The 140019-nt window shown below is 45.7% G+C and overlaps 11 protein-coding genes and 1 long non-coding RNA gene across 21 annotated transcripts; 8 read left to right on the plus strand and 4 right to left on the minus strand.

Moving 5' to 3' along the window:
* Nucleotides 1–17565: 17565 nt before the first annotated feature.
* LOC117835597 (probable glycerol-3-phosphate acyltransferase 3) lies at nt 17566–19047 on the minus strand. Its single transcript, XM_072290508.1, has one exon. The coding sequence runs from the start codon at nt 19045–19047 to the stop codon at nt 17566–17568; it is 1482 nt and encodes a 493-aa protein (XP_072146609.1).
* An 8798-nt stretch (nt 19048–27845) lies between these two features.
* On the minus strand, nt 27846–28417 carry LOC117840860 (uncharacterized). Its single transcript, XR_004637102.2, has 2 exons — nt 28211–28417; nt 27846–28118 (listed from the first exon to the last, which is right to left on the minus strand). It is a non-coding gene; the product is annotated as an uncharacterized lncRNA (long non-coding RNA).
* Nucleotides 28418–58928: 30511 nt separating this feature from the next.
* On the minus strand, nt 58929–61047 carry LOC117836278 (VAN3-binding protein). Its single transcript, XM_034715670.2, has 6 exons — nt 60510–61047; nt 60015–60399; nt 59741–59896; nt 59575–59624; nt 59432–59489; nt 58929–59327 (listed from the first exon to the last, which is right to left on the minus strand). Exons 1-6 carry the CDS (start codon nt 60807–60809, stop codon nt 59098–59100), a joined length of 1179 nt encoding a protein of 392 aa, XP_034571561.1. The 5' UTR covers nt 60810–61047; the 3' UTR covers nt 58929–59097.
* Nucleotides 61048–64983: 3936 nt separating this feature from the next.
* On the minus strand, nt 64984–67424 carry LOC117835873 (uncharacterized). 4 transcript variants are annotated; one of them, XM_034715193.2, is made up of 3 exons: nt 67193–67424; nt 66745–66866; nt 64984–65625 (listed from the first exon to the last, which is right to left on the minus strand). In XM_034715193.2, exons 2-3 carry the CDS (start codon nt 66853–66855, stop codon nt 65173–65175), a joined length of 564 nt encoding a protein of 187 aa, XP_034571084.1. In that variant the 5' UTR covers nt 66856–66866; nt 67193–67424; the 3' UTR covers nt 64984–65172. The 4 variants fall into 4 exon arrangements, with proteins under 4 accessions (XP_034571084.1, XP_034571082.1, XP_034571083.1 ...); XM_034715191.2 differs by having other exon boundaries at nt 66745–66920; nt 67212–67415; XM_034715192.2 differs by having other exon boundaries at nt 66745–66920; nt 67152–67415.
* A 2549-nt stretch (nt 67425–69973) lies between these two features.
* On the plus strand, nt 69974–74611 carry LOC117840623 (uncharacterized). Its single transcript, XM_034721142.2, has 11 exons — nt 69974–70684; nt 70813–70927; nt 71020–71136; nt 71217–71333; nt 71710–72081; nt 72471–72784; nt 72880–72979; nt 73070–73129; nt 73269–73355; nt 73661–73801; nt 73886–74611. The coding sequence occupies exons 1-11, from the start codon at nt 70503–70505 to the stop codon at nt 74228–74230; spliced, it is 1950 nt and encodes a 649-aa protein (XP_034577033.1). The 5' UTR covers nt 69974–70502; the 3' UTR covers nt 74231–74611.
* Nucleotides 74612–80789: 6178 nt separating this feature from the next.
* LOC117838529 (protein SWOLLEN 1) lies at nt 80790–93113 on the plus strand. 3 transcript variants are annotated; one of them, XM_072290892.1, is made up of 17 exons: nt 80790–81035; nt 81881–84009; nt 84142–84318; nt 84959–85386; nt 85486–85738; nt 85803–85890; nt 86213–86265; nt 86348–86459; nt 86531–88092; nt 88174–88283; nt 88672–88771; nt 88925–89102; nt 89925–89995; nt 91167–91288; nt 91371–92255; nt 92618–92708; nt 92795–93113. In XM_072290892.1, the coding sequence occupies exons 2-17, from the start codon at nt 81891–81893 to the stop codon at nt 92809–92811; spliced, it is 6366 nt and encodes a 2121-aa protein (XP_072146993.1). In that variant the 5' UTR covers nt 80790–81035; nt 81881–81890; the 3' UTR covers nt 92812–93113. The 3 variants fall into 3 exon arrangements, with proteins under 3 accessions (XP_072146993.1, XP_072146994.1, XP_072146995.1); XM_072290893.1 differs by having other exon boundaries at nt 89928–89995; XM_072290894.1 differs by having other exon boundaries at nt 85815–85890.
* Nucleotides 93114–94881: 1768 nt separating this feature from the next.
* On the plus strand, nt 94882–98982 carry LOC117838344 (2-oxoglutarate-dependent dioxygenase 11). 4 transcript variants are annotated; one of them, XM_034718339.2, is made up of 5 exons: nt 94882–95333; nt 96790–97145; nt 97412–97659; nt 97986–98310; nt 98440–98982. In XM_034718339.2, exons 2-5 carry the CDS (start codon nt 96885–96887, stop codon nt 98683–98685), a joined length of 1080 nt encoding a protein of 359 aa, XP_034574230.1. In that variant the 5' UTR covers nt 94882–95333; nt 96790–96884; the 3' UTR covers nt 98686–98982. The 4 variants fall into 4 exon arrangements, with proteins under 4 accessions (XP_034574230.1, XP_034574232.1, XP_072146747.1 ...); XM_034718341.2 differs by lacking the exon at nt 94882–95333 and having other exon boundaries at nt 96121–97145; nt 98440–98654; nt 98777–98982; XM_034718340.2 differs by lacking the exon at nt 94882–95333 and adding an exon at nt 96122–96262.
* Nucleotides 98983–99584: 602 nt separating this feature from the next.
* LOC117838346 (2-oxoglutarate-dependent dioxygenase 11) lies at nt 99585–102107 on the plus strand. 2 transcript variants are annotated; one of them, XM_034718345.2, is made up of 5 exons: nt 99585–99732; nt 100213–100578; nt 100791–101038; nt 101140–101464; nt 101704–102107. In XM_034718345.2, exons 2-5 carry the CDS (start codon nt 100327–100329, stop codon nt 101941–101943), a joined length of 1065 nt encoding a protein of 354 aa, XP_034574236.1. In that variant the 5' UTR covers nt 99585–99732; nt 100213–100326; the 3' UTR covers nt 101944–102107. The 2 variants fall into 2 exon arrangements, with proteins under 2 accessions (XP_034574236.1, XP_034574235.1); XM_034718344.2 differs by having other exon boundaries at nt 99594–99732; nt 100206–100578.
* Nucleotides 102108–102242: 135 nt separating this feature from the next.
* Nucleotides 102243–105107, plus strand: LOC117838345 (2-oxoglutarate-dependent dioxygenase 11). Its single transcript, XM_034718343.2, has 4 exons — nt 102243–103328; nt 103671–103918; nt 104024–104348; nt 104476–105107. Exons 1-4 carry the CDS (start codon nt 103074–103076, stop codon nt 104725–104727), a joined length of 1080 nt encoding a protein of 359 aa, XP_034574234.1. The 5' UTR covers nt 102243–103073; the 3' UTR covers nt 104728–105107.
* Nucleotides 105108–107153: 2046 nt separating this feature from the next.
* Nucleotides 107154–108937, plus strand: LOC117836466 (2-oxoglutarate-dependent dioxygenase 11). The gene is made up of 4 exons (XM_034715900.2): nt 107154–107452; nt 107713–107960; nt 108076–108400; nt 108516–108937. The coding sequence occupies exons 1-4, from the start codon at nt 107198–107200 to the stop codon at nt 108756–108758; spliced, it is 1071 nt and encodes a 356-aa protein (XP_034571791.1). The 5' UTR covers nt 107154–107197; the 3' UTR covers nt 108759–108937.
* A 1824-nt stretch (nt 108938–110761) lies between these two features.
* On the plus strand, nt 110762–112715 carry LOC117836976 (2-oxoglutarate-dependent dioxygenase 11). The gene is made up of 4 exons (XM_034716505.2): nt 110762–111295; nt 111513–111760; nt 111875–112199; nt 112333–112715. The coding sequence occupies exons 1-4, from the start codon at nt 111041–111043 to the stop codon at nt 112573–112575; spliced, it is 1071 nt and encodes a 356-aa protein (XP_034572396.1). The 5' UTR covers nt 110762–111040; the 3' UTR covers nt 112576–112715.
* Nucleotides 112716–114333: 1618 nt separating this feature from the next.
* Nucleotides 114334–117943, plus strand: LOC117840079 (metalloendoproteinase 1-MMP). The gene has a single exon (XM_034720534.2). It carries the CDS (start codon nt 116565–116567, stop codon nt 117669–117671), a length of 1107 nt encoding a protein of 368 aa, XP_034576425.1. The 5' UTR covers nt 114334–116564; the 3' UTR covers nt 117672–117943.
* The last annotated feature ends 22076 nt before the right edge of the window (nt 117944–140019 follow it).

Genomic DNA, 140019 nt, shown 5'->3' on the forward strand with positions numbered 1-140019 from the left:
TAGTGCGTTTTCTGATGCTGACTGGGCAGGATGCGTTGATGATCGTCGTTCGACGGGTGGTTTTGCGGTATTCTTTGGACCGAATTTAATCTCATGGAGTGCCAGAAAACAGCTCACGGTATCAAGATCTAGCACTGAAGCTGAGTACAAATCTTTGGCAAATGCCACAGCTAGCTGAATTAATTTGGGTGGAAGCTTTGTTGAAGGAATTGGGGGTTAAAAGTCAGACTCCTTGTCTATGTGTGATAATTATCTTGGAGCGACATATTTGTCAGCTAATCCTATCTTTCATGCAAGAGCTAAACACATTGAGATAGATTTTCACTTTGTCCGAGAAAGAGTTACAAAGAAGCAGACATTCGATTCATACCGTCAGGTGACCAACTTGCGGATGGTTTTACTAAAGCATTGTCCACTCAGAAATTTGAAGCATTCAAGAACAATCTTAACATGGTTAAGAAACCGGGTTAAGATTGAGAGGGGCTGTTAGATGATCAGGAGGTTCGTGTGTTTGTACTGGACTCGATTTTAGTCAGGAGACCGAACCAGCTTCTATTCAGAAGGTCAGGCGCAAGGAGCAGTCCTGGTATATTACACCAGAGGGATTCGGCCAGCATCAGAAGATTGCAATCATCTTGGAGATAGAATAGAATTAGAGATAAACTAGTTTGTTTCCTATTCTGCCGAAACAAGATTGTAATTCTATTTCTTTGTAATCTGTCAAGCCTTTGCACCTATATAACATGGAATCGTAGGATGCGAGTTTGCTAACCACGTTTACCCAATTGTCTTATATTTTCACACCATTGCACTCTGCACTGGTGCGCGATCTGTCAGGAGCATCGTGAAAGCAAAGCCCACCTTCCTGCCCAGCGTGTTACTTCAGCAACCATCGTCAAGCCACCGCTGGTGCAAGAAATGAGCATGTCTGAGATCCCCTGTCCACCACTGCGCCAGAGAATGAAGCACCAAAGACTGGAGATGACAACGTTGAGGTCATACCTCTGTAGAGCGACAGCGATCAACATACAAGATGCATACTACGGTAGCAGGAGGCGTGAAACTGAACTTCTTGAAATCTACGTGGCTGTTAGTGCTGTAGTAAGTTCTTCAGTTAAGGCGATATGAGACCTTCATGCTACCAAAGTTACCATGTGCTAGCTATGTAACCAGTAAGCGGTAAGCCCATATGTTCTTCGGTTGAGGCGATATATGAGACCTAGGCACCTAGCAGAAAGAGTATCGAGCTCGTTACACTTTTAAGGAAGTTGCTGATGGGCATAGTTAGAGATTATGGATGCTGCCATGCTGTTTACTTGGTTGCCTACTTGTCTTGCCTGTGTTTTTACTTAATAGAATTGCATTTCTCCCGAGTGATAATATGGCTGATGGCTCTAGTCCAGTTTCTATAGGACGAATAGTGTACTACTCCCTCCATCCCAAATTACTATTCATTTTAGTGTTTCTAGATACGTAGACTTTGCTATGCATTTAGATATATGCTATGTCTAAATACGTAGCAAAAGCTATGTAACTAGAAAAGTCAAAATAAATAGTAATTTGGGACGGTGGGAGTATATTGTTTTGTTGGGGTCCTTTTCCAACATAAACTTGTTACTTGAAAACAGGAAACGGCATATCGTTTCGAGCTTAATACACTACTGGAAAACTCGGCATTCATCCCGAGGCTTAGTACCGGAGTACTAATGTGATCATTAGTACCAGGTCTAATGGCTAGTTCCCCAAGAGCCCCCTGTGACCCCAGTTTTTAACCTAGTACTAATGTGATCATTAGTACCGGGTCTAACGGCTAGTTCCCCAAGAGCCCCCTGTGACCCCCTTTAGTACTTGGTGGAGGCTTCAACTGGTACTAAAGGTTGCATGTTAGTACCGGTTGAAGCCTCCAACCGGTACCAATGTGCAACCTTTAATACCGGGTGAAGCCTCCACTCGGTACTAACTTCCCTCCTATAAATTAGGTGTCTTCTTCCTTCTACCCGAGCCATTTCCTCCAGCTCGGACTTCATCCATTCATGGCGAAATAGGCGAGGTGCTACCAGATTTTTGACCATTTTGTGAGGATTTCACTCATTCAAGTGTCCTAAAGGTTAGAAACTTCATCCTCCCTTCATACATGGTTAGTATACTAAGTTTTATACTTTAAAGCTAGAGTAATTTGTGATTTTAAGAATAAGGTACAATGCAGAAATTTTTCATTTATATGCATGTGTTATATATGTTTGAGCTACAATTTTTTGGATGTTGTGTTTCGTATTAATCAAAGAAATTGATCAATATGAGGTTAGAGGAATAATTTCATAGTTTAGTCTTTTACAAATATGAGCTAAATAAATTATGGGAAAATATATAATTTATTCATATTTTAGTCATTTGTAAATATAAGCGAGATAAACTATGGTACATAGAGATAATAAGATTAAATAGAGGTATGTATTTAGTCATTTTTAGAATGAGCTACAATGGAGACATTTTTCATTTATATGTTATGTTTGAGCTAAATAAATTGTGGAAAAAAATATAATTTGTTCATAGTTTATTCATTTGCAAATATGAGCTAAATAAATTGTGGTACATAGAGATGGCTACTGCTGCTGGAGGCAGTGGCGATGGTGGGGGCGATTGTTGTTCCTCTCGCGGCAAGGGAAAAACCATAGTTGGCCCTCATCATAAGCCGAAGAAAATGAGCACATGGGAGAGAGCAATGCTTTGTTATTTGTAAAAATATCATGAAGATGTTGTTGCGGCGGGTCAGGAATCTCATTTTGGTGGTCATTATACTCCACCGCCAGTCCCGGGGGTTTAAGGTCCACCGAGTACTACCGTCGCTGGAGGCACAAATAAACCACAAGATGAGACTAGGTCAGCTAACCTTCATCTTCGCCGCCCAAGGATGCTTAAAGTCCTTCTAGATAGTACTCAGTGGATGGTTTGTCGTAGTATATCATGTTATTTGGGTCTGAAATTTAAATTTGCGTATTTCTATCTAAATTTTCAGCAACATTTGAGTTTGTCGCAGTGTATCATGTTGTTTGGGTCTGAACTTTAAATTTGTGTATTTCTATCTAAACTTTCAGCAACATTTGAGTTTGTCATGGTGTATCATTTTGTTTGGGTCTGAAATTTAAATTTGTGTATTTCTATCTAAACTTTCAGCAACATTTGAGTTTTATGAGATTTGTATGATATTTGTTATGCTTCATAATTATATGCATAATTAGAAAATTTTTGGTTCGTTAATACTTTGTAGATGAATCGGCGATGGATGTACAACGCAGACAAATGCTCCATGGAGTATATTAATGGCGCGCAGACAAACGCTCCATGGAGTACATTAATGGCTTGCATGGTTTTCTCATCTGGCGGTATCCAACAAGCCGCCGTCTGGTTTCATTTGTTGTCCATGCAGAAATTGCAAAAATGAGAAGGATTACTCATCCAGAAAGGCTATTCAGGCTCACATATACAGCTTTGGATACATGCCTAACTATTTTGTTTGGACCAAGCACGAGAAAAGAGGAGTTATGATGGAAGATGATGAAGAAGAAGAAGATGACAACATTCCTGACTGGACTCAAGGACATGCCTTTGTAAATGCTCCAATGGGCGAGGCTGAAGAAGAGATGAGTGAGGAAGAAGGTCCTATCGATTATCTAGGTCAGGTGTTGCAAGATGCAAAGGAAGACTGTGAGAATATGAAGGAGTCAAAGAAGTTCAAGCGTATGTTAGATGATCATAAGAAATTGTTGTACCCAAATTACAAACAGGGGCACAAAAAGTTGGGTACCACACTGGAAATGCTGCAATGAAAGGCAAAAAATAGAGTTTCTGACAAGGATTTTGATGAGTTAATGAAAATCATAAAGAATATGCTTCCCGAGGGGAACGAATTGCCATCCTCAACGTACGAAGTGAAAAAGGTTGTTTGCCCTCTAGGTTTGGAGGTACAAAAGATACATGCATGTCATAATGATTGTATCCTCTATCGCGGTAAGGAATACGAGAAATTAGAGGCTTGTCCTGTGTGCGGATAACTGCATTATAAGATCAGGCGAGATGACCCGGGTGATGTTGAGGGGCAGGCCAACAAGAAGAAAGTTCCTACGAAGGTAATGTGGTATTTTCCTGTAGTACCTCGCTTGAAGCGTTTGTTCATAAATAAGGCACATGCAAAGTTGATGCGTTGGCAAAAAAAGAACGTAAGCAAGATGAAATTATCATACACCCCGCTGATGGGTCCCAGTGGAGAACAGTTGATAGAGAATTTTCCAAATTTAAAAATGATGCAAGGAACATAAGATTTGGTTTAAGTATGGATGGATTCAATCCATTATGTGAATTCAGTAGTGGTCATAGAATTTGGCCTATGACCTTATGTATGTTCAACCTTCCGCCCTAGATGTGCATGAAGCGGAAGTTCGTTATGATGCCAATAATTATCCAAGGTCCAAAATAACCTGGCAACGATATTGATGTTTACCTAAGATTGTTGGTTGATGAACTTTTACTGTTATGGAAGGAAGAAGGTGTATGTGCGTGGGATGAGGAAAAAAAGGAGACTTCTAATATATGAGCATTGTTGTTCGTAACCATCGATGATTGGCCGACGCTTGGTAATCTGTCTGGATAGACAAACAAGGGATATCGAGCCTGCACGCACTGTTTAGATGATACTTGCAGTATGTATTTGAAACATAGTCTGAAGGTCGTGTATATGGGCCATCGTCGATTTCTTCATGCTAAGCACCCATTAAGAAAGAAAGGGAAGCATTTTGATGGGGAGGAAGAAAAAAGTACTAAGCCCATTCACCGTAATAGTAAACATGTATTTTCTATGATTAAGGATGTGAGGGTAGTCTTTCGCAAGGGCTCTGGTAGCCAACTTGTTTCGAACGATGAGGACGGACATGCCCCCATATGGAAAAAGAAGTCTATATTTTAGGAGCTATTTTATTGGGAAGTCCTTGAGGTCCGTAATGCAATCAATATGATGCACCTGATGAAAAATCTTTGCATGAACGTGCTTGGCTTCCTAGGTACATATGGAAAGGCAAAGGATACAATTGAAGCATGTACGGACCTGAAACGTATGAAACAACGAGATGACCTACATCCGGAAAAGAGAGATGATGGACATTACTTGCATCTTTCCAGTTACACTCTCAGCAAGGAAGAGAAGGAAAGCATGTTTGAGTGCTTGAATAGTATCAAGGTCCCATCGGGCTACTCTCAAATATACAGGGAATAATAAATATTAAAGAGAAGAAATTTATAAATCTAAAGGCCCATAACTACCAAGTCCTGATGACACAATTGCTGCCTACTGCACTGAGGGGTATTCTACCAAAGAATGTGAGAATGGCAATCGTGAAGCTATGTGCATTTCTCAATATAATTTCTCAGAAGGCAATCCATCCAAACAATCTACTAAAGCGGCAGAATGATGTGGTACAATGCCTTGTCAGCTTTGAGATGGTCTTTCCACCTTCCTTCTTTAATATCATGACTCACCTTCTAGTCCACCTTGTTGAAGAGATTTTTGTTCTCAGTCCTGTATTTCTACACAATATGTTCCCTTTTGAGAGGTTTATGACAGTTCTGAAGAAGTATGTTTGTAATCGTGCCCGTTCAGAAGGAAGCATCGTAAAGGAATATGGAATATAGGAGGTCATTGAGTTTTGTGTTGACTTTATTGACGATCTGAGTTCGATTGGAGTCCCTGTATCACGCCATGAGGGAAGACTCAAGGGAAAGGGAACACTAGGGAGGAAAGCTCGGATGGACATCAATGAGAGTACATTTCGTAAAGCACACTTCACGGTCCTGCAACAATCATCCCTGGTAGCTCCATATATGGAGGAGCACATGACCATTGTACGGTCCTCAAACCAAGAGAAGACTGAGGCCTGGATTACACATCATCACATTGGCACTTCTGTATCTTGGTTGCGATGACGACTGATGGGTGATGACACGATTGAAGAGCAATTAGCATGGTTGGCTAGGGGTCCATATATCTCAGTATCGACATTCTAAGGATACAAGATAAATGGGTACACATTTTACACGAGAGCCCAAGATCAAAAAAGCACAAACCAAAATAGTGGTGTCCATATAGATGCAATACACAATATTAAAAAAAGACATATACTATGGTGTTATTGAGAAGATATGGGAACTCGACTATGGACCTTTGAAAATCCCTCTGTTTTGGTGCTAATAGGTGAAACTTACTGGAGGAGGCATAACAACACACAACTATGGGATGACAATAGTGGACCTTAACAAGATTGGATATAGAGACGAACCATTCGTCCTAGCCAATGAAGTGACTCAAGTTTTCTATGTGAAGGACATGTCAAGCAAACCAAAACAGAAGGGTGCTAATAAGACTAAATAGCTTTTCACTGTGCATATATATACAACTTCCACTAGATACTCCTTATTATCGTGGTTGATCGAAGCATGGTTTATATCCTGAACTCTCTGAGGAGATCAAGAAATCAATACACCGACCTCATAGACATGCTTAACAGAGCATGGGCTCACTTCTGTCAACATCACTCAGGTGAATTCAAGGAGCAACTTCATATCCACTCTGAATTCCCGGTATGTATTGAATTTGCACATCTCATGTCAGTTCCTTGAACATAACAAATACTTCATAACTTCTTTTGCCATATATATAGTGTTTTGAGATAGAATCCAGAAAATAATTTATGTGGATACTATGTATATGAGTTCATCCATAGCTTTGTACGTCCCAAGCGTATAACTGACCACGAATTCGGAGTACGTATACAAATTTCTTAACAATAAGTTAGTTCTAATTGTGCAGATCCATTGATCTAATATAATAATCTTTACTAATGATATAGATTATGCACATGAAGGAAGAGCTTCTCGAGATGGAAAAAATCAGGGCAATTCAAGAACAACTCAGTGGATTTCTTCTGGATGAGGTAGTAAATCCAGCGGGAGGCATCACCGTCGGGACTCAGGTTCAGAATAGTTGATCCAAAATGTTGAACTTAGAGAGTTGATGCAATGTAATATTATTCATATATGTGTGCACAACATGTCTATGTATAATATTATCTCAAATGTAATATTATAGATTAAATACAACTTTATATATATTGCGTATTAGAACTCGTATACGCAAAGGAAATAAATACAAAATACTAATATAGAATAAAGAAACAGAAAAGAAAATGAGAAAAGAAACAGAAAAGAAAGAAGAATTTAGTACCGGTACTAAATTAGCTGCCAAGTCAGCCAATTTAGTATCGATTGGTCTCCTCAACCGGTACTAAAGACCCCTTTAGTACCGGTTATTTAAGGATCCTTTAGTACCGGTTATTTAAGGACCCCTTTAGTACCAACTTAGCAATATCGATTGCACAACCGGTACTAAAGGGGGGTTTGGATCAATACTGAAGGCGCTTTCCCCAGCAATGATAGCTTGACTGTGAAGAATCCGCTTAGGGAAGCAGTGTGCCCGGTTCCCTGACTCAGCGCTAAGGGGTCATCTACCATGTCCATGTGACGACGAAGGTGATCACGCTCAGAGGTCCTAGAGGTACAGTTGGCTGGGTCGATCTCTGGCGAGGCATAGTTCTCCGTGACGTGCTCGAAGAGAGCCCCGAGCTTCGTGACATGCCGCTGCCCTTGCCCGCTAAGGGCAACTGGAGCAAGTTCCTCAATGGCTGCCCGTACTATTCCCGCGACATCGTCGTCAACCAGAGCAGAGACACTAGCTATCAAGTATGTCGAGATGGAGAATTGGAGATCACTCAGCCAACCATGGGCCATTCCACGTCTGATCCTCAATCATACTACGAATGGCTGCGCATGCAAGATCCGCAGTCGTACTCCTTTATCCCTGGTAGCTGGAAGGCCACCATATGGAGCATGCCTATCCCGGTCACTTCATGGAATGACTGGCAGTGTCGATGCTCTGTGCATTCGGAGGACATCGACCTCCCTGCTGACATCACAATGCATTATAAGTTGCTGCATAAGTTCCATGGAGGCATAAAGTCGAAGACCACGGAGAAAAATTTGTCTCCGGGACGCCTTAGCATGGCTTACCCCACCATGAGCTGACGATAATGATGTTGTTTACTTGCTGTCCAAGGGCAGGGGCAGGGCAGAAATGGAGATGGTATTTGCTGTTGACGTGAGGGTGGGGACTCTGCAAGGACTGGTGAAGCTTGATGCCAAGAGGCGCCTCGGTTTTATGCGCTGCTACCTTGCCAGTGGGATCTCCAAACATCTCAACACTTCAGGTAACCTCCACTGTTCCTTCCCTTGCTGTGATGATTGCTCTGGGTGTCATTTATGTCATGCTATTTAGGATTTTGGGTTGTATGAGTTGAAAACAAAACTCGAGGCTGCAGTCCATGGTTGGAAAACAAAAGGTGAAGTGAACAGCAAAGCTTGCCTTTACCAATATATAGATATGGTGGTGGCAGATCCACGTCCAATAAATGGTTTTCAGCCCATTCCCAGCAAAATGTAGCACTGTATGGGTGTCAAAACACAATGTAAGGATATAAAGCCTGATCATAATATTCCTTGTCTTAGGAAGGTCTGAATGTCCAAATTGGGATGGGAACTTAGCAAGTTAGTGCACTTAATTTAGGAGGACAAGATTGATAATGAGGATGCGGCACAATGGTAGAGTAGCACCAAGGGTCACCATGCACTGTTCTGTGTTAGTTGACGACCAATGTTGGGGCAGCTTGCTGTAGTTGGGAACCAAAATTTTATTTTGCTGCGTTGAACTGTTACATGCAGTGCAGTGGTTGCTCTTCAAGAAAACAGTAACATCGTTGTACTTAAAAGGTAAACCATAATACCGTATCGTTCAGTTCTGAATTGATCAATGGCTTAATTAGTTATTGGGAAAAAAAATGGTAGCAGAGGAATGCATTCATTAAAATGGTACACAACCCGTTACCAGAGAAATTCAGCTTCATGTCGGTACTAAAATGCTTTGGAAGGATGAAAGTTTCTTTTTCTTTGACTTAATGACACTTCTGTTCTCATGCACGAATTCAAACACCTGACAATTGATGCACAAAATTATTTACATTAACCCTGAATAAATGATATCAGTAAATGCATCATCAATCATTCCCATATGATTGCATTTCTAATTATGTTGCTAGCATATAACTCTAAAAGGGATCAAAGTGCCTTGAGGCCATTTCAATTCCAAAACAAGGGAATAAAGCCTGTAACAATGTATTGGCCAAAGCCAACTTCAAATGAAGTTATTGCTCGGTGTTGTTTTCACAACTGTTCTCGTTTTGCTTGATCCTTTTACTTTATCCTTGATAAAGAAGGTTGCCATTCTTGCTGCTAGTGAAATCTTGTCAAATTATAATCTATTATATTTGATACAGGTGGAAGAGAATCCCTTGAGCAAACTGAGGTTCATGATGCGAGTGTTTGTGATCAAGAAAGTGAGTTTGCTTGATTGAAGGTGTTTATGGAGTTAGACCGCCGCACTTTGTAACCTGGGGCAAGCTGGATGTAGAGGGTTAATCATAAATATAAACAGAAAGATATTCATGTCCATGTATCCTTTGCTCAGGTTACGTGATTCTAGTTTAGCTGAGCACTGTTACAGTAAAGAGAGTGATGGTAAGCTGAACCATGTATCCTCTGCTTAGCATGCCCTGTGTGATACGAGGATTACGATGGCTAATGAGCGTTTTGGAGACCCTTAGAGGTTACGGAATACGGTAGATACAATTATTGGAAAGTGAAAAGTGAAATGATGTAATGGAATGGGATGATGCTGTTTACATATTTATACAAGCCTAAGGGCATGGGGTGACAGTTCGGAAGGGCGCTAATGACATCACTAATTCATGTGATAATCACATATTTAATTGATTATATAATTAAGGTAATTGATCACTAATTCTAGTGATTCACAACACTCCCCCTTATCAATTGGTTCATGTGATCTTGTAAACAGTGTTTGTATATCTCCTTCAAAAACCCTGTGGGAAAAATATAAGGAGTAGTGTAAATATGTCATAGAAAAAACTCCTTTAAAACCTCTTGGGGAAAATATAGGAGAAAATGTTATATGACATATACGATTGCTTTGTAATGCATATTGCCTCATTAGAACCTATATATGAGAAAACCTTGATAGGAAAAACTCATTAGGAAAAGAGTGCATATTCATAATCAGAAGATTATGTATAGGTTATATCAAGGAATGACTCCCCCTTATGCTTGCAAATCTTTGAGTCGTCTCATACCTATTCCAAAAATATATTTCTGAAATAATGATGTTGGTAAGGACTTTGTGAATAAATCTGCAAGATTATCACATGATTTGGTTTGCAAGATTTCTATCTCCCCTTTTTCTGTAATTCGTGAGGATAGAATAATTTAGAAGCAATGTGTTTTGTGATATTGCTCTTTATATAACGTATTCATTTGTGCAATACAAGCAGAATTATCTTCATAGATAATTGTAGGATTCGTGATCGAACCTATACCACATGACTGTTGTACGTGATTAATCATTTTGCAAAGTCATACGCATTCACGTGAAGTTTCAAATAATGCAATTATTTGAGAATGATTTGTGGATGTGACTAGCCTATTTTGATGACTTCCATGATATAGTCGTTCCACCATGTAAAAATATAAAGCCTATTTGAGATATGGCATTATGGGGATCAGATAAATAGCCAGCATCTGTATATCCAATCATAGTTTTATCTTGGCCAAATTTATAAAATAAGCCAAGTGTATTGTCCCTTGGAGAAATCTGAAGATATTCTTAACTCCCACCCAATGACGTTTTGTTGGAGCAGCGCTATGTCTATCAAGTAAGTTTACCGCAAATGCAATGTCAGGCCTTGTGCAATTTGCGATATACATTAGCGCTCCAACGGCACTGAGATATGGAATTTCTTGTCCCAATAACTCTTCATCTTTATCTTTTGGTCTGAATTGATCTTTATCAATATCAAGAGATCAAACAACCATAGGTGTTTTGGATGGATATGATTTATCCATATTGAATTTCTGCAGAATTTTCTGGATATATGCAGACTGATGTATTAAAATCCCTATTGGGAGATGCTCAAGCTGTAAGCCTAAGCAAAATTTGGTTTGACCCAAATCTTTCATTTCAAATTCCGTCTTAAGATGGTTGCGTACTTCATTTATATCTTGTGTATTCCCAATGATATTGAGATCATCAACATACACAGATATAATACAAAATCTAGTTATGGGCAATCATCATTGTTGGAAAAAAAGCTTCTATAGAAGGAATTCCTTTAGTCGATTGTACCACATTCTTCCCGACTGTTTTAAGCCATATAATGACTTTTGAAGTTTGACACAATACATGTTGCGAGAATGATTCTTGTTCGGAATATCAAGTCCTTCAGGAACTTTCATGTAGATATCCGAATCTAGTGACCCATAAAGATATGTTGTCACTACATCCATGAGATGCATGGATAGACCTTTTTGTACTGCCAATGATATGAGATATCGGAATGTTATACCACTCATAACTCGAGAATATGTTTCCTCAAAATTGATGTCGGGTCTCTGCATGAACCCTTGTGCTACAAGCCTCACTCCTCATTGTTTTCATTCCTTTTACAGACAAAAATCCATTTTCATCACATAGGAAAAATATGATGAGGAGTAGGTATCACTCAGAGAATACCTCTCATTTTTTGAGCGAGCGCAATTTTGCCTCGATTGCTTCCTTCCATTTGATCCAGTCGGAGTGCTTGATGCACTCTGTCATGGACTTAGATTCTAAATCAGGTCGAAGGTCACTTACAATCTTCGAGGCGAAATAAATATCAACATTTGTAGTCTTTCTATTGAATGATTCTCCAAAATCAGTATAGTTGATGGAAATTTCATTTACCCCTTGTGACTCATCATGAATTCCTATAATAATAGAGTTAGGGTCTTCTGATGTCCTAACACTTATATTATTGTGTGCACTTGTGCTGGGTATGTGATGTATATGTTGAACATCCATATTATTTGGATTTACAATATCCAATTGGTATCTGTCAACTTGATGTTGATTTGCAATTACCACTTTTGAAGTAACCTTCCATGGTTTCCGTGGAGGTTTTTGTGCAGCCTTATCCTTTGTAACAGTACCTCTCCCCCTCTTATTTTGATTTGGGAGATCTTGAGTAGGAATTGCTACTCTTTCTGGTACATTAATAGCAGGATTATATGATTTTGTGACACCTTTGTAGTTGGTAAATGCCTCTGGTAGATTATTTGTAATGTTTTGCAAATGAATAATCTTTTAAACTTCACATTTAGATTATGTAGTTCGTGGATCAAAGGACTAAATACCAGTGGCATTCCAATTTATTTCATGGCATTTTGTTTGGTACGTAGTGTATCCCCCTAATGCCGGGAAATTATCCTCATCGAAAATGCAATCAGCGTGCTGGGCTGTGAATAAGTCCCCTGTAAGAGGCTCGAGGTACTTTATGATTGATGGTGATTTGTACCCTCACATATATCCCCAATTTTCTATGGGGGGCTATTGATATACGTTGCAGTGGTGAAATCGGTACGTATATAGCACAACCGAATTTTCATAGATGGGAAATACTTGGTTGGTTCCCACATACTAACTGCAACGGGGAAACCATATTGTATGCAGTAGGTCTTATTTGAATCAAATTAGCGGCGTGTAGGACCGCATGATCCCAACATGATATTGGTAATTTGCAATTCTGTAGTAATGGTCTAGCAATTAATTTTACTCTCTTGATAAGAGATTCGGCTAATCTATTTTGTGTATGTACATAAGGAACAGAATGTTCCACATTAATGCCTAGAGCTATACAATAGTCATTGAAGGCATGTGAGGAAAACTCAGTAGCATTGTCCATCCTAATGGATTTGATAGCAAATTCAGGATAATATGCTCATAAAATTTGATAATTTGAGCAATGAACCTTGCAAAAGCATGGTTTCTTGTGGGCAGTAAACATACATGTAACCATCTAGTAGATGCATCAATAAGTACCATGAAGTACCTAAATGGTCCAATTAATGGATGAATAGGACCACAAATGCCTCCTTGAATGCGTTCAAGAAATTGTAGTGGTTCAGCCTTAATTTTAAGATAAGAGGGTCGTAAAATTAATTTTCCCATGGAACATGCGGTGCACACAAAGTCTGAAGGCTTGGGAAATTTTGAAGTGTTCAATTTGTGACCAATTGAATTGCCGATAATTTTTCTCATCATCCCAATTCGGGGATGACCAAGGCGATCATGCGTGATTTCAGGATGACCAAGGTGATCATGCCAAACCTTGAAGGCATCAAGATTTTGAAAAATTATCTTGTATGCAACATGTTGTACGGGTTTGATGTATGTGTAATACAATCCTGTTGATAGGTAAGAAATTTTCTCAAGCATTTGCTTGTTATATCCATCATTTTTAGTGATGAATAGATATTCATCTTTGTTGTCACTATGTGTTTCCACATGGAAACCATTGCGACGGATATCTTTGTAACTCAATAAGGTACAAGTTGAATCAGGATACAAGAGTGCATCCTCAATTACTATTTGAGTGCCCATAGGGAGACTTATTGTGGCCGGACTGGAACCAACAATCACAGCATCACAGCCCATGATAGTTGTGACATTTCCTTTACTCTTTTTGAGAGTTTGGAAATATTTAATTTCCCTAAGTATGGTGCTAGTGGTGCAACTATCCACCAAACAAATTTCTTCCTCCATTTGGATTGTCCCCATAGGGTAATCTAAAATGAGTAAATCAAAATTAAGATTTTGACTCATACATTATATATACATACTTTATTTAAATAAGTATCATATGTCTTACAATACTTGAGACAACAAATATTTACAACACAATATTACATAAATATGGCTTATAGAACTAAATTCTTTTGGAGAGCATGGACACTAATTCATGTCTCCAAACATGTCATTGGATTGAAAATCCACGAGCACGTCATCAGTGCTATCCACAAGCATGTCGTCAGTGCTGAATAAGTCATCCAACTGTGGTGGGATCTTCTCATGTTGTGTTCTGCAGGAACATCTTTGGAGCAACTGATGTCAGTAGATTGAGTAGTGAAGTGCACTTCAAACTTATCCCCACGAACTTGCTTTACAATATATTTTTGGTATAAATCAACCAAATGCTTGGCAGTGTGACACTTTCTAGTGGTGTGGCTCTGACAACCACACCTCTGACAAACTTGAGAGTTGTCATGATGATTATGTTTCTTAAAAGTGCATTTGCCTTTGTTAGAATCTTTGCCTTTCTAGTAATTCTGGTTCTTCCATTTTCCCTTGAAATTCTTTTTGAATTTCTTACCACCAAACTTTTTGTTATTATTCTGAGCATTGAAGTGAACTTCAGACAGAGGTGCTGCACCCACGGGGCGCAGTTGATGGTTCTTTGTTAAGAGCTCATCAAGTTTTTTTACTTGAAGTAAATCATATATTAAGTCAGAATATTTGATTTAGTTGTGGCGGCAATATTGTTGTTGCAATATCCTATTTGCACGGAGATTGTAGACAAAATCTTTTCAATCATTTCTGCATCATCCAAAGGTTGATTGCAGAAATGAAGCTTGGAACAAATCTTGTGAACTGCTGAATTGTATTCTTCAACAAATTTGAAATCCATAAGATGGAGTAGAGACCACTCGCATTTTGCTTCTGGCAGAATTACAATTTGCTGTTGATTATGGCGCTCTTTGAGTGAATCCCGAAGTTTCTTAGGATCATCTTCCATGATGTATTCATTTTTTAGATCTAGATGAAGATGATGCCTTAGAAAGTGCAAGGTTCTGAACTTGTCTACTTCAGGAATAGGAGCTTGTGGATTAGGTTCATTGAGTGTTCCAATGAAATCTTTTGCTATAAGCACTATTTTTACATCCATAGCCCAAGTCAGATAGTTGGTACCATCTGCTGCAAGTTCAGTGAAATCTTTGTTGATTAAATGAGCCATTTTGCTACATAAGAGAACCATGTATAGGATTAATTTACTGAGGTAAATTTATGTTGTAAAGTGAGCAAAATAGTGAATGTAAGATGATTCTTACAATAAAAATTAAGGTATAGGACATTTTAATTCATGTAGGAATAAATGACTTGATAGTCATATTCAATGTTGTCCATTTATATGAAAATTGGATATACACTTTGAAGGTAATCATCAAAAAGATGTAGACCTCTTAGTAATGAGTAAAAGCTGCCTAAAAGCATGGTCTCTAGGCTAATAAATTCTTAGAAAAGAACTTATCGCAGCCGATGCCTAGGTCCTATCACCTCGTGCTGTTCCAAAATCATATGTATAGGCCTTAATTTTAATTTTGCTTTATGTTCTACTTGATGTAGAACATTGATTAAGTATTAATCATGCAAAAAAATAAATTGCATATGTAAAGATTGTTCTAACACCAATGAAAGATCTGCGAATCATGATGATGCTCAATTACTGCAGTAAAGTTGGCATCCTTATTATATAGGTGCTAATACCTGATGGTATATCTAATAATGTGCATGACAACACATATTTACAGAACAATCCAAGGGTTAAAACATAAACATGCAGAACAGCATATTCTAAACATGTAAATAAAGGTAAGCCTGGGGGCTATCTTGTAAAATGGAGGAGGAGGCAAGGTGGCCTCGTCCGGCCTGGGCTTGGCCCGTGGCAGCCCATTAGCCTCCAAGCTGTGCAGGCCGCAGCGGCCTGACCGTGAGCACTGCTAGCCTGATGGCCTTGCGACCCAGGTCGGCCCGGCCAGCACAGCATGGCCTGCAGGCCGGCTCCAGCCTATGGCAGGCCCAGGCGGCCGAATAGGTGGCCCATATAAAGGGTGAGGGCGAGTTGAACCCTAACCGGCCACTCCCCCTAAGCCACCGCAGCCAGCCTATGGTGGCTGCGCCACCAACGCCGTCAAGCCATCCCGTGCTTCAGCCTCCATTTCACAGCCCCTCCCTAGTTGCTGACCTCTCGCCGGCCGCCATCCTTGGCCGACCACTTAGCTCTCGGAAGAGAGCCCCAACGTGGCGGGGCTCCAGGTGCCGCGCCAAAGTCCCAAGCGGCTGTCCACGGCCATGATGTGGCTGAGGGAACTAGGTGCAGCGGGCGCCGCCGCCTGGCTTGTCATAGAGGATGCAGGCATGGAGGCGCCATCGTCCTTGAAGAACGGCGGCACACCGCGGCGTGCTACCATGGTCCCGATGGTAAAGCTCGGGTGCATCATCGTTGTACTCCCGACGAGGCCGAAGATCATGGTGGCGGCGGTGAAGGAGGTGATGGCACCGTGGCGGCCACCGTTTGTGGAGGGACCGGCCTGAGGGCCAAAGTCGGCGATGCCAGCCGCCACCATTGTTGCCGTCGCCAGTGAGTTGAGGTCAGGGATGACCCCAATACCCTCTGTGGTGGTCCGTGGACAGTGGATCCTCAGCACCAGAGGACGGCGAGGTGGCTCCTCTGGTGGTGTGGGCATCAAAAGAGGAGTTGCAGTGGAGGAGTTCTTGCCAGTGACGACAAGACCGGCGGTGTACGGTGGCGTAGCCGTACGTGTGTGCTCGAAAGAGGTACCGGTGGAACTGCTTGTGGCCGTCGGCGCTTGGCGTGTTGCGGGCCGTGAGGGGCCAGGCCGTTGGCCTGGGCTCTGTGGTGGTGTACGGCAAGGACTGTGCCGACGAGGTGACTAGCGTCCCCATTCAGTGAAGACACGGCATCCTCAGCCACCACGGAGGCGGCGACCGCGGCGTCCTGTAGGACGGTGGCCATGGTGTGCAAAGAAGTTGCCGCTTCTATTGCAGAAGCAAAACCTTGGGCGTCTGTCATGGTTCCAGCGCTGGCCACCGAGAGGAAGAACAAGGAAGCCATTTTCTATGGCAATGAAGCGTAAGTGTCCAAAATCCATCTTACCCTCTGGTGGTGAGGCCCTCTGGCCTCTGTCCTTCTTCTTGCGCTCAGTGTAGAACAAAGTGTCTGATAACGTATTGGAAAGTGAAAAGTGGAATGATATAATGGAATAGGATGATCTCATTGATGTACTATTTACATATTTATATAAGCCTAAAGAGCATGGGGTGACAGTTCGAAAAGGGCATGGCCCCTTCATGAGGTGGCCCTTTTACTAAAAGGTGTCTCCCTTAACTGCTAATGACATCACTAATCCATGTAATAATCATATGTTTAATTAATAACATAATTAAGGTAATTGATCTAATGATTCACAACACCAATCATGGTTTTTTTCTGCATGTTTAAGACAATATCAATTGTGAAAATTTAAAGAAGCATTAAATTAGAAAGCAAATGTAAACAGAGCAGCAAGCATTCTTGCACGTGCAAACATATTGCCAAAGAAACAAGACGAAACTAACGGCAAAGATAAATTCTGGACACTACTGAATCAGACTACCACTCCTACTGTACTTGCTAACAAATTAAAAACCAATCACTGGAACACCATGTCAAACTAGCTGTTGCTTCACTTGGTCTTGACGACCCCTTCGTTCCCGGCGAGCAGCAGGTACTTGTCCTTCCTCGTGAGTGCCGTCCCCTCGAACCCGAGCGCGGAGGCTAGCGCGCGCTGCACCTCGTTGGCCACCTCGATGCTGCTCTTGCCGCTCTCCTCGAAGTTCACCGGCTCCAGGAACTGGACGCTGTACTCCGGCCGGGGGTTCATCAGGAAGTAGACCGAGTCGAAGCTCTTGGCGACGGGCGACGTGGACGTGGCGTAGAACACCGTCGTGATCGCGTCGACCGCCACGGGGGTCACCTCGAGGGCGAGCTCGGTGAACAGCGGGCTGAACCGGAGCAGGTAGGGCTCGCGGCACGTCGTGCCCTCGGGGCACACGATCACGTCGCCCCGCGCCAGCATCGACGACATGCGGCGCCGGTCCTCCTCGCGGTTGCGGGTCAGCCGCCGGAGCGGGATGGGCGAGAGCACCTCCGACAGGCGGCTCAGGCTGTACGTCACGGCGGCGACGGGCCGCTTGAGCGCGCAGGCGATGCCGATCGGGTCCAGGAGCGTGCGGTGGTTGCAGGCGTAAAGCCGGCCGCCGCGGGGCTTGCCCGTTCCCTCGGCGTCGCCGTCGTCTGCCGCAGGAGTGGCGCCGATGACGCGCACCCTCACCCCGGTGAGCCCGGCGACGACGCTCGACAGGCGCCACGGGAGGAGGACGTAGATGGCGATGCGGATGACGGCGAGGACGACGGCGAAGGGGAAGTAGATGTACATGGCGAGCGCGGCCACCGGCGTCGGCGTGAACGCCAGCCGGCCGTCGTGGAACACCATGGGCTTCGGGGAAATGCACGAGGTCTTCTGGGTTTGCTTCAGGACGCGCGCCAGCCTCTTCATGTCGATCTCTGACTCGGTCATAACGCCGGTGAGGTATCGTTGCCCTCCCTCGAGCTCCTTCCCCACCACCGCATTGAACCCCACGTACTCTTTCAAGAACGCCTCCACCATCACCGTCGGGAACGTCCGGGTCACGGCCACCACCTTCACCTCCTTGGGCAACGCCTTGAGCTCCTCGATAGCGCGCATGTCCGACGCCTCTCGGAAGAAGAGCTTGGGGAGCACGGCCCTTCCGATCCTCGCCGCCTCGTCGCGCCGCAGCCCGCAGAAAGAGACGAACGCCATGGCCTTGGCGCGCGCCCCGTGGGACAGCACGTGCAGGACGGGGTAGAGCGCGAGCAGGACGAGGCCCCGGATGTAGCCGCCCGCCTCGACGGCGACGAGGAAGTAGGGCGGGAACGCCGCGCCCCGCGACGGGTTCAGGAGCAGCGCGTCCGCATCGACCACCAACGCGTTGTCACCGAGCCGGCGTACCAGCTCGGAAGGTGCCGCCGCGGGCACCACCGTGCTCGTCCTCGCGCCCGGCAGGAGCCTGCCAACGAGGCTGCGGTTGATGAAGCGGTGGATGCTGAGCACGCGGTTGGCGAAGCGCTCGCCGGACGTCGACATGATGGTTGCCTCTAATCACCTGACTTTTTTCGATCAATATCTAAAATTATTGCTCACGCAACGCTGGAACGCCTGTGTTCTACGGTTATATTTATTAGTTGAAAAAAGGCGCTTGTGACCGACTATATCACGGAAACGACTACATGAGCCTACTCCGACTCGTAGTTGCAGCATAGCAGAGCTCGGAGCCTCGGACTCGGCATGTAGCCGAACACGAAACGGACTGCAAGTCTGACCCGGTTATGTTCCGCTTCCGCTTCCGTGTGATTCTTGGTTTGCTGTTTGGGCCGATATCGCTCAATCAGGCCCAGCTCAGGTGGAGGGTTGCGCAGTAAAAGTAATATCAAGATCTCAAAAAAAAAAGTAAGGCCCCGTTTGGATCATTGGAATTGAATTCCATCCTAATAATTATAATTTAGACACAAATTAATTAAGCTCATATAATTGTATGTGGAATATAGTTGTATATTATAGTTGGTGATATGGGAGAGATACTTATATGCTGCACTTCTACTATAGAGAAGTGAGTCTAAGAGCGTGCTATAAGAATTGAATTCCATTCTAATAACCATAATCTATAGAATCAATTTCCATCTCCCACCCCATGAATTTAAGATAGGCTTATATCTAAACTTTGGAAAGTTGTGGAATGCCACATTCCAACATAAATTAGCCTACTCCATTAAATAGATTCCAATTCCTTCATCCCAAACGGGGCCTAATAGTAATATCAAAGGAAAAGATAATGCATCAAAAGGTGTGTGTTACTTTTACTATTCCATACATATATGAAATATGTTTGTGTAGATCTAATATTACAAATCGGCTGGAAGGGGTGTGTTACACATCGTCACTCAGGCGACAAAATAAAATGTGTAGTCTACCAAGCAGCAGCGCGAGAGCAGAGCGCTGTGATTGCGTGCATTGCGATTAAGGGACGGGAAGATCGGAGGAAGAGAAGTTTTTAGTTTTGAATCTTCGCAGCATGTATGAAATGATGCCAAAACGTGGAACTGGCCAAACCATGCATACAGTCAACGTAAAGACCAAACAAAGATAGTTCAATTGCATATGTAAGGGGGTGTTTGGATCCTTAAGCTAAAGTCTAGTCCATGTCACAACGAATCTTTGGAGGCTAATTAGGAGGACTAAACATGAGTAAATTATAAAACTAATTACACGGATGGAAGCTAATTCGCGAGACGAATTTATTAAGCCTAATTAATTCATGATTAGCACATGTTTACTGTAGCATCACATTGTCAAATCACGGACTAATTGGGCTTAATAAATTCGTCTCGCAAATTAGCCTTCATCTATGCAATTGGTTTTGTAATTAGTCTATATTTAATATTCCTAATTAGTATCTAAACATTCAATGTGACAGGAACTTTAGTCCGGACTAAAGAACCAAACACCCCCTAAATCCTAAAGCCCAAATGACTGCGAGCCTCTTTGGTTTGCTCCCAGTTTTTGCCCAGCCAAAATGAGTGAAAGAGCATATAGGCCTCTTGTGGGTTTTGGTGATTGAAAGGAAGAAGTAATTAAAGGACTAATGAGCTTGTTGAGCTTTGGCAAGGTTTTATTAGAAATGATAAAGTCAAGCTCATGTCATGTGAAGCATGCAAAAGTAAAGAAATGACAAGCAAAGATTGAATTAAGTGAAAGAGATAAAGATAGAAGTGAAATTGTATGGTCTCATTGGTTGTTTGCTTGTATAATCAAAAAAAGTTGAAAAATGCATGAGGATTGATCAAGATTACAACAATAATATATGTGATCAAGAGCAATGGTGAACTGAATGGAATTTCAATGATAGGTTGCTTGGTCACATGGATGGCATTTCTTATTAGTATTTCAAGGAAAGTTAAGATAGAAGATTACTTGGTCATAATGTTTGTATAAGAACAATATTCAAGTATGAATCAAGTTCAAGTATTCGAAGATATGGATTTTAAATGGGTATTCATTGTTGATGTCAAAGCAAAGCTAAACTCAAAGTGGTATGATTGGAGGAAGAAGTAAAGCAAGTGATTAGCAACGAGGAACTAAGCAAAGTTTGGTCAAGCGACGGCTTGAGCCATGGGATCTTTGCTAGGGTTAGGCCTGTTCGCTTTAGCTTATAAGCCGGCTGAAAAGCTGAAACGGCTGATTTGTTGTGAGAGGAAAACACTGTTTGATGGCTGATAAGCCAGCTGAATAAGCTGAAGCGAACAAGATCAAGAAGCTAGTGCTTGGAAGAACTTCGAGGAACCAATCAAGCCACGAAAAGTGAAGCATTGCAAAGCATCAAATTATTGTTGGATCACAATAATTGAGGTGACTTGAGCTTGTCAAGTTGATTATTGATCATATATGTTGAGGAACATCAAGTCACTAGCTCAAGGAGGATAATGCTCAAGAAAGAGAAAGAAATACTTGGAAACCCCTCAAAGTGTGATTTTGAAAAAAAACGGCATGATGATTATGTTCAAGCTCAAGTGGTTGATATTGTGTTTATTCTTTGATCTTGAGTATAGGTAACGACGTACTATCAACAGGGATGCAATGTGGATAACTTCACTTATGTCTCGGTGCTCAAATCTAACCTTTCAAGTGTTAACATGAGAGAAACACTTGTCACAACACTTGCACTAGGTGGTCTTGAAGCTTGTTTTCAGTGGGAATGGATACTCCTCTGACTAAGCTTTTCGTAGAGTCCAAGATCATCGAATTCAGAGTCCAGAGTAAAAAGTTATGGTCTTTTCTCTGAGGTGTCTTGTGCTATCTAGTGGACCTATGGAAATTCCGGAGAATTCTACGAAGATTCCGTAAGTTGCGAAGATTCCGAAGAATTTTGTAGAGTTTCCGGAACTTTTTGAACCTAACGGTTAGTTTTGGGGTTCCGGAGTTTTCGAAGGTTTTTCTAGAGATTGCATAACTTAACTGCCCAAAGCTCCCATTTAGTGTTGCTGGTTCCCCACACGATAAACACATCTCCACAGCTCTTTTGAGCCCTCCCATCTCTAGGATTGTAAGAGATTTGAGAAGAGAAAAAATTTGGGTTGAGAGATTGAACGATTGAGTGAAAGAGAGCAAATCCATCCTTAAGCACTCGAGTTCATAGCAAGAGATCTTCGTGGCGCTTGTTACTCTTAGAGGTCAAGCCTCCTAAACGGCTAGGCGTCACCCGGTGAGCACCCAAGCCTGTGTTGTGCCATGGGAAGTTTGTGAAGGCTTTAATTTCACCTCCGCAAGGGAAGAAATCAAAAATTAAAATGGGGAAAGGGTTAAGAGCGATCTAGCTTCATTGGAAGCACCCAACGAAGACGTAGGAATTCTCGGTGAAGGAATCCGAACTTCAGTAAACAAATCTTTGAGTCTCTTATGCTTGATTTGTTGATTTCACTAGTTGTTGCTCGTGCTAACTCATTTGTAGGATTCATCTTGACCTATCTCTTGAGAAGGTTTGAGTTATCAGGTAGTGAAATAGCTTGGAAACAACTCAATGGTACTTTTGGTTGAGTTTTAATTAGGCGCATTGTGAGTTTTTCATTATCTTGAGATACTCCGTAGATTTCTACGGAATCTCAGCAAGTTGCGGAGAATCTTGAAAATCTCTGGAGTTTCTGTAAACTATTAATTCCGCTGTAAGTTTTTTGTAAAATTTCAGATTCACCTATTCACCCCTCCTCTAAGCGACATCAAAGACCCTTTCAATGAGGGCATGCTAAAATCAGGGCTTGCAAAAATCAAGGGATACTAAAATTAGGGTAAAACTTTAGATGTTCGCTTGCTTTTTGGAAAAATATGACAATCTGTACCTCTAGGAAGTTTACATTATCTTGCCATGGATTTGACTTAAAATATTGGTATGCCAAATTTTTAGTAACGAACTAACTGATAGCTAAATTTTTAGACATGACTTCGATTTAATTGAGCAAATATTGGAACCCAACCAGGTTCTGCACCGGGCCATCTAATTTCCGGGCGGACGCGTCTGTCATCTCCGACAACGTCATTCCCTTTCGATAGCATCATTCCCTTTCCCTTTTTTCTTCCGTCAGCCATTCCCTTCCCGTACGTGTGCGTAGGAGCATGCATGCAGCGGGTGGCGGCCAAATATATTTTAGTGTCATGCCGGCCCACCGCTGTTGCTGGGCCGCTCAGCAACAACCTGCAATTCCAATTGAGCGCGCTACTGGTTCTCTTTTAGCAAACCAAAAACATTCGGGACCGTGGGAAATGGGGAATAAAAATTGGGTGGGGGAGTAGAAAGAAAAGTTAGTTTTAACGACATCAATAAAATAAGAAATATTTTTTAATAAACTTTACACCACAAAATATCCTCCGTTTGACATATTTATAAATAAGAGCTCTTTTCCAATAGTGTACAAAGTATAAGATTAATGAAGGATCACGCATTGATGCATTTCCTTCCTTGCGCATGTAGTCTGTTAATTTTTGCTGGGCCTGTGGGAAATAGGGAAAAAAACAATGATGCATCAGTAGATGACTTTCATTGTTAAATTTTTAAATAACTTAAGTTAAAACAAAAGACTCTCTTTAGATAACTTGACAGAAAGTTTTCAGCATGTATGCTTTTTGTAGGGTAAATATGTAGTGGAAACCATCTAGTAGGTGGAATCCTGGAAACTCCCACCATGGACCGTCAAATCCAAGATGTATGGTGCAAGCAACAAGGTACAGTTCCTCCCTGACATTTTTCATATACCCCCGTGTTTTACTGTACACCACTTACTTTCTGACAGTACAGTTGCAACTGGAGTCATATTCGAGTTGCAATTGGTCTACACTCAAAGTTGCAAATACTATAGACCACCGACTTCCCAACTGAGTTAGGAATATCTCAATGGTCTACAGTATTTGCAACTCATAGTGTAGACCGATTGCAACTCGAACTATTGGCCAGTTGCAACTGCAGGGTTGCATTTATTGCACTGAGATAGTACTGTTGGGAAGTAGGTGGTGTACAGTAAAACACGCGGGGTTAAATGGAAAATGTTCTGAGGAACTGTACCTAACCGTACATCTCCAATCTGATAGTCCATGGTGGGAGTTTCCAAGATTCCACCTACGAGGTGGTTTCCACTACATATTCTCCCACTTTTTGTATATCTTTGTGGAAGACTTCGTTTACTTGATTTTTGCTAGGAAAACTTTCCTGAAAAACCTTGAAGTATGAACCAAAAATTTTGTGGTTGAACATCTTTTTGTAAATTATTACCAGTGTGATCATGTCATGTTGAACAAATGCGTGTATGCTAGCATCAGATCCGGGAAAAAAAAAGGAAAAACTTTGGTTATCATACAACACAATAAATCTGTACGAAAAGTGATTTCCAAAAAATAATTGATACAGGGAAATGTGTCTAAAAAAATTAGTAGCTATATGGATAACTGCAAGAGAAGTCATTCTGTGTTATACCCTCCCATGTAGAATACGCACGTATTCATTGTTAAGTAGGTGTGTTGCATTTAGCGGGCATACCTTTTTTACTCTTGCTGCGTAGTTATCAAGTTGAATGCCCTGCACAAGAGGAAAAAAAAAGGAAAGAGTAAAACATGTGTTCAGCGCGCGCAAGGGGAGGGGTATTTTGATGAGGTTGTTTTTACTTACGTGTTGTTCAACAATTTGTCTTATTTCAGGCATGATAAGTTGGTTTTCCTCATGAGTGCATAAGTAGTAAGTGAGTGATTCGCACAGTCGTTTGGCATGTTCCTGTGGATATAGATATTAAAACAACAATTTTGGAAAAGGTTACTAAATAGGAAAAACCAGAAAAATGGATAGGTATGTGTGTCAGCCTGGTGATGATGCTTACTTGCTTGAAATGGAAGTGAGTCATGCCATCATACGACAATAGTAACTGTAGAACATATACGCCACTGTCATAACTTGATTGTGAGTTCCATGAAAAAAATAGATTCATAGTCAGTATTTTAAAAACTTTTTGGTGAACTCGAATAAACTATTGTGAAATGTAAACATTGTGTACGTTGTTGTTAAAAGAAAACAGGAAAAATGATATGAACAGCATTATGTTATGACGGTTGAACTTAACTGGTTATCACAGTTTGATACGCTTCCAATCACTGTTTGCATGTCGTAGATGTCAACTCTTGTGGATCTTGCATGCACAGCCTTGAATACCCTTCTGAAGTTTGAAGTTTGAAACAACAGTGAGGGCGTCTTGTTGGATTATTTGGGTCTCCTTGAAGGGGCATATCACTTCAAACCTCCTGTCTCTGAAATTGCCTACGACAAGGTACCAGTAACTGCTCTTCCGGACAGGCATAAAAACCTGGCAGGAAAAAATAGTCAAAATTAAGAGTCGTGAGGTGTGTGAGGGGTAAGCAAAGAAAAGGACTAGGGAAATTATTTCAGAACAATACATACGCAAAAAAGAACTGTACCAGGAGGTGTCTAATAAGGTGACAAGATAAATCTTACCAAATCAGCGTTGTCTAGCCTGAAACCAATCTTCTTTTCAGCAAGACTGGCAGCAATTTCGCTTGGGATTAGCTGAGGGTCTTGTAGGACTCCGTAGGAAAGAAGGCGTGAATTATTGGATTTGCTGATGTTGTTTTTCTGTGATCTGTACATGGATATGGATGCCGAAAAAGAGCTTACTGCTAATTTATAGTTGAGTATAAACTTCTCGCACTCTCCTTTTAGTAGCAATCCCCGTGTGTGCTTTGTGAACTGAGCTTCCATGATAGCTACTCGCATAATGTTCATGACATGATGTGAAATTGATCCATAAACTTGCAATGATAGCCCGAAAGTACGATGGTCGACCCAATTGACTTTTACCATCTTTATTATTTTTGGGCTGATACAATTAAAAAACAAAGAAATCATTATAGGGCAAAAAAAGATGATGTATCAGTACATAACTTGTGTGGAAAAAGAAAATAATTGTCCACTAGATGTACAGTATGGTCAAAAAAAAGGAAAAAACTGATATACCTCCTGGTGGGATATGGGCCGGGGATGTTATTAACAATGTGTTGATGTACAGATCTCTCCACGGGTGTTGACACAAAGACATGGCGGTATACTAGTGGCCTCATGGGTATCATATTTTCTGGCGGTGTCTTTTGGGAGCTTTTGGCTGTTGCAATGGACTCATCGAGTTGCCTCAGTGTTTCCTCATCCCAATCACAGTCCTCACGAATAAATGGGTGTGAGGTGCCAGCTTGGTATGTTTTTATGGTAGGCTACTCAGATGTAGTGGGCTTGTTACTGGTGTCATCATACACTTTGCATGGTTGTGGTTGCGGGATTTTGTTTGCTGACCGTGCATATGCAGCTTTGAACTCCCTTTTTGTTATGCCACCCAAACTTCCGCTTCTATGTCATCATGTTTCCATTTTGTTCTGCAGTCGCTTGTGTTTCGTTGGGGACAGAAAATTGCTGTGTGAGAATTTGGTGTGCTGATGTCTTTTTGCAGAGTTGTCTCGACACTCTGCGTTTCCTCGAACTTGAGCTTCTTTTTCCGAGCAGCTATTTTATTCAATCTTTCAACCGCAAGCTCATTCAATGATAGTCTTCTTGTTGTAGAGGTTGGAGCTTCAGATTTAGGGGGTGTTTGAATACAAGATGCTAAATTTTAGCAGGGTCATATTGGTGTTTGGATGCTAATTAGGAGGACTAAACATAAGCTAATTATAAAACTAATTGCACAGATGGAGTCTAATTCGCGAGACGAATCTATTAAGGCTAATTAATCCATCATTAGTAAATAGCAACTGTAGCACCACATTGTCAAATCATGGACTAATTAGGTTTAATAGATTCGTCTCGCGAATTATACTCCATCTGTGTAATTAGTTTTATAATTAGACTATGTTTAATACTCCTAATTAGTACCTAAACATCCAATGTATCAGTGCTAAAGTTTAGTAGGTGTCCCCCTAATCAGGTTTACCCAGTTTGGTGTCACGTCAAATGATAGGGGGAGCGGTCTTTTCTTGAAAGTATTGAAGTTGTGACGGATGCTCCTCTTCGATCAAGGATTGGCAGGTGCACTTTTTTTTTGGGAAGGGGGGGCAAGCATGAAAAAAATTCTGTGGAAATGATCCCAAAGTCCTGACCGTGAGGATCCGTCCTGGATGCATGCCGCGTGGCGACTCCAAACATCCGACACCTGATGCTCCATGTCCCACCTAATCGGCTCCCTCAACTCGGCTTGGCTCCTAGGCCAACAGCTTAGCGGAGTCAGCTCCCTCACCTTGCTCGTCCGCCGCTGTCGTGGCCTTGCTTGTTCGCTGCCGACTCCGTCGTCTTCGTCGACGATCCCTTTTCCTCTACCGCAGTAAGAGCATGCACCGCATCTTCTCACCTCCATTGATCCAATCACTTCCAAATATGATTGTGTGCAGCAGTCTGAATTGGCTCTATTCTTTGCTTTAGATATAAGTTCCACATCAATCATGTTCCAGGTTGTTTTAATTTTTCTAGATTCATAGATTTTATTATGCTCTTAGACATACACTATATCTAGATGCATAATAATATTTATGAAAAATATAAAATGACATACAATTTGGAACGAAGGGAGTACTAGCTTCCTTTCCTCTAAATTTCATGTTCTTATTTTGATGATTCAGGTCATTCTCGTGACTGATTTTTCTCTTGAAAACAGGGAACACAAGGAGCTTTGCCACTTCTGTGTAGAACCTCACCAATTGATTTTGGTTAGATGTCCAAGATGTACGCTGATTCTGATTGTGAACAATGTTCACCTGATCTCTGGAGGACAGAACTAATTTGCATTACAAACAGCAATCCATGTGGATAGTTTATCATTTATGCTGGGATCCACGAACCAAATAGTTCACAGGAAAAATTCGGAAGATATGATGAAGAAGAAAGAGAAGAACTGACGCGGACAAAGTATGGAATATTGTGTAATTTGAAAAAGAAAAAAGGGGTGAAATCCGGACTGTGATGTCTGTAATCCATTAAACATCCACTGATCCACATGTTTTTCAGGGAAAATTTGTTTCCTGACAGTTTCTGCTCGCTTTCCTCTTCTCTGATGGTTTCCTCCTCTGCATCCATACTGAGAAGAAACACCAATCAATCGACTCTTAAAAAGAAAAAACCAATCAATCTCTATGACTCAAACTGCACCATCTACCGAAAAATTGTTACCAGCAGTAGACTCCAATACCAGAGCTGCTGATTTCCGGCACGGGACACCTGCCATTTTCTCTGATTTTCGTCAGGACAGCTCCTGCAAACCAAATCGTTTATGGCTCGAAGGGACGAGAGGGACGGCGACGGACAAGGTGACTGCGCCGGCGGTTGAGGCAGACGCTGGCGCAGAATGAGGCAACTACACTAGCGGTAGCGGAGGTTGGGGACGGACGAACGGTCGCGGACAACGAAGGCAGCATCGGCGGCGACGAGCGGATAAGGCCAAAAGTGTTCGCGCTGCGAGCCGAGCTGCGGACTGGGAGCCAAGCCGCACGTTGGTCGTCTGGTGGGAGCCGAGCTGAGCCTTTCCAGGTCACGCGCTCAAGCAGCTATCGGATCGGCTGAGTCGACACGTGGCAAGAATCTGGGGTAGGTCCGCACAATGAGTACTTTGGGGACCGTCCCCACCCAATTTTTTTCTAATGAACATGTTAATCTTTGAAGCTGATTGTCTCGCTCCAATGGGGCCAATGGAGCTGGCTGTGTATTGTTTGCAAAAAATATTTTATGTAGCTCATTCATGAAGTCTTCATCTTGGGCAGGGTATCAAATTCATCCCATGACTCCAATGGTTCCAACTTCCAAGTGCTGCATGAAGTTTTCGAAAATTTCCTTATTAGCATCTGGTTGGATGTCAATTATATCTGGCACTTGCATTTCTGGAAAGTTGATTGTGTCTTCATCATCCATTTTATCTGCGGCTGGTGGGTTTGCTTTGGTTTGTGTAGCACTGATATCAGAGGGAGCGTTGGTGTGGTTGATGGGTTGGGCCTGAAGCTCGAATGTTTTTGAAACGTCTGGTGTAGCTGCCGATGTGGTGGTACATACAGGTAAATCTGGTTTTCTGAGGATAGCTGATATGGTGTGGCAGAATCAGGAGTCTTGATTGAGCATTTGCTGTTGAATATATTTGAAAAATTGCACACCCTGCTGTTATTGCTTTGGCGTATGATGGTTGCTGTTTTAACAATGTGTGAAATTAAAATAGGCCTTGTTGCTTTGATAAAAACCATTCCAATTCTCATCATAAGTGAACTGCAATTGTTCCCTAACCTGAAAAAAGAAAAGAAAATGATGTTTGAAACATGCGTGTGTGTCTGATTGGGAAAAAAACGAGAGAGTAAAAATAATTTAAACAAAGCCGCAAGAGAAATGAATGGATTATTAATACTTACATCACTGAAAGTTTGACCAGGAGTATAGATTGTAGAATTTGTTCAAGGTCATTTTATGTGTCGAGAAAAATGCCATGTGTGAGCTTACGTGGCCGCAGTGGAGTTCTTTTCATCTCTCTCAGCTGGTGGGGGCAAAAAAGTGTAGAGTTAGAGAAGAGGATAAAAAAGGAATGTGTTCTGGGAGTTCTCTCGTTGTAGCTACAGAAATTTGTGTGAAAACAAAATTGAAAAGTGGAACACAGAATGAATAACTTACAATGGTCCTGCCAAAGTTGTTGCTGCCCTCATTGATTCTATCAAGCTCAATGTATGTTGACACATTTTCAGTTGACCAGAGACTTATTCGTGGTACAGAGACAGGAAGGTTCAGTTCAGATGTGTCGAGAAGTTCAAAATACACAACCTAGGTGTGGGTAATCATAAAGGGAAAGGTGACATTAAATGAGACAATTGTACAATAACACGTAATAAAATCATCTATTAGAAAATTCTATAGAACAAAACATTAAGGTTAATGAATCTAGTTTGATAATTTGGAACAACTTTATTTTATTCCGAACTGGAAATAAACAATGATGAGTGTGGATGTTTCTTTGCATTGCTACAATGGCATTGTTTTTCTATATGTGTAATAATATTGATACCAGTGTGGTCATGAAAAGTTTGCCATTTCTAATTGCTAAAGAGTAAATAAGTTGTGGAAAATAAAACGCGTGGTGTGTATCATGTGTGTGTGCTTTATGAAGCGATAGCAGTAGAAGAGGGGGGTGTCAGAAAACGCTACCATCATTGCAAAGGTGCAGCCGCCCAAAGCTGCTGTGGTGCATGATTTCTTTGCTGGGTATTTTGATATTGATGTTACAAGCTTGTCAAGAACTACAATAGCCCAATCAATTGTGATTATCCTGTCAGGTATGTGAATGGCTGTATAGAACTCAGAGCTGGCGCACTCGCTACCGGTTGGGCATAAGCAGGAAGTCAGAGCAAAAAGAGAAAAAACCCTCTTGAATTTGTCACCTGCAGATCTGTGGTAATTAGAGCCTTCAGCTCGTTTATGGTTGGGTGGTTACCAGCACATTTGGTTTTTTCGAGAATTAGTTTTCTTGTGTCTTCATTGTAGGCTTTAGGTAGTGGTGAGCCCCCAACAGGTATGCCAAGCACTTGATGTATGTGCAAAGGTGATAGCGTGAAAGATCCATTGGGTAGAATGAATGTTTTTGTCAACACATCGAAATGGTTGACAAGCCACATGATTAATTGTTTGGGCATGGTGTTGCATGATAAATCCAACAAGTGGTGAAACCACATACTCTTGACAAGCTCCCTTTGTGTACAGTCCAACGACTTAGCTACTTCAATGAACTTGGGTAGTTATAGTTTTGTGGTGAAAAGCTGCAGTAGAAATGAAATATAGTTTAGTTACTATGGGTAGTTATAGTTTTGTGGTGAAAAACTGCACTAAAAATCTAAAAGTTATATGGCTAGAAAAAGACAGGTATAAAGAACGGCAAACATTAGCTAGTTTGATTGGATTGAAATACAAGAAACTTTTAAAGCTCGTGAAGTTTGTACAAGGAACTCAAGCGTGCTGTTAAGGACTCATTCACACCACACGAGTTTGAAACACGGTGGAAAGCTGTGCTGGACAAGTATAATGCACGTGACAATAACAGGATCAACTACTTGTACAACATCAGAAGCTACTGGGTGCCAGCTTTCTTTATGGATAGTTTATATCCATTTTCGAGCACTACAGCAAGGAGTGAGAGTACAAACGCTATGTTCAAAGGGAATGTGGCGCATAAAGACACAATTGTGAACTTTTTTGCTGCGTATGAAAACATACAAGAGAAAAATTTGTCAACTCTGGACAGATGCATATATGATTCAGAACTGAAGACCCCCAACCAATGGTCTTATAATTTACTTGAAGAGCATGAAGCGAAAATATACACAAATGCAATTTTCAGAAAGTTCCAGGTCGAGTTCAAGAATAGCACAGCCTATGGCGTGAAAGAGCTCGTTAAGGAGAAGTTGTTCGAGGTGAAAAGGAAAACAGAGTACAGCAAACCAGAGTTTTATAAAGATACTTATATTGTGGAAGTGACCGAGGCTCGTGTAGGAAGCTAGACAGGGACGGCATTCATTGCTGTCATGTGTTGAAAATTGCAGAAAGATTAGACTTGCTATTGCTTCCGGAGAGCTTTGTCAGGCATAGATGGACCAAGGCGGCTGATCATGACGTTCCGCTATCTACAGGGCAGCAGCTGATTATTGGAGGGAGTAAGGCAGGTGACGCTGTGCAATATTGCATAATGATGGCGGGGCGCTATCTGTGAAAAGGTGAAATCTGCACATGAATAGTAGCGGGTACGGGTCCGTGAAGAACAGTTGCAACTAGCATTATTCATGTGTTGATTTCACTTTTTTGTTGCATCTTGTACAAGTTTGCATTGCATCTCAAATTTTGCATGATGGTAGAAGATGACATGAGCTATCCATTTATATTTTTCTGGAATTTTTCTATCATTGTAGACATGCATTTAAATTTGGTAACAAGGTAACACTCTAATGGTCGGTAACACAAGAGTTGTTCTCGTTGTCTCCAACTCCAACATACGACATGCTTGGATATGGTCAACAACTCTTGGTCTTCAATTTGCTGAAACTTAGCCCAAAACTGGGGGACCTGCAAAAAGCTTTATGTTGACTTTTTCAAAAACAACACCATTCCTTGTGAGGCATGCATATAGCCAGCAAAAGGCAACCACCCCCGTCAATTCAAATTTTATCCTCCTTATTTTACTTATTGGCCAAACAAATTATTGTTTTTGTTGATGGAACAATGTCAAATGTGGCGGAACCCCCCAAATTAACTTGGCTAAAGCACACTTAAGCCGCTTAACACGCGATCATGTACTTTAAACAAATCAACTTGGTCATCCGTCGGATTTCATCCGATAAACCACTTATCTCAGGATCGAGAAAGCAAGACTCACACGATGGTGAGTGGTTATAGAGATTACAACAGTCCATCCAGATTAAACAAAGTATATTGATTTATTACAACATGAGTTTCAAAATTCAAACATAGTTTGCAGAGTTTTCAAGCAGCAGAAATAAATAAGCAGAAGCTAGACGTCGTTGCATGATACCATGAAGAAGCCGATCATGACATCAATGATCCCTGTCCTCATCATCCGAGGAGGGATCCCACTCAACCGTCCAACCTGGAGGAAGTTGGATAGGCCAAGCGCCACTTATAGTGAACTCGTTCTCATTACCTGAAAAAGAGATGCCACAAACAAGGCTGAGCGACTATGCTCAATAAAACTTAACCGACCGGTGGTACTACTTCCACCAACACCTAGACATGCAGGCTCTTTGGCTGAGGGTTTGTTTTTACTAAAAGCAGCTAGAGTTGGTCCTTACTTTCAACTTTTTTAGCCACAAGTTCTAAATTCATTAACCAGTCTAGATTTGCATCCTATACTAAGCAAGTATAGTTCCAAACAATTAATTGACAAGCATCAACATTTATATCATCACCAAGTTCCATCTTTACTCAGTGCAGCATAGCGATCAAGTAGTCCCAAACTGTGAGAGGCAGACGAATCGATTCGAATTTCTTAATCATGCATGGCGAACCTAATCCCACGACATCCGCGCACCGCGAAGGGTCGCTTCATTTGTCAGCCATCCACATCAATTCCCAGACCCGTGTCAGGCCCACTTCCCTTGGTGCAAGGCTCCATAGACCCGGCCTCTGCCGTTCTATGACTGCACTTGTCACCACATGATGCACCAGGGGAAAACTCAGTTTCCAGAGACAGTGGAATGATCCGCTCACGTCCCGGTTCAATCAGGTACTAGGCTTCCCCAACCCATACTAGGTATGAGATTAGTACTTTCAAACACTTGATCACGAACACCATCATATCTCGACTTTAGTCCAATTTCATGTAGACAGATGGGCAAACCACCGAGTACCAAACATAAGCCCGGCCCCGTCCATCGTCCTTATAGTTGCAACATAAGTAAAGCAATCAACTCCTATAACTCGCGAGTGACAGGAAATCACTCGACTTTTACCAAGTCCTACTGAGCATTGCAACTACTCGACTTAATATAAGTCGATACTAGTGTTCATATCAAGGGTACTAAATTCATGCATCTACGGTTTCAATCAACTCCTAGAATGTAAATGCGCAATCAAAGCAATCAATTGTGTTGCAAGTATTTAAAGATAGGAAATCATGCTCCGAGGCTTGCCTTCACATGGGGAGTTAGCGAGCTGGTCCTCGGCTTGCTTCGGTATGGGCTCGGCTCCGACTTGATGCACACCCGCTACGGCTCCTTCTGGCGCTGGGTGAAGCTCGTATGTCCCATCAGCGAGGTTCAGCTCTACATGAAATGCAAATGCATCAAGTTCAACTTCCATGCTTTCTCATATAGGATGCAAAACGTGAATTAGCACTGAAGTATAAAATTAAATTATGACCACATTCATCTAAACAAGGTTCTACACCTTCTTTATCTGCATAAGGTAAGGTGTGTTATGGTGTAAACTCGGGGTTGACATGATGGTGATTGTGTACATATATACAACTTAACTTTATTAAACTTCAGAGTGAAAAGTTATCCTATTCTGAATGTTCTTTTGTACCTCTTCCGAAAAAGACAATTAAAGGTTCTTTCTTCCCTTGAATTTGGTTCATCTCCCAAATTTTATTTCTATTTTTAAACAGTAAGCTATGAAATTGAAACTTTACCAGCAACTTAACCTTGTCATGATTAAGCTACTGCACAAATTTGAGGCCTATTAGAGTTGCACAAAAAGAAATTAAAATTGTTTCATTATGATAAGGTAGTGTGGCTTAACTATTTTTAAGATAGAAAACACAATGAATCTGGGTATGAAATTTTAACAGTAGGTTCCAGAGGTGAAATAGAGCCTTTGGTGAATTTTTCATAATTTTTAGTGAAGGGCATCTTTTTCTCATATATTACTCCTATTTATCTTTTCTCTAAAAAAAGAGTGGGTTTTTTTTAATTTCAGATAAGGTTTCATACTTTCCTTGTGAACTATACTTCATCACTGATCCACTCCATGTGGTTTCAAATTTTTATCATCTCTCGTTTAATTATTATGCAAAAGACAAAAGCAGCCTTAGATTTCCATGATAAAACTAAAACAGAGATTTCAACATCTGAGCTAGGCTCCACATCATTTTTATAAGCTTTCATTCTCTGAAACAAACACTTGAGAGTTAGATTTACCATTTTATCATTTTTTGCAATTTACTATGATTTAAATGTCTTAAACAAGGATTAAAACATATAATATCAATCCTAGTAGAGACATATGCCAAAAGTATTTTTATTAGAAACTACACTTTACAATGAATCTAGCAAAAATGATTTGACATTTTTCTGAATTTTCTATGAGTTTTGGTGAATTTCCAAAGTTAAATACATTTTTTGCCGATTATAAAACAAAAACCGAGGTAAACTTGCGATCTAGCCCTCGCGTCTATACTTTATTTGCGTAGGGGTCTCTGGTTTTTGCACAAAAGCCTCTGATTCGATTTTCTCAATTGCAATTGGGTCCCTGAGCGGCGCACGGCGGCGGGCGGGCAAAATCCCGGCGAAGCGCCGGCGGGCTTGGGGCGGAAAGAGGCCAGGGAGGGTCAGGGCTCACCTGTGGTGCGATTTGATGCGAGTTAGGGTGATGGGGAGGTCTGATGGGGGCAGAACGTGGCGGCGGACGGCGTGCGGCGTGGTGGCGACGGGCGGCGGTGTTCTGGCGGTGGCGGCACTCTTCGTGGACAACGGACGGGCTCTAGAGCTGCGCAAGGGGGAGGCGAAGCGGCTGGGGCGTCGGCGAGGGGTGGCACGCGACGGAGGCCGGCTCTCCACGGCGAGTCTGGGCAGCGGCGTGCTTAGGCGGAGCAAGGCGAAGCTAGGGCGTGCGGCAAGGGCGATTGCGATGGGGAAACGGGCACGGGCAGTGCTAGCGAGGCTTTATAGCCATGGCGAGCTCCGGCTACAGCTGGGGCTAGAGAGGAGTGGGGCGGTGAGGCTGGCGGGTGGCCCTAGCCGCCGCCGCGGCCATTGGCGCAGGGGCGCTGCACGCGAGGTGCGGCAGGATAGGGTGGAGGCTCACTTGCGCAAACGAGCGGGGCCGTCAGGGAGGCGCATTGGTGAGGCTTGGCTCCTGTGGCGTCTTGTCATGGGCGGGCGTTGGGCGAAGCGGCGGCGACGGTCTGCGGCGCGTCGCGGGGACATGCGCCCATAGCAGAGCACCGGGGCGACTGGGCGTGCGACTAGCTGCAGGTGCACGTCGAGGCTGTCGCTGTCACAACCAGCGACTGGGCGGAGGTGCGGTGCGGGCGCAGCAGCTTCGCGAGGGGGAGGATAAGCTCAACGGTGCATTGGGCAGTCGCGGCAGGCGAGGCGGAGCGCGTGACTGGTCAGCGCGTGGGCGCGGGTTGGGCGACGGAGCAGTGCCGATGGACGCGCTTCACGAGGCGATGTCACACGTGCGGCGTGGCGTGGCCGCACTCTGGCGCACGAGAGATTCGCGGACAGGAGCAGGGTGAAAAAGGGCCGGTTTTTGGGTCAAACTTACGCCCGATTTTTGAACTGTACAACACTTGCTCCAATAACAAAACTTTTAGCCCTCATGTTTGTGTTCAAACTCTACAGAAGGTTTTTTCTCAGATTCCAAACAGATTTTGAGATAAAACGCGTCAAAGTTCGGCAAAAACTGAAATTCAGACTTAGAAACATTTCAGCCAAGCTGCTCATGTTGACCAAACTAGCTGTTTTGACCTTATTTTTTAAACCCTTTTGTGCAGATTTTAGCCTAGCTCCAATGAGCAAAGTTGTTAAGAGCTTGTAGCACTACAACTTTTATGAAAGGTTTGTTTTGAGTTTACATTAAAAATTACTAGATAAAGGGCTTCAAAGTTTGGGTTTTTCATTTTTTTCTTAAATTGCCACTGATTTGAATTTCGAGTTTTTGAAAGCTTTCTGGTCAGATTCAAACAAAATGCCTAAAACAAAAGTTGTTAGGGAAGATGAATTCTACAACTCTTAGTTGGACAAAATTCAGGTTCTTGTATAAAAATTTAACTTATAACTTAATCACTTTTAAGCTTTTAGGGGGCAAAGTTGACCTTTGACCCGGTTAATTTGCTGCTAAAAGCTTCACTTAGGCTTAAACAAGGTTTAGTTAACCTAGGGTTGTTACACCAAACACTATAAATAAAGCACCCCCAAAGAAATTTAGCATAGCGACAATCAAATAAGAAGTGGTTAATGGTTTCTGTTGCAGAAGCTACATTATTTGTTTCCATTCCAGTAGCATTATAGCATGAGCTAGCTAGACTCTAGCTTAATCACCCCTCTCTCCCCTTTACCTATTTGTTTCATGTAATATTTAACTTTTATTTTAGTCAAATACATGTCGGTAGGGACTTTTCCCTCATTTTTCATAAAAAACACTATTGATGCTTTTGGCAAGTATATAACATTGGATTAAAATTTATGGCATCTATTATCTCAATAAATGGGTGTTAAAAGAAACCACCATGTTAGCACAGAGAGTTTAGAAATTATCATATTAATAAAAAAATTACACCGTTTAATTTTATGATCATTGCCTATATCCTATATTCAAAACCAAGACTACATGACAAATAGAGTTAATTAACGAATTGAAAATTGAAAAATAAGGAATTATGAAAATAAGAGTCTATGTCAAATAAAACATATCAATAGAAAAATTCAGAATTACAAATAAGAAATATATTAGTTTAATTCATATGAGTTGGAAAGCAAATAAAATACCCAAACAAATAGTCCATATAAATACAATTAATAAATAACTAAAATTTAGAATAAAAATACTAAAAATTAGTAAATACAATTAAACAAAAAAACACATCTAATCTCAATACAACTAATACATAGTTAAGATTGGAAACAAATAAGAAAAAATATTAATTTCCATAAAAATTAGAAGCAAAATAGCCAAATAAAGGGTCTCAGTAAACTAAATTAGTCAATAACTAAATTTTTATTTCTCCACATGATTAATTACATTTTATATTTGATTTTATTATCTTTACTTTATTTCATATTTGATGCTAATACTAAAAGCAATGCACGATCCCTTTTGCAAACATATGCTACTCAAATTACATTCCATCACACAGATTATGATCATAGCATATAGTGATGTGAGTGTAACTGCACCACCTTGGTAGGTGTGTAACATATAACCATTCAAAATATCCCCAGTTCTTAGAACACCAAAGAACTTGAAAGAAATGCTTGCAAACGGAAAAAACAAAAGAAAATGAATGTTTGACCCCAAAGGGCCAAATTGTTGAACTAAGAGTGAACTGCTCTATTTTTCTCATCGGCGTTGTCACTTGATCTTTTGAGTTGAACTGATTGGTGCATGCAACTTCAACTTAATATATTATAAGGGTAGATTCTCAAGTTCAAATCCTAACGGGCATAATTAAATAAAATAATTATAGTCAATGTCGAGCATACATCCCCGGGCCCATGAGTAGGCCTTGTATGGCCCACTTAGGGACATACTCGGACGTGATCAGGACATGGAGGCTACGCCACAGGGTAGCATAGCCTGCACAGACTCCTGAAGACTAGTTGGAATGCATGAGGAAACTACTCTACCGATTTGGATTAGAACTCTGTAACCATGTTCGACTAGGACTCCACCCTATAACCTTGCTCCCCCGACTATGTAAGGGCGGGCAGGGACCCCCTCTAAACAACAACTAAGAAGTTCAATACAACTGACACACACAGGACGTAGGGTATTACGCGATCTAGCAGTCCGAACCTATCTAAATCGTGTCCCTTGCGTCACCATCGACTCCTTGATTCTCGACGACACCCGCCGCACAAAAGACCACCTAGGTACCCCTTAGGCGGGTTGCCGGTCTAAAGCACCGACAGCTGGCGCACCAGGTAGAGGCGGTCGTCGAGTTTCTCCGCGTGAGATCGATGGCATCAGTCATCATTAAGCCTGCTTTCACCTTTGAGGCAGGACCAACCTTTGCCTTTGGATCCTGGCTTTGCATCGCCGACGGCGCTGGATCATTTTAGCACTGCATCATTGGCAACCGGGACAAGGAACATCTCGACGAAAGCTCTTTTCGATGAGAAACGGAAATTTCACCGAGAAAAACCAAGTTTTCAACGTCAACAACAACAAGTTTGACTACGGTTTGGACTCGACCTCGACTCGGACTAGTCCGCACAAGCTGAAGCCCAAGTTACCCCGCAAGTCAACTTCAACTCGAAGTCGATTCCCGTGCGGACTCCGCAACTCAACCATGGTCCACCAAGGTTTCCTCACTCAAACCCAACCCGAACTCGGGGCAGTCAAATCTTGCGACTACGACTCGGACTATGTCCAAGAAATTCCTTTATCAGGCCCAGCTCCAGGTTTGGTAGTTACTTCAACTATGCAAGGCAGGTTCATTTATTGGCCTAGGATGAAGTCATCCTTCCTTGCTCAAGATTACGAGTCGCGCCTTGTCGCTCACCTAAACAACCTTCCCTATCAAGAAGGCGTCCCGCTTACTTCAAACCGCGAAGAAAGCACTACAGAAATTGCAACATCAAGTTCTGGAAGCTACTACCCATACAGGGAAATCTTCATCATCACGACACCAAATGATAACGTGCGTACCAGTTTTCAGAGAACTCCTCGACAAATTATGCAACTTGATAATATTTGGGATGACGAGTCATCAGCCAATGCCCCACAAGATGAAACCTCTGAACAAAGGAATCAACGAAGAGCATGCAATGTTGTCCGAGTGGATCGTCGCCGACTACTAGCTACAAACATCCCCATCATGAACCTCGAAAGGGCATTCGACACAGTGCAAGCTCGAGAACACAATACTCCACTCGCAACAGTTGCCTCAATCAATCTTATATCAACTCTCATACCTCATGACAGAGACAATGAATTAATAGCTCAACTCGCGCAGCGGGGCAACGGCTTAATCGCACAACTTGTAGAGCAAGCTTACAAACTACTCGATAAAGAATCCCCAATCCCATCTATTCCTCGCAACTCGGCCCATCAAGACGGTAGCAGAGACGTCGTTGTCCACGGTGGCCATCGTCAGGCTCAAAGGAAAAGTAACAAAGTAGTCAACCAGCCAAGGCAATATAGCCAAGGACAAAATAAAGATGAACGTGAGGCCCCAAGATGAAATAAGGACGCTGGAAATGCTAGCTGCACCAATTCCGCCAAAAGTCCTCGCCATCACGAAGTGTCAATTTTCAGTGATCTAAGGGAAGTAATCAATAGTCGCCGCGAACGCGAACGCGAACTCGAAGTCAACAACTATAACCATTTTCCTGCCTTCACAGCACGGGTAATGAGGACTAGATTACCCGAGAAGTTCAAGCCAACAGGGATCACCAAGTACGATGGCAAGCAAGACCCAGTTCAATGGCTACAGTGCTACTCACTGGCAGTTCAAGCAGCCAGAGGCAACGATGACACAAAGGTCATTCATTTTCCCAGATGCATGGAACCCGTGCCATTAACATGGCTTGAGTCACTCAAGCCTAGAACCATTAACTCTTTGGGAAGATTTGACAAAAGCCAAGTTAAACAGAAGGAAGACGAGACACTCCATGATTATCTGCGCCGTTTCTTCGAAACGAAGGCTACAATAGTCAACATCTCAGAAACAGACATCATTGAGTGCTTTCAAAATGGCCTTTATGATCGTAGAACATACCAAGACTTTGGCAGACGTCGTCCAGCCACCGTCAAAGATCTCAAAGTCATGGTCCAATAATGGGCAGACGAAGAACATAAAGAGCGTGAGCGATTCGGCTCCCATCGCAACCGCGGTCGCGACAACAATAACAATAGTCATGAACAAGATAGGACCGAAACACTGATACTCAAAATAACTACTCGATTAATCCGAACCGCAAGCGCAAACCCGCCAACAATGTTGCTACTATGACAAACTCAGGGAAGAAAGGGTCCCGCAAACGCAATGAAGGGCCCACCTTCACCAAGTTACTCAAGAAGCAATGCCCATGACATCCGAACAGCAAACACTCAGCGATAGATTGCTACAGCATGCGCCGAGTAATGCAAGACCTACCCGCACCATCACCTCCCAAAGACTATGGTCAGAAAAAGGATAAGGGTAAAAGCAAAATCAATAAGGATGAAAAAGGCAAGGAGAATTCCAGATGGCCTCTAAGACAGTTAACATCATTTTTTGCGGAATCCTGGGTACTGCGTCCAAGCGGTCCAAAAAGCTAGTACTCTGACAAATTATGGCTATCGAGACAGCTGCTCCCACACCGCTCAAATGGTCTGAGGTACCCATAACTTTCGGCAAAAAGGATCAATGGACAAGTTTCTCAGAACTAGGCCGATTCCCTCTGTTACTCAACCCCGTTGTTGCAAGCTCAAGATTGACCGAAGTACTCATTGACGGCAGAAGCGGACTCAATGTCATTTTCGCCAAAACATTAAGGAAAATGTGCCTCGACATCACAGACATGCTCACTCCAACGGACTCACCGTTTTATGGGATTGTCCCAGGAAATGCAGCCATACCGCTCGGTCAAGTTGTCCTACCAGTAACTTTTGGCACAAAGGAACATTACCGAACCGAGTATATCAGATTCGAAGTCGCCGACTTCGAAACCTCATACCATGCCATACTTGGGAGGCCAGCCCTAGCTAAGTTTATGGCAATACCACACTACGTTTACCTGGTACTCAAGATGCCAGGAACCAAACGCGAGTTAACGTTACAGGGAGACCTAAGGCAATCATACGAGTGCGACACCGAAGCTGTGGGATTCGCAGCAACTTCTCAACCACCTAGCCCCATGCAACAAGTCTTCTCGGCTTCAAAGAAACTCAATCCCACGGAACTCAAAATCCCAGAAAACAAGTCGGGATCAACAAAAGCCAAACCAGCAAGTGAGAAAGACTTCAAAACTATTGATCTCTAGGCTGGTGACCCATCCAAGACAGCTCTAATTGGAACAACGTTAGACTCCAAATAGGAAAGCACACTCATCAGTTTTCTTCGGGCTAACCACGATATCTTTGCTTGGAAGCCAGCCAACATGCCTGGTGTGCCCAAGGAACTGATTGAGCACTCATTAAATGTTGATCCCAGAGCCACCACAAAAAGATAATGCCTACGAAGGTTTGCCCAAGATAGAAGAGACGCAATCAAAAAAGAGCTAGCCAAACTACTCGCAGCAGGATTCATCAAAGAAGTTTTTCACCCTGATTGGTTAGCCAACCCTGTACTTGTTCACAAGAAAAACAACGAATGGAGGATGTGCGTTGACTACACAGATCTTCACAAACATTGCCCAAAAGATCCCTTTGGACTACCATGGATCGACCAAGTAGTCGACTCCATAGCTGGGTGTGCGTTGCTCTGTTTCCTCGACTGCTACTCAGGCTATCATCAAATAAGCCTTAAAGAATAAAACCAAGCCAAAACAGCTTTCATCACCCCGATTGGAGCATTTTGCTGCAAAACAATGTCATTTGGGCTAAAAAACGCGGGTGCGACCTATCAGCGTGCCATACAGATGTGTTTTGAGAAGCAACTACACCGTAACGTAGAAGCTTATATGGACGACATAGTCGTCAAAATAAGAAACCAAGATGATCTAATCACCAATTTAGAAGAAACTTTCTCGAGTCTACAAATACCGGTGGAAAATTAACCCTACCAAATGCGTTTTTGGTGTACCTTCCGAAAAACTACTCGGGTTCATCATTAGCCACTGTGGTATTGAGACCAACCCGGAGAAAATATCTACCATCACAAATATGAAAGCTCCAGCTGGCATCAAGGATGTGCAGAAGCTCACAAGATGCATGGTAGCCCTCAATCGATTCATCTCAAGACTTGGAGAGCGCAGACTACCATTCTTCAAACCACTCAAACGCCAGGACAAGTTTCAACGGACAGAGGAGGCACACAAAGCCTTGACACAACTCAAGGACTTCCTGTCAAAACCACCAATCCTCACCGCTCCATCTCCGAATGAAGACTTGCTCCTATACATAGCTGCTACCACTCACGTTGTCAGCACCACAGTAGTAGTCGAACGGTCTAAACCAGGCCACGTTTACAAAGTCTAGAGACCTGTTTACTTCGTCAGTGAAGTACTCTCGGACTCCAAAACTCGGTACCCACCAGAACAAAAGCTGCTCTACGCAATCCTGCTCACTTCACGGAAGCTGCGACACTACTTTCAAGAACACAGCCTCTTCACGAACAATCGTTGGCAAAGCCTTTAGAGCAGGTTTTTACTAGCCCATGGCACTAGCCGATGCTAAACAACTAGTCCGCAGATGCCAAGGCTATCAATTCTTCACTAAGCAACAGTATGTCCCTGTTGGGATACGAGGTAGGCTACACTAGCGCAAATCTAAATTTTTCTACCACGTAAACCAGGAAAACTGTCGTATAAGGATCACGGGATTACCACTCGACGCACTGATGCGGAAGATGTAGATTTGCGTCGATGCAGCGAAGTTGATCAGCGTAGTCATACGTAGTCAATCATGTCGATGTCCAGCAGCTCCTCAGCAGCTCGTCCACGTGCAGCAAGATCACCCTCGTGCCGCGGCTCATCGTCGGCTCATCGTGGCTCGTCGGTGGCTCGTCCAAGTGCTGCAGGCGCAACACCTCCAAGGTATCCACACGTGCAGGGAGGAAGCATCGCAAGCCAAACTGCTAGGTCCGCGAGTTGCAACAGGCGAGGGTGTGGGAGGCGCGCGGCAGATGAGTTTTGCCAAAAGGTGTAAACCCTAGGGCGCCCCCACCCCTCTATTTATAGAGGTTCCTAACGGGCCTCTGGGTCCGAGGCCCATTAGTTCTTCTAAACCTAATCCAACTCGGATCACATCCGAATTGCGCTTCCAGCCCCTTAAGTGTGTGACCCTATGGGTTCGAATACGTATAGACATGGCCCGAGTACTCCTACTCGGCCCAATAGTCGGTAGCGGCCTCTAGCAAGACGTGCCAACTCCTATACGCACACGAAGATCATATCAGACGAACCATCACAACATTATATACATGTTATTCCCTTTGCCTCACGATATTTGGTCTAGCTTCAAGCCGACCGCTCTTTCTCGATCCTATGATTCGGATTCCCTTTGTAGGTTAACTCTTAACCGTACGTAGCATGGCCATGCTTTTTCGGATTCAATCACTCGAGGGGCCCAGAGATATCACTCTCAATCAGAGAGGGGCAAATCCCATCTTGATTGACCATGTCTCATAGCATGCTGCTTGACAAACCCGAAAGCTACCTTTATAACTACCCTATTACGGCGTAGTAGCGTTTGATAGCCCCTAAGTAAGTCGATCCACATCTTGATTACATGCGACAATCTCAGGTCTAAGGACAAAGTGTATATGTTGTGTAAAGAGAGAACTACTTCTCGTGTTGGGTCAGTCCTAGCACATGTCTCCACATGTGCCCACATTATTAGTTCAACATCTCCATGTCCATGACTTGTGAAATATAGTCATCAACTAATACATGTGTTAGTCTAATATTCATGTGTGTCCTCACATGAACTCCGACTAGGGACAACTTTAGAATAACCATACAAGTAAAGAGTTTCACATACAATTCACATAATTGCAAATCAATTCAAGTAGCCTTTAATGGATATTCAAGGAACACAATATAAATCATGGATACAAATGGAATATCATCATCTTTATGATTGCCTCTAGGGCATACCTCCAACAGTCCCCGCCAACAAGCTCATCACAATACCTCCAACATGACCTTTCGCTTGCTCGAGGCTTGATAAGACCACTACCAACTGCGCTAGGAGAGTTCAATCGAGTACTCGTAGCCATCAACAAATTCACCAAATGGATTGAAGTCAAATCTGTTACTTGCCCTAAGGCAGACCGAGTCCTCAACTTCCTGGATAAAATTGTACATCACTACGGCTTCCCCAACAAGATCATCACCGACCTAGGATCCAACTTCAACAATCACGACTTCTGGGAATACATGAGAATAGTGGAATTGATGTAGGATACATCTCTGTTGCTCACCCAAGAGCCAACGGCCAAGTTGAGCGTGCCAACGGCATGTTACTCGAAGCTCTCAAAAAAAGGTTGCATGACATCGGCAACACAAAAGGAGGCAAATTGCTCAAGGAACTACCCAATGTTCTTTGGGGACTACGTACTCAACCATGCAAGTCTACTGGGCACTCTCCCTACTTCCTTGTATATGGGTCAGAGGTCATCCTCCCTGCAGACGTCATGTGGCAGTCTCCCACAGTTGAATAATATGACGAAGGAGTAGCAGAAGAAACAAGACGTCTCTACCTTGATAGTTTGGAAGAAACAAGATGTACAGCACTAATACAGTCAGCTAGATATTTCAACGGACTACGACGCTACCACAACCGCAATGTCAAAGAGCATTCCTTCAACTTGGGAGACATGGTCCTTAAACGCATCCAGGACACATCAGGGCTGCACAAGCTCAATTCGCCATAGGAAGGTCCCTACGTCATATCCAAGGTCACAGGGCCTGGATCGTATCGACTACAAGATCTCTCAGGACAAGAAATACCAAACTCTTGGAACATAGAACATCTGTGTCGCTATTATCCATAGCAGACTACAAGATATGCACTCGAGCTTTCATGCCAGTTATAACAAAGTTCTTTGGCAAAACTCCCACCTTTACCTCTGTTCGGCTATCCACGGCCACTTGAGCTATCTAGCTCTCCGAGCCTCAGCGCTCCATTTGACTTTGATTTCATCAAAGTCTCTTCGAGTTATCACAACTCATCGGCTATTCACAGCCACTCGAGCTTTCCAGCTCTGAGAGCCCTCGTGCTCAGCTCTCCGCTCTCGACTTGACTTCATCAAGTATCTCTGAGTTATCACAACTCATCAGCTGCCCATAGCTACTGAAGCTCCAGTTCGAGTTTTCAACTCATCTCCACAAGACTAAAGCGGCTTCACAAAGCCACGACTACATCATTATTCATTTTTACTCAAAAAACACAAGACTTGTAGTTATCAGACAAGTACTCAAGCTTAATTGTATCCTTTGCGTTAACAAAACTCCAGAGTTACATTTGACTGCCCAATGAAATTAGGGTATACAAAATACAACACAATGACGCAACAATGACTACAAGCAACTGCCTACTGGTAGTCTGCACAGAAGTCCTAAGCGTTTACTATATCACAAGGATACACAGGCCTAGCGACTACTAGATCACCAAGGCGCAAGCAGTGTCAAAAGGCAGCACCTGCACACGAGAAAGCTGCGCAATACGCAGCCATATCCTAGTCCTCCCTGACAACCCCAGGAACTCCTTCACCGCCGCTCCCTTGACAGCGGCAACGATGAATCCCCGACACAGCATAAGGGAGAAAAATACCAAGACAATGGAGCGCACTACCCGAGCTGCTCCCTTGCTAGCTTCAGTGCACAGATCCACACTGCATGCCACACCTCCACCTCTGATCAGAGAGCCGGATAAAGACCGCGGCACTCATCACACATCACTCACGAGTTCTAGCATGAACTCAGCTGGATCACGAGCTGCAAGATGAGGCACGCGGCAAACCCTCCTACGAGGATAGCATCGTGGCTATCCCTACGAGCGTAAGCCAAGATGGCAATGGGTAAATCCCCATCGGGTATGGCCACCCCAGACCCATCCCCGCCATAAAAATTTAAGACCGCCAGAATCCCCATACCCGCTACAGGTGGGGAATTTTCCCCATACCCATACCCGGCCGGGTAAATCATACCCGGCGAGTCACCCATACCCGCCAATACTTTATTTATGCACATGAAAATCAGCAATTCAACAGCAACCACCACTAGTACCAGAGCGCATAAAATTAGACAAATAATAGCATATAATAATCTCCACTGCAACCACGAGTCACATACTCACAAAACACCATGTCACCATCACACAAAGTCATTGTCATAAGTCATTACATTACATAGCCAAAAGGGATACATAAATATAGGACAACAATTCAACAAACATGCTGGTCATTTGTTGTCTTGTTGATGACTTGATGTGTTGGTTTCCTTCACTTGGAGTTGGAGACAACTTGCTTTGCTCAAAGTTCAAGTTCCTATATGGCATGGCAGGCAGTACAACAAGAATAAGAGTTAGTATGTGTCTAGACTCTATAATAACAGAATAAGAGCATGATTGCAATAGTGGTTTCATTTGAATATGTGCACACCTGGAGACCCTCTTGAATATCTTGGAGGCAAGACCAGAAGGTGGCTGCTCCTTTTTCCTTGTTGTCAACTAAAAAGCAAAACCAACAATTAGGATAGAATCAAAGTAAAGAGAACCAAACTACAAAACAAGAGAATGGACATACTTTTGTACTTGTTCCGCAACCAATCTTGTGAGCACATAAGAGCCTCTATCATTTTTGGAGTCAGCCTACTGCGATGCTCGCTAAGTACTCTCCCACTGGTGCTAAATGCAGACTCAGATGCCACTGTAGTGATAGGAATTGCATAAATATCCTTTGCTATCCTTCTCAAGGTTGGATAACGTACTCCAGCCACCTTCCACCAATCCAGCACTTTGAAACCCTTGGTTTCCAGAGATACCAGTTCATCTTCTAAGTAGCGATCAAGTTCTGATTTGAATCGCACAGCAGATGGCCTTATACTAGCAACTCTTGCACTAAATGAAGATAAGAACTCCATATCTTCAGTTGGAGCTGCAGCTGCTACTGATTCGCTATTGTCACAGTCTTCTTCCACGTGGTATTCAATCATCAATTCAGTTAATAGATCTATGATTTCAGCAACCTTATCCTCACAAATGTAACCAGTTGTACCAGTTAGCCACTCAAAACACATCAGCAAGCTCAACTTTTTGAGACGAGGATCTAGAAGGGTTGCAATACCCATCAGTCCTTGGATGTCCGACCAATATTTGTCAAATTTGGCTATCATGCTAACTGACATCTCTTCAATCTTTGCACTGCCATAAGTTGACCACTGTCTGATTTTCTTCCTAATCTCACAAATTTTTATGAAGTATATGTTGGCAGTAACATATTCAGTTCCAGAAAACAACAAAGTTATGTCATTGAACAATCGAAGCCGTTCTACAACATCAGTAGCAAATTTCCATTCCTCCTCACTAGGCAAACATGTATATTGCTTATCAACACGACTTGCTCTAATAAAAACAGCTTTATAGGGGACTGCAACACTAAGCATCTTAAAGGTTGAATTCCATCTAGTCTTGCAATCAAGGTTTATCTTATGATCCAAACTAACCTTAACAAACTTAGCTATCTCCTCAAACTTCTCTATCCTTTTTGGTGTTGCTGTCCAATAAGCCACACTTTCACGGATATTCTCAATAGCAGTTTTAATATGTTCTAGACCATCCTTAACAATCAAATTGAGAATATGAGCACAACAACGCATATGTAGTAGTTTTCCTTCATTTATAAGCTTACTTTTTCCAATCTTCCTCACTAGATAAGGGATTGCCGCATCGTTAGTTGTGCAGTTGTCAAGGGTAATTGTGGATATTTTCTCATCAAGGTTCCAATCAACCAAGGACTCATATAGTTCTTCAGCAATCACTTCAGATGTGTGAGGAGCCGGTGCATAGATGAACCTATACATGTAACAACGTATGTAATTAGATTTCAGATTGTAGGACATGTGCAAAAATCAGTAAAACATGTGCAAAAATAGATTTCAGGACATGTACCTCATGATAATATTTCTCAAAGTCCAAGATTCATCGATGAAATGGGCTGTAACTGCCATATAGCCCCTTTTCTGGTTGTCAGACGTCCACAAGTCAGAAGTTATGGCCACCCTTGAATCAATACTAGCCATATATTCAATTGCTTTTTTCCTCTCCATCTCATATTGCATCACAATATCCTTCCTGAAAATTTTGAAGGAATATTAAAAAATGAATACAAAAATTACAATGGCAGCAAGACCAAACAGTAAGGAACAAACCTTATTGTATTCCTAGTACCCATCTTGAATAGTGGCTGAAGCGCACTTGCAAACCTCCGAAAACCAGCATGGTCTACCATGCTCAAAGGATACTCATGTAGAATTATCATTGCAGCAAGTTCCTTTCTAGCTACTTCTTGATCAAATGTGTAGTTTTCAACTTGAACGGTACCTGAATCTGTGGAACCAAACCTCAAACAAGATTGTGACAAACTCTTGTTCCCTGCTGTCTTGATCTTTCTAAGTGTGCATGACTTCAAATGATCATGTAAGTGCTTAGTTCCATGGTTTGTTTCACCTGATAGCTTCTTGAAACAATACATGCACTTTGCCTTTGTTGTGCCCATGTACCTAACTCTCTTGAACTCATTCCAAACCGCTAAGGTGAGCTTCCTCTTTGCACCACTAGCAGGACCATCTTCATCTTCTTCAATAGGATCTTCATCATCTTCTATTTCAATAGGCTCTGACATCTGAACTGCAGTTTGTGAGCATTCACCTTCACTGCTAGTACTCATTTTTTTCAATCTGTATCACATAATAAGGCACATTCAATAGAAGAAATAATAATAATTACACTAATGAGTTTTACAAGTAAAGCAGAGTAAGCCAGTTCTTGAAAAATATTTATCTGATGTTGACAAATAATAACTACACTAATGAGTTTTACAAACCACATCCTTAGTCCTTACAAATAACTAATGAGATAACAATTATAAAACATAACAGATGTTATGTTTGCAACTGTGCATAACTGCATATACACCAAACTCATCTACCAACACTAGTGTTCTTTCAAATTTATAACTATCAGACTATCAGTTACTCAAGTTCTGCTATAAAAATTTCTGCTCAGGCACAACTCACAAGTATTAACCAACTGAATTAGGAATTTAGGACATGTATCAAATTACAAGCATGTAACTCGCTTAGCATAGGCATGTAGCTCTCGGGTTACTTACATCAGTAGCTGCAGCAACTTGCGGCTACCACCAGGAGGGCGAGAATTAGTTACTACACCACCCGAAGATGTGGCTGTAGCAGCACCTTCCCGAGATGAAGCTGGAGAAAGAGGGGGTCGGCCGTCCTTTTGCTTCGTCTTCTCCACGACTGCAGTGTTGCTGGTCCTTTTCTTCTCCTTGGTGGTGGTGTTCTTGGGCTTGGTTTTAGGAGCGGCGCCAGTCCCGTTCTTGGGATTGGATGCAGGAGCACTGGTGGCGACGGCGATAGCGCCGATCTTCGGCTCCGCTGTAGGAGCGCCGCTGGCGACTGCAGCTTCGACCTCCGGATCTTGCAGCTTCAAAGTGTTCCCGGCGTCGACGAGCTCGGGATCCGGTGGATTCAAGTGGTCACCATCCTCCAGGATCTCGGCGATGTTCCTTTTACGCCGGAGTGAAGGAGCTAGTTAGTGAAATAGTGCGGGGGAGGAGGCAAAGGCAAGGAGCGTGGTCGCGTGGAGCGCCGAGCGCCTCTGCGCCATCGCCTGAAAGTGCAGTGCAAAGCATATGAAGGGGATTAGGGGAAGGGGAACTAGGGATTGGGGAATGGGGATCACCGTTCTTGCTCCGTCGCCGGCATGGCGTGGCGTCAAGGGGGCTTGGGGGGTCGGATGTGGCCGTGGCGTCTTCCTGGCGCTTGGATGCGATGCCAGCCGCAGCCGCCAGCGCGAGACGAGGTCACGAGGGGTCGGGCGCCGCGCCGGGCGTTGTTTTTTGTGGTGGGCGGCGGGGTTGCTTTTTTTCCTCGGGAGATCAGGCGGCGGAGGCGGCCAGGCGGGTGGGAATCGGGATAGCCGGTTGGGACTTGGGAGAGGGTTGGGTTGTTGGGGAAGCTAGGGTTTTACATGGGCTGCTAGTGGGCTTTTTTATTTTTGGGCCGGGTATTTTTCACCCATGGGTTAACGGGTATGGGGACTGCTGGAACATACCCGTACCCGCGTACCCGATGGGTGAAGGGTTTGGTCCATTTACGTACACATGGGTAGTGTATTTAGTCCATATTCAGACCCTAATGGAGTAAATACCCGTCAGGTATCGGGTCGCGGGTACCCATTGCCATCTTGAAGCGTAAGAGTATGTGGAGGGAAGGTGGCTCCAATCTACGAGGAATCTTCTAACACCGGGGCGCTCATTGAAAGTTTTCTACTATCAAACAATAGCAACCTAAAGCAATCCATCGCTACACTAAAGAAGCATGACCTTGGTCGAGCCCCAAGAAGCCTATTTATAGCCGAAATGCCACAACCACCAACTACTCAGAAGTTATTTCTCGCTCGTGACGATCAGCCTGAAACACTGACAAGGGTCAGCCAGGCACTTTTCTGACTCCACTCACATGAAGGCACTCAACCACAATGGACAAAAGGGAATAGTTCGCCCGTGCATCCTTTCAAAGTACAAGGAAAGGCCAGAGTACCTTCAACAACAACAACAATAATTGACTGCCGCAACAGATACTACGACTACTCGATTACTTGAATTTGTTCTTCCCGACTACAAATAAGAGATCGTCGATTACAATTTGGACTCCAATAAAATTTACAGAGAATTGTTTGAGTACTCCCATGAGTACTCGACAGATTACAACTCGAACTATGGCTCCTCCAAAGATATAAACTCAGACATCTTTGAAGCAATCGGCTCAGCCTCCTCAAGATACTGCACATAGGCATCCTCTATGCAGTTCTTAGCAACTCCATCACCAGCCGCCGGTAAATTTGCCCTCGGGTAATATGACTTGACTACCGCAAACACTTGTTTGCAGACAGCCTTACAGAGTCCAGCAACTTTACACGAGGTAGCTCTTAGTCTATCGACCAGCGAGCGAGGCCCAGCGTCATCTTCAAGTGGAGCGATACCATTGACTATGTTCTGCGTAGCACTGGTCAACTCTTGGAGCTCGCCTTGCAGTCTCCCTATAGTTATACCATGATCCCTACACGCCACCATTGCCATAGCAAGCATTACCCCATTCTGATTCTTCCTGCTCCTCTCATGCTTATAGGTAGCCTGAGCCTCAGCCAGTGATGCCCTGAGATTGGCAGCCTCATCAGCTACCCGGTTATGGGCGTTTCTCCAATCAAGAAGTTGGCTACTCACAGTAGCCTCTTTTCTCTTGAGCTCTGCGCCAAGCATCACAGATCAGAACCTACCACTACAGTCAAACATACTCAAAAGATCATGAGTACTCACGTTGATATTTTTTGTTCAAAGATTTATAGCGATTCCCCAATCGCTCCTGTAGGACTTCATGATCATTCCGCTCAACTCCAAAAGCTTCGCAGCCTCCTCATGAACTCTCAAGGACTCTATAAGACAGCTACATTCTTGCTCCAGTTGCGCCACTCGTTGCATGGTTTCATTGTGCTACTGGAGAGCCTGAGTATTTCTTTGGGCTCTATCATACAAGTCCTGCAAGCACCTCAAAACAAGTCAACAAGACTTGTCGAAACACAAATCAAAGAAAATAGCTCATACACACCTGAAAGCTCTGGATAGCTCTTTGAAACTCTGACTCTGACGGCAGCTTGACTACCAGACCCCCAGTATTCTTAGCAATTTGAGGCTCCAGTTTTTCACCCACAACAGCCCCTGACAAAAAAAAATCATGGGTAATTATTGGATACAAAGGAAATCCCCTTCAAAAGCATTTATACTCAAGTAACATACCCAGTGCACCGACTTCACCCACTTTAGTCGCATCAACCAAAGCGGTTGTTGAAGACGGCACACCTCCAGAACTCGAGGGAACTGTTGGGCCCTCCACTGAGTGAATAACTTCTTGTAGCATGGATATAGTGGTACCAAGACGACTTGTGTCTTCAACCTCAGGTGCATAATCCATCGACAAATCAACTAAGGGGTCAGAGAGCATAGTTGGGAGACCAGCCTCCATCCCTATCTCCACGGGAATAGTATCTTCAGCATCCCTAAATCAAAACACGAGATCATCATCTGCTTTTCAGAGTTCAAAAACAATCAAAGGGAAAGATTACATAAAAAACTCACCAGGATGATTGCGACGCCAATCAAACACGTTTCTTCTCAGCTACCACCGGTCGGATACTCGGCACTACAGGGGCTGTGGGAGGAATGACCTCTACTCCTTCGCCGAGTCCTGAAAAAACCAAGGTTGAGACTACGTACGCACGACTACCAGAATAAATCGAGTACTCACACTGGCGATAACATCAGACAACAAGGCACTAGCAGCCACCACCGGTGTCCTCACAGCATCTGCCAGCTCAGAAGATGTAACCTTATCAACGGATGACTCGGTAACCTGCTCGGGGGCTACCGACTCAGGGGCTGCCGACGCCGATACTACCTGCTCGGAGGCTGCTGTTTCTGAGTTCAAAAGTGGCACCCTCACAGGCAGCTCTTCAACAGCCGCGACACTGACAGCTGCGTCTTTTGCAATCGCGACTATTTCACCAGAAGTAGCCTCATCACCACCGATGGCCAAGTTGTCAACCTTTCCAACCGACTAATATCATCAGCATTCTGCAAAGAAATTCTCAAAAAGTACTCTAATACAACACACGACTATATACCTTGGCACTCTATGACCCCTCGGGGGTCAAACTCGATGAAGATGAAATAGGCTGAACAGCAGCTTTCTTTCAAACTACTTGCCGTTTCTTGGCAGGAGGAGAAGGGTCATCGTCAGTGTTAACCACAGCAATCTCTCTGCCCTTAGATGACGCCAAGAAGCCAAAAAGCACCCGGGACTGCAAGCCAACAATTGTTACTCGAAAAGGTGTTACCATGCCCTCGACTACACAAATTAAGCAAAGGAAGGAACATACCTCTGTTGGTTCATACCAACTATCAAACTGACGAAGAACTCCTAGAAGTACTAGTACCCCTTGATAGTTCTTAAATAACTTGCCCAACAACGCCTCCACATCGTCATCAGATACGTCTTCAGGAGACATTCGCAACGGGTCATCAAAACCTCTGAGCCTGAGCGAGCTTGTTGCTGCAAGGGATGAACTCTCCGCTTGAGAAAACTAGTGGCTATATTAATGCCAGATAAACCCAAAGACATCATCTCAGCAATCTGAGTCAGCAGGTCAGTTATCTTAGGGGTGTCCTCGGGCTCGCTCACCCAATTGTCTGCATGCTTTGGAGCATGGCTGGTGACTACTGGCAAGACAGGATCATGGTTACAATATAAAACCATCTCTTCTTCCAGTCACCATGGGAGTCGGGTAGGTCATACTCGAGATAAGCACTCGAGTTCCTCAATTGAAACCCAGCCCCTCCAAACACCTCTGTCTTAGTTGCACTGGGTTGCTCTTACAGCGAAACAACTTCCTAAAAAGATCAAGACTAGGCGGCACACCCATGAACACCTCGCACAAGTGTACAAAGATAGCCATATGAAGCACACCATTCGGATTCAAGTGCACTCATTGGAGGTTGCAGTACCCAAGAATACCTCTGAAGAAGTCGGAATGGGTATCGCTAGTCCTCTCTCAACAAAATGAGCAAGCATGATTGTCTCCTTTGGGTGCTCTTCAAACTGCCACCCATCCCCAAATGCAGGCCTCCACTCAAAGTTCAACCTTTGGTTGAAGAAGCTTCGCGTCGACCAAAGCCTGGACCGCCGGCTCCTTTATCACGGAGTGCTGCCAGGTGATCCCAAGGGCGGCGGCACAGTCTGGTTTGTTGGACCACACTTTGGCACCGACAGTGCGAGCTCTTTGCCCTTCTTGGATCAAGATCTCAACATACTGGTGGCCGCAGCTTCCCCTGGGTCTTCTCGGGTTTCTTCCCCACCTTATTGACACGCATCAGTCGATCTCGAGAAGGGTGGAGGAGGGAAGGAGCTGCAGCAGATCTCTCTCAAGGGCTAGGCCAAAGCAACAATGGCGGCGGCGGTGCAGGGAAGAGCGGCAGCACTGGATGGATAGGAAAGGGGTGCAAATTACAGATCTGCTAAAAGCGACGTACCGCTAATCACCACTGGGCCCCCTATTATATCAGTGGCATCTCCAGATTCCAAGCGTCAATCAAGCAACGGCCTGATATAAATCAGATTTCCCACCATAATTTCCAACGGATACTCTGGCCAAAGGTCTGACCCCTTCACCGACCACAAGTAATCGCCCAAGTGCTCGGGGGCTGCGAATACCATACCCGTTGGATAAAGTTTTCTTTTTCCTAAGACTACATAAGTTAGAGCGAAATCACAAGTTTGACCCTCAGCCTGATTCTTCGATTCAACCTAAGGCTCGGGGGCTACTCCATATGGAGTGCGATTGTCATCGCACTACCATATAAAAATGAAGGTTACTCGAAGCAAACATCGGGGCTGCTGGGAGTACCTTCCAGTCACGCGACAGCACCAATACTCGAGGGGTCGGCCGCGTCTACAGCTCAGAAAGCACCAAGGAGAACTTGGGCAGCGTCCTCAAGTACTCGAAGCTGTTCCTCTCGACTACAAAGTTGTGATGACCGGTCCCTAATCTTCCGGGTTAACCTTAATCCTAGCCCTGGATCTTAGTCATCTGTCTTGTTTTGCCGTGCCTGAGTGCTCAGCCTTCCGCCCGATCCCAACCCCTGAGACCCGACCCCTCCCCGCTTCGCTCCGATTTCCGACCCCGGCAACCCCGCTCACCGTCAGATCCTTCTAAGCCTTTCCCAAACGCCGTTCTGTCCGACCAGTGGACCCTTGAGATCTTTTTCCCCCAGATCTTCCGCGACAGGCGCACTCAAGTTGCATGCCTGCTTCAGAGTCTCCCCGCCGCGTGGCTCATCTTCTCCGACGCCCGCCGCTCAGTCTTGTCTCTGGCTCGCGACCGAATGGATTCTCGCGCCCCCTTCCCCAATGGCGGCGGAAGCCCCTCTGCAACCTTTCTGCAGCGCCTCGCCTCCCGCGCCCATCATCACACCGTCAGATCCCGGCCGCAGAACCCGATGTCGCCCGTCTTTTCCGTCACTTCGATCTCAGTCGCGCCGCCTGGTCTTCGCTACACGACGATTCCTCCATCGCCAACCCCGACCATGGCAGCGACAGCTCCTTTTCCCTCGCCCTGCCAGAAGCCGCCCGACAATCTGTTGCTCCGCGCTCGCCCGCGCGCCCGCGGCTGCATGTCTTTTCACCTGTGCGCCCTCGATTCTAGCGCCGTTAAACCGGTCGCTTCTATCAAACCTTCCGCACGACGACGCCCGCCTCCGCCAAATCTCAACCACTGGCATACCCGCTCCTGCGCCGCCCCGACGACAGAACCCAATGACCGCTGGCGTCATCCCCGAGTCCTGCACCACCGCCCTCTTCGCTCAATCGCCGCCCCGGCAGAGCACTCCATTGCTTCTCCCCGGCCTTCGCGCCGCTCCCCTTCTCTCTCCCGCGCCGCTCCCCTTCCCCGTTCCAGCAGCTATAAAAAGGAATGCGCAAGCCCGCCGGAGTTCCCTCCGCCATTATTGCCTTCAGCCATTCTCTTGCTCCCTGCTCAAGCTCCTAGCACCACACACTAAAGTTCTTGAGGAACTCTCCTCTCAGCTCCCCTCCGTTTTTCCCAAGCCACCCAGCCGCTTGCTCCTCCGTGCTGCGTAAAAGCTCACTTGTGATCCACAAGAAGCACCGCCACCACCAGAGTACTGCCGGTCTTAGCCGTTGTTCAAAGCCTTAGTCCCTCCGCCCAAGTCTGCCTCTTCCCGACCCCAAGCCTTCCTTGTAGGAAGAAGGTAAGCTGCCGACCCCAGTCCGCTTCGCCCGACCCCTCTTATCCGCCCGACCCCGGTTCCATCTCGCCCGACCCTATCTGTTCCGCCGACCCTTATCCGCCTCGCCCGAGGGCTCGGCTGTGATCTTTTTCTTCAAACCGAGGGTGTATGTGTAAAACTTAGGAACCCTTCAGCGCTTGCGTCTGAGGATCCCTAGTATACCACATCCTCTAGTTCAAGGATCAGATCATAAGTTCCTTTCCGACCCTTGCCTCTTGATCTTCACCAGCTCTCTTGAACCTCCCCACCCTCCTGCTCTTTGTCGCGAGTTTCTGGGCTCAGGCGAGCAAGTGTTGCTGTTGAAATAACCGTCTATGCTAACTCTTGCGTTGCATTCGTGTAGAGCTACACCTCGCCGACGGCTTCTACGAGTTGTACCCGGCGCTAGAAGACGAAGCAGCAGCAGAGCTCCTGCTTCCAGAAGCCAAAGCCGTCCAAGCAGAAGAGCAGCTTCCCTCCTCCTTGTTTGTAGGCAAGCCCCGGTTGCATGAAATCCCTGTGTGCTTTACCAAACTTGCGCATGCCTTCTGTAACATGTTTGTGCATTTACGTATAGGAGTTGTTTGAAACCCTAGATGCATGACTTAGTTATCCCTATGATCTGAACACTAGCTGTTGGACCGAGTAGTTGCCTTGCTTAACTAGAAGACGGTAAAAGCCGAGTGATTCCCTGTCACTCGCGAGTTGTAGGAGTTGGATGTCTACCTTTCTGTTACAACTATAAGGACAATGGACGGGGCAGGGTTTTGGTAACTCTTTGGTGGACGAATGGTTGCCCCGTCTGTCTATGAAAACTTGCTAAGGCCGACAGTGGTGGTGTTCGTGATCAAGTGTTTGAAAGTACTAACCTCATATTTAGTATGGGATGAGGAAGCCTAGTACCGGATTGAACCTAGACGTGAGCGGTCACCCCATTGTTCTTGGAACGGAGTTTCCCCTGCTGGTTGTCGCACGTGGTGGCAAGCGTGGCCACAGGACGGCAGAGGCCAGGTCTGTGGAACCTTGCACCAAAGGAAATGGGCCCGACACGGGTTAGGGGATTGATGGGGACGGCCGACACAGGAAGCGACCTCCGGGTGCGCAGATGTCGTGAGGTTAGGTTCACCATGCATGGTTAAAGAAGTCGAATCGATTCGTCTGCCTCTCACAGTTTGAGATTGCTTGATCGCTATGTCACCCTGAGTAAAGGAGGAATCTCATAATGACATGGTTTTGTCGGTATACATACCTTGTTTGGCTCTATGATTGCTTAGAATAGGTTGCAAAACCTAGACTGGTTAAAGAACTTAGAATCGGAACTAAAACTTGAAAATAGGGTTTACTTAGTGCTTTTAGCAAACCAACCTCTCAGCCAGAAAGCCCTGCATGTCTAGAAGTGTGGAGTAGTTTTACTCCTATCGGTTAAGTCTTGTTGAGCTTAGTAGCTCAGCCTTGTTGTGGCTCCTATTTTTCAGGTGAAGTTGCTACTCCCGACCCCTCTCTTGCTGGCGCTTGGCTGCCCCAGCTCCCGCCGGGCTGGACGGTCGAGTGGGATCCCTCCTCGGACGGCGAGGAGAGGGATCGGTGATGTCCCAGCTGGCCTCACCAGGACATCCGACCCGATGATTGCTTCCGCTAGCGTTTTACCTTCTGTTGTTTTCCGAAAGCCTGTAAAATTCTGATGTTCTTTTCGCACTAAATCCAGTGGTTAAACGGTTATCTTGGTGGACTTGTTGTACTCTCTGGAACCGCTCACCTTCGTGTGAGCCTGCTAAATCGGTCCTGTTCAAGTGGTTAAATCGGAGGAGAATCCGACGGCACTTCGTGTTTACTCGGCTTAGGCATGAGTGTCGCATATCAGGCGGCTACATCAGGTCTAACCCAGTAGATCCGAAGTGGATCCGCCACAAAAGTACTCGGGGGCTTGTCGGGCATACATCCCCAGACCCACGAGTAGGCCTTGTACGGCCCACTCAGGGACATACTCGGACGTGATCAGGATATGGAGGCTACGCCGCAGGGTAGCGTAGCCTGCACGGACTCCTGAAGACTAGTCGGAATGCATGAGGAAACTACTCTATCGATTTGAAGTAGAACTCTGTAACCATGTTCAACTAGGACTCCACCCTGTAACCCTGCTCCCCCGACTATATAAGGGCGGGCAGGGACCCCCTTCTAAACAACAACTAAGAAGTTCAATACAAGTAACACAGGACGTAGGGTATTACGCGGTCTAGCGGCCGAACCTGTCTAAATCGTGTCCCTTGCGTCACCATCGACTCCTTGATTCTCGACGACACCCGCCACACAAAAGACCACCTAGAGTACCCCTAGGCGGGTTGCCGATCTAAAACATCGATAGTCAACTTCTATATTCATGTTTGTATATTCATGTTTGAGGCTTAAGGGAGCCTGCATGTGAGAGAAGTATTGAAGTATAAGTTTTTTTTGCTCGCTTTTAGATTGAACTTATCGATGCATACAACTCAATACTGACTTTTAGAACCAAAAGATGAATTTCACCATTGTAACTAGAACTTCAATTCACAAACTTCATAGTTCTTGCTCCTTGGAATTGCAATTTATGGTTCTCGCTCTTTAGATATGTGAATGAAATTGACATTCAATTTTTTACATATTGACAATTTGACACACTTAGTTGACAAACAGTCACTCTTAGTCTTAGACAAAACATTAATCTATTCCTTATCTCATCATTTTGTATGTAGTACAATATATAAGTCAGTGACAAGAGTACCATCAATATGTACCCCTCGCATCCCTGATGCAAGGCAATTCCTATAACACACCGTCTGCTACCATGAAAATGGTTGTATAAATTGAGACTGCGCTAGTTGAGTTTTAGTAATCCCAGTTTATTTCCTACTTGATCCTGCAGAGCAACCTGACGAAGCAGGTTTTGCACATCGTCTACCCACTTCTGCTTACTCGCGCTGCTCTCACACTCGAATTCCACGAGACCTTGCGCCGTGCTCAGGCCGAAGCTGCATGTCTCCTCCATGGAGTCCTTCCCTGGCTCGGCCCATGTTGGAAGCTCGCTGTACACGCCGTAAACAACGACTATGACCAGTCACAGGCAAAAGGGTCAGCACTGAAAAATTCATGAGCTACTCTGCTGGAATCAGATATTTACATTCCAGTAGTGCAAAAGTATTGCAACTTACTCTTATTGTTCTTTGATAGTGCACCTCCAATGTGTTTGCTTTTCAGCTTCAGCATCACCTGTTGTTATAGACGTACGTTGTCAGTAACACTGCATCTCTCTCTAGTCTGACCAGCATTTGGAACTGAAGGAAAATCTTCTAACCTGTGACCTCTTGTTGATGTAGATAGATAGTCTTGTCTTGTGTAAATCCCCTGTATCAAGAATACAACTCTGCCCCTTAGTTTTTTCGACCATGCTTTGAAGTTTTTTTGCTTCCAGATTTTCAATTATATAGCTGAATGTTCTGACGAGCCCACTGTTTTCTTACCTTTTCTTGTGCGTTTCAGCAGCTCCCCCTCCTTGCACCAGATGTCAGTGCTCCACGAATGACCCTTCTCGCTCCCCTTCTCGTATGGAAGAACACTCGCATTGCTCCTCGTCTCTCGCTGCACTCTCTGCTTCAGCGTAGCTGCTCCTCGAAGAGCTGACCAAAACAGCCAAAAAAATCCATACTAACTTATTAGCATATTCTTCTCTGAATCAGCATATGGAATCAGACGGTTAGTTCAACGAGATGACAACGACATCATCGGATTCCTTACCGGTGGCTGCTGCCGCCGTGAGCGTCATCAGATCACCGGGGCTCCTGACGCCAACCGCGGCCTGCACGGCGCCGGCCACCTGGTCGTGGCGCGCCCCCGCGTGCTGAGCCGCCTCGACGCAGTGCGAGGCTAACAGCTCGGTGGCCGACGCCATGGCCGCGGCCATCTTGGTGGCCTGGGCGTCGCAGCTCGTGGCCGCCGCGACGGCGGCCACCGCAGCGGCGACCCGGGCAACGGACACCATGGCGTGCACGTGGGCCTTCTCGGCGCGCTGCTTCTCCTTGCCCCTCTGCTTCACCCGGCACGTCTCCCTGTGGTGGACTTGGAACCATCTGCCGATCGACTGGTGGTGGCCGCTGCTCATGGAATTCCTTCTTGCATCCCTCTGTAGAAGAAGTTGCAGTGGTGGAACCGTGAATCAGATGGGAAAAAAGATAATAACCAAAGAAAAAGAAACAGAGAGGATGAAGTGAGCTGAGAGCCTGAGAGGGTTACATGCTGTTGATGACACGGGAGAGGAACGATGGACGTGGCGAGCACGGAGTCCTCCGGTATGGTCATCTCCGGCAGCCGGCTCCCCGCCGCCGCAACGCCGCTGCTCTTCTTGCCCCCACCGACGAGAATCTTCGAGATCTCTGACGCGGATACGCTCCACGATCGGGACAGGTACTCCATGGGCTCCAGCGGCGTCTGCGGCGGCGGTATCACCGCCACCGCGTCGTCCTCCTCGTCCACCGCCTCCATGCTGAAGGCACCAGCGACGTCCCTCGCCTTCCAGCCCTTCTCCATCGCCATCTATCCTACAAGCTGCTGCAGTTGTGCCCCCTCGTGTCTTCACAGGTGACTGCCTAGTGATGGTTCTGCCAGTGTCTGCGAGACAGTGCCGTGTACTTTATAGGGCCGGAGGCACACACGAAGCGCAAGGAGACGGGTGTGGAGCCGCCGTGCTATGGCAGCACAGGCAGGCAGAAGGAACGAAGGGGGAACACGAGGCTGACAGGCTCCTGGCACCCTTTTCTACCTTGTCGCCGAGCTTCTCCATTCCCTGTCCCTGGCGCGGCATATGCCAGTATAAAATTACGGTCGTGTCGCCGTTCTCAAGCTACCTGTGTCCCAGCAGGTGAGCTATCTCGGACCTCGGAATCGGATGGGTGTTCGGATCGCCATTTCGACGGTTGGTGCACGGGTCCCAGCCTCACGGAAGGTGCAGCACAGCACCTCACCTGTATTGTATACTGACATCACGTCTCAGATGTTTTGTATGCGTACTCCTCTTGCGTTCAAGCAACCGCATCATTAGGAGTTCAGAACCGTGCCGTTGTTTGCACTTGCAGCAATGTGGACAGTTCTTAATTACAAGTGCCTCATTTTCTGCCGGCATGTTTTAGTTTTCCAAATCCTAAAAATCGACAGACCACACGTTATTGAGAAAACAAGATTGTCAGATATTTTCGTGGAGACAATCTGGAGGAGATGGATGATAAGGAGCGTTCATGCGTATAGTGCGGTTGGCATCTGGAGACCCCGTCAGTAGTCGGTAGCGCTCGATGACAAGAGACCCCATGGATGCTGGGCAGTGTCCGCTCACTGTTGCAGGGTTCTCCATCCGGTTATTGGGAGCGATAGGACAAGGAGCTGAACATTGTCCCCCCGGTCTTGGTCGCTTGTCTCTGCTCATTCGTTTTGTTTATGATGAAGCGACGCGAGCTCGTTTTATTCCCCTTCTTTTTTTCTTCCTCCCAGCAGGTGTGGGGTGGGGCTTGATGGTTGATGCTTCTCGATGTCTTTGTCTGGTGCAGGACTGGCCGGCGCAGGGTACAATGGTGGAAGAACCATCGCTGTTGTCTGGACCCGACCCCGGAGCAGGTTAGCAGCAACGGAACGGTAAGGTTTCGGCAGCAGTAAAACAGCAAATGATGTTCATAGGCAAGCAGCACCTGGTCGTTCACGATGCCGTAGGTTAGATGAGAAAATGCCCTCTGCACCCATCCATCATCATAGAAAATGGCTAGGATAGTTAGGCATGCGTCCAAGCAATCCGTGTCAGGGCATGTTTAGTTTCCCCCAAAATCCCAAATTTGACACTATGCAAAAAGAAGATTCCCCATCATATCAAACTTGCGATACATGCATTGAGTACTAAATGTAGATGAAATCAAAAACTAATTGCACAGTTTTGTTGTACTTTACGAGACGAATCTTTTAAGCCTAATTAGTCAATGTTTGGATAATAATTCACAAATACAAACGAAATGCTACAGTTCCGCATTTATGACAAACTCCCAACTTTGACACTCCCAAATTGGGAACAAGGCCTCAGATTGCCTTGCCGATGGATTATGGAGACATAGATAGCACCAGCTAGTCTTCTGCTACTGTTAACCTTAGTGTACTTTGTTTGTCCGTGCATCCTAGTGGGTGTCCGCGGGGGTCCAAATCGATCTCCAATAGAACTACTAGTCCAGACGAATTAACAATGTCAAAGCCAGCAGCGGGTCAGTTCAAACATAGTGGAGCGGTCAAGCGAAGCAAAGCGACCCCGTAGCTAGGAATTCTATGTGGCCATGAAGCCAGGAGCGCTTTTCTTTTCTCTCTTTATTTTCGTTCAGTTGGCTTCAGCTCAACCGCTGGTGGACTCGAGCACTGGCCACGACAGAAATGAATAAAAAACAACAGCACAGGCTTTCTTTTCTTTCTTTCTTTTTTTTTGGGGGGTGGCAAAAACAAGAGCACAGGCTAATGAGCTGTTGCTGTTAGGTGTCAGCTGGTTGCCCCCGCGCGCGTAGCGGGTGGCAGTTTTTGTCCCATCCCTCCCTTGCCGTCCTCATCATCAGGCGCGCGCCGGCTGAGCAAGCGCTGGATGGGTGACGGGCTCCGGCCGTGCCAGTCAGGCGTGACGCCTGACGAGGAGCTGGCCGCGGCCGGCCGGCGGCCAATGATCGGCCGGCTCCGTCCGGCCGAGTGGAATCTCACGCGTCTGCTCGTCCTCGCTTTGGCGTCCCAGGCAACCCTGTTGATTCGCTTCTGATGGGAGAGGTGATGAGGGTTACGGGTTAAGGATGGCAACAAGTCCTGCAGCCGGTAGGCGGCAGCGTCGATCTGGGCCGGCCAGCCGGCGAGCGCGATTGAGATGGATCATCATGCGCCTTTAATCGAAAGGTACAGGGTAGGAGATGATTACTGCTTAGCCTGTCGAAAAGATGCACGGTACTACGTGCTTAATCGATTGACATCACAATGGGGTGCTCTTATCTGGTTATCGCAGCATGTGGACACCAATAATGCCTGGCGCAAGTTTTGATTAGAAACAAACTGTCCAACTCCGGCCGGACCGCGTTTTTGGTCCTGGCCTCCCGGGGATCGAGTTTTTTTTTTTTTTTGACGTGTCAACTTGTTTCACTGACCCAATGAAATGCTGTTTGCCTGTTTCTCCTTTCACTTTTCGCTTTGGTTTGTGCTGCTCCTTTCCGTCTCCCTTTGCGCCTGGTCCATGGGGGTGCTCTCTCTTTGCGCGCGTGATCCGAGCGATGGTCCAGTTTCATCGCGTATTCACATCCCTGGACTGAAAAGAGAAAAGAAAAGGCACGTATTCGCGGTAGATTTAGAACCCCGTCACTGCTAGCTCTTCTCATCATCCTTTCCTTCCGGGCGCTTTTGTTTTTCCGGCTGCGAGGAGCGTAAGCAATCACATGGACATAGGCTGCTTATTGCTGCTACTAGCCACTCTCGCCGCGCTAATACATATTGTACTCGTAATGGTGATCAATGGATAAGCACCACGTCTCTTTCACCACTCCTGGCTTTCTTGCTCGTCTTGCTTCCGCTGGAAGCGACGGATCCAGCATCCATCATGTTCCTGTTGCGAAAACTACTTTTTTTTTCTCCCCCCGTCCCGTCCGCGGGCCTGTACCGGGAAACAGACGCGCAACATGGAGCAATGGGTGGAAGCGGCCGCGGAAGAGAGCACAAAATATCCGCGTCACGCGCACAGAATTAAGCTGCCACATCAACAACCCATGGTCGTGTCAGACTGTCAAGGTTGGTGCGAGCGTTTTGGGTCGTCGTCACGGGGGAAATGAGCGAAGCGCTTGGGCCACGCGCGATGACGCGAACCCGTCGTCGATCTCCGCACTGTTTGAAGATGCGACCAGTGATCACACCTGTCTGGCCCGGGCCGCACGAACCCATCCGTGGGGTAATTTCGGCGATGATTGGAACCGGAACATTCTCTCGTGCAAAGCGTGGGGGAAAGAGGCGATGATGGCGCCGTGGCGGTGGCAGAGGGGGGCGATGAGTGACGAGGCGGCGCGCGCGTGCCAGCCAGCCTGATGGACGATGGCGTGGACGGAGAGGGAGAGGGGAGCGGGAGCGACGGTGCGGCGGCCATCATCTCGGCGCGGGGCGCACGCTCTCGCCCGGCACAGGAGCGCGCAGCGAATGATGCCCAGGGCGGCAGCCCCGGCTGCTGGTGCGGTGTTCCACGACCACGCCTGCTGCTCCTTTTTTTTCCCAGGACACCGCGCGGGTGCGGTGCGCGAGCGCGAGCCTTTCTTCGCTTTGCTCCGTCTGCTGCTGCTGCTGCTGTTGCCAAAAGAGCAGAGGACGGGACGGGGTGGAGAGCGCGCGCGTGCCGAAGCACCACCGTTCCTGGTTCCCGCGCTACACCGTCCGGCGGCCGGCGCACAAGCCACGACTCCCAAGTCCCAGCTTCGTCTCCAGCGCCAAGGCGGAAGATAGATCCCAAAGTCTACGTGTACTGAAAACCTGTAATACAGGTCGTCTTGCAGATCAACCACCGAGTTCAGTTGGGAACACCATTTTGCGAAGCAAATTCTAGACAGAGACGGGCATCGCAGCAACAGAGCACAGGCGGGGCACCTGACCCTCAGACGTTCAGGCGCACGGCAGCCTTCAAACCTGCTTCCACGGCATGGACATGCTGACTCGAACCCTTCTGAAAGCGTCACCATGATCACACAAACAAATTACCTCATCTTCCAGCCAATGACAACACAAGAGCGTCATGAGAACAACCCATCGGCACCGCAACAGAGTGGCATATCACAGGGCCCTGATCGCAGCCATGATAGCAGAACACGACGCGACAGGCTGCTCATTTCGCAAGTACCAGAACAGTAATCATCCGTACAACAAAAGGTCAGTCAAGGTATAGCTTCACATTGATCCCATTATCGATCAGCGACTGGACAACGGCCCTGATCTTCCCCTCGAACTTGTCCCGCTCCCTCGGCGTGTACGTGCAGGTGTAGACGTCGGCCTCCTTCGCCCTCTCAGCCAGGAAACGGCCCACGGCCAGGCAGGCCGGTATGTCGGACCTCGACTTGAGCGCCGCCTTGATGTCCTTCGAATTGGTCCCGGCGACCGCGACCTGCCTGCACGTCGAGCGGTGCGTGAGGGACGCCGAGACGAAGCGCTTGGATATGAAGACGTCCAGCGTGAAGGGCTCCATGTGGGCGATGGTGCGCTGCTTAAAAGAAATATGCTTGTGTGGGTTCTTCGATCTCTTTTCCTTCTTGTATGTGTAGGGTTTACTGTTATCTTCATCCACAAAGTCCTCCACGCCAAAGAAGCTCCTGGAAGAGCTTAAGATCTGCAAAGGGGGGAAAACAAATCAACACTGATAGCAAGTGAATCTTAAAAAAGAAATGTAAAATAGCTAATAACCATTGCATTCAGTATAAAACACACACAAACCAACACCTGTGAGGAAGTGAATCTGAAAGGGAAACGTGCAGGAAAAACCTTTTCCATTGCATTCAGTATTAATAATTGCTGGAATAGATTGTGGATGCCATTTTACTCTGAATTGTCAATTGCTACTGCATCTCTGGTAAGTGAATTGTTTATCCAGCTTATAAATGTGCAGCTTATACAAAATAGTAAAAATGACTGTAAGAGTTCAGCAGCAAGCGGTAGCTTTAGGCCTTTTAGAAATACATGGCATCATTGAAACTGAAAGTTTAAAAATGTACAATAATAGCAAATGTTGGAATCCAGGCCTGAATTGTTTTCTGGCTTTGTTTTAGGCCAGTTGTGTGACCATTAAAATTTTGTTCCTATGTTAATGGAATAGCAGCTCCCTCCGACCTCCCACCCACCCCCACCACAAAAAAAAAGGTAGTCAGTGCGTATTTTGCAGTAAAAAGAATCAGTATTGCACTATTGCATGTATTCCCAGAAAAAAAACACTACCGGATGCCTAAGACTAGTTTTGGAGAATGACTTGTATGCCCACATGGATAAAAGACTTATTGGCACTTGCTATGTCATCAGGTTCACAACCAAAGGTCAGCTATTTGCAGCCACTAATCATCAAACATTATATAATGGATTAAGCTTGTTCATGGGAGGACTGAATGGCAGCCAAGCTACTATATTGGCACTTTAGCCATGAGAGATACATAATATTGATCTTTCATGTCTCAAATCCAATTGCAAGCAAGGCTACTTGGAAATGGTATGATAAACCGGACGTTGTAAAAATGTTACAATAACTCAAGCAGAACGCTTTTATCCAAAAAAGAAGTCCTAGTAAAAAAGGAAAAGAGAAACAAAGTTTGCATCAACAGTTGCATCATGCGTTAAATATTTGGACAGAGTTGTCTTGATGTAATGGTGGAGCTAAGAGAGTTTGCTCACTTAAATTAGAACATACATCTCTCAGGGGTTAAATACTTAAACCATTTCGGTCAGGCAATGGTCTTGTTACCTGTCCACTGTGAAATCGCCTCCAGCATGTATACAGTGCCGGTCCTGGATTTCCTTCCTGCAGCACATGTGCTCCATTCCTCCATGACTGGCTCAAAATATTTCTCAGCATCTTTACATCAACTGCAAGCGTAGTCAGCAGAAAGGGAAACTTTGTCGCCAAGCCTTTAGGATGATCTGTAAGAAACTTAAGTTCGATTACAGCTCAAAACCTTTAAAACTTTTAAACTCTCATTGGCTTTCTACAACTGAATTCAGTTAGTTAAATTGGATACAGATTTAGAATTTTGTTTGAAAAATCATTATTCAGATAGCACACCAACGCAACTATGCCCCATCAGTCCATTAATAGATCTACAATCTCTGCCACTACAAATCACATGACACTTGCAAGACCTCAAGTAATACCGGAAGAGGAATAGCGCCTGGGAGAGGGAGGGAGTCGGTACCCGGCGCAGAGAGCGGTACCCGGTGGAGAGAGGGAGAGGGAGGGCGGCGGCCCTGTCCCGCGCTGGCCACGCAGACGGGCTAGACGCCGGCACGGATCTGGGCCGGGCAAGGCCACGCCTCGACCTGGTGGTCGGGACGGCGGCGGGTCCGGAAGGCAGGCCGGCAGTGCTTACGGAAGGGGGAGGGAGGGCGGCGGGTGGGAGGGAGGAGCCGCCGGAGGCAAGAGAGAGGGACGGACGGCGGCAGGTCCGTAGGCCCGTCCGGCAGCGCAGACAACAGGGAGAGGGAGGAGGGAGGGACGGCGGCGACAGGGAGATGAAACCACATGGGCCTCTCCGAGAGTGGTTTCATCGCCCGTGTGGCCGTATGGGCCGTCACTCTGCCGGGCCGCAAATGCCTAAAGTCTCTGTCTGCCTCTCTCGGACAGGCCCATGTGCTCGGGCATGTACTATCTCTACTATAAGAAGGCCTTTTAGCCGCCAATTCACCGACACGGCCTGTCACTGAATACTGGGTGTTGTTCCTTCTCGGTCGTGTCTCTCCGCCACGGGACGGAGGCGGCACGCGGGTAACTACTGGTCCCGGGCTCCCGGCCACGGGGCGCCGCCGGTGGCTCGCGCGCGCCCCCCCACCAGCAGGTAGCGTGACCGTGACGCAGCACCTCTGTCCACGGAGGTACAGTATCATGGATCGGCGCATCGTGCCGACCCGACCGGAACCGAACACATCGTCAACGCAGAGGAGGACCGGCGCGCGGCGAATCCCGTCGCTCTCGGGCTCTCGGCGCAACCGGAACGTGCAGGCTCAATGAATGAACGGGCGACACGACCCAGAAGCCACTGGTACTCCTGTAACACAACGCTCGAGCCCTGGCTGCCCCGCGAGAGACGGAACCCGTCGAGGAGGAAGAAATGAAGAATCAACCCATCAATGAGAGTTTGGTTAGACGGACGCATCACCGGCGCCACCCGAACGTCCTCCTCCTAGCGTCCTACCCCAAGCTCACCACTACACTCCGCCCCTTCATCACGCTGCGATCGCAAGGCATGTTTGTTTGTTCCCCTCGTCCTCCTGCAGTTTCATCATCACCTTCACCTTGACGCCCTCTGTGTACTGTTACCCGCGCAATTGGTCTTCCTGTACCATCATTCAGAAGATGGTTTCTGGCCGTACCAGCACATCTTTAATCCCTTCGCCATAAATCGGCATCGCGAGACAAGGCAGTGCATCGTCAGCCGTCAGGTAGCTCGCGTCCTGGCCGTTCCACATGACGGCAGTGAGTACTACTACTCGGTAACAGTATGCGTGTACACAGCAGTCCTTAAGATCACAGATATATGGCCTGGTTTGGTTCCATTTGCTTATTTTTAAGCAAGTGTCACATCAATATTTAGATACTAATTAGGAGTATTAAACGTAGACTATTTACAAAATCCATTACATAAGTGGAGGCTAAACGGCGAGACGAATCTATTAAACCTAATTAGTCCATAATTTGACAATGTGTTGCTACAGTAAACATTTGCCAGGGAGAAGGTGCATGCGAGACGCGGCGTATGCTCCACCAAAGTCAACATTAACAAACAGTCACCGGGCACGCTGGGCTACGACGAACCGTGGGGCAGACAGGTAGGCGAGGGGCATTAACTCCCGCATTCATACCGACACCTACCTGCCGCGTGACTGCGTGAGGTCGTGATCCTGTGGTAGGAGCAGGGTGAGCCCAGTTCCACGACCGGCCGTTGCATGCTACAGTGTCTATCAGTGGGGAAGAATCCACGAGTCAGCTCCAAAGGAGAAAAACACTGGCTAGGCTCGGTGAAGAGTCGAGACATCGAGATTCGAGAGCCGAGAGGTCAGAGGTAGTTAGGCTAGTTACCCCTAACTCCTAACTTTGATACTATGTAAAAAGAAGATTCCCCATCACATTAAACTTGCGGTACATGCATGGAGTACTAAATGTAGATGAAATTAAAAATTAATTGCACAGTTTTGTTGTACTTTGCGAGACGAATCTTTTGAGCCTAATTAGTCAATATTTGGACAATAATTCACAAATACAAACGAAACGCTACAGTGTGCTATAGTGCTGGCACAATAATTTTGCATTTCCAAAGTTGGGCAACTAAACAAGATCTTAGACGAGGATGGGAGTGTTTGGGAGACAAGGGCTAAACTTTAACCCTATCACACCAGATATTTGACACTAATTATAAGTATTAAACATAGGTTAATTAGAAAACTAATTGCACAACCCTTAGACTAAATCGCAAGACGAATCTATTAAGCCTAATTAGTCCATGATTTGATAATGTGGTGCTACAGTAACCATTCGCTAATGATGGATTAATTAGGCTTAATAGATTCGTCTCGCGATTTAGCCTAGGGGTTCTGCTATTAGTTTTGTAATTAGCTCATATTTAGTCCTTCTAATTAACATCCGAATATCCGATATGACAGGGCTAAAGTTTAGCTCCTGGTATCCAAACGCTTCCTGTGATGAGAAGTAGGAGTGCCACTTCGCCGAGGCTATACATCATGCGCATAGCTGTGGAGTTCATCCCTACTGTTGTCCGACTTGGAGCGCCAAATGACACTATCCAAATTTTGACTCCTTCGCGGCACAAAATTGGTCAAGGTTGTTAGGTGCAGTGGCACTCGCACAAAAAAAAAAAGCAAAGATTTTGGAACAAGTGGCGGCAACTCTAGTCAACCGTACCACGTAAACAAACATCGCCCGTTTCAGGGAGGAAGAGAGGGCCAGAGGGAGGGAGGGGTTTCGAGTCACGGCATGGCAATTCCTTGCTCTTGCAGACAGTCTTGCTCCATTGCTGTGACTCAGGCCTCAGCGCAGCAGGCATTAACGCCGGCTCACCCACCAGACCCAACCCACTCGCTTCGCTTCCCTCGGCTCCTTCGTCCGTCCGGCCCCCCACGCCGGCAGCGCAGTTACTCCCCCTCCCTCGCCATCCATCCATCCGCCTCCGCACTCCGCGCCAAACCCACACTCTCCCAGTCTCCCAGCCGTGCGCTGCGCAGTGCATGCCCCCGCGTCGCCAGTGCAGCCCACTGCGAAAACCGGGCAGAAGCATTACCGCCACGCCGTATTTAATCGTCGGCGACGCACGCGGCCCTGCGCGCAGGATGCTCTTTGCCTGCCCCTGCCCGCTGCTGTTCACCGCTGCTCGTATAACGCGCGGTCAGCAGCATCTGGATCGATGCGTTGATTGCGTGCGATGATGTGGTTGTGGCTACCTAGGTGGCAACAGTGATACTAGCTTGCGGCTAGGCACGCCGGCGCCGGGATCCATGACAGGTCAGGAAGAAACGATGGAGCAGGCGGGAGGGGTGGTGACCGAAGGGCAAGAACCGACCGACGACAACGACGACGCCAAGAACGGCGAAGTGGAGGCCGCGGTCTCGCCGGCGTGTGCGCCTAAGGCCGCCGCCGCCATGCCCCCTTCCTTGCCGCGCCACCGGCGGTCCAAGAGGTCGGTCTCTGCTGCATGCTGCCCTCCACCGATCCTTTTTTTTCCATCCTTTTCTCTGTCTACCTTCACATTTGAAGTTCAAAGTTTCGATGTTTTAACTCTGCCGGCGCCTCCTGTTCGTGGTTCAGTGCATCTTCTGACAGGAACGCGGAGGCGTGCAAGCATGGACCACCGCATGGGCATGGCGCCGTCGAGCAACGCTGCGGCCAAGCACCGTCTGCCATCTCTCCCTGCTCGTCCAAGGTTGCAGATTGCTGAACTCCTCACCGCACAGGACTACCGGAGGATGTTTCGTTACTGATTACTGACCGATGGCGGTGTGAATTCTCTGTCAGAACCCGACGGACGCGAGGAGGTCTTGCGCGACCACCGCCGGAGGCTCGGTTCACCAGGCGCCGCGAGATCACAGGCCCAACGCGTCGCCGAACCACCGCGTGTCGCTGGAGAATGATGTGAGGAGCGAAATGAAAGGCGCGGTTTTTGATCCATCGTAGTGCTGTGCCTGTGAATAACTGTTCCTGAATTCTGGCAGGTTAGGCAGCTGCAGCTGAATTTGCATCAGGAGAGGTCCATGAGGGTCATGCTTGATCGGGCGATTGGCCGGGCATCAAGCACTCTATCTCCTGGCCATAGGCATTTCCCAGCCCAGGTATGAGACTGATCTTCCATTCGCGGCTGCAAAATTTTCCCCTTGCAAATTGCATGACAGTCAAGTCCGCTGTAGAATGTGCATTTCCCGTGTAGAGTGCGCTCTAAGCATTTCCGCTGTAATTTATTTCATCTGGAATGGACATGATTTGAAAAACCAGTTATCTAACAAGCTAACTATTAAGCCATGGGCATCTAAATCGAGGCATATTTTTTCTATGTTTGCATTGTTGGTAGCTAGTAATGCCAGTTAAAGAAAGGAAACGCAATTGCCAAATCAAGAGACCATGAAAGGGAAAGTGCTACATCTCCGTTACTCAAATACTATTGCTGCTGTTTAATAGCATTTTGAAGACTGACTGATATTCTCCCTGCAGACAAAGGAACTGATAGCAGAGATTGAATTGCTCGAGGAGGAAATCGCCAACCGTGAGCAGCACGTTCTTACTCTCTACAGAAGCATCTTTGATCAGTGCATGTCCGGGCCATCGTCGGGGCAGAGCTCTGGTATTTCGTCCCCCGCACACACCAAGAATATCACTACTAGAACTGCTAGAAGGCAGCCAAGCATAATATCAAGTGCATTTTGCTCATCCAAGAAGCTCCCACTACAGCCTTTCCACATCATGGAGTCGCTGTCCGAGTCGGGAAGAACCAAGAATATGCTCAAGGCCAAGATCAAGCATCAATCTTTCTCAAGCGAAACATTGGATATCCATCCTATATCGTTCCCACCAGATCCGAAAAAGGTAACAGGAGAAAACAACTCTCACAACAAGCTCATCTATCTAATTTTCAAATATTAACTGCAAATCAATCTATCACTCATCTACTTTAGTGCACCTATTTCAAAAGATAAAAGAAACAACTTTACTGTGCTGATATGCCTGCTCTAAAATACCTCGTTTACTTCATCTCAACCAAAATTATAACTGGTCCTTTTGTCAGCTACTAGGCTCTTTTGAGGAAACATGTAGTGTTTTCATGCTCACTTTCAGAAACATGCAGCTTTGGTACATTTTGTCCAAAATTTGTACTTCTCTACCGAATGATTTCTAGTCAGAATAACCTTTTCGTCTACTAAAAAATGGAGATCATGCAGTAGGCTAATTTTGACTTTTGTTCTCTTTATGAAAAGCTACCTTATTCGGGGAGTAGTTCTCTGGCTCGCACTCTGAAAGATCACCTTTATCAATGCCCAAGCAAAATATCAGAAGAAATGGTCAGATGTATGGCCTCCATATACTATCTTCTGCGCACCGAAGCACCAGAAAAGCCTGAAAAGGCCCGTTCACCATTCTTGTCAAGATCATCGACGAATGTCATACTTCCTCGGAGAGTGAACGGGGAGGAAAATAGTTCATCAAACAACAAATGTACTGTGGAAATAGCTTCCATATCAGTTGACAAGAACCAGATGCCAGATGTTTCTTATGCGATTACTCACTACAGGTTGTCCAATATAAAATACTGTGAATTGTTACCCTCAAGTAATGTGTCCTTTGAAAATCTCAAGTAACAGATTTCTTTTCTCTCTTGGAGTTTAGGTTGCTTGTGGAGCAGCTTGAAAGGGTTGATCTGAGCATGTCAGAAAACAGTATTAAATCGGCCTTCTGGATTAATGTGTACAATTCTCTTATCATGCATGTAATGTTGAATGATCTATGGTGATTTTGCTTAAGTTTTCTCGTTTAATGATTTTACTGCCTTATTAATCTGTTTGTTATTCACTTGCAGGCGTATCTGGCATACGGAATTCCAAACAGCTCGCTGAAAAGAATGGCGCTATTTCACAAGGTGAGACATTTTCCTTTGTAGATTTGTGATTGGCCACCGGAAGCTATCCTGAAATGCTTTGCTTCTGAAAAATCATGCTGTGAATAGCTCGGCACTCTTTGCTGTAAATGTTCCTAACAAGTAACTCACCCTATCGCAGGCTGCCTACAATATTGGAGGTCATGCCGTTACCGCCAATTCCATTGAACACGCCTTGCTGTGCTTCAAATCTCCACGGATTGGTCGTGTATGTAGATTTGCAGTTTCATGCTGAAGTTACAGGGTTTTTTTTTAATTGTTCATGCAAAGTTGGAAACTTCAGATTAAAATTCTTAGCTGGAAAAATAAATAAAATTCTTTCAGCACCTTCACTACATTACTTGAAAGCACTAACAATTTTGTGGTTGGAATTGGCTATCAGTTTACTGAAATAAACCAAAGAACCTCTTCATCACTCATCTTTATTTCACTGACATCCTTTTCATCACTCATCTTTATTTCACTGACATATACACACCTGCTAAACTGAGAATCCAACGTATGTACCTGCAGTGGTTCGAGTCCATTCTCTCGACGGCGATGCGGAAGAAATGCGCGGACGAGAAGCAGCTGGTCCAGCTCAAGTTCGGCCTGCCGGACTGCCAGCCTCTGGCCCTTTTCGCCCTGTGCACCGGCGCTTCGTCTGACCCCATGGTACTCCACTACACTGCAGCACGGCGTACCTGCTCCATCTGATACTCCATGGCCTGATCTCTAACCACCTTACACCGTCTGCAGCTGCGGGTGTACACGGCCAAGAACGTGATGGAGGAGCTGGAGCGCGCCAAGCGGGAGTTCCTGCAGGCCACGGTGGTGGCGCGTAAGTCCAAGAAGAAGGTGTTCCTGCCGCGCCTCGTCGAGCGGTACGCCCGGGAGGCGTGCCTGGGCCCCGACGACGTCCTCCTCTGGGCGCAGCGCGAGGGGGGCGTCGCCGCCGCCGCCGACGGCCGACCGCAGCAGGACGCCGCCCAGCGGGGCGCGGGGAGCCGGCGAAAGGCCGCGCAGGCCGTCGAGTGGCTGCCGTACGCCGCCAGGTTCCGGTACGCCTTCCCCAGGACCATGGTCGACAAGCCGCACTGCTAGTAGATTCTTCTTCGCCTCGCGCGGACGCACGCCGTCAGTCGCATCGCAGGCGGCCAGGCGATGCCGATTCAGCAGGAGGAACACACGTTTGGTCGCTGTGATGCGGCGATAGCTGATGGGCGGGTGTAATTCATGTAACGTTGATGCTGCATTGTTGTGGTTTGGATCATTGAAATGCAATGATACGCGTGAACTGGTGCTACCAAGGATGGGACGAAGGTTGTCTAGCCCTTGTTTACTTTGCGAATTTGGGAGGTGCCAAATTACTGTAGCAACACTGTAGCATTTCGTTTGTATTTGTGAATTATTGTCCAAATATTGACTAATTAGGCTCAAAAGATTCGTCTCGCAAAGTACAATAAAACTGTGCAATTAGTTTTTGATTTCGTCTACATTTAGTACTCCATGCATGTACCGCAAGTTTGATGTGATGGGGAATCTTCTTTTTGCATAGTGCCAAAGTTAGGAGTTTCGTAGGAAGTGAACAAGGGCCTAGTTGTTGTGCCAAAAGTGTACTCCACAGGAGAGGTTGGTTGACCACTGTAATTTCAGGCCCTGTTTGGGACGGCGGGGGCGGGCGCGCGGTGGCGGTCGCGTACCGCTGGCTCCGCGGCCGCTTCTCGCGGTACACGGCCCGTTCATTTTGCCGCGGGTTTTTCGATGAGAGGGGACTGTTTTTCGATGGCCGTGTACGCCCGCAGCTAAAACGTTTGCACGTCGTTCGAATTATCATCATCCGTAGATGATAGATGATAGAACTCGCATTGCTGCAAAGTTCCATTCCATGCTGTCCGGGATATGTACGTGTCAAGTTACGCAAAGCTGCTAGGTAGGAGAGTGTTGAGAATCAAACGCTGAATGGGCCGGGCCGTGCTTCCAGCGGCGTATAGATGCAGCCCACGTGGTGTGAGGGCGTGAGACGGTTCGTCTCCCGAGAAGAGAAAGCGAACGGGACGTTTGTGGCAGAACCTAACCCGGCTAAAGTGCATTCCACACCGTCTTAAATGCAAATAGACATTTTAATCGAATTAAAATGACAGTATGTCGGTTTCACCTGATATAATCATGGATATCGGATTGAAACAAAGCATACTCACACGAAGAAAAGTCTAGAGATTACAACAATCCAGATAAATTATTGCATGTCCCAAATTAAGTTATTACAACTCAAGAGTTCAAATGCATAAAAGTAGTATTCAGAGTTCAAAAGCAGCGGAAAACAATGATAGGTCTAATGTCGATATTGATAGGTCTAATGTCGATATAAAATATCATGATGAAGCCTGCCATGATATCAATCAACACATTCCTCGCCGACCGAGGACGGGTTCCACTCTACCGTCCAACCCGAAGGGAGTTGGGTTGGCCAAGTCAAACTGGAAACCATATCTTCAAAATCAACATTAATTGAAAACATAGCCACAATCAAGGCTGATTATGCTAATACTCAATAAGACTTACCCGTCGGGTGGTATCTAATCCACCGACTCCTAGACATGCGATGTTTTTTGGCTGAGGGGTTTGTTTTTATCAAAAGCGTCTAAAGTGGATCCTTAATTTCAAATCTTAGCATCAAGTTCTAGTTGATTAACCATTCTAGGTAAGCACTTAGTCTAAGCAAGCATAGTGAAACAAACAATTTAATCAAGCATCCATATTAAACATCAACATTTGTTCATCTTCTTACTCAGTGCAGAAAGGCAGTCAAACAATCTCAAACTGTGAGAGGCAGACGATTCGAATCGAGTTTCTTAACCTTACAAGGTGAACCTAAACCCACAACATATGCGTATCACACTGGATCCGCACATGTTAGCCGTTTCCATCGATCCCCAAACACGTGGCCAGGGCCCACTTCCCTTGGATACAATGCTCCACGGTCCTGGACGATGTCGTACCATGACTACACTTGCACCCACATGATGCATCAGGGAAACTTAGTTCCAGAGAGAGTGGGGAGGTATGCCCACGCCCTGATTCAATCAGGTACTAGGTTTCTCCATCCCATACTATTTATAAGTTTAGTACTTTCAAACACTTGACCCCAACTCCAACACATTTCAACCTTAGCAGCTTTCTTCTAGATAGACGGGGCAACCCACCAATTCAGAACATATTGCCCGGCCCCGCACATCAACCTTATGATTCCAACATAAGTAAACAGGCAACTCCTATAACTCGGGAGGGGTAGAAAATCACCCAACTTTTATCGAGTCCCTATTTAGCATTGCAACTACTCGACTTAACATACTAGTATTCAGAACATGAGTACCTAGGATCATGCAACTAAAGTTTCAAGCAACGCCTATAAATTTAATGCACAAACATAAGTAACAGAAGCATTGCATAAACTTTAGAAATCAAGATTATGCTTCAGGGCTTGCCTTCCTGTACTAGGGTTGTCTAGGGCTCGTTTGAAGCTTGACTCGGTTCTTAGGCAACCTCGATCTGATTCACTTCCACAGACGGCTCCTCCATAGCTTCCGGGATCAACTCGTAGGTACCGTCGGCAAGATTTGCTTCTACACGAGATGCATATGCAGAATTTCAATTACATGGTTTTACGTGCAAGTTGCATTTCATGAATTATTGCAGAAGCATAGATTGCATTTTGACCACATTCACCTAGACAAGATTTTGAACTTTTCTTTTTTCGTAAAGTAAGGTGTGTTGTGATTTAAACTTAGGTTTGATTTTGATGGTGATTATATACACATATAAGATTCTAACAACTTAGAATTCATAATAGAAGGGTAGTGTCATGTTGGTGCTGTTTGGCAATCATTTCAAAAGTTATCCTGTTTCTGAATAAAAATATTAGCTATTTTACCATTTCTAGTAGTAATTGTATTATTAATTTAAACTAGCTCTTAAACATGGATAAATGTTTCTAGAAGCATTTGTTAAGATATGATTCTGAAATTTTTACAGAAGCTTCCCCTCTACACAAGTGATCTACTGTAAAAATTTGAGATGCATTTGACTTCTACAGAATCTACTAAGAACCAAACAGTACTAACTTGCAGAGTATGAAGATTAATTTTTAACTAAAGTTTCATCAACAATTTGGCTCTACAAATTTTACAGAAAGGTTATCACCACTAACAGAGGCTACTATAATTTTTTCAAGGTTTTTATATACACGAGATCTATTTATTGCATACTAAGGGATTAAACCACATGTATTTCATTAAGCAATGCAAAACACATATTTTACAGGAGCAAGTATTTTTAATAGTTATTTTTACTAGTTAGAAATGTACATAAGGAACTTAACCAAATTTACTTTGCATTTTTATCTATTTTCCACTATTTATCATGCAAATAACCAGATTAAAATAACAATTAAGCATTTGAATTTAAAATAGTATGAACATCAGGGATTCTAGTAGCACAACTTATAGATCCAAAACTTGCATGTCAAAAGTAAGCTAACAAAAGTGGTTTCATATTTTTCAAAGCTTTCTATGATTTATAAGGTATTTATTGGCTTTTATACAAAATAAATCTTAGTGTTAAATACATGATAGTAACATGCATAAGAATATTTTTTTAGTGAAACTAGGCATCATCTAAAGTCCAACAAAATTAATTTCACACTTTTACCATTTTTCTACTCGTTTTCAAAATTTCAGCCGTTTTATTCAATTTTTAAACCGAAAAGGATAAACATGTTTTACGTCCAGGCCCTTGATACTTTTAAACGCTCACAACTAAGTCCTGTCATTTTATGACTTAGACCCTGGAAAGAAAAGGGTCCTTACAATGTGGCCCTTAGGCTTGGCCGGCGGCGCGACGAGCTCGATTCTGGCTAGCGCCGGCGGGGAGGGGGCGAGTGAAGGGCACGTGCGTGACTAGGGACTCACCAAGGGTCGCTACACTATAGGAGTCGTGGGCGGAGGATGGCTGGCGGCGGCGCTTGGCGGTGAGCTCTCGGGCATGGCGGAGGCTCATCTTCTCTAGCGTCGGTGGTGGCGGAGCTAGCCGGGGAGATGCTCGGAGAGGTGGAGCAATGGGTGGAGAGGGCTCTGGAGGGCTCATGCAGCGGCGGGAGTGCTCGGAGGGGGGGGCTCCATGGGGAGGTGGCGATGGAGAAGCGGCAGAGCTTCGGCGCAGGGGAGAAATGGTGACTGACCGACGGTGCGGCGCTAAGCGGGTGGCGCCGCGTGGCGACGTCGCGCGTGTTGCGTGGGGTGATCACGCACCGAGCTCGCGTGTGTTCGCGTGGCGTGCAAGGGCAGCAAGTTTGGTGCGGTTTTGCTTCAAAATTTTGAATTGAACTTCAAAAATTTCAAATATAAAAGTTTAAGCTGAAAAATTGAACTTCAAAAATTTCAAATATAAAAGTTTGAGCTGGAACTTCATGCTACAACTCTTACAAAAGCCAACTGGTGAAATTCGAGCTGAATTTGGAGTTACGGTTGGTTAAAAAACTGTGGAACACCGGCTTGGGGTGAATTTGAATTTGTCCCAAATTCGACTGAACTTGATTCGATTTTTGAATATCTTCCATTCAAAATCAGAAAAAGTTCAAATAACAAAAGTTATTTAGTTTGAAAAGTTCTAAAACTTTTATATTGGCCAAAAGTTAAGTTTATATATGAAATTTGTTTTTCACTCCTACCCCCAATCAAGTGCTTTTTAGGGTGTTTTTTCAACACTTAGGGAATTTGAAAGGTTTTTGAGTTTGGTATTTGCAATTTGGCTTGTTTCTAACCTTTCCTCCTAATTTCTCTTATTTTATCCTTTTGAATTCTTATTTTGCCTTTTTTTTAAAATTCACATTGTGCCCTTTTTAATTCTATATTGTCCTTTTGAAATCTAGGGTTGTCACAATGTTGACCTCGTGCAACGTGGTTCCTGGACCTGGCGCATGCACCGAAGCAGCCTGCGAGGAGTTGGCCGTTGGCCTGAAGCAGCTGCATTGATTGATGGGAGAATATTTGGTGGAAACTTGAAAAGGTGAATCTATAGACATACTTTGCCGAAACTTGAGATTTTCGTATGCACCTGAAAATTGAAATTGTATTTTTGTAGGTTGATTTTGCATCCCAACTTTTACAACAAAGTACCGTTTCAAATTTCTTGAATACCTCTAAGTATATTTCTAGGAGGGTTTCATATTTCCACCAGAAAGTTGGTTCCCACCAATTATTTCCCATGATTGATTTTGTGTTATGAGACATAACTTGACCAGGTACGTGGAAAACTAAGAAAGAAGTTTTTTTCTTTTTTTGCGAGGATGAGGAAAAAAATCAAAATTGATGGCATGTTGCAGGTAGAGTTTGTCCATTTCACACTATTTATCTATGCCAACCACTGTGCAAAGGATTAAACTTAATACTGATAAAAAAACATGCTGGCTTGTGTTCACCGGGTAATCTTTTTACTGAATTTTAACCATACAACATATGCATATTTAATGCAACTTTTTTTTCTAAATTCATGTCCATATTTTTTTAAATTATTGATGTTAAAGTTGTATTGTTTTTAGACATTATATTTGCAACCAAATGGAGCATCAACATTCGGCCTTTGGTCGGAATAAATCTTGTGGCATATTCTCTAAGAAAAGCTTACAACAAATGAAAGGATTTCGCATCACCTTGTGAATACAAAATTATGGTGATGTAATGTTTCATGAGATTTTCCCCCAAGTAGACACTAAATGCATGGAGAAAATTATGCCGGAGAGGTTGCATTCTCACTTGCGCCTTCATGCTTATTCTCACTTGCGCCTTCATGCTTAGTCCCACAAAGGTCAATCTAGTATAAAAAGGTATTTTAATTTATCATGTCTTTCCCATATTTGAAAATATCCTTGTTCGACCTGTCATGATATGTTGGGCGGGGATCTAAATGTTGTTGTCTTTCAAAACATATCAACAAACCAACTTAATAGACATGAGTTCACAATTTCGCACGTCACGCATTTCACCGCCACTATGATCATTCATCGGTCAATTAATTGGAAAAATTAGCAATTTGGAAAGTTTGTCTAATACCTATTTTTTTTATCATTTCAAATTTGGCTCATTTGAGCATCAAGTTCTTACTCTATCTGTTCCAAAATTTCGGTTGAGTTTAGTTTTGTTTTTAATTCTTTTTTTTTAACTTTGTCAACATCTGCAGTTCCCACTGAATGCACACATATTTCACGGTGAATTTTAATATTTTTAGATGTTGATGTATTTTTTTTTATAAATTTAGTTAAAGTTTTAAAAGTTTAATTGAGGGCAAAAGTGAAACAACCACCTTTTTGAACGGAGGGAGACCGGTGGTCCACGGGCCAACTCCACGGAACTACGGAAGCGCTCACACCTGCGAGTCACGCTCCTCGCTCCCTTGGTCCACTCACCGGTGACTCAAAAACGCCGCTCCCTCGCGAGTCGCGACGGACCAAAGTCTCGTCTCAACTCGGCCAGACCCAAAACCAAAAGCCAAGTAGCCAACCCGGGCACCTCCGGTCCTGTGCGCAGCAGCCAGCAACCGACCGGTGCGCGAGCCGCGTGGTGCCTCCTGCGCAGCCGAACCACAAAACCCCACCCCACCACCACCCCCTCCTCCCCAGTCTCCACCAAGCTCCCGCTCCCACTCGCCTCCTCCGCTGCCTTCGCTTCGCCGCCGGCCGCCGCGCGACCCTCCCCCGCCGCTCCGGGCTCCGCCTCCGCCGCCGCTGCAGAAGCTAGGGTTTCCGGCGCCGGGCGCCGGGGTATGAGCAGCAGCCGCCGCCCCGCAGGATCTAGGGTTCCGACGATTCCGCTCACGGATGGAGGGTGGTAGAAGGGCGGGCGAATCCCTCTCGGTACCTCTCCATTTCCCCCCTCTATTTTCTTTTTACTTGGCGTGCCTCGCTTCTGTGCGGCACTGTGTGTGGCTGCTGTGGGTTACCCGGCTCGTGCGCGTAGCTTGGCAGGTTAGGGTTTGGGGTGGGTGGCGCTGGAGCTGGGCCGCCTTGTTTTCAGGTGTTTTCGACGGTTTTAGTTTGTACTGTGATTTTGTGCTGAGTTATTTGTTATACAGCAAGGTACTATGTCGGTCTTGTAGAGTTGTCTGAGATGCTGCCTAAAACACTCCCTCTTGTAGAGTTGTACTGTGATTTTGTGCAAGTTATTTGTTATACAGTAAGCATCTCTAGTGGGTACTAGGTGGTGGGCTGGTGGCTATGTATCACGATACCTGATGCAGGTATGGCAATACTGGTACGCTGATACGGTGATGCCTGGAAAACAAGGATACGCCGATAAGGCGAACAATAATATATTTAAATTAAGTACATTAACGAATCTTCAGAGAATTCAACCACTGCAGTGAAGAACAGCCACAATTCTTTGCATTTCCTCCCACGAATTTCCTCCCTGGACCATTCCAGCCTGAGAAATGGTCTCTCAGAGTTGTCTGAGATGCTGCCTGCTGCCTAAAACACTTTCTCTCTTAAATACACGCATGTGCACGTGATGTTATTTTGCCCAATGATTTTTTTGGGACATCCATCTGAAGAATAAGTAATTAAGTAGCTTTTCTCCCATATATGAACTGTGGTGTATGTAAATGTGATGCTCCAATATATTTAGCTTTGCTCGAAAGTGCTGATTTATGTTTGACTAACAGGGAAATTGACTTAATGGTTGATGCTTTTCTATTTTGCAGTTATACACCCATGGATCATGACGATACTGATTTTCAGAGTCAAAATTTTCAACTAGCTGGCGAAGACAATAACAGGTTCCCTTCAGGTTTGCGACCATTTGCTCTGCCAAAACTTGATATTGAGGATCAACTACAAGGTCATCTTCGATTTGATAATTTGATAGATTCAGAAGTGTTTTTCAGCGTGCAAGGGCACGAGAGTAATTGGATTGAGGTTTTGTCCACTGGAAGCACTGTTGTTGATTTTAGTTCTAGTGCTGCGGAATCTTGCTCCATATCGAAAACTAATAATGTCTGGTCAGAGGCAACATCCACTGAATCTGTGGAAATGTTATTGAAATCAGTAGGAGAAAATGAGACAACTGGTAATATGGACAGTAATGCACACCTTCAGTTAAGTGGTATGGACAGTCAGACTGATCCATCGAACGTGCATCCTAAATCCATGAACTCTCCGACAGATAGTACTGTAGTGCCAGCTAAGAAAGATCAGTCTCAGAGCACCGATTCTAGAATGACTGATGATCCTGATCGTTCTCAGAGCATTCATTCTAGAATGGCCGCTGACCCTTCAAACACTGAGCCTCAGATTGAGCATTTTGCTCCTTTCTTGATGAACAAGGAAACTGAGCAGGCAGCAGGTTCTGTTGCTGAGAAGTGCATTGCAAGTGAGAAGTTGTCCTCTTCAAACAACACATCAGGAAGCTGTCCAGGTGTTGGCAACTATTTTGAAGCAGTTCATCATGACCATTCTCTGGACAAACTCAGTGTACCCTCTGCCGAAGTAGATTCTAGAAACTTGAATAATGAACCTTTCACAGAGTTGGCTCCCCTTCAGAACATATATGTCAATGACTCATATCACTTTGAACAAGATGATAAAGAATCAGAGGTTGATGTTACTCAGGATTCAAAGATTTGTCATATTAATGAAAGTAAAGTTGAAGGAGGACTACCTGAACTGCAAAGTTTGTCATGCGCTGGTCAGTCTTTGGGGGCTGTGAACTTGTCCAGTCAAGTTAGCAGTGAAACTCTATTGTCAGAAAGTTCTGATGGATTGCTAGAGGCCATTACAAATCCAGTTAAGCTGCACAGGAGTGATACTACTTGCAATAGAGTCGACAACACCCTTCAACCATCTTTTTCCCCAGTGCAACATGGAACTGAAGGTCTGAATACTTCAATTGACAGGAGCAATGAACTCAACGCCAACGAGTTTGGCATTGGTTCAAATTCTGCTCTATCTCACCTATCTGAGGCAGACTCACGGAATTCTAATCCTCATCTTGTCAGTTCTCTGTCTCCCAAAAGTAAGGTCGCTGATACCACTGGTGTTCCTGAAGAAACAAAGAATGCTGGAGCCAGTAGTACGAACATCAGCTGTACTGGTGATGAATCAAAACTTGGAGTGTTGGAGCACCATCAAGATTCTGTTGATAACCTAAAAAGTGGTGCCATGGAAGAAAAGACAAATGGGGAGGAAATACCTGCAGTTTCAGGAACTATTGAGCAAACGGTGGAAAATGACCATGAAGAAAATGCTACCGGTGCTACAGGTACATCAAAGGATAAGGTTAACTCTTCTGACAGTATTGCACCTGAAAACTTTCCAGCTGACACTTTCAATGCTTCAGAGGATCCAAACATTCCCTCGATAAATCATGAGACATTCAAGGAACGTGACACTCCTGCTTTAGTAGAGGAGCCTGAAAACATGCATTTGGACCTCTCTACTTCTGGGCCTCAAGAGAAAATGTCAGCTCCAGCGATCAGTTCAAGCAGTGGTATCACTTCTACCACTGTTACCGACACTTTCGGTACATCAGAGGATAAAAATGGCTGTTCACTAGATGTTTCTGTTGATGATTCTTCTGCTTTACCAGATGAGAAGGACTTGAAAGTGTCCACTATGAATCATGAGGGCCCATTCAAAGAAGGTGCTAAATCTGCTTTAGAAGATGAAGACCACAATGTTACTCCTGGCTCTGAACCAGGTGGGATGTCAGCTGTGCCTGAGGACTCAAACATTGACGTTTATAGTAGTACTGTTTCTGCTACAGAAAAGGAGGAATACAAGAAGGCTAGTTCTTTGGGTGGTTTGACCACAGAAGAAACTCAGGATAAATCAGGTGAGCCTTATGTTTATGTTTTTCTCCTATTATGGTCTTGATTTATTAGGCATCTTTCTAAATTGTTGTTGTGCACTTTGAGCTTGAGCTTGTTTTACTAATATAAAACTGATAATGCGGGGATCCATTCAGGTAACCATCCAGATGCTTCTTCACAGAAATGCCAGACTGATAGATCTTCGATACAATGTGAACATCACATAGATCAAGCTACACCACCCTCATTAGGCATCTCAACTGGCAAAGTTGTTGAAAAGATTGTAGAAACTCCACTAAATACAAGCGACGATTTGAATGCACATGTGCAAGGTCAGTTGTTTTGCTAGCACAATGTCAATGCAGTTACTTTCATTCCTGTGATCACCATTTTGAAGCAGAAAATCCAACATGCATTTATCATAATGTCTAACTTGATACGTGCCAGGTGCACAATAAGTCATGTCCAGGCTTATAATAATCATTATAGAGTCACATGTGTACTATAAGAGCGTCTCCAGTGGTCTAGCTTAGAGCTAGCTGAATCAATACTTTACTTGTTGAACAGTAGAAAAAGAAAGAGATTAGCGTGGAGGTAAGAGATAGTCTTGAATGTTTTCCAATGTACTTCTCTCTCACAGCACAATACTCAATGCTACCTTCTCTCCTCTATATTTAACTTCTTAGAGCTACTGCTAACTCATACCATTGGAGACGCCCTAATCATTTATTGGCCTGTCTTAATGTACATTTTAAGCTTCAGGAGTGGAAAAATTTAGATGGTTAGTTTAATCTGTTGGCACTTCTCATCCTGCATAGAAATTCTCAATCTGAGCAAAGTAAATTGGGTTGGGAGATGAACACATCTATGTAAAGTTGACATCCCCAGCATACTCACATACATGTTAAGCCTTGCTAACATAAACACATGAATAACTTTGTTGATGCAAAATGACATTTTTTTTTGCAACAGATACAGTGTTAAATCATGGTACAGATCATAGTCCTGGTACTGTTCCATCCCAAGGCAAGGTAGGCTCAAGCATACTCGAACCTGGCAATGGTACTGAAATCTGCACCGGTACTACATGTGGCTCCCCTTCAGGCGCTGAACCCTCTCTACAAGGTGGTGGACAGGGCAGCAATGCATTACTTCCTAATACACTTGATGGACAATCTGGGGATCCAAAAGATTGTGAAGCCTCAGCTGATGCTGCTCAAAGCTCAAAACAATGTTCTACCAGAAATGTAGGATGTGCTCCTGATTCTCAGGAGACTAATCCAGCAGGAGGCGACAGAAGCTTCTCATTTGAGGTGGGAGCTCCACCAAATGTATCTGAGAAAGCTCATAGCCCTGTTTGGAGCCCTTTTCCTAGATACAAAGCTTCTCAGAGTACCGAGGTCTCTCTCTCTCTCATTCTGTGTGTGTGTTGTGTGTGTGTGTGTGTGCACGCGCGCACCTATGGCCTATTGACATGGTTTATTGTATCCACATTTCAGATAACCAGTGAAAATCTTCAACCTGGAAGTCCTGGAAGCTCATTGAAGATAACCACAGAAAATCCTCAACCTGGAAGTTCATTGAAGAGTAAGAAAACATCTATTGTAAAGTCTGGTAAAGAACAGCTGTCAGAAAGGAAAGTGGCTGAAAGTGCTGGGGGGCCCTCAGACAACTCTAATATTGGCAGTAGCACTAAGAATAAAAGTTCCCCACCAGCACAGTCACAACATCATCCAACCCCCGAGTGCTCTGGTATGCAAATCTCCTATATTCTACAGTTCAGAGCTATTAAATTTACTTTATTTGAATATTTCAGTTTCCTATGCAGATTTGGTGAACCTTCCATTCACAGACCCACAGCATTTGCAGCTACGTGCACAGATATTTGTTTATGGAGCTCTTATGTGAGTTATAATATCTTAAGTTACTCATATCGCGAATATAAGTCCATATAGCCTTCTCTCAGATGCATCGACTATAAATCAATGATAATTCCAATGCATTATGTTCTTCCATGTCTTCCCTTTTTTAACTGCACCCTAATGGCCTCATCAATGCAGTAAACTTGCTTCGTCTCCTAATTATTCCAATAATTGATGGGCAAATAGGGGCAGGCACCCCTCACTTCAATTCTTGTGCCCAAGTCGAAATAGATTATATTCGGGATTGGATGAAGCATTTATTTGCATATGTGCTATCTAATATAAGTTAATTTTCTTTGGGCAGTCAAGGAACACCACCAGGAGAGGCTTACATGATGGCAGCTTTCGGAGAACCTGGTTTGTCTTGTTTCACTGTTGAATGTTGTCCTTTTCCACCTTCTCTATGTATCTTACATATTTTTTGTTAAATGAACAATAGGTGGTGGTAAACCTACATGGGAGGCAGCTTGGCGAGCTGCTGTTGTAAGATTTCAGTACCAAAAATCAATTTCTACTGGTTTAGAGACCCCCACAAGTTCACGTATAGGCAAGTATATGAGATAGTAATGGTACCATATATGACAGAAATCTATTTTTTCTGACTAGCTGAGTTTGCAGGTAGTTCTGTGCCTGAAAAAGGTAATAAGGGTACGGCAGTTAGAACTGCGCCAGCTAGCAAAAAAGGTGGCAAAACTGTGGTGCCAGCACATTCTTCTGTAACCCTGCAGTCTCCAACTTTTAATGTGCCTCTTGGTAGTTCTACGTTTAACCTGCAGCGAGGTACTCATCTGGATTTTAGCCAGGCAGTATCACCATTTACATATAATTCACACATGAGGCAGCCGTCTCCTGGTGTTGCTCCCTGGTATCCTCAGAGCCCTGGTCCACGTCCTGCTCCCTGGCTGATTCCATCACAGAACTTAATATTCGATTCATCGGTGCAACCGACTGTTCCTACCAATGAAACTGCAAAGGGGGCGTCATCCAAAAATATATCCATTTCACACGCTGTTTCGCCTGGTTTAGTTGTTCCTAGTCCAGCACCTTCTATTGTTTCTTCTCCAACAGCTGTTTTGAATGATGAAAAACAGAAGGCGCCAGCTTCTAGCTCTAAGCATGAAACTGCATCACGAAAGCCAAGAAAAAGAAAGAAAGCTTCAGCAAGTCTAGAACAGCAGCCCGTCATTGCTTCCCCTCAGCTCAAAACAGACATGATGTTAACTCCTGAAACCAAGCACACAGAAGGATTCACCTTATCTACTCATCCTCCAAGTAATGCTTTGGGTAGTAGGGTTGTTCCTAACACAAGCCAGATCCCCTCTGTAGCTAACTACCAGATAACGGGTGGTATGGATAGTGAACAAAGAATTATCTTTTCAGAACAGATCTGCGGTACAATAGAACAATCAACTGGACAAGCCAAAGGTGCAAGTATGCACTCAATGGAGGCAGTTAGGCACAAAGAAGGCATATGGAGCCATCTATCCACAATCTCAATAAGCAATTTACCTCGAGAAGTTGAAGAGAAGCTTACCTCAGCTGCTGCTGCTGCTGAAGCGGCAGTATCTGTTGCAAAGGCAGCTGCAGAAGCTGCCAAGATGGCATCAGAGGCTGCATTACAGGCTAAAATGATGGCAGAGGAAGCACTTAACTCTTCTTCATCTCTAAAGTCTGTGCATCATGAAGCTAGCGAATTTTATGTCAGTAGCAATCCACCTAGCTTGTCAAGTTCAACACCAGCATCATCTCTAAAACTAAAGAACACCCATGCTCCAGGTTCCATCATTTCAGTGGCACGGGAAGCTGCTAGAAAGAGGGTTGAAGAGGCATCAGCAGCGGCAAAACGAGCAGAAAACTTGGATGCCATACTGAAAGCAGCAGAGCTTACTGCGGAGGCTGTGTTCAGAGCCGGTACTATTATTGGAATGGGTGAACCACTACCTTTTACTCTAAGGGAGCTCTTGGAAGCTGGCCCGGATGGCTACTGGAAGTCCGAGAGAGTGAGGAATAAAACTGGAAGCAGTAATGTTAATCCAGTAACAGAAACCTTGGAGGTATATGCACCTGCTAATTTAAGTAAACCTGGCAGAAAGCGTGGTCGGAAACCTAAATATGATCAAGCACAACTGAATTTGGAGCCATCTTCAAGTGGCAAAGAATTGCAGCTGGAAGAAATACACTCAGGTAAAGTTACAACTTACTTTTGGCATGCCAAGAACGCATTGTTCACTTCCAGCTCGTTTACCTTTTGTTTTGCTAATGTAGGACATGGGGTTGAAGATGTTCCCACCGCTGTGCCACTGGATGGTAACCGAAATGATACAGCACCAATTAGCATTATCTGGAATGGCATTGAAAAAGGATCTGCTGTTGAGGTCAGTTTCTTCGTTTGGCTTGCACATCACATAGTTAGTGCTGCATTATCTCTGAACTCTGGATTCTGGAACTACTTTCTGTTATTCTTGTTCTTATTGGTATATACTCTATGATATGCATTGATATACTCCCTTGTTTCCAGATAGCTTACATTCACACACTAGTAAAAATCAGAAAAAGTTATTGCTTCAACCTTTTCATATTAATATGTTAGTAATGATCATAAAAGAAATTTTGTGTCCTTTCTAAGAAATTTATTTATGTTCTTTTTAAAAATTATGCTTCATTTCTTGTCTGCTTATTTGCCAGCTTTGCTGTGATCTGATGTGATTTGCCACCTCAACTCTTCAACCTTTTGAGAGTGTCATTTCATTTTGTTTTCGACAGGTTTTATCTGACAAGGGTGGGTTTGGAGTAGCTTGGTTTTCTGCCAAGGTTGTTGATATAAATGAAAATAATGCGTTTGTCAGCTATGACAACCACAATGGTAAGTACTCATTTGTTGAATCACACGCGAAAATTTTGTGCTGATGCTCCTTCCATGGCGTCATTTTTTTAACCTTTCCTTTTCACATCTTGCTATACACATTTAATTGTTAACCTTTGTGCTAATAGGCCTTGTATTAACCCATCTTTTCAGGAACTGGTCCACGCGAAGAATGGGTGCCATTGAGACAAGATGGTGATAAGCCGCCTCAAATACGTCTTGCTCATCCGTCTACCTTCTCTAAATTCAAAACCAGGAAAAGGCGCAGGGAAACAGCAGGAAGTTGTTTATGGGTTATTGGAGATCATGTAGATGCTTGGGTCAAAGATAGGTATGCTTTTCAATTCTCTACACAGTTTTGATGGAAAAATTCTTTAATGTTTGCCAATCAGGAACAGTGTAGGTGTCATTTCTTTTGGGAGCCAAGCAGCTGAAGAATGTGGATAGCTAATGCTTATCCAAACCTTGATATAATACTTTTTTTTTATGCAATTACTCAGTGCATTGTTGAGCATCCCCCCCCCCCCCCCCCCCCGTTTTTTTTTTACTATTTTGGGATGGAGGTTAAACGCGTAGAACCAGCTCGCAACTATTTCTAAAAGGGATCTTAGCACTACTTTTACAATTCATGGTTCACTGATATTTTGTCAGTCTATGATAAGATGAGCTGTCTGGCAAGAATCAGCCATAAATGCAAAGTTCAAACCTAGTGAAATTTAATGTGAGAGCATAGGGAAGCTGGAAAATTTGTTTACTTAAATCTACTTGCATTTGAGAGCAAATTTCTTCATATATATTTCTGTCGTTTATCTGGGTTTGTATGCATTAGGTACCTTGTAGTGGTTGGGCCTGTTATTGAAGTTTACCAGGTCATGGAGTTATCCTACCTCTGAGTGTAGCTCTCAATTCTTTTGAAGTACGATTCTGGCTTTAGTTTTCCACCTCTTTTTTGGAGGTTTTGTGTAAGTTCCCAAGCTATCTGTTATAAATTTGTAAGATATTTTCTATATCTGATTAGCTGCACCGACCTTTTCTGTCGCTTGTTATCGCACGAATTGCAGCTGAAATTGCTGCTTGATATGAGTTTACTATTTGTTGTGGTATCAGTAACCTTCAGTTACTGTTTGCTTTATCTGATGCCTATTTGTTTCAGCAGTTGGCGAGAGGGAGTTATTGCTCAGAATTATGAGGCAAATGAGACAAAGTATGTTGTACATTTTTCAGGTAATTTGCACCCCAGGCTCCCTCTTCACATTTTTCTCCTTACCTGGCTATGTAATTTTATATACGTTCTTCGCGTTACTACATAAAACTGAAACTTAAAGGCTAGGAACAGTGGTTGGCTTTCATCAGTGTGCTACATGTGCCAAAAGTGGAAGCACATGGCAGCTGCGGCACTGTGAATTACAAATAGGCAGAAACAACATTCCTATGCTCTATCAAACTAGACTAATATAACAAACTGTTCTATTAATCGCATGTTTCTAACAATAGAGAAGATGGTGCGTCTTATGAGGTCCTTCAGTTGTCATCCCTGGCCCCAGCATTGCTGATCATTATTTCTCGAGTTTGTACATGCTAGTCACCTGAGTTGTTCTTTAGCTTCGTAAGTTCTATGTAATTTTCACTGAGTCCAGGATGTCATCCCCCAATAACCCAGTATACCGGTAAATCATTTGCAATGTGGTGCCTGCAGATAACAAGTGCAATTGCTTGAGCATTTGTGCAATTGTTCTTCAGCAGTACACTAGTACCTGCAACTCTGCCTATTTAATGTTCTAGAAATGTAGGTCACTGGTCCACTGTCAAGTACTCCCTCCATTCCAAATTGTAGGTCGCTTTGGCTTTTCTAGGTTCATAGATATTATTATGCATCTAGACATACACTATATCTAGATGCATAATAATATCTATGAACCTAGAAAAGCCAAAACAACCTACAATTTGGAACGGAGGGAGTACTACTAGATACGCAATATGTCCCTGTCTCCTCAGATCACAGGGATTTCACCCCTATACAACTTATGAAGTATCATAGTCAATGCCAAGGTGCATAATATATTCTTACTCTTAACTAATAAGCATGGTGGTCCATCCATCTTTGTTGCAAATTTTCATATGAAATCAATTTATTTTGGATAAAAATGTAAATAAGCACGAACCAGAAACCTCCAAATATCTGGAATAAATTCAAAGATGTTAATGAACCTTCAGTCAAACCAACGGGGGTATATATAGCACTGGGCAATGCAAATATGCCTCTGAGCTGAAACTGATATTTTTCAGTTTGGCAGAATTAATGGTTCATTGATTACTTTTTTAATTATTGTATCTGCTGTATTGCTATGCGTTATCTGGATTAAAGTTTAACTTTGTCCTAATTGTTTATTTCCAGTTGGAGGTGGTGGCGAGTCGTTAGTTGTCGATGGTTGGAGTCTTCGTCCATCACGTGTTTGGAAAGATGGTCAATGGACAGAGTGGTCCCGAGCAAGAGAAAGGAAATCTAAATCCAATAAGGTTTGGTTTTATTTTCTAGACTTTTTATCTTTTCCTCTGTACTTCTGCACAATGACTGAATTGCAATGCACTATGATTTTAGGGTGATTCGCCTCTTGAGAAACGCCAAAGGACAGACCTGCTTCAAGCAGGCGGTGATCTATCTATTGTTGGCGAAGCAGGGGGTCCTTCGAAGGACAAGAATACCAATGCAAAAAAGCCGGAGGAGCTAAAGCCATTGCCTTTGTCTCAGAGGGACATGGTTTTCAACATTGGGAAGAGTGTAGCTGAGAATAAATCTGATGCTCTTGCATTCAAACGGCCTGGATTACAGAAAGAAGGATCGAAGGTCGTCTATGGTGTTCCAAAGCATGGAAAGAAGAAGAAGTTTATGGAAGTAAGCAAACATTATGATGCAGGCCAATCTGACAAGATTTCCGAGGGCAATGCATCTAGCAGGCTTGCGAAACATTCTATGCCACAATTGCCAAGACCGCGTGAAAATACTTCTAAAGTTGATCATAATAGAGGAAGGAGGGTAGGTGAGATGAGGTCTAGATTACCTAAACCTACAAAGTCTCAGAATGTTGCAGCTAACAGCGTTCCTGACAAGGGTTCCTTGCCCATATCTGTTCCAAATCCTGGTGTTTCTGAAAGGACTTCTACTTTTGCGGGAAGTACAACAAGCACTTCCAACACTGAGAAGCCCACTATAGAAAAAAATAATTCTGTGCTGGGCACGGGCCTTAGAACTGAAGTTCCTTCTGTTTCTGAGATGCAAGCTGCATCTAACGTTCCTACTTCCAAGCAGAATGTACCCGTTAATAATCGAGCTAAAAGGAAATATGTTCCTACTGTGGGTAACGTGAACAGAGGTGTACCTAGAACCTCTGAAAGGACTAGTTCTGATTCTGGTGAGCCCCAAAGGACTAGTTCAGATTCTGCTGAACCCAGACGATCTAACCGGCGAATTCAACCAACTTCAAGGGTAAGCACAACTATATCTATGTTCCAAGTTGCAACACATTTATATTAATATAGATATTGCCTTTGGATTCCCTTTTGTCATTGAATTTTCATGGTGTGGCGCTTTCTTTAACTAATTGTTTACTCTGCATGAAATATAATTAGCTTACAACATATTCCTATGCTATTTCCTTCAGTTATTCTAGCCTTTTCATACTTCGTTTTGTGGGACCATTCGGTATATGTTACTGTGCTCATTTCTCTGTGTGCTTTCGCACGAGTGGTGCTAGTGTGCTGTGGAACATGTTATGGAGCTTGCCTGAAATGACTTACATATCAAACTTCTTGTATATGGCTAACTTCTGCTCCAAATTTGTGCTACAGTTACTAGAGGGTTTGCAAAGTTCCCTCATAATCTCCAAAGTTCCTAGCGAGAAGGCTCCTAGGAGCAATTACAGAAGTGCTTCGTCGAGAGGTAACTCTTACACCTGTTTCCTTAGTTTAGTTTAGTTTCTTTTTCCTTATGTGATGGTCATTCTGTTATGAAACTTGTGGAAACAGGGAGAGGTCATGGCTGAGAAAAGGCACGACAACACTGTTTCTAATGGGACAGCTCTCCTCGTTGTACATAGATGCAGCCATCCAGTATGGAAGCCGAAGGATAGGATTGGAGTAGAAGCTTTTATTGGAGCACAAGGATTCAGATGTATTATAAACTAGCTCATTCTGCCTCCCTTTTCTTTTGCTTGCTTGAATCAGACATAACTCTTCCGTGTTCTAGAATAGCAATTAATCTCGTAGTAACCTCCTAGTTTGTGTGGTGTGGATACGCCGGGAAAGAAATTGGGCGTGCCTTAAATTTATCCGACAGTTTACTGTATCCTGTTTGGCCGTGACCCCCATGCGTTGCTTGATCATCCGTTCCTTAGTAGAGCTCGCTGCAGTCGCAGAAGCAGGATGAGTGACGTTATGTAGTGAAGGCTGTTGTTTGCCCCCCCTTTCTTTTTTGTAACAACGCTTGTTCATGCAGAAACGATGCCAACAGAGTGCTGAATTGCTGGTTTGACATGTTCGTACAAGCATCCAGGTCATGGGATGCAGACGTGTAATAGTTGGTGTCAGAGTTCTTGAGTCTTGACAATCGATGCCTGGAGGAGAGTGGGTGGAGGACCTTGCTTGAGGCGGCGTGGAGGAGCTTGCCGGGGTGGGGCAGAGGAGGCCGGCGTGGCGGAGGCCGGGTCGGCGTGGAGAAGCCAAGGCGTTGACCTCGAGCTCCACAATGGTGAGGTAGAGGAAGCCAGCCTGGGGGGCGGCGCGACCAAGGCTGCCGCCATGCGGAGCCATCCTGGGGGCGGCGTAGCCAAGGCCGCCGTCGACGGCGGAGCCGTCCGGGGGGGGGGGGGGGGGGGGGGGGGGGTTGGCCCGGCCAAGACCGCCGTGCGCGCGGAGCTATCCTGGGCGAGCAACTCGACCTCAACAATGGCTGCCAGCTGAGGAGCCCGTCCCGGGGGGATGCGGCGCCGGCGAGCCCCGGTTGCTTCATGGCCTGGGCACAAATGGGGAGAGAGGCGGAGAAGAAGATGGGGGCGGCGGACGGCAGGTGAGGGGAGGACCACGAGGAAGAAGGAAGAAGTTCCAAGGAAAGAAAAGAAAAATATTGAAATGTGGGTTCACTTTTTTAGATGACAGGTGGGGGTTCATTTTCTGTGACCAACGGTGTTAAAATCGTCATCCATCTCATTCCCTCGATCCTTGGTACCAAACAATGAACTGGGATGAACTCATCCCTCTCAACCAAACACGAAACGGGACGGTCCCATCCTAGAAAACGGAACGGAACCATCCCATCCTACGGCGTCTCCAAACCAAACACCCGCTGAGAGTTGCAACGAGCCAATACTGAAACTCGTCTCAGAGCTAGTCTCCGGAACTGGAGATGAGGGGAGAAGAGTTTGATCGGTGAACTAGTATTGACTACTAACAGCCTCGTCGGCGAGCGCAGGAGCCTCTCCATCAGTGAGCTACCTAAGACTTTGCATCATTGTCGACTCGTTCGATTTTTTGGTACCACCATTCTTCCGAAAACTTTTCAGGGACGTTAGTCAATCCGGCTCTAGCATCTCCGATCCAATCGGTCATCCATTTAGGCGATGGATGAGGCACAATCAACGAAGTTGTTGCTTTTGGGCAAGATCTGCTGCAAAAGCTTGTGTATTGTCTTTGTGATGGTCTAGGTGTTAGGTGTAGCTTTTGTAAGTGTCTTTTGCTTATGTTGCATTTAGTTGGTCTTTCATTTGCACTGGAGAGTTCATATCATGCGTCAGCTGTGTGGTGGTGTAATTGATGTCAGAATAGCCCCAGTCTAGACGCCAAAGGATGTTTTGGCTTGAACTCTTTCAATGGAAGCTGGCAACCCTAATAATATTTCAGTAAAGGAAAATTTGCAAACATATCATCACTAGGTTAAACTATACTTTGCTCTTTTACCAGTTACCACCAATGAGACATCCAATGCTAAAATACCAAGCTGAGTTTGATTTTGTATTAAAAAAACTGTGTTTGACCTTAGAGCATCTACAAGAGTGCCAAAAAACACTCCCAAAAATCGATTTTGGGTACAAAACTGAAAAAGATCCCTCCAACAGTGGCCCAATCGCCTGCCCAATTTTTCCGCGCGGCCTAAAACAGCGCTCTACGGTGCCAGATATTGGCCAGCGTTGGTTCGCTCCCAATCCCGAAATTCTCCGTCGTCGCCTGCCATTCTTTGCCTCCCGCGCATTTTCCCTCCCGGTCGCGCCATTTTTCTGCCAATCGAGCCTCCGCCGCACCCCATCCCAGCTCCCAGGGCGCGTTGGGCTACCGGCACCGCCTCCCCTCCGTCCAGCGTGCCGCGCCCCTACTTCCGCCGCGGGCTCCCTGGCATCGACGGCGCAGGCTCCCGTCTGTCAACCGACGCTAGATCCCCTGTGCCCACGGCGTTGACTTTGCTTCGTCAAGCGCACGGCCTGCTTTGAATCGAAGTTATTTCCATCCATCTACTGTGTTGCCGGTTGCTGGAACCAGGACTGGCGGGAACGCCTCCCTCCGTGGCTCCGTCCAGGTAAAAATGAGCCGCTTCCTGTACCATCACATGGAGTTTTGCTTCGATTTACATGGCTAGTTCTGAAGTTCCATGGTTTCCTGAAGTTCCGTAGAGTGGCAAAACAATGGATTGTTTGTGCAGGAAAATGGATCTTGTTATTAAATCAGGACGTAGGTGCGTTGGTTATTTTTCCCGTGAAAAAATTAGGATCTGAGCCCGAATAATGATGACGTATTACTATTTAAATTTTTGAGCAAGTACTCTTTCTGTTGTTCCAAATAACAAGTCATTTCAACTTTCTTAGAGTCAAATCATTTTACATTTGATCAAAATTACAGAGAGGATAATAAAAATTTTATGGCACCGAATAGATATACTATGAAAATATATTTCATGAAGAAACTAATGGTACTTATTTGATATCATGAATGAAGTACTTTATTGTATAAATTTGGTTAAATTTGATTTATTGTATAAATTTGGTTAAATTTGAGATGCTTTGACTCTCAAAAAAATTAGAATCACTTATAATTATAATTAGGAACTGTTGGCTCCCAAAATTTTTTGGCAAGGGCTCGAAACCAGATTTTTTAGTTATATTTTTTTTAGGTATTCTGGAGATGGTCTTACGATATGTTTGGGGTTTGCAAAAGCAAGACCCTTCAACAAAAGCTGGGGACCTAAAAAGAAATTTCTTACACCTGCCGCCCGTCCTCGCGAAGTCGCAATGGCGACCGGGGCGGCCTCCGCGGCTCCGCCCCGAGCAGGACGTGCGGCGCAGGCCGCGGTCACCAGGTCGGTCCCGCAACGCGCCCCACGCTTTCGCTTGGGCTTCTTCCACTAAGCATGTCTAGTAGGGTTTGGATCGATCGATGGCTTGATTGGCCTCTTGCCCCAATGCCGCAAGCTCCTCCGCGGCTTCCCGGTGGTTCCGCGTCTGATCGAAGGTGCGTCCCATACTTCGATTTCAGCGTTCTGACCGCCGCATGCGCCGCGGGAGCTTCATGTCACTGCGATCGCCGAATCGGTGCTATGCGGTCCCGCGGGATGCTTTCGGAAAAAGAGGCCCTGGGGTATCAGAAACTCAGCATTGGACTGGAATTGGGTCTGAAGATTACAATCTTTTCATTTAACAATCTGTAGGTCGATTTGTCACTGAGGGGGCAGAACCATTCTGCAAGTTGCCTAGCATATTATAGTACAACTAAAAATGATGCTCAAAGTCAAAGATGATGTGTTCCTCAAGCATTTGTTATGGCTGTGCCAATCATCCTACAGAAAGTCGTCACTTGAAAGTGTAACATGTGCATATTTGACTTTGTTACCAACTATGATTGCGTAAGCAGATTGTAACAGACTTGTCATGTGGCTTCCTTTGGAGTTAGACTATGAAGCAATCGCTACTTGTATGCTAGCTGCCAATCTTAATTCTTCGGAGTATATCTTAATTCTTAATGTGAATTGTCTATTGTAGCCTCAGAGGTTATCTGCCTATCGTAACTGTTGCCTTAAAGCCATTGAGCTAGTTGCATCAGGGAAAGTTTGTTGCTTCAAAGAAATCAAGGGAGGATGGCTGAAATCTTTGACAAAATGAAAGTGGAGTTCGTCGACCAAGATGAGTGTGTGCAGGTTGTTGCCGACAACATCCGTGGCACCGGTGAGGTTCCTGAAAGGTATGTCAGGTCTGAGATTATGTCTGATCCTGCCATCGACGATGCCAAGGGTTACAATCTACCGGTAATTGATATGTCGAGATTGCTGAACCCTGAGTTTTCTGAGGAGGAGACTGCTAAGCTTGGATCTGCCTGTGAGCACTGGGGATTCTTTCAGGTTTGTGTTCTTTCAGACTACAGCACCTTTTAAAGAATGCATCCCCACAAATTTATCTCACTGTCTTTCTGTCTTCTGTCTTTCTGTACCATGTCATTGTATTGCATCTGTCCCTGTGATGTTTATACACTCTGATTTTTTTTTTGCTTCAAATAACATTTCTTGTTTCACTTATAAAAAGTAAAGAGAGATCCATTATTTTGCTATGCCATACCACCATTCACATTAATCACATCAAACTGATGAGATTAGTGTGAGACTCACAGCTAGTGAACCATGGGTTCAATGGAGAATTGCTACAGCAAATTAAGGCTGACATCACAGAGTTCTTCAACCTTCCACTGGAGGAAAAGTTGGCAGTGGCAATTCCACCAAATGGCATACAAGGGTTTGGCCACCACTTTGTTTTCTCCAAGGAACAGAAGCTGGATTGGGTAGATTTGTTGTTCCTTGCCACACGGCCTGTTGAGGAAAGGAGTCTGGCCTTCTGGCCTACAAAGCCTTCCACATTCAGGTGAATTTGTCTTGCACCACTCAGTTCCTGCCATTTTTAAGAAAATTTTAACTTTCATGTCCGTAACAATTGGATGCTAGGTTTGTTCATCTAGTCCAGTTTATATTACGCAAAAATGTCTAAAACAAGTTACACCACATACCAGGAGCTAGAGAATTGCTTCTGTAAGCCAACATGGAAGGTATCTATCCAAGGCTTCTTAATGTTTTCATATTTGAGAGCAGCTAGATTATAATATTAAACCATGCTTTATGCTGAAGTAGACAGAGATTTTGTTCAACATAGGTCTCATTACCCCATTTGATGCTGATGTTTGCTCATTATAGGGACACACTGGATAGGTACTCACTGGGGCTGGCAAATGTATCTGCACAATTGTTCAAGTTTATGGCCAACAACCTTGGAGTTAACCATGAGGCACTCCTTGGCACCTTCAAAGGTCTGCCTCAGAGCATGAGGATCAACTATTACCCTCCCTGCAGTCAAGCTGACAAGGTTTTAGGTCTGTCGCCGCATACGGATGGTGTTGGCATGACATTCCTCCTACAAGTAAATGATGTAGAAGGACTACAAATCAGGAAGGATGGCAAATGGTTTCCCGTGAAGGCTATACCTGGAGCTCTTGTCGTCAACATAGGGGATGTTCTTGAGGTATTTGAAGTAACACTTATCAATGTGCCCTAGGGAAGATTGTCTAATAACTATAAGATAATGTTACATGTCGAGAGTTACACTTGATCACATCAACTAAAATCTATTAACATTTTCTATCTCCAACAGATCCTCACCAATGGTAAGTACAAGAGTATTGAGCACAGGGCAGTAATAAACCCTGTCAAGGAAAGGATTACGATTGCAACATTCCATAGCGTCCACCTTGGCTGCACCATTGGCCCGCTTCAGGAGCTGTTGAAGACGGACCAGGCGCACTACAAGGTGTTAGATAGTGTTGAGTTCACCAAGGGCTATTTTGCTGCAAAGCTAGAAGGCAGAAGGTACTTGGAGAGCTTGAAGCTAGGCATATGAGAGTATGCTTTTTTTTTTTTAATCTTTCTGTTGGTGACTGCGTAATGAGTAATTGATAGTGAGTTTTTTTTTTCTGATATATGGCTTTCAGCACAGATGTGATATGATGCTTCTGTTGGTTAGTGGCTATAGTTGATAGTGCCTTCTTTCCTTTGTCTAATATGTATGTTGCTTTCGGAATATATGTGATAAGGAATCCACGAGCGTTGTAATTTTGCTGTTGCGTGCCCTGTGCCTGACTACCTGAACCATATACTCAAGTATATTTCAAGGGCTTATAAATGAATATTTTGTGCACATTCTGTATCTTGTACACACTATGCAGATAAGTATGACCCTCTGAAGCGAAAATTGCATAAAGCATTGTATCCAGTTTTCAAATACCTCTTGCAGCGATTTCTAAATTATTAACACTATGTTACATTTGCATTTTAAAGAGCTCTTATCTAGTTAATGTATATTCACATGGATAGTCAAATATGCAAAAGACCTGAAAGTAACAGCTACTGACATCCACATGGCAGTGATATTTTTGTTTTGATTTATGTTTTAAGAAACAAATAATCGAGGAACATTATTTGTACTACCAAAAGGAGAGCGTGCAAGTCGGGGGTCTAATCTTTACTAGTTCAGTTGAATGGACTGATATAAAGCAGTTTTAACAACAGTAATGCTGTACTCCGACGTGATATAATTTTGCATAACAATTATGTGCTACCCACCTTTTGTGAGGATGATTTAGAGCCCAGCAAAGTGCAGCAGGACAGCCCACAAGCCCAATACTTGTGCACCGTTGATTGGTTGCTTGATTCAACGGTTGAGATTGCTTTTTGAGAGGGAGTGTCAAGTAAGAAAAACTCTAGCCTCCACTTTTTTTAGAATGGACGTCACTTGGTGAACTTGGAGAGAGAGGGAGAGGGAGGGGGAGACCGGGAGAGAGGGGGGAGGGAGAGAAAGAAGCAAATATTTCCAGATTTGGTGGCTCCTAACCGATCTACCTCAAGTTAGTGATTGGAGGCTCAAATGCTTGGATTTGCACCAAACTTGGTGAGCTTGTTTTATACTTAGAGTACTTCATCTGGTCAGTTGGTTTAAGATTGGTTTGAGTAGAGCATTAGATTTAAGAGAGGTTTCGTTGGGTGACTACAGTTTTAGCACAAAGTAGTTTTGATAGATGATCAGTTTGGGAAGGGAAACGATATCCGATTTTGCTGAAACTTTGTCCGTGGACAGGGGACTTGTGGACCTATCATTGTACCAAAAATTTTGCAAAGTAGACCTGTGATTCGTGAGATACAAACTGATTATTGAAGGAGACAGAAAATGTGTGTTTGACAGTTGCCATACCTCTATTAGATGGTCGTGGTTGTTGTTGTAGATGTCAAGTTTGCATCTAGGTGTGTGTTGCTGCTGATGTAGTTCTCTAGAGGTCTTATTCTTTCTTTTCTCTCTCCCACCTTCCACTCACTCATTTTTTTTTCCATTACCCATTTTCTTGTTTTATGTCGGCATCATCAAAGTGAACAGATGACTGCTCCACGAGGTTGAAGCACATCTATATTCCAGCATCTTCTCTATTCTGAAAAACTCCAAGTGGAGAACAACTACCTGCAGTGGAACTGTGGAAGCTTGGAAATACCAATGGCAGCAAGAACCGTTGGATCTCTCCCTGTGGCTAATGTGCAGGCACTTGCGGAAACTTGCAACGGGTTCAATGACAAGATACCGGAAAGATACCTCAGGATGGAGGCTAGGTCTGAGGAGGTGATCATCGGCCATGGTAGTACTTTGGTAATTCCAATTGTCGATCTCAACAAGTTACTTGACCCACAGTCAACGGAGGAGGAGTGCGTGAAGTTGGTTTCTGCCTGTCAGAACTGGGGCTTCTTTCAGGTACACAAAATCAAGTTCTTGATATTTCAAGCTTTGGGTGGGGAGCAAATAGATTAAAATAAGTGAAATGATGTGCAGATTGGTTGCACAGTGCAGATACTAGATTTATTTTCTTGCAAATAACACCCGATTCATTGATTTGTTCATTTACCCAGCATATTTATTCTGAATTTTGAAAAGTGTAGCTGAACGTTCATGGAACAAAATTGCAGCTCACCAACCATGGAGTTCCAGATGAAGTGATTGAGAACCTGATGAATGACATAGCTGAGTTCTTCAAGCAGCCACTTGAAGCCAAGAAGGCTTGCTCACAGCTACCAAACAGCCTTGAAGGCTACGGACAGGCCTTTGTTGTGTCCGATAACCAGAAACTGGACTGGTCTGACAGATTTTTCCTTCATGTTCGTCCAGTTGAGTCAAGGGACTTGCGTTTCTGGCCTACAAACCCTGCGTCCTTCAGGTTATCTGCCAAAACTCATCCAATCACCTAAAAGGCTAAAACTGTGTAACTTAGCTCATGATAAGTGTTTCTGTTTCATAACCTGTCTCTCTTGAATTTAGGCATTCTGTAGATGTATATTCCTCAGAGGTAGCAAAGCTATCATGTCGCTTGCTGGAGTTCATGGCCAAGGGCATGGGCGCTGAGCCAGCATCGCTGCTAGGAATGTTTGAAGGTCAGCATCAGGGCATGAGGATGAACTACTACCCTCCATGCTGGCAAGCTGATCAGGTGTTAGGGCTGTCACCACACAGCGATGCATGTGGCTTGACACTCTTATTACAGAAGAGAGATGTGCAGGGCCTGCAGGTCAAGAGGGATGGCAAGTGGTTTTCTGTGGACGCTTTGGATGGTGCACTCATTGTTAATGTTGGCGACGCACTTGAGGTAATAACTAAAAACTAACGTTATTTGTAAGATTATTCTATACATTATGTTTTGAAAGCTCCAAACAACAGATCGAATGTTCATATATGCAACACTAGATTTTTGTCATCTCATCTGAGATGCTTATCAATGTTCAGTTGTTATCTGGGGCTGCATGGCATGCTTTACTTGCAATACTATTGGATGAACTCCTTTTATCTCCTGTACTGATGTACTAATGAGTTATTCATCATTTACAGCTCCTGAGCAATGGAAACTTTAGAAGCGCTGAGCATAGGGCCGTGATACACCAAAATAAAGAGAGAATTTCAGTAGCAATGTTCCACCAACCTTGCCAGGATCTGATAGTTGGCCCTCTGCCGGAGTTTGTGAAAGGCGAAAAAGTGCGGTACAGATCAACAAGTTACCGGGATTTCTTGACGCAGTACTTCAAAGCAAAACTTGACGGGAAAAATCACCTTGAAAAATTCAAGCTGTAGTAGTAACCATCTACCGATGGAGGGAGGTGCACCCTCTTTCATGCTGTGTCCTACAGAAGATAGTCCTTGTCATATCTGTTGGTGAAAAGAAACCTGTATTATGATGACGACTTTACCAAATAGTTTGTGTCTTGAACTATATATTAGGTATATTTTGTTCTCAAGCTTTATGTGCGCATCTACTTTGCATTTTTCCAGAAAATAAAAAATGAAAATTTGATGAAACAAATTGGGAATATGTTCTAGACACCTCCAATTATGTTTTTCTTTTTAGAAAAACATAAAAGTAGATGCACTGCTATATCATTTAAGGAGGAGAAAGCAAGGTGTAGTTTACGAAGGTCTTATTACATAAATAACTGAAAGACTCATTAGGACACATCCTAAACTAAAGCTACTAAACCCAGGTGCCTGCATGCAGTCATTCGTAGTGCCACCTCTTCCTTGATGAAGCAAGATACTTCCCAGGGTTGCATCGACTTGTTCTCGAAAATTCTTTTGTTGTGTTCCTTCCAAATGTTGCAGGCTGTCCATGTCAAGATTATGCTCATGTTTCAATCTTTCAGTGGGAAGTAGTTTATATAGGAAAATTTGCGCTGATAGTCAAAAGAGACCTAAAGGGTGAGGAATTCAACTCAAAACAGTAACACATCCATCTGCCTATGTTAGTATTTTGGCATTTTAGAAGGGAGATTTTGTAAGAACAAATAATCAGGATTGGAGTTTGGACTCTTAATATTTATACAGTAACTAACTGATGTTGTTAATTATATATAGTGATCATCAGATGAAAGTGACCCTCTGTACCTTTGTATTAATTAAGAAGATGGTATCTTTGTATTGAAATAAGTAATCTTGCGATTCCAGGTCCACTACGGCCTACTTTTAAATTTCTTGAAAGAGACATTATTAATTGCAACCTGTAGCAGCTTAGACTTCTGTGACAGACCATGTGATTCTCTACCAGGCTATAGTGTCAAAACTTTATCTTTCATAGTTTAATACACCTGAGCATCATCTGTTCAGATTATCTTTAATAGTTTAATACTTCATGGGTTTAGTACCAGAAGATATGTTCCGAAAAGAATCAGTCAAAGCACCACCAGCACCTGTAAGATCAAGGAATAACAATGGCACACGCTAGAGCCACAGGATCTCTACCAGTGGCAAATGTGCAGGAACTAGCACAGGCTTGCAACGGATCTGATGGGCAGGTACCTGAGAGGTACATAAGGGCGGAGGCTAACACTGAAGAGGTAATCACTGGCTATGGTAGTACCTCTGCAATTCCTATCATTGATCTCCGCAAGCTGTGTGATCCCCAATCATCGCCTGAAGAGTGTGCAAAGCTTGGATCTGCCTGTCAGCAGTGGGGCTTCTTTCAGGTATGAATAGATTATGTCTTGCTGTTGCTATTTAAAAGATTGCGCAGTTGGATAAGATCATAAGGTCTTAAGGTGGTACTAGGCAGTATTTTGAAGCTAAAGTTTAACTACGTCAGTAGTTATTTTCATGAACATGTACTAGAGTGTACCAAAAAAGGTGAAGTTTCACTGTTTTAGTAGTTTCGACTTGATAAATGCACACATAGATGTGTATCAACTCGAGCAAAGTGAACTGAGCTGAGCCTCATTACTTTGGTATAGGTAAATTTGTTATGACTTGCAAATACTTCACCAAAAAGATCCATTTTGACTTGTGCAATTAATTGTACACAAAAACTGCAGCTGATCAACCATGGGGTGCCAGACGAAGTGATCTGCAACCTGAGGAAAGACATTGCTGAGTTCTTCAAACTGCCACTTGAAACCAAGAAGGCATACTCACAGCTACCGAACAGCCTCGAAGGCTATGGCCAGGTCTTTGTTATGTCAGAGAAGCAGAAACTGGACTGGGCGGACATGTTCTACCTCGTGGCGAGGCCGAATGAGGCAAGGGACATGAGGTTCTGGCCTGCTCACCCATCTTCCTTCAGGTAACTGCCAAAACTAGGAATTTGCAACAAAAAAAAAAACTCATACATGTAGAGTTGTTCTCCCGGTTGTCATTCTACTTTTGATCCCGACAACTCTGTTTGCAGAACGTCCATAGATAGGTACTCCTCAGAGACAGCGGAAGTGGCACGCTGCTTGTTGGAGTTCATGGCCAAGGACATGGGAGCTGATTCAGCATCATTGTTACAGATGTTCCAAGGCCAGCCGCAGGGTCTTAGGATGAACTACTACCCGCCATGCCGGCAAGCCAACAAGGTGCTGGGAATGTCGCCTCACACGGACGCTTCCGGCCTGACACTTCTACTCCAGGTGAACGACATGCCGGGCCTGCAGATTAGGAGGGACGGCAAGTGGTTCACTGTGGACGCTCTAGAAGGAGCGTTCATTGTCAACGTTGGCGACGTACTTGAGGTGATGGATTAGTGATAGGCTACTTGTATGCGCAATTGAATATAGTCTATTAAGTATTAACCCTCTTGGATGATCTCTCACTCTCACCTATCTGATATGAACAATGCATCCTGTTACTTCATGACAGATCCTGAGCAACGGCAAGTACAGAAGTGTTGAGCACCGGGCAGTGGTGCACCCAGACAGAGAGCGCATCTCGGCTGCGGTGTTCCATCGGCCATGCCAGGATGCCGTGGTTGGCCCTTTGCCGGAGCTCATGAAAGATGGTAACAGCAAAGCGCGGTACAGATCAGTGGGGTATATGGAATTCATGAGGCGCTACTACTCAGCAAAGCTTGACGGACGGAATCACCTGGAGAGCTTGAAAATTGAGCTGTGAACTCGAGATCTGAGAGGATTTGGTCTCAGATGCTTGAGAGGACATGCTTGGAAAGACGAAGGATGAATGTTGAATAGGAATATAGGATGTCCATACACTTTACCTTTTGGAACCCTTCTGATCCTGAAAAGCTTTATGGAGGAAACTACTTAGGTCTTTTTTATTTTAATGAGGCGATATTGAAGTTGGAGTAGCAGTTATGTATCATGTATGGCTTCTATGCTTGTCTCTCCTGCAGAAAAGTTTCCTTGTCATACGATAGCCATGATAATTAATCCGATCATATGGTGCTGATTTTCAAAGATATATTTATTACTGTATTGTACCAGTACAGTATGTTCAAGAATTTGCTCTATACAACATTACAACTTAAGTACTGATTCTTAAGGGTCAGCCTTTCATTGGACAAGTTTTTCCTTTAATAGTCACATGGGACCAGCTCAATAACCACAAGAACCTTCTTTTGGTCAAGCGTCAATTAGTGTTGTAACATTTTGTAAGAACTATCAATAAGAGTTGTGGGAGGTTTGACTATTCACTTAGAAAGTGGAGATTCAGATGGCTAATTATGTGAACTAAATCATCTAAAAACTAATGTTACTTTATTAAGAAAGTGAGGTGCCTTTTAAAATGTGGTAAGGGCGTCCACAAGCAGAGAACCGAATATTATGTGGTCTGCTGCCCATTAGATTTTTTTAAGTGTCCGTGTTTATGTAGGGCCTGAAACAACACATAGCATATCTCCATCTTATTGATACCTTATAAAAAAAACTCCACTTGAATCATCAGATTCCTCTTTACCGAAGATCCTATGCTCGAATTAATAAAGCATGGGTTTTTCTGGTCAAAGCATATCTTGTCTTTATTACTTTATCATGAGTTATTTGCCTTGCTTATCAATACTTGTTGTTTTGCCGATATTTGCAGGTTCATTAATTAGGTGAATCGATATATTGTCAGGCAATTTTATTGGGAATAACAAGGGCTTGCATGAATACCATTTCATATCTGAAGCAAGTTTTCAAAAAACTACTTGAGTTTTAGCAAAAGTTGCCCTACGAGGTTGTATTGATTGGTTGAAAGGCCTAAAAGAAAACTTAGTTCTGCAGGGATTATACCTGTTGGTACCAAATTCAAAAAATTTGTGCATCGTTCCCCACAAGACAAGAATCTTTATTTACAAAATTCTAAAAAAATATTCGCGTCAGAAATGAGGGATATTTTGTTTCTTCGTACATAATTAGTTTCTTACATAATTAGTTTCTTCCGATTCTGACGTAACATGCAATTTCTATGAAACATTAGAAGCTCAGTTTACCCTATTTATATGATTTAAGTCATTTACCCCTATTTATACAATTTAAGTATACATAAAGTAATTTTTTTTCTTTAATTTAAACTATACTTTTGACCTTAGAATGCTAATGGGCATGATTTTAGATTCAATACTTTAGTAAGTAAAAGAAGTCAGTTAATTCATTGAGGCTATGTTTATACACTGTGTCAATGGTCAATTCTGAGGCGAAGGCTCCATCAGAATAATTATTATTTATTTCAAGCTACTTTGGCTCTTTCGTAATGTTCAAAAAGAAAATTCTGTAATGGTAAGACGAAAAAAGGAAAAAATAAAAAGGAAGTGTGGAAAAAATGACAAGAAGAAATTGGAACGGCAATTTGAAAGAGAGACGATTGACGCGGCAGTTCGTTTTGGTCATGGTATTAAGAAATGGAATCTTGAAATGGTCCCTTGCATGTTGGCAAAGTGTAAAGGTACTCATCTTGCCCCTTTCATTGGGCAAGTTTCTTCAGGAAAATGTCCTTTAATAGTTACAAGGGACATGAAGCTTGAGTAATTTCTGTAGACCAACTCAATAACCACAAGAACCTTCATATATTTTTGTCAAGCAGTCAATTTGTGTTGTAACATTTTGGTTGGGAAATTTTGTAAGAACTATCAATAATAGTTGTGTGAGGCTTTTTTGAGAAACCAGAGTTGTGTGAGGCTTGACCATTCACTTAGAAAGTGGAGACGCAAATGATTAATTATGTGAACTAAATCCTATAAAAGATTATGTAAAGTTTACGCTTTATTAAGAAAGTGAGGTGCCTTTTCAAATGTGGTAACGGACGGCACAACACCGTTAGCGATGAGCCCCACAAATGTTATCCAGCGGCATGGTATATATAGTTCAATGAGTATCCGTATGTTAAGGGAAAATGAAACGTATAAACGTCATCCTCAAGAAAAATGCAGGTTATCTTTCAACGCACAGTAGACAGTACTATAGGTCGGTGGTTTATTTCCCTCACGACCAATTTGCTGGTTAAGGTACGTATCGTACCTGTGAGAATAACCAATGGCCGGTTGCCTTTACTCATCAGTACTATAAGTTTTTAAAAAATACTCATCAGTATAAGAAGACATAGAGGTCCTCGAGGTTGTCACCGGCGCACAGCAGGAGAGATAACAATGGCGCACGCGGAAGTTGGAAGGTCTATACCAGTGCCGAATGTGCAGGCACTTGCACAAACTTGCAGCGGATCGGACGAGCAGATCCCCGAAAGGTACATCAGGGTGGAGGAGGCTGCAGAGGAGGTGATCAGTGGTCGTGACATCTCCTCCGCGATCCCAATCATCGATCTCAACAAGTTGCTTGATCCGCAGTCATCAAAAGAGGAGTGCGCAAAGCTTGGATCAGCGTGTAACCAGTGGGGCTTCTTTCAGGTATATATATAAAGCTATAGGGAGTCTGGAATTCTGTACTTTCAGTAAATTAAATATGGGAGCTAATTTATGCTATTGCAACTTTCAAAAAGAAAATTAAGCTGTTGTCTGTTGAGATTGCTACAACTCTTTAGAGCTAGTTCAGTTTGGCGAGAGATCGATGTCTATAACAGCAAACTTCACACATGGACGTGATTTAAGTTTTAACGAGAAGAAATGATATCAAGAAAAATAATGTTTGTTGATGTCGAATTCTGCAGCTCATCAATCATGGTGTACCAGATGAAGTGATCCACAACTTCAGGAACGGCATGGCTGAATTCTTCAAACAGTCACTGGAAGCAAAGAAGATGTATTCACAGGTACCAGGCAGTCTTGAAGGGTATGGTCAGCACTTCGTTTTCTCCGAGAGCCAGAAACTGGACTGGGCAGACATGTTCTACCTCATTCTCCGTCCAATCGATTCAAGGGACACGAGGTTCTGGCCTAGTCACCCTCCATCTTTTAGGTTTGCCTGAACCTCACAAAACCACTTTTACATCATGAACCTCGGTACAGATACCACTTCAGTGTTCTTTTCTTTTTCCTCAGTTACACCGTTCTTGCATGACAACTCTTGACAGGAACTCCATAGATAGGTACTCTTCTGAGGCTGCAAAGTTAGTGTCTTGCTTGTTGAAGTTCCTGGCCATGGACATGGGCGTGGAGCCAGAGTCTCTCCTGGAGATATTCAGAGGCCAGCCTCAAAGCATGCGGATGACCTACTACCCTCCATGTAGGCAGGCCGACAAGGTGGTGGGCTTGTCCCCGCACACTGATGCAAATAGCCTGACGCTACTGCTCCAGGCGAATGCCGTTCAGGGGCTGCAGATCCGAAAGGATGGCAAGTGGGTCGCTGTAAACGCCCTGGATGGCGCATTCATCGTCAATGTTGGCGACATACTTGAGGTAAACATGGAAGCTAGTCTACATCATGTTGTGTACAAACTGAACTCCTTTCATGCCAATAAACTGGTGATGGTATTAGGTCTTAGTTCAATTATGGCTGCTAATCACTTTGCAGATTCTGAGTAATGGAAGGTATAAGAGCGTTGAGCACAGGGCCATTGTGCACTCGACCAAGGAGCGCATGTCGGCGGCAGTGTTCCACCAGCCATGCCAGGATTCGACTGTCGCCCCACTGCCGGAGCTTGTCAAGAACGACGGTAGGGCGCAGTATAGCTCAATCAGTTTCATGGATTTCATCAAGGGCTACTTCGCGGCAAAGCTTGATGGAAGGAGCTACCTCGAGAGCTTGAAGAGTTAATGGTATATATATGAAGCAGTGGAGACGAATAACACGCTTGAGGTCTAGCTTGTGTGAAGTCCTGTCTGATGTTTGTATTGCTATGCGCTATATAATGCTATCGTCTTGCAGCTTGATCTTCTATCCCCAAAATAACTTTCTCTGGAATGAAGAGTTTGGTTGGGTTTTGTTGGGTTTTATCTTGCATGTAAGCCTGCAAGGTATGGTGTTTGTTCTAATTCCCCTCTTCCGGAAAATGGAAAAAAATGTACAAATAGATATAACATTTCACTAGATAGATCATGAAATATATTTTGATAGTGTATTTATTTAAAATTATAGATGTTGATATGCTTATAAATTTGATCAAAATTAGAAAAAGTAATTTATGATTAGTCAAAATGATCTACAATTTAGAACATATACATGGAGAAGAAGGTTTGAAACGCGAACAAACTACTGGACCGGACTTTTTATCCTGCTCCTCCCTGCACTAGTGCAGTCGGCCCAGCCCACGATTGGACACGAAGTCCCGATGGCGCGGACGTCTCACAAAGTTACCAGTCCACCACTCATTCCGCCCCGTCGCCTTCGCCGCTCGCGACTCCGGAGACCGGCGGCGCCGCTGCAGAGCCTCGACCGTGCAGTGCTCGAGTGGACGATGGGGCGCAGTGGTGGCGCAACAACACCGGGCGGCTTGACCGTCAGCAGCCTTCTGCTAAGCGCGACCACCGCATGCCCCGGCGTCGGCGTGGCTACTCCCCCAGCGGGCCGCGTCGGCGACCGGTCCTCCCGGTGCCGTCCTGCCCAGCGCCCCTCCTACCTTTCAGGCGTTGCCCGTTGGTGGTGAGATGCTGTTCTGAGAGGTTTGTCGATTGCCTTTTTGGCGTGTGGGATTGCTCTTTCAAGGTTAGGAATTAGGGTAACCTTGCTTTACTGGATTATTAGTAAACTGATTAGACTATGTTTCGTCTTCGTGCATCATCAGTAGTGCACGTAGACAACCTTACTTGACTGAAATCAGATGTTGATATTGTTTTTAATAATAAAATCGGGGCGAGATCTCTGCCGTACGTGTTGGTCTAAAATCGGGGCGATATCTTCTATTCATTGAAAAATGAAGAGAAGTAAACAATTATTTTTCCAGTTGGTATCTTTGTTGACAACAAAGCAGAAGATTTTATATTTTTATGGAGGGAAGTAATTTCCACACGTCATTGTGTGATGATTTACAGTTGCGTAAAAAAATGAGTCACACTGGTTTGTATGCAACAAACTGAGTCATGCACGTTGAAATTTCGTATTTAACTAGAAGTAAGTGTTTTTGTTAATCCACCATCTTGACTCCTGGATCCATCATGAGTCATTTGATAGTATTTTGATTTATTAATTATTTATTACTTACAAACCATGTACTTGTACAGCTAATGATATTGTTAGAATTATGTCAAGAATATCAATTTTTTGAAAAAAATTGTATGTAAAACTAACGTGATATTGCGCCGGCCCTCAAGAAAACAATTGATTTTGCACCGCCCAGTATAATTCAACAGTGTTTAAATTAATGACAATATTCGTGACCAGTTATCTAGCAAGGTCATTGATGTTATGTATGGGCACAAATACTCAAGTGGGGCAGGTCCGATCCTTTGCTCAAGTTTGAATAGCCTTTAGATAAAGGTTGATCGGTTAGAGATAAGATAAATAATACTCCCTCCGTTCCAAATTATAAGTCATTTCAACTTTCTTGGAGAGTCAAAGCATCTCAAGTTTGACCAAATTTATACAATAAAGTGCTAACATTCATGATATCAAATAGGTACCATTAGTTTCTTCATTAAATGTATTTTCATAGTATATCTATTCGGTGCCATAAACTTTTGTGATTTTCTCTATAATTTTAGTCAAACATAAAAATGTTTGACTCTCCAAGAAAGTTGGAATGACTTATAATTTGGAACGGAGGGAGTAGATATTCAGTTTCTAACTTAATAATTTGAGTTTGTTAGGAGAGCTCGGCGCAGCTGTCTTAAATATGCCAGCGATAATGCCATGGAGGATCAGTAGACGTTAACCTTTCACCTTGTCTCTGAATTTTTAATTGTGAGAATAATTCAATGAGATGCTATGTGATTCTCTCCACTTTGAGTGGTTGACCAACACTCCTCGAAATCTGTATCTTATTATTAATTGTCTTAGTCATCATTGTTAATATTTAAATCCGAAATACTTCGTGGCCTAAATGCAAGAACTTCTATAAAAAGGAGCTCCCCAAGGTACTCAAGAGCGAGAGGTAATTAACAATGGCTCATGCAGAAGCCGGAGGATCTATACCAGTGCCAAATGTGCAGGCCCTTGCACAAAATTACAACATTTCAGAGGAGCAGATCCCTGAAAGGTACATCAGGTTGGAAGAGACGGCCGAGAAGGTCATTGGTGGTCATGACATCTTCTCTGAAATTCCAATTATCGATCTCAACAAGTTGCTGGATCCGCAGTCATCCAAAGAGGAGTGTGCCAAGCTTGGATCTGCCTGTAAGCAGTGGGGCTTCTTTCAGGTATATAAAACTAATATCTTCATGTTTACAACATAGTACAGTTATATGCAGTTCCATGTACCTGTATAACAAAGATGGGAGCTGAGTTGCTACGATTGCAACTACTCTGTGACTCGATTTTTTTTTCCAGAAAGATTGATGTTAAAATGGCTACAAGTTAACTTCCGTATTCACATATTTCAACAAGCAACTTCACTGTTGTTGTTAAAAACCGCAGCTCATCAACCATGGTATACCAGATGAAGTGATCTCCAACTTCAGGAATGACATGAATGAATTCTTCAAGCAGCCACTGGAAGCAAAGAAGGTGTACTCAATGGAACCGGGCAATCTTGAAGGGTATGGCCAGCACTTTGTTGTTTCCGATAACCAGAAACTGGACTGGGCAGACATGTTCTACCTCATGCTCCGTCCGAGCGATTCGAGGAACCTGAGGTTCTGGCCTCGCAACCCTCCATCTTTCAGGTCTGCCTGGACTCACATATATACTTCTGTGCCATGAATCTTGATTATACTACCACTTCATCCCTGATATATATTTAACCACAGCCTTCCATGGTTACACTTTAACCTTGATAGGGACTCCATTGATACGTACTCCTCTGAGGCAGCAAAGCTTGTGTCTTGCTTGCTGCGGTTTGTGGCCATGGACATGGGTGTTGAGCCGGAATCTCTCCTGGAGAGATTCAGAGGTCAGCCTCAAAGCATGCGAATGACATACTATCCCCCATGCAAGCAGGCTGAAAAGGTGGTGGGATTGTCGCCGCACACTGATGGTACCGGCCTGACGCTGCTGCTCCAGGCAAATGACGTGCAAGGGCTGCAGATCCGAAAGGATGGAAAGTGGGTCGCCATAAACGCCCTGGATGGAGCATTCATCGTCAATGTCGGCGACATACTTGAGGTAAGGATGCAGCCTAGTACAACATTTTGTGTGAGCACTGAACCACTAAAGTTGTTTGTTCCCCTGATGCTAACGAGCTAGTGGTTGGAATATTATTAGCATATTTTAATCATGATTTTTAATTGACTGGCAGATTCTAAGTAATGGAGGATACAAAAGCATTGAGCACAGGGCCGTGGTGCACCCAACTAGGGAGCGCATGTTAGCGGCAGTGTTCCACCAGCCATGCAAGTATGCCACCGTCGGCCCTCTGCCGGAGCTTGTGAAGAAGGACGGTGAGGCGTTCTACAACTCAATCGGTTACATGGATTTTATCACACGATTCTTCGCGGCAAAGCTTGATGGGAGGGATCACCTGGAGAGCTTGAAGAGTTGATGGTTGTCTTGTCTATGAAGCAATGGAGATGAATAATGCTTGTTGCAAGATCATGTACTGAAGTTTCTTTCCTGAAGTATTCTCTCTGGTGTTTATTGTTCTTTGTGCTATTAAAAATAAGATGAAAAGATTGCCGGTTACATTGGGTCCATAAAAAAGGACTTGCTTCTCCAACGAAGTAATTGACTTTGATGTGACGACAGGGAAAAAAACAAAGTACGCCAAAATTAAAAGAGACGATCTGAATGATCTGTTGGAACTTGGAAGTGGACTCCACCAGTATAGGACTCCACGTAGGCTGAGCTGACAGATTTCGAGATTGACCAAGGGGGTGTTTGGATCTTTAGATCTCCTAAAATTCATGTCACATCGAATATTCGGAGGCTAATTAGGAGGACTAAATATAAGCTAATTATAAAACTAATTACACAGATGGAGGCTAATCACAAGACGAATCTATTAAACCTAATTAATCCATCATTAGCACATGTTTATTGTAGCATCACATTGTCAAATTATGAACTAATTAGGCTTAATAGATTCATCTCGTAAATTAGTCTCTATCTATGCAATTAATTTTATAATTAGTCTATATTTAATACTCCTAATTAGTATCTAAACGTTCGATGTGACAGAAATTTTAGGAGGGACTAAAAACAAAAACCCCCCAAGTCTCCTGATCCCCGGATGAATAGATTCTACCATAAATAACCTAACAAATCGGGCTACCTCAGTTTGCAATGTGTGCCTATGAACAAAAAAAAAAAAAGAAATCTGGGCCGCCCTGACTTAGACCCAGTTTTTGCTTTCGCCCGCCTGCTCGCTTTTGTTGGGTTGCTTATATGCAGCTAAAATCTGGCCCGAATCTCTCGCATAGTGGGCTCACTTATGTCTTGCTCCCTCGTCCCGTCGGCCCATTTGCCAATAGAAAAGGCAAGCTTTTCAAAAGAAAAGGTCTATTTTGCCTGATTTAAATGTTACATAGTATAGTTTTCCTCCCTCATCTGCAATGCTAGATATCGAACATCTTTAAGCCCGTAATACCCGTTATTTCCGTCCAAACCATCTCCATGTGTACTAGTTTTTGACATATGCGGTGAGCAAGACAACCGGAACCATTTCTATGTGTCAAAAAAACAGTATATATGTTGAAACCTCCGCCACATCAACACCAGCTCAGTTCAAAAGTGGGGTTAAGATCAGGTCAGGAGAAAAAATAACTAGGGATGGCCGTTGTCTGATATTGGAGTAAAGGAGGAAATTTTGACTTTTACGAAAGTGGGATAAATAAAATAAACTTTTTTTTACTTTGCCGATTCCACTGGAAACAGATGCGCTGTAAATTGGCATTACAAAAAGTGCATTGCAAATCATTCGAGGAAAAAAAACGCATTTTAAATTTGCAGCCCAATGCCGTTGCACCATTTGTATGCCCGCGTTGTGCCCATTCTCGTACGCACAAACGAAAATGCAGACAAACGAGAAGGAAGCTTGGTCGTTAGAGCATTTCCAATAGATTTGGTAAATTTGATACTTCAAAAAAATACTTAGGATAAAGAAAAATTTAGATACACAGTGTTGCCTTCTCCAGCGGGCGTATGTAAAACTGGTAACTTATAATTCTTTCCAGAACTATTCTGTGAATGAAATCTTCTTTCAAGTGTCCATCTACAAAATCACTCATCTTCTTCCCCACCTCTTCTTCCCCTTTGACTTGCGCTGCAGCTATCCTCGCGTCAGGCCGCCACTCCTCCACCCACGCCGCCCCGCCGCTGCCTTCCTATGCGGGCCCGCCGCCGCTCTCCCCGCGTCCGACCGCCGCTCCTCCGCCCGCGCCTACCCACCGCTGCTCCCCTCCCCACGCCGCCGCTGCCTACCTATGCGGGCCCACCGCTGCTCCTTCCCCTCACCTGCGCGGCGGCGCTCGGCCGCACCGCGGCTGCACCGCCGGAGCTCGCTTGCCCCGCAGCTAGGCCGGCGGAGCTTCAACGTGCGACGGTGCTCGCCCGCCATGGGGGAGAGGCGACGAGAAGGACTGCCGCCGCCCCCTCGGGGTCCTCCGACGGTCAAATCGACGCGCCGCCGCCCCGTCGAGCCTCCCCAGCGTCCAAATCAACGCGACGCCGCCCCCTTGAGCTCACCTTGCGGCCGAATCGACGAGCCTCCGTCTCGTCGCCGATTCGAGGCTCCTCCGTTCGGGCCAATCCTCCGCTCGCTCCGCTGCTCGCCGGCGCACGAAGGAGCTTGCCTGCACCGCGCGGGAGTTCGCATGTGGCGGGGTAGGTTGGGCACGCCCGGGCGGCGCTCCACCGGCGCCGGAGATGGAGATTAGGGGCGGCGGACGGTGGGCAGAAGCTTCAACCAGCGGTAGTTGGAGTTCCCGCGTGAGGAGGAGAAATATAGCAGTCCATCTTTGGGTCAAGGAGAGAGAAATTTAGGTCATGACCTATTATACCAATCCATATAGGTCATCTGCTGGAGCTGGTTTTAGGTATAGCAAGGTCATCAGCCGGAGATGCTCTTGAACCGGCAGAGACCGTGGTTGGCGTACTAGCACGCCATTCGCCATGCCACGCATATCACATGCCTTCTGAGGGCGCTACGCCGTGAGCTGGGTCTTGGCATCAGAGGCGACACCAGCATCCACAGGCCATGAGATGGTCCCTCGTTGTGGCATCCGGTTCCAAGACCAAACCGCACTCATCATCATCAAATCATCAACAGGTAGCCCTAGCACGCTTCCGCCTCCCGGGGAGGAGGAAGCCAGTCCACCAGGATCACAAGAAAGAAACAGAGGATGAGGCCGGCGGTTGCGGCCGAAAGCTCGGCCCGCGCAAGAGGCCACCGAGGCCGTTGCTCCGGTGGCGCGGTGCCGGTGCGCGTCGCCATCAGATGGCGCCCGCACGATAGCAGGTAAACAGGTGGAGGATATCGCGCGCGCCCCGCGGTTCACACCGCGCACCGAGCCGCGCCAGCGGTCGGCGTCGGCACGGCGACCGCCGAAAGCGCTCGCGGTCGCGTGCTCCGGGCTGACGGGCGACGGGTGGAGGTCGTGGAGTCCGGCCTCGGCCCACAGCCACTGATTCCACCTCAACAACAAGGCTTTCACTTCCACCAGACCACCACGTCGAGAGTGCTCGAGCTCGGTTGTTTAAAGCAACACGAGCAAATTAAGCACCCCGAAGCTGAACGCCTATGCTATGCACGATCGAGTAGCGCAAGTTGTCGCTGGAGACTATGATCAGAACTCTAGAAGTTCAGATGCTTCAAGTTACCTCATCAAGTTTTATCGATATCATATTCCTGGCTATGACGCTTAGCCAATAGAGGACACAATTTCTTTCCTGGTTTTATTTTGGAGTACATGTCAAAGTACAAAAACCATTTGAGTAGAGAGAGAGGCTCCCTTCGCTATCAACTTGGCTTTCGTGTGGCAACGTCATTCGACAAAGCCCATCACAATACATCCCCCTCCGTTGCCCTTGCCCATCACAGCACCACAGCCACCGATTACTAAAAATCTGGGTCAATTCGCAAATGCGTCGCCTTTTCCTCACTAGGTCATGCTTTGCCTTTGGATTAGCCGGTCGGGAGCACGCCGGCCTAATCCACCATCACGCGCCAAAAACACCTCCATGGACACCCTGCCATGGGCTGTTGACGACACAGCGAGTCGTCAGTTCGTCAAAGCAGCTGGCCTTCGCGGACACGGCACGATTGAATCGTGACCCGTCGTTTACGTGACGAAGAACGCCTCTGCAGTCAGGGCAGGAGGCGACGGGGTCAGCCGGTGACCAACCGGGGCGCCGTCGCCTGACCCACTCCCCCTATCCGCAGCCGCAGCCTTTTAGTTTCGTCTCGTGCTGCGCGAGCACGGAATCCTTTGCCGCCCCCGCGACAAGTATAGGCCTGTAACGGGAATAACCGCCCGCGCACAGCTACCTCGGCGACAGCCTAACGGCCACGGCAGGCAGCGGCGCCTGGCTCTGATGCTGCCATGTCGCGCGCGCCTCGTATCGGTGCTGCTGCTGTTTCTGCTGGCGCTGCTGCGTCGCCCCCTCCCGGTCGCCTGCCTCCACGTGGCCGCCGACGCGCCGCTGACGGCGACGGAGCACCGGCAGGATGGCGCGGCGTGGCGCTCGTTCCAGCAGCTGCTGGACGCGCGCCGGGGCAGCCGCGTCGCCGGCCTCTCCGAGCTCAAGCGCTACCTGGCGAGGTTCGGGTACATGCCCGCCGGGGCGGAGCACGAGCCGGCGACGGACGCGTTTGACGCGCACATGGAGGCCGCCGTGCGGCGGTACCAGTCCGCGCTCAGCCTCCCGGTCACGGGGCAGCTCGACTCCGCCACGCTCGACAGGATCATGGCCCCGCGCTGCGGCGTCGGCGACAACGGCCACGGCGCGACGGCGTCCGTGTCCCTGGCAACGGCCGGCGGCGCGGTCAGCCGGTTCACGTTCTTCAAGGGCGAGCCGCGGTGGACGCAGCCGGACCCGCTCGTGCTCACGTACGCCATCTCGCCGACGGCCACCGTCGACTACCTGCCGCCGGAGACCGTGCGCACCGTGTTCCGGCGCGCGTTCGCGCGGTGGGCGCGGGTAATCCCCGTGGGCTTCGCCGAGACGGACGACTACGACGCGGCCGACATCAGGGTGGGCTTCTACGTGGGCGGCCACGGCGACGGGATCCCCTTCGACGGGCCGCTCGGCGTGCTCGGCCACGCCTTCTCCCCCAGGAACGGGCGGCTCCACCTCGACGCGGCGGAGCGATGGGCGGTTGACATGGACGCGGAAACGGCGCACTCGGCCGTCGACTTGGAGTCCGTGGCCACGCACGAGATCGGCCACGTCCTTGGGCTGGGGCACTCGTCGTCGCCCAAGGCAGTCATGTACCCGAGCCTCAGCCCACGGCAGAAGAAGGCGGAGCTCACCGTCGACGACATCGAAGGCGTCCAGTGGCTGTACGGACCCAACCCGGGGTTCAGTCTTAGCTCCCTCTACCAGCAGGACTCCTCCATGGCGACGGGGACGAGCAGTTGGCTTGCTGGCTCAGCTAGTTTAGTTTCTGCAGTCCTGGTCATACTGGTGACGCTATTGTAGGTAGGTAGGTAGATAGACAGGTCTAATACGCAAAAAGGACAACATAACGAAAAACAAAAATGTTAGGTACGATCCTGTTACGGGAGAGAGAAACGTCTTTCCCTCTAGATTAGATTAGTTTTGCACATAATTGTGTGGAAGAGATGCATCTCTCTTCTGATAGGTTTTGTTTTTGCACAGTGAAGTTGCTACAGACACGTTTCATGTAACTGTACATAATCTTATATCAGTCAAAAGTATGGAAAAAAAGTGTTATCTACACAAGAGAACTATGCTTACTGACCGCTAAAACCTCTCACCAGAGAACCCCCTAGTTATTAACATTTCATTCTATTTGTACTGAGACAATACAAAGTGGCGATATTTCTACTGAGACACTGTGGTCTGAAGTGGCAAGACACTTTCAGGTCCAGCTTCCTCTACTTTTGCAGATTTCTCTGCGACAATCTTTGACATCCCAAACATCTTCTTGATAGTCTTTGTGAAGCATGTCCGGTGTTCATCTGCAGAGGCATGGATGAACTCGTGGACGTGATCTCTCAAATCTGAGACGAATGAAGTGCCTGGTACATTCTTTCGGCATGAATTCACAGCACGCTTTGAAGCAGGTTGGTGTGATCCTTCAGACTGGGTGCCACTAGACATCTTCCTGAGAAACTGCAAACCATGCAAAAGATATAAGCCATAGCACAAGAAAACCCAGTTCATCTCCGTAGAGAAACTGACAAGAAAAAATGACAAACAAGTAGCAATCCTGTGCTCCTAAAGGGAACTGCACTCTCTTTGCACAGCCTAACTGGCTATAAAGAAAATAAGTTTCTCACTGGAGTACGTAAGAGCATCAGGTTTTCAGGAGTGGCACATAGGTACTATATCCTAATCATTAGAATAATTTCAAGATCTGAATAAGCAAAACTGCATACTTCAACCAATCATCACGAGTAGAAGTATGAAAGCTACAAAGTTACAGAGAAACATACAATAAATTGAACCAATCAACTCAAGGTTCAGATAGGTGTTTTCAGCTGCTTTCTGAGCAAGATACTAACTACAATAATCTGTAACCACAAATGGCATGAAGGACACAGCTAAGCTACAGATCAACTAGTCAAATATTCAGTATGGATCCAGATTGGGACACCATATAAGAAGAAACAGCATCAGATGTGGTGCAAACATAGTGCTAGCATCAAAAGATGTTTTCTTCCTGTTTCTCAAGGCGCAAAAACAGCTAAAGGGACTGGTGCAAAGAAGAATTGTGAAACATCTTAGTCCCTCAGTATTTGTCAAAGAATAATGGGTGATACTGACAATACTTAATTAAAGTTAGTAGTGAGGATAACAAATTAATAGGCAAAATAATTACTCGTGATACTGAAATAAAGGGCAGTTCATTGGTATCCCTAAGAGTTCAGAGAGACTTCTGTAGACAAAACAGATAGAGGCTAGAAGTAGAGGTGAAGTATGCAAAAGTAGTGTCCGCGACTACAACCTGAAGGGCCAATTTAGCTGATTGCCCCGTTGGCCCAATACACAAGACATGGTCGCGAAAACCACATCTAGGTGAACCTACTACCAGTTGCACAACTGAAAATACGCAACCAGCTAACGAGTCACCATGGTTTTCTGCACCATACGTCCATACCCCTTAAAATAGAACACTAAGACACTAGAACAGGACATCAAAACGAAAATAGTCCATTTGTATCAGGACAGCATACTAAACTCTTAGCTTGTTAGTGCCGATATGTGAGTTGATGCGTCACAGAAGGAAGCAATGCTGCACTAGGCAGAGCCATCCCTTCGATTGGCACAACAACACGAGTTAATGTAGGTGGGCTTACTGACCATCCACACAGGATTTGCTGCCATGGTGGCTGCGGTGTGTGGTTGGCTAATTAGCCACCAAGACCAAATACAGAAATAACCAGGAGGCTGCGAATTATGTGTTGGTCACCTTGTAACCTCGAAAACCCATACGACCACCGCATCTGGAGATTCTCCCAAGAGACATGGCTATTGAACTGAAGTTTAAGTCGACCTCATTGCAAATCGCACAAACAACAGAGGTACAAACTTCAGGAACCGTAGCACAGCAAGCTCGCGACGAAAATAGAGTTAGGAGGGGGATTACCTAGCCGAAATTCAGCCGTGATGCTTCTCTTCAAGAGGATCCGCCAGGGCAGCCAGCAAGGAGGCGGGGGAGGAGAGAAGCTCTGGAGGAGGGGCGGCGGCTAGGGTTTTAAAGTTGGCTGTCCGTGGGGAACTAGGGTTCGAGACTTCGAGTTCGATCGATGCGTCGATCCCCCGTTTAGGGCTGGGCCCTCCTATAGGCCGGCTTGCGGCCCACGCTAAATAATGTCTATCCTGCCTCGAACTCCTATCTGCCTCTCTCTCCTTTTGGGCTTATAGTCCATCTAATCTTTGAATGTCCGAAATTTGAAGGCCCAAAGGTTGCATAGTAGTATAGCGTGATGCCTGAAACCCAGCCTATTATGACTATACCATGAGTCGTTCATCATCTAGTCCATCCACATGTTAGGCCCATGGGCCTAATCTGATCCTTTCTCCTTAGCTTAATTGCTGCCCCAAGTCCATTCAACAACATGAACAGGACAGCAGCAGCACTTAGGATTTGTTGTATTGGGATCGGTTTGTGCACGGTGCTGTATCATCATTTGTTCATTGCAAATAGCAAACCTCACTCGCAAGGCTCTGTCTCGAAATTCACAGCATAAGGCTCTCTCTGGGCGTCTCGTTCCAGACGTCATCACGAAAGTAAAACAAGAAGAGGTCGCATTGTGCTGAACCGTTGATGTTCAAGTAATAAGATTATAAATTATATATGCTGCTAGCCTGCTAGGTCAACCAACCTCCACCGTTATACTATAGAGTACTCCTATATACGTGGTTCCAATATCTTACTCCCTCCTGTTTCGATCACCGTAACCCAAAACAGGATATGGTTGTAAACAGCAGTGGCACTAGTTTACTGCAATTCCGGGTGAACGTGAACCAATCAGCGACGGTGGAATCGGTATCTCCACATTCGCGTGCCTCGGGCTTCGCGCATGCCAGCATGCATGCCGTGGAGACTGACGTAGCCTGTACTTTAACGACCTCCTCGGCCGGCATGAGATCGCAATTTGCAGCGCGAGCACGGCGGCTGCCCGGCAGGGCTCGCCGCACCGCACGGCAGAGCCCGACCAGCAGGGGAGGCTCTCGTCCTCAAGTTGTCAACGCCTCGCGACTATGCGGTTGGCCGCTTGGGTCTTGGACGGTGCAGTCTTTGCAGGGACCCAGGCCTGCAGTGTGGAAGAGCCAGCTGTGTGTGTGCTCGTCAGGTCCGGCAACCGGAGTCTCTGTTTCTTCGCCCATAATTCACCGCCACGCCCTTTACCTGAACGTTTTTGTTATCTGAACTTCCTGAAGATGGTTGACTCCAACTTGATTGCAGCTTCTCTTATTTTCTTTGATTCAATATGTTCTTGGGTTGGTGGATTTCAATTCAAAGTTTGGCCGAATGGAACGGCTTGCAGCTGCGAAGGAGGACCGAACTGAACGAGGAACTGATCATCAGAGCACACAGAGCGCTCTGACGAAACTGGCTGGCGGGCAAATCATACAGATGCACAGTTGGCGAGCTGAACGTACGAGCCGTGCGGTTGCAAACCATGCGAGAAACAGTAGCAATCAATGGGTTTGGCTGTCTCTCAAATCGGCCCTAATTACTTCTCTGTCCACGGAACAGACGGCATGCTTGGTTCGTGGGCGAGGAGCATTATATTGGCGTGTGAAGATGCAGCATACATCAGCAAAAAAAGAAAAAGGGAGAACACGGAAGAGTGCGGAAACAAGCACGCAAGTTACTCTCCGTGGCCACTAAAATAGTTGCTCTCCATGTCTCCACATATCCATCTGGAATACAAACTTTGAACATTAACAGATTTGCTAGATAATGTGTTACCGTTGGCTTAGCGTCAAGATGTGTGATCGAATTGTGCGTGTTTTTAGATAATGGAATAGACGACGACACCAGTGGTAATCTAACAACAGCAGATGAATGTGACTGACGATCTCTAAAAACAGTCCGTAATGCTACGGCCGGGGGGATGATGAGCAATCTAATCCTTCAAACATTCAACCTACTAGTACCAGCTATTCATAGGCATCAATAATGCAAACATAATTATAGGAGCTGTTAATTGGGCCTTGGAGTAGGGCATAGTCTATGCACAGCACAACCAATGCGGATGCCAAAAGGGATTGGTTTCAAGCTGGGAAGACAAGGGGAAAAAGTCATGGCGCATGCTAGAAGCAATTCCACAATCATGCATGTGCAAGTGCAGTGCGCCACGGTGGAGTACTTGCACGCACCAATTAATTCCCTTTACCTACACGATAAACCCCGTCCTCTCTCTTTAAGGTTCACCCAACGGAAAAGCACATTTTGGCAGCTTTTTCTTGCAAAGCAAAGTCGATGGATGTACAGATGGCCTACCACATTAGCATCTGATTCTGGGAAAGCATACTGCAAGTAACCAATCAAAGCATGTGAAGTGTTGTTGGTTGGAAGAAGCTAAACTTTTTATCTTCTGTTTTTACTCGACCGGGTACTTTGGCTCGTTATTTGTAATGCAAGTTTTCTTAAAAAAGAAAATGTCTATACATGAACTAGTAAGGCGGCCCGCACATTGCGTGGACATATATACTTGCTTCAATATGTTTTAATCATAATCCATTTGATTGGGGACATATCATATTTTAACTTTGCGTAAAATATGTTTACATACCTTACCTAGGCTGCTTTTTGCATAAAACATATACAACAATAACTAAAGAGAAGGAAATTAAATATAAAAGGTAACCAACCATCTCAAGAAATAAATCTTTCAAAAAACTTTAAACATTTTACTTCACAAAATTCAAGATGTTGCATACAACTGCGGTTTATATTACCAAAGGAGGATACTTGATATTCTAAGATAATACGCTTATGATAAGTTGGTAAGCACTCTATGAACTACACACTCTTCTTTACTCTTGGCACTCCACCCAAAAATTGTGACATAGGCCCTGCCATCGCATGAGGTTCATTTTAAGTGTAAAAAATGTGAGAACTCGTGTCCATAAGCGAAATATGATTTTTATAATTCATGGTGACCTTGTTCCCCAAAATGTGATGTATTCAGCATGTTCTTCATTTTATCAAGAATTTGAAAATTTTTCAATATATGATTCTTTTTTTCCAACCAACCTTACACATTGGCGGCCCATCAAAATAATAGCCATAAGGTTGTTGTGTTGCTCGTATTGCTGACCACATTATTGGTGCCACATCATGTGGTCAATCCTCAGAATCAAGCTTTTGCCTGTTGCGTCACTGGTTGACACATCCTTCTAGGTGCCCTAGAATCCTTGGCAAATCTAGCTCAATGCTTCTCACTGGTGAGCCGTGTCATCTGGATTGTTCTAACCTACCAACGGTTAAACTTCCTCTGCACAGGAGAAAAAAAAAGGTCATCCTATATTCTATATGCTCCATCTTATTTATTGTTGTCCTCCATTGAGCTGCAACCGCAAGAGCACTCTTTCATACGACTCATGGTGCTCCCCTTGACTATGTCGATTGTAGAAAAGTGGATGTGGATGACATTATTTCCTAATTTTTATTCATAACTGTTTAATTGTGTATAAACATATGGTGATACTATATATTTTCTTAGATACCAATGTTTTTCATTTTTAATCTTCTTTCTAGGTAGTATTCCTTATGGATTATATCACGCATGTACAATTATGATACATACATATCTGAATGGAAAAGGTCCAAATTACTCTCCTTCAGTATAGAAAAAGTCCGGATAACCCCCTAAATCATTATTTAGTTCATCTTACCCCTAAACATAATTTGTCTCTTTTTTGTTTCTCCATGCTCAAGTGGAGTTTTAAATTAAATTTTGCAAGATGATAGCAAACATCATAACTCATGTTAGAAAAAAATGTCATAAATTGTTATCATTATTTTGATAGGGTAGATATTTAATAATAAATTAATTCTTGGGATACAAAATTATATGAAAAACTAATAATAAAAAATTCATAATAACTTTTTGACATACATTATGATGTGCCACTACCACCCTTCAAAATTTAAATTGAAATTCAACTTGCGCATGGAGAGAAAAAAAGACAAAGTATGTTAGGGGGAAAAATGAACCAAATGATATAGTTCAGGGGATAAATTGGACCAAAACATAGTTTAGGAGGTTATGCGGACTTTGGCTATACTTGAAGGTAGTAATTTGAACATTATCATATCTGAATCAATGACATAAGTATTCTTAATTTTCACCTATCAAAATCAGCGACATAAGCATTTTGTTTCTTGCATATAGTTCAGCGCTAATCACTATGAACCATGTTATCATGATTCTATCCCAATTGTGCTAACCTACCAATGGTCACATCACATTCCACCTTTTCTCTCTAAATGGGAGAGAAAAACAGGACATCCTTTACCCTAAGTGCTCCCCTCAATTGTAGCAAAATGCATAGATGCCATCAGTTAATAATTATTTTTCATAACTTATTTTTGTACAAACATGACATGACTTTATTTCTTTTTCAATACCAATGTTATCTTTTTTCATTATTAATTCTAGGAAGTATTCCTTATGGACCCTATCACTTATGCACCACTATAAAATAAGCATTTGAAAATTAATGACAAATGTATGCTCATTCTTCACCTCTAAAAAATACAAAAGTCATGAAAATAATATTAATGTTTTTAATTTATTATTCCCATGGACCAGCACATCTTTTCTAATTTTTATCTCAATTTTAATCATGATGTTGTTGCGGAGCTAACCTTCATACCACTATTATCGATTACCCTACCTAAAAAATATATGGAAGGCTCGAATTATCTCATCATGAATACATATCCATTAAATTGGCAAGCTATGTCATGAGAATGTGATTTCTATAATGCAATTTGGTTATGTTGATTAATTTGTTTTACTTGGATTCTTTATTTAGGTATTTTGCTCATAATTTGTATGCAAATCAAATTAATAATTTTACATTTTTCATTCTAAATTTGACCATTTGATAGTTTCATTTTTATATTACATGTATTCTTTTTTACTATATTTACAAATTTATTATTGTATTTTGAATTTTAACTATTCATAATTTCATTACAGATTTCTTTCCAACTCATATGAGAATCAATATAAAATTTTTTGTTTTTCATTCCAAATTTAGCTGTTCATGTGTTGTATTTGACATGGACTCTACTTTTCTTCATTTCCTTTTTAATACCAATATTTGGTGTTTATTTATTTATTTATTTATTTGGCATGGACTCTTATGTTTAATATAGATTGGTAGATGATTATAAAATCAAACAGTGTAGGTTCTTTTTTTTGGAAGAATGCAATAATTTCTAGCCCCTATCGATGAAAATTGTGTTTTCATTTAATATTCCCTTATTAAGATAATTGATGCTGCTAAAGACAAGCCCTATTTTGTTTTAGTCAAAACTTTTCACAACCCAATTATAAACATGTTTCATTCAAGATTTGGTTTTTTGTTGCCTAATTTTGCCGTAACTTATACGGTGCATGATTTCTAATGAAGGGGAGTGATGTTGTCGGTATGTCAAATTAAGGCCGATTGTTGCGAAGTTGGGTGGAAGATTGTCCAAGACAAGCATAGTCCTAAACAATTGTGGTGATATATTTTTTAGGTTATGGATCATAATTTTTTGGCTGCAAACATCATCTAAAGACCATAATTATTACATAAAGTAGCTATCGTTATAGGTCCATGCACATGTAGCCAAGACATTAGAAGCTTTGATATAGTGATATGCAATAGAGAAAACCAAAAGGAAAAGAAAGAAATTCAAAATCTCCAAATGGCAGCTTGAGTTGTTACCTTCTTTCGTAATGTCACTCCAAATGAACCTACTCCACCAAAATCTAGAAAATGCAGTATTCGAGTGTGAGACAAGTCCAACATAGGGGAAGATAGGAAAAGGAAAACTCCATATGCAGCTTGAAGCTTTGGCCACCAAAAACCGGACTGCTGCTATCAACATCCTCACGTGTGGCGATATACATGATTGTGGCTATAGAAATAAACACTCTCCTTATTACACCTTTTCTTCAGTAATACCAATATACCAATATTACAAGACAAGCCCAAATAATTTTACGGCGCGTTTTATAAACGTGTTTGGGTCAAGATTTGATTGGTTGTTGCCTAATAACACATGGTTCATTCCTTTTACTTAATGAAGGACAGAACTCTTGTCTAGTTTACACAAAAACAAAAGAAGAGTGTGGCAAAGTTGGGCAAAAAATTGTTGATGACCGGGTGTTATCTTATTCACACCGAAGCTCATGAGATCATTTTGCAACAATTATATTGCGTATTGCAGCCCATTCATGTCATATGTTTATGCAACTCTATCAACCTTGTTGGAAACTTGAATAGTTTGCAAATTTGAATGGCATGCACAATTCATCCAATTTATAAGTGGCCAGCAAAAGTTATTAATCATGGGCCAACAGAAGACAATACCACTATGCAAAATCAACTCCGGAGTTTTATTACAAAATACTAGTGCTTTGCACTTTTGCGTTAAAACGTACTTATGTCCGTTCTCGAATATACGATGTTTAGGACAAACTAGCTAGCTTGTCCTGTAAACGTCACATAGGGAGTAGGAACTACTAGTTGGCTAAGACATGCAACTATATGAACCAAATGGGTGTCTAGCTTATACGAATGTGCCTAACTCAAAATGTAGCAGTATTGACTATATATGTGGCTATTAATCAATAGCAAAAATTGGCCCTTGTTGCTTGCCAAACTCAAAAGGCCCATTCTGGGATAAACGAAAAGGAGCTTAATCAGTCTCAAATAAGTCTTTTCAAAAAGCATACTATGTATCTAATAAATATATAAATAGACCTTAGGAAAAGAAAGGAAGTTTTCCTCCTACCTACATGCATGCATGGACCTATACTCGTGCAACAGCTTTATCTAAGCACGCAAGCAAGCTCAACGTACAACCGAGAAGCCTGCATAAAGGGAAACAATGGAAAGATCCATTCAATGCGCCCCAACTAACGCGAAAGCTACCGCCTGCATTCATCAGAGCTCAATCAAGCCGTTTCTTGTTTGTATGAAGTCGCAGCATCCTGAGCAGAAAGAAAATATCCAAGTTTCCCCTCGTGTCGATGGTCGTCTCGGTTTGTAACACGTAGTCCTACGACACTAAGGGAGAGGGAGAGAGAAATGAGCAGCAAAGCATTTGCTAGTACCACCACAGGACCAGTACGGATTAGCCCTGCAAGTTTACTGGAGCACTAGTCCAGCACCGGCCGTGCTCCATGCGTGTTGTGGTGGGGAGCTCACGCCTGGGAGCAGGAGGAGGGCCACATCAACTGGTGGTGCGGTGAGGTGAGGCAGCACGATGGCGAAACGAGGGCAAAAACTAGGACCAGCCTCGTCACCGGTGCTGGGGAAATAATAACGATCTCCCCAAGCTCATGGAAACAACATAACGTAAAGATCCAGGCCCACCTAAGGTAACAAGGCTGGCGCCGGCCCAACATGGGGGGCGAGAATCACGCTCCGCCTCGCCCGACCCCGTATCCCGGGGTCCGGCATCCCCGACCTCCGGAAGACCAAGCTCCGCCTCGCCCGACCGCAGGTCTGGGGTCGGGAGCTTCCGACCCCCTGCCACGGGTCTCCGCCTCGCCCGACCCCAAGCGTAGGGGGTCGGGCTGACCCGGGCCCGCCAGACAAGTATCCGCCTCGGGCGCAGATCTCGTGGGTCCCTCTATCGATCTAGCCATAAATGCGCCTCAGGTCTGTCAGGAAGAAGGATGACCGTGCCCCTCACGCAACCTGCTGCAAGTACCCATGCGCGGCCGCACTGTACAAGCTACAGTATCTGCGGCCTCCTCCCATTCGCCACAAGGCACTCATGGCCTGCACCGCCCGGAGCAGAGGGAAACCTCGCCCGTTCTCACGTCCCGCGCGCCCGGCGGCAGGGATATGACGTCCGCCCTCTGCGAGCCGTCGGCAGGACGGCGGAATCCGCCGTCCCTCCCCCCCCAACGGACACCCGAGTCACGACAAAACGTCATCATCGCGACCCGGCGGCTACAGCCCCCGAGGAGGCCATCGACAGGGCGCGGCGGCGGCCACCCTCCTCCGGCATACGCGCCGGCAGAAGTCGAAGGCCGGCGAGGACGCTGGGAACCTGGGAACTCGGTTCCTCTCTTCGTGTTGTATTTTTTATCTAGCTATGTTTATCTCTTTGCTGCTCCCCACACTCAGTCTCGCCTATAACCCCAGTGGCCTCCTTACGCTATAAAAGGAGGATTGGGGGCCCGAGATAGGGAGGCTCCACGCACAACTCAGGGCACCTTCACACCTCCAAGCCAACAGAATGCACGCACGCACCCTCCAAGAGCATCAGTGCACACCCAAGAGACCTGGGACCGGATCCCTCTCTCGCATTCCTGTAACCCCTACTACAGAACCCCGTGTGGGTAACACGAGCAGCTCCCGATACTGGACGTAGGGCGTTCCTTTGCCCGAACCAGTCTAAACCCCATATCTCCCACGCCACCATCTCAGGCCTTACGCGCATAAAAGAAATTTACTAGTCTAAGTCTTGACCTGCTAATCTTGACAACGACAGTTGGCGCGCCAGGTAGGGGACCTTTGCGCGTACAACACCGGCTTGAGATGGCTAACCACAACGCCAGCTTCGCCCCGGGCTCTCTGATCCACTTCGGGAGTCTGGACTTCCTCGCCACCGGGGAGGGGATTGAGCTGATCCCTCTCCTCGTCTTGCCCGCTCGTCCCACCATTCCCGGCTCTGCCGCCGGGATAACAGCGAGTGGCTAGGCGCGCGCCAGAGGGCTTCCCTCAGAGGGGCGGCTCTTCGGGCTGCGCAATGCCGGGACGACCTACGGTCGTCTCTTGGTGCGGTCCATGACCGGGTCGCCCATGAGCAACGAGCTAGTGGGCATGGCGAGGGCAATGTCCGACGCCGGCTCCAATAGCGGGAGCCACCACCCCTCGCGCGAGTGCCTCATGATCGACGTGCACTCCGAGGGGTCCAACGATTACGGCGCCGAAGGGAGGCAGAGGACTCCCCCACCGCGCACCGCGGCTACAACCCAAGCCATCGCCAAGGCCCCAGTGCGATCCCGATAGCCGGAGGTGCGCGCGGCGCCCCGCCAGGAGGTCGAGCGCCCCCGCCACGAAGGCGGGGCACGACAACAGGCGCGTGACGTCCAGCAGCGCATCTGCACGGACGAAGAGCGCCCTCAGCTCTTCGCTCGTGCCAGCCAGAACATCGCCGCTGCGGCGGCCCTGCTCCGGCGATTCCCCAAACCGGCGACGCCCGAAGAGCGTCAGGCGCGCCAAGAGGTGCGAAACTTGCTCGAGTGCGCCGCCGTCCAGCAGGCGGAAAGTTCCACGTCCCGGCGACACGGGCAAATCGCCAGCAGAGCAGCACCCACCGTACCCCCGGAGAGGCGGGGGGAGTCTGTTCATCAACCTCCTCCTAGGGCGAACCAGGCCGCGCCCGCTCGACAGACACCGCCACCCGCGGGAGGCGTGGCCCAGTCCGTTCACCGGCGCGTTGGTCCCGTTCGCGACGCCCGCGACACCCTAGACGCGCGCAGGCGCTCCTGCGCGGATAGGGAGGTGGGGGCGGATCGCGGTTACCACGTTCACCGTGGCGGCCGCTACAACAGCGGGGAAGACCGCAGCCCAAGCCCCGACCCGGCGGGGCCCCGGGCCTTCTCCGCGCGCATCCTGAACGCGCCGTTCCCGCCGCGCTTCAGGCAACCAACGAATGTGGCCAAATACTCGGGGGAAACAAACCCCGGACTATGGCTCAGCGACTACCGGCTTGCATGCCAGGCCGGTGGGGCGGACGATGACCTGTTCATCATCCGCAATCTGCCACTCTTTCTGGCCGACTTAGCGCGAGCTTGGCTAGAGCATATCCCTTCGGGTCGAATCCGCAGTTGGAATGACCTGAAGGAAATATTCGTGGGAAATTTCCAGGGCACGTATACGCGCCTGGCAATTCCTGGGACCTCCGGAGCTGTCGTCAGGGGTCCGACGAGTCCCTCCAGGACTACATCCGGCGCTTCTCCTGGAAGCGCACCGAGCTCTCCAACATCGCGGACGCCGACGTCATAGGGGCTTTCCTAGCAGGAACCTCCTGTCGGCCCCTCGTCCACGAGCTGAGGCGCCAAGCACCCCGGACCACGGAAGAGCTCCTCGACATCGCCACCAGCTTTGCCTCGGGCGAAGAGGCTGTTGGAGCAATCTTCGACCGTTCCAAAGGCAAAGCGAAGCGGGAGGAGGACGCCGACGAGGGCACCTCCAACCATCAACAGAAAAAGAAGAACAAGCAGCGGCGTGAGCCACCCCTCGTGGCCGCTGTCGAGCGCAAATGGGGAGAGCCACCTCCAGAAGGCACCCCCGGTTTCTTCGACAAGCTCCTCGACGGACCGTGCCCGAACCACGAGTTCCCCGTGAAGCACGCCTACAAGGACTGCAACCTCATGAAGAGGTACTTTGTAGGCAACCCGGTGAAGGGCGACCGGAGATGAAAGCCCGGCGAGGAAAAAAAGGATGGCGAAGAAAAGGAGTACGGCTTCCTCAAGGTGGACGGTTGCTTCGTGATCTTCGGCGGTTTGGCGGTGTACGACTCAAAGCGCCGTCAGAAGCTGGAGCGCCGCGAGGTCTACGCGGCTGAGCCTGCCACACCAGCCTTCCTTGACTGGTCAGGACCCGCCATCACCTTCGACCGGTCCGACCACCTAGGGCGCGTCCCGCAGCCAGGACGCTACCTCCTCGTTGTCGACCCCATCGTCGGCACAACGCGCCTCACCAAGGTGCTCATGGACGGAGGCAACGATCTCAACATCCTCTATGCCGAGACCCTCGACGCCATAGGGATCGATCGCTCCCGCCTCCGCCCCAGCAAGGCACCGTTCCATGGCGTCGTGCTGGGGAAATAGGCAATGCCTCTCGTGCAAATCGATTTGGCCGTCACCTTCGGGACTCCTTCCAACTATAGGAAGGAGGTCCTCACCTTTGAGGTGGTAGGTTTCCGTGGAACCTACCACGCCATCCTGGGGCGGCCGTGCTACGCCAAGTAGGCCATCCCCAACTACACCTACCTCAAGCTCAAGCTGCCGGGGCCCAACGGGGTCATCACCGTCGGCACGTCTTTCCAAAAGGTGTATGAGTGCGACGTAGAGTGCTGCGAATACGCCGCAGCCATTACTTTCACGGGAGATCTAGCGGTCCAGCTCGCAGAGGGCGCCGAAGACCAGCCCGACTCCAAGTAGTCGGCCACCTCCTTCGAGGCCACCGAAGGTGTCAATGAGGTCCTCCTCGATCCCAGCAGCTCCGACGGCCGGACCGTGCGGATCGGCGCTACCCTATCTCCCAAATAGGAAAGCGCGCTCGTCAACTTCCTCCGCGCAAACAGCGACGTTTTCGCGTGGAAACCCTCGGACATGCCCGGTATTCCGAGGAAAGTCGCCGAGCACTCCTTGAACATCAAGGCCGGCTCCAAGCCAGTAAAGCAAGGTCTGTGTTGCTTCGACGAGGAGAGGCACAAAGCCATTGGTGAGGAGCTCCAAAAACTTTTGGTGGCCGGATTCATCAAGGAAGTTCACCACCCCGAGTGGCTAGCTAATCCTGTTCTTGTACGAAAAAAGAACGGGAAATGGAGGATGTGTGTTGATTACACTGGTCTCAACAAAGCGTGCCCAAAGGATCCGTTTCCTTTGCCACGCATAGATCAGATAGTCGACTCAACCGCCGGGTGCGAAACCCTTAGCTTCCTCGACGCGTATTCCGGCTACCATCAGATCGCGATGAAAGAGTCCGACCAGCTCGCTACCTCTTTCATCACCCCCTTTAGCCCCTATTGCTACGATAAGATGTCGTTCGGCCTAAAAAACGCAGGGGCTACATTCCAGCGATGCATGCTTAAATGCTTCGGAGACCTCATCGGGCGAACCGTTGAGGCCTACGTCGACGACATCGTGGTCAAATCCAAAACGGGCGACCAGCTCGTCCCTGACCTCGAACTAGCCTTCGAAAGGCTGAGGGACAAGCACATTAAGCTCAATCCCAAAAAGTGCATCTTCAGGGTTCCGAGGGGCATGCTGCTAGGTTTCATCGTCTCCGTGCGCGGCATCGAAGCCAATCCGGAGAAGATAGCGGCCATCAGTGACATAGGGTCGATCCGAAACACAAAAAGGAGTCCAGCGCGTCACGGGATGCTTGGCGGCCCTGAGCCGCTTCATCTCGTGCCTCGGTGAACGGGGACTCCCTCTCTACCGACTCCTGAAGAAGACCGACCGCTTCGAGTGGACCGCCGAGGCCCAGGAGGCGCTTGACCATCTCAAGGACCTCCTGACGAAGGCCCCAATCCTAGTCCCGCCAACCGACGGCGAGCCCCTCCTACTCTACCTCGCAGCAACCACCCAGGTGGTTAGCGCGACTCTGGTGGTAGAGAGGGAAGAGGAGGGATACGCCCTCAAGGTGCAGCGCCCGGTGTACTTCGTCAGCGAGGTCTTTTCCGAATCCAAGGCACGCTACCCGCAGACCCAGAAGCTCATCTATGCCATCCTCATCACGAAGAGGAAGCTGTGCCACTACTTCACCTCCCACCCGGTAACGGTAGTTTCGTCGTTCCCTCTCAGCGAAGTGATCCGAAACCAAGATGCTATGGGACGGATCGTGAAGTGGGCGCTGGAGCTCATGGACCAGGGCATCACCTATGCCCCCCGCACCTCCATCAAGTCCCCGGTACTAGCCGATTTTGTAGCAGAGTGGACGGAGATCCAGACGCCACCGGCGTCGGAGAAGGAGGAGTACTGGACAATGTACTTCGACGGATCGTTGATGAGGGCCCGCGCCGGAGCGGGCCTCGTCTTCGTCTCTCCTCTAGGTGTGCGCATGAGGTACATGATCCGCCTCCACTTTTCTGCATCTAATAATGTTGCCGAGTACGAGGCCCTCCTCAACGGGCTTCGCATTGCTATCGAGCTGGGCATCTGGCGGCTGGACGTCCGGGGCAACTCTCAGCTAGTTGTTGAGCAAGTCATGAAGGAGTGGAGTTGCCATGACCCCAAGATGGCAGCTTACTGCAACAAAGTTCGCAAGCTCGAAGACAAGTTCGATGGACTAGAGCTCAACCACGTCGCAAGGCGTTTCAACGAGGCAGCCAATGAGTTGGCAAAGGCAGCGTCCGGCCGAAAACCCGTACCCGACGGTGTTTTTGTCAGCGACCAGCTCAAGCCCTCAATCCACTCCCAAGAGCTGGAGAAGGTCGGCGACGCGCCACCTGCCCCGGGCTCGGGCCCCGACCCGGGAGAGGTCGGCGACGCGCCACCCACCGGGGTCGGCAACGCCTCGCCTGCCGCGGACTCGGAGGCCGACCCCGAGGTCATGGAAATCGATGCAGACCCAGCAGTGGGGCCCGACCCCCCGCCCGACTGGAGAACCCCGTACCTCGACTACCTCGTCCACGACACGCTCCCGGCGAACAAGACGGAGGCACGCAGAATCGCGCGCCGCGCCAAATCCTTCGTCATCATCAACCAGGAGCTCTACAAGAGAAACCACACCGGCATCCTCCAGCGTTGCATCCTGATCGAGCAGGGAAAGGAACTGATCCAGGACATCCACGCCGGAGCTTGCGGCCACCACGCTGCGCTAAGAACCCTTGTTGGCAATGCCTTCCGGCAGGATTTCTACTGGCCCACGGCAGTCGCTGATGCCACCCACGTGGTACGCACATGCGAAGGATGCCAGTTCTTCACGCGCCAAACCCATCTGCCCGCGCAAGCGCTCCAGACCATCCCCATCATGTTGCCCTTCGCGGTCTGGGGGCTGGACCTCGTCGTGCCCTTCAAGAAAGCGCCCGGGGACTTCACTCACTTGCTTGTCGCCATCGACAAGTTCTCCAAGTGGATCAAAGCACGACCGATCGCGCAAATCAAGTCCAAGCAGGCAGTGCAATTCTTCACCGACATCATCCATCGCTTCGGAATCCCCAACTCTATCATCACGGACAACGGCACGCAGTTCACTGGAAAGAGGTTTCTCCACTTCTGCGACGACCACCACATTCGAGTGGACTGGTCGACCGTGGCACACCCCCGCACGAACGGGCAGGTTGAACGAGCCAACGGCATGATACTCCAGGGTCTCAAGCCATGGATCTTCGACCGCCTCAAAAAGTTCGGCGGCCGGTGGGTCGCGGAGCTTCCCGCAATAATATCCTTTGGAGTCTGAGGACAACCCCCAGTCGGGCGACTGGCTTCACCCCATTCTTCATGGTATATGGATCCGAAGCCATCCTACCCACCGATCTGGAGTACGGATCGCCGAGGGTCAGGGCATGTGACGAACAAGGAAACCAGGCATCACTCGAAGACGCACAAGATCAGCTCGACGAAGCACGCAATGTGGCCTTGCTGCACTCGGCTAAGTACCAGCAGGCCTTACGACGCTACCACAGCCGCAAGGTGCAAGGCCGAGCCTTCGACGTCGGCGACCTGGTGCTTCGTCTCGTCCAGGACAACAGGGGTCGGCACAAGCTAACCCCTCCGTGGGAAGGTCCCTTCATTGTCGTGCAGGTAGTGCGGCCAGGCAACTACAAGCTGGCGACTCCCGACGGACAGACCTTCAGCAACGCTTGGAACATAGAACAGCTAAGATGTTTCTACCCCTAGCTTTCATTTCCAAGCTCTGTACATAGATACTTCTGTACATTTGAAAATTTCTTACGGAAAAAAGAATTTTGAGTTGGTACCATTCAAGTTTCACCTCGAACTCAGGGATATCCGACCCTGACTCTGCCTCAGGGCCGCATATCCCTCAGGGGCTATCAGGGGCTCCAGCCTAGGCCACTTGACACCTTCTCAAAACGCTTTCTCTTTCCGAGCCGACACCTTTTCTGAACTTTTGGGCATGAAAAGGAGAAAGTGCACGAACGACGTTCAGGCAAGATTGATCGGACTGCGAAAAAACCTACGCCCCAGCGACTACGGTGCCTTCGCTCATCAAAGCTTACTGACGCACCCGACAACGCGCTCTAAACTTTCCAAGTCCAAAAAACAAGAAAGGGAATCAAAAACTTTTTTACGACAATACATAGAAAAAGCCCCTGCGGCCATCACAAAATAAGTCTGAAACTAACATATTTACACCTTGGGCGCCAGCCCGATACAGTTAACTCATCGGGGGATCTTCGGGAGGGACGGCTTCATCCTCCAGGAGCTTCGCCAAGGCCTCCTCCGGGTCGAGCACCGACGTGTCGATCTCGTCGAGCTCAGCCTCGGAGTAGCCGGCGGCGTACCCCCCGCTCATCCCAGCGAAGTTGATGCCGGAGTAGTGGGAGCCGAAGACCCCGAAGGCTCGCCTCACGCCAGTGTGGAGCGCTTCCACGGCAATCTCGCGGGCCCGGTGGTACATCCCGAGGACACGAGTCGCCAGCGAACTCGTCCCCTCCCCCTGGACCACGCCGAGGCCTTCGCGGACGACGCGAACAGCATCTCGTAGGTCGCCGTGTTCACCACGCTCTACATCAATCAACTCCCTCAACCGGGCGAGCTCGCCTGCAAGGACCACCCAGAAGGACCCGCAAAATCAAAAATCACCACGACATCACAAAGACAAAGGAATAAACAGGGTGATACCTTCGGATTGGGCCTTCAGCTGGCGCTCCCGGTCGAGCCCCTGGGCTACAGAGGCCTGAAGCTCCCGCGCTTGCACTTGGAGCTGGCTAACCTCCACCTCAAGGTCGGCCGCCACCTTCTCGGCCTCCTCCTTCTGGACCCTCTCGGCGTCCCAGTCCTGCCAAGCCTTTTGCCGCTCACGCCGGATGTGCTCGACGGTCTTCTGAAGGGCTTCATGTTCCCCCTTCAGCCGTGCGAGCTCCTCGGCATCATGGCAGGCCTTTTCGGCAGCAGTCTAGAACTTCTCGCGATCACAGCGGGCCCTCTCGGCGACGACCTGGAGCATTGTTGGAGGTATGCCCTAGAGGCAATCATAGAGATGATGATATTCCATTTGTATCCATGATTTGTATATTGTGTTCATTGAATATCCATTAAAGGCTACTAGAATTGATTTGCAATTATGTGAATTGTATGTGAAACTCTTTACTTGTATGGTTATTCTAAAGTTGTCCCTAGTCGGAGTTCATGTGAGGACACACATGAATATTAGACTAGCACATGTATTAGTTGATGACTATGTTTCACAAGTCATGGACATGGAGATGTTGAACTAATAATGTGGACACATGTGGAGACATGTGCTAGGACTGACCCAACACGAGAAGTAGTTCTCTCTTTAAACAACATATACGCTTTGTCCTTAGACCTGAGATTGTCGCATGTATTCTAGATGTGGATCGACCTACTTAGGGGCTATCAAACGCTACGCCGTAACAGGGTAGTTATAAAGGTAGCTTTCGGGTTTGTCAAGAAGCATGCTATGAGACATGGTCAATCAAGATGGGATTTGCCCCTCTCTGATTGAGAGTGATATCTCTGGGCCCCTCGAGTGATCGGATCTGAAAATGCATGGCCATGCTACGTACGGTTAAGAGTTGACCTACAAAGGGATTCCGAATCACAGGATCGAGAAAGAGCGGTCGGCTTGAAGCTAGACCAAATATCGTGAGGCAAAGGGAATAGCATGTATATTATGTTGTGATGGTTCGTCTGATATGATCTTCGTGTGCGTATAGGAGTTGGCACGTCTTGCTAGAGGCCGCTACCGACTACTGGGCCGAGTAGGAGTACTCGGGCCATGTCTATATGTATCCGAACCCATAGGGTCACACACTTAAGGGGCTGGAAGCCTAATTCGGATCTGATCCAAGTTGGATTAGGTTTAGAAGTACTAATGGGCCTCGGACCCAGAGGCCCGTCAGGAACCTCTATAAATAGAGGGGTGGGGCGCCCTAGGGTTTACACCTTTTGGCGAAACACACCTGCCGCGCCTCCCACGCCCTCGCCTGTTGCAACACGCGGATCTAGCAGTCCGGCTTGCGACGCTTCCTCCCTGCACGTGTGGATACCTTGGAGGTGTTGCGCCTGCAGCACTTGGACGAGCCGCCGCCGAGCCACGACGAGCCGACGACGAGCCGCGACACCGGAGGCGATCTTGCTGCACGTGGACGAGCTGCTGAGGAGCTGCTGGACGTGATCGACTACGTACGACTACGTTGATCGACTACGTATGACTACGTGATCGTCTTCACTGCATCAACGCATATCTACATCTTCCGCACCAGTAGTGCGTCGAGTGGTAATCCCGTGATCCTTATACGGCAGTTCTTCCTGGTTATACGCAGTAGAATTTTGATTTGCGCTAGTGTAGCCTACCTCGTATCCCAACAAGCATGGCTTCCGCCCGCCGCGCGTCCTCCTGCGCCGCCTGCTCGCGCCTCTGCAGATCGTCGATGACCTGCTGGGCGGCGGCGACTTGCATGGTCAGCTCCTCAGTCTGCTGCCTCTCCAAGTTGAAGCACTCCCAGAGCCCCCGCTCAAGCCGGAGGAAATCGGATTTCCCCCGACTACACTCTTGGAGAGCCTGCAAGACAATACGCCATCAGGGGTAAAGCAACGGAGAGGAAATAACCATCAAACAGAGAAGGTACCATACCTGGCCACCGGGGAGGATGACGCCGTCCAACTCCCCCAACGCCGAGGATAGAGCCGCGCGGACGTTAGCGAGGCCGCCTTGCAGCACCTGCCACTTGCCCTATTCCGCGGCATCGTCCAACGTGAAGAGGGGCCTCTGCGGGTCGTCACGGGACGACCAACGTAGGACGGACCCTCTCCACACCTTGGGAACGGGAGTGGCCGAGGCAGAGGCAGGAGCCGACCTCGACGCCGCCGTCAAGACAGGCACCACCATCCCGGAAGCCGCCGGGCTCACCGACGGTCCCGACGCATGCGTCCCTGCCCCCGTCGAGACCGCCGCGGGGTCGCCCGTCGGCGCCACCACCTCTGACACGGGTGCCGGAGCACGTGTCCCTGTGGCCGCCCTGCCCTCCATCGTGACCATCGAGGCAGGCGTCCCCGCCCCTGTCGGGGCCTTCGGAGCAGGCACCCTGTGGCGGATCCACTTCGAATTAACCTTATTAAACATGGTTAAGTCGCCTAACACACGACACTCATGCCTTAGCCAAGTTAACACGAAGTGCCGTCGGATTTCATCCGATTTAACCACTTGGATAGGACCGAATTAGCGAACTCACACGAAGGTGAGCGGTTCCAAAGAATACAACAAGTCCACTGATTTAAACAATTTGACCATTTAGTTCAACAATAAAACAAAATCAGAGTAAGAAACAGACAGAAGTCAAAAATGAGCGGAAGCTACTTCGTCGGGGTCGGACGTCACTAGTGAGGCCAGCCAAGACGTCAGTGATCCCTCTCCTCGCCGTCCGAGGAGGGATCCCACTCGACCGTCCAACCCGGAGGGAGTTGGGGCAGCCAAGTGCCAACAGAGGAAGGATCGGGAGCAACAACTTCACCTGAAAAAGAAAAGCCACAACAAGGCTGAGCTACTAAGCTCAACAAGACTTAACCGACAGGAGTACTACCTACTCCACCACTCTAGACATGCAAGGCTCTTTTGGCTGAGGGGTTTGTTTGCCAAAAGCACTATGTAGATCCTTACTTTCAAAGTTTTAGCTCAGATTCTAGGTTCATTAACCGGTCTAAGTTAGCATTTACTCTAGGCAAACATAGAACCAACCAAAAGGTATATATATATCTTCATCAAGACCATGTCATCATTAGATTCCTTTATTACTCAGTGTAGCATAGCGATCAAGTAGTCTCAAACTGTGAGAGGCAGACGAATCAATTTGAGTTCTTTAACCATGCATGGTGAAACTAACCTCACGACATCCGCGCACCACCGAGGGTCGCTTCCTGTGTCGGCCTTCCCATCAATCCCCTAACCCGTGTCGGGCCCATTTCCTTTGGTGCAAGGTTCCACAGACCCGGCCTCTGCCGTTCTGTGACCACGCTTGCCACCACGTGCAGCAGCAGGGGAAACTCCGTTCGAAGGACAATGGGGCGACCGCTCACGTCTATGTTCAATCCGGTACTCGGCTTCCTCATCCCATAATAAGTATGAGGTTAGTACTTTCAAACACTTGATCACGAACACCACCACTGTCGGGCCTTAGCAAGTTTCATAGACAGACAGGGCGATCAGCCGACCACCAAAGTGTTACCCAAAACCCTGACCCGTCCATCGTCCTTATAGTTGTAACAGAAAGAGAACAACCAACTCCTACAAACTCGCGAGTGACAGGAAATCACTCGGCTTTTACCGCTTCTTATTTAAGCATAGCAACTACTCGGTCCAACAGCTAGTGTTCAGATCAGGGAACTAAGTCATGCATCTACGGTTTCAAACAACTCCTATACGTAAATGCACAAACAAGATGAAGAAGGCATGCGCAAGTTTGGGAAAAGTATAGGGGGTTTCATGCATCCGGGGCTTGCCTTCAAGCAAGGAGGAGGGAAGCTGCTCTTCTGCGGGGGCGGCTTCAGCTTCTGGAAGCGGGAGCTCTGCTGCAGCTTCGTCTTCTGGCGCTGGGTGCAACTCGTAGAAGCCGTCGGCGAGACGCAGCTCTACACGAATGCAATGCAACGGTTAATACTTTAGACGGTTATTTCAACAGCAACCCTTGCAGGCTTTAGCTCAGAAACTTTGTAGCATAGCTACGGAAAGAGTGGGGAAGTTCGCTTGGGTTGGAGAAGAACAAGGCAAAATGGTCGGATGGGAAGAAACTTATGATCAGACCCTTAAGCTAGAGGAATAGATGTGCTGGGGGTCCTCAGACTTAACGCAGAGAAGTCCCCGATTTTTCACCTATACCCTCGGGTCAAGGAAAAGTTACAACCGAGCCCTCGGGCGAGGCGGAGAAAAGGTCAGTCGAACGGATAGGGTTGGGTGAGACGGAATAGGGGTCGGTCGAAAAAAAGGGGTCGGACGAGGCGGACAAGGGGTCGACAGCTTACCTTCGTCTTACAGGTGAAGCTTGGGGTCGGGAAAGAGTAGACTTGGGCGGAAAGACTAAGGCTTGGGCAGCGGTGATGATGTCCGGCGGTGCTCCGGCGGCGGCGGGGCTTCTTGTGGACTACAAGCAAGCTCTCGCGCAGTGCGGAGGAGCAAGCGGCTGGGCGGATTGGAAGGGCGGAAGTGGAGCGGAGAGGAGAGTTCCTCA

This window comes from Setaria viridis, chromosome 9 (assembly GCF_005286985.2).
Source record: "Setaria viridis chromosome 9, Setaria_viridis_v4.0, whole genome shotgun sequence".
Classification (NCBI taxonomy): Eukaryota; Viridiplantae; Streptophyta; class Magnoliopsida; order Poales; family Poaceae; genus Setaria; species Setaria viridis.

What these genes read in the sequence shown, in the direction of transcription:
- LOC117835597 (XM_072290508.1), bottom strand. Translation starts at nt 19,047, where the DNA reads ATGTCGACGTCCGGCGAGCGCTTCGCCAACCGCGTGCTCAGCATCCAC.
- LOC117836278 (XM_034715670.2), bottom strand. Translation starts at nt 60,809, where the DNA reads ATGGCGATGGAGAAGGGCTGGAAGGCGAGGGACGTCGCTGGTGCCTTC. An exon ending in GCTGAAACGCACAAGAAAAG is followed by an intron (nt 59,625 to 59,740) that starts GTAAGAAAACAG and finishes TTCTTGATACAG; the next exon opens with GGGATTTACACAAGACAAGA. An exon ending in ACATCAACAAGAGGTCACAG is followed by an intron (nt 59,490 to 59,574) that starts GTTAGAAGATTT and finishes CTATAACAACAG; the next exon opens with GTGATGCTGAAGCTGAAAAG.
- LOC117835873 (XM_034715193.2), bottom strand. Translation starts at nt 66,855, where the DNA reads ATGCTGAGAAATATTTTGAGCCAGTCATGGAGGAATGGAGCACATGTG. An exon ending in GGCGATTTCACAGTGGACAG is followed by an intron (nt 65,626 to 66,744) that starts GTAACAAGACCA and finishes CCCCCTTTGCAG; the next exon opens with ATCTTAAGCTCTTCCAGGAG.
- LOC117840623 (XM_034721142.2), top strand. Translation starts at nt 70,503, where the DNA reads ATGACAGGTCAGGAAGAAACGATGGAGCAGGCGGGAGGGGTGGTGACC. An exon ending in CGCCACCGGCGGTCCAAGAG is followed by an intron (nt 70,685 to 70,812) that starts GTCGGTCTCTGC and finishes TTCGTGGTTCAG; the next exon opens with TGCATCTTCTGACAGGAACG. An exon ending in GCGCTTCGTCTGACCCCATG is followed by an intron (nt 73,802 to 73,885) that starts GTACTCCACTAC and finishes CACCGTCTGCAG; the next exon opens with CTGCGGGTGTACACGGCCAA.
- LOC117838529 (XM_072290892.1), top strand. Translation starts at nt 81,891, where the DNA reads ATGGATCATGACGATACTGATTTTCAGAGTCAAAATTTTCAACTAGCT. An exon ending in TTTGAATGCACATGTGCAAG is followed by an intron (nt 84,319 to 84,958) that starts GTCAGTTGTTTT and finishes TTTTTGCAACAG; the next exon opens with ATACAGTGTTAAATCATGGT. An exon ending in GAATTCAACCAACTTCAAGG is followed by an intron (nt 92,256 to 92,617) that starts GTAAGCACAACT and finishes TTTGTGCTACAG; the next exon opens with TTACTAGAGGGTTTGCAAAG.
- LOC117838344 (XM_034718339.2), top strand. Translation starts at nt 96,885, where the DNA reads ATGGCTGAAATCTTTGACAAAATGAAAGTGGAGTTCGTCGACCAAGAT. An exon ending in AGCACTGGGGATTCTTTCAG is followed by an intron (nt 97,146 to 97,411) that starts GTTTGTGTTCTT and finishes TGAGACTCACAG; the next exon opens with CTAGTGAACCATGGGTTCAA. An exon ending in ACAAAGCCTTCCACATTCAG is followed by an intron (nt 97,660 to 97,985) that starts GTGAATTTGTCT and finishes TGCTCATTATAG; the next exon opens with GGACACACTGGATAGGTACT.
- LOC117838346 (XM_034718345.2), top strand. Translation starts at nt 100,327, where the DNA reads ATGGCAGCAAGAACCGTTGGATCTCTCCCTGTGGCTAATGTGCAGGCA. An exon ending in AGAACTGGGGCTTCTTTCAG is followed by an intron (nt 100,579 to 100,790) that starts GTACACAAAATC and finishes ACAAAATTGCAG; the next exon opens with CTCACCAACCATGGAGTTCC. An exon ending in ACAAACCCTGCGTCCTTCAG is followed by an intron (nt 101,039 to 101,139) that starts GTTATCTGCCAA and finishes TCTTGAATTTAG; the next exon opens with GCATTCTGTAGATGTATATT.
- LOC117838345 (XM_034718343.2), top strand. Translation starts at nt 103,074, where the DNA reads ATGGCACACGCTAGAGCCACAGGATCTCTACCAGTGGCAAATGTGCAG. An exon ending in GCTCACCCATCTTCCTTCAG is followed by an intron (nt 103,919 to 104,023) that starts GTAACTGCCAAA and finishes CTCTGTTTGCAG; the next exon opens with AACGTCCATAGATAGGTACT. An exon ending in ACGTTGGCGACGTACTTGAG is followed by an intron (nt 104,349 to 104,475) that starts GTGATGGATTAG and finishes ACTTCATGACAG; the next exon opens with ATCCTGAGCAACGGCAAGTA.
- LOC117836466 (XM_034715900.2), top strand. Translation starts at nt 107,198, where the DNA reads ATGGCGCACGCGGAAGTTGGAAGGTCTATACCAGTGCCGAATGTGCAG. An exon ending in AGTCACCCTCCATCTTTTAG is followed by an intron (nt 107,961 to 108,075) that starts GTTTGCCTGAAC and finishes AACTCTTGACAG; the next exon opens with GAACTCCATAGATAGGTACT. An exon ending in ATGTTGGCGACATACTTGAG is followed by an intron (nt 108,401 to 108,515) that starts GTAAACATGGAA and finishes ATCACTTTGCAG; the next exon opens with ATTCTGAGTAATGGAAGGTA.
- LOC117836976 (XM_034716505.2), top strand. Translation starts at nt 111,041, where the DNA reads ATGGCTCATGCAGAAGCCGGAGGATCTATACCAGTGCCAAATGTGCAG. An exon ending in CGCAACCCTCCATCTTTCAG is followed by an intron (nt 111,761 to 111,874) that starts GTCTGCCTGGAC and finishes TAACCTTGATAG; the next exon opens with GGACTCCATTGATACGTACT. An exon ending in ATGTCGGCGACATACTTGAG is followed by an intron (nt 112,200 to 112,332) that starts GTAAGGATGCAG and finishes ATTGACTGGCAG; the next exon opens with ATTCTAAGTAATGGAGGATA.
- LOC117840079 (XM_034720534.2), top strand. Translation starts at nt 116,565, where the DNA reads ATGCTGCCATGTCGCGCGCGCCTCGTATCGGTGCTGCTGCTGTTTCTG.